At 35.9% G+C, this 144,179-nt stretch overlaps 12 protein-coding genes across 12 annotated transcripts; 1 reads left to right on the top strand and 11 right to left on the bottom strand.

Annotated features, from left to right (window-relative positions):
* Window positions 1-17,183: 17,183 nt before the first annotated feature.
* Window positions 17,184-18,140, bottom strand: LOC122105109 (olfactory receptor 4S2). Its single transcript, XM_042676226.1, has one exon. It carries the CDS (start codon window positions 18,138-18,140, stop codon window positions 17,184-17,186), a length of 957 nt encoding a protein of 318 aa, XP_042532160.1.
* A 22,307-nt stretch (window positions 18,141-40,447) lies between these two features.
* Window positions 40,448-41,404, bottom strand: LOC122105103 (olfactory receptor 4S2-like). The gene has a single exon (XM_042676217.1). The coding sequence runs from the start codon at window positions 41,402-41,404 to the stop codon at window positions 40,448-40,450; it is 957 nt and encodes a 318-aa protein (XP_042532151.1).
* Window positions 41,405-56,237: 14,833 nt separating this feature from the next.
* LOC122104705 (olfactory receptor 4P4-like) lies at window positions 56,238-57,182 on the bottom strand. The gene has a single exon (XM_042675645.1). The coding sequence runs from the start codon at window positions 57,165-57,167 to the stop codon at window positions 56,238-56,240; it is 930 nt and encodes a 309-aa protein (XP_042531579.1). The 5' UTR covers window positions 57,168-57,182.
* Window positions 57,183-75,280: 18,098 nt separating this feature from the next.
* Window positions 75,281-76,207, bottom strand: LOC122104704 (olfactory receptor 4P4-like). The gene has a single exon (XM_042675644.1). The coding sequence runs from the start codon at window positions 76,205-76,207 to the stop codon at window positions 75,281-75,283; it is 927 nt and encodes a 308-aa protein (XP_042531578.1).
* A 5,960-nt stretch (window positions 76,208-82,167) lies between these two features.
* Window positions 82,168-83,094, bottom strand: LOC122105383 (olfactory receptor 4P4-like). The gene has a single exon (XM_042676642.1). The coding sequence runs from the start codon at window positions 83,092-83,094 to the stop codon at window positions 82,168-82,170; it is 927 nt and encodes a 308-aa protein (XP_042532576.1).
* Window positions 83,095-98,951: 15,857 nt separating this feature from the next.
* On the top strand, window positions 98,952-99,881 carry LOC122105337 (olfactory receptor 4P4-like). The gene has a single exon (XM_042676553.1). It carries the CDS (start codon window positions 98,952-98,954, stop codon window positions 99,879-99,881), a length of 930 nt encoding a protein of 309 aa, XP_042532487.1.
* A 5,437-nt stretch (window positions 99,882-105,318) lies between these two features.
* LOC122105378 (olfactory receptor 4P4-like) lies at window positions 105,319-106,245 on the bottom strand. Its single transcript, XM_042676637.1, has one exon. It carries the CDS (start codon window positions 106,243-106,245, stop codon window positions 105,319-105,321), a length of 927 nt encoding a protein of 308 aa, XP_042532571.1.
* Window positions 106,246-110,908: 4,663 nt separating this feature from the next.
* LOC122105384 (olfactory receptor 4P4-like) lies at window positions 110,909-111,826 on the bottom strand. Its single transcript, XM_042676643.1, has one exon. It carries the CDS (start codon window positions 111,824-111,826, stop codon window positions 110,909-110,911), a length of 918 nt encoding a protein of 305 aa, XP_042532577.1.
* A 4,196-nt stretch (window positions 111,827-116,022) lies between these two features.
* Window positions 116,023-116,949, bottom strand: LOC122105381 (olfactory receptor 4P4-like). Its single transcript, XM_042676640.1, has one exon. The coding sequence runs from the start codon at window positions 116,947-116,949 to the stop codon at window positions 116,023-116,025; it is 927 nt and encodes a 308-aa protein (XP_042532574.1).
* A 7,214-nt stretch (window positions 116,950-124,163) lies between these two features.
* On the bottom strand, window positions 124,164-125,090 carry LOC122105382 (olfactory receptor 4P4-like). Its single transcript, XM_042676641.1, has one exon. It carries the CDS (start codon window positions 125,088-125,090, stop codon window positions 124,164-124,166), a length of 927 nt encoding a protein of 308 aa, XP_042532575.1.
* Window positions 125,091-129,860: 4,770 nt separating this feature from the next.
* On the bottom strand, window positions 129,861-130,781 carry LOC122104703 (olfactory receptor 4P4-like). Its single transcript, XM_042675643.1, has one exon. The coding sequence runs from the start codon at window positions 130,779-130,781 to the stop codon at window positions 129,861-129,863; it is 921 nt and encodes a 306-aa protein (XP_042531577.1).
* Window positions 130,782-136,726: 5,945 nt separating this feature from the next.
* On the bottom strand, window positions 136,727-137,653 carry LOC122105379 (olfactory receptor 4P4-like). The gene has a single exon (XM_042676638.1). The coding sequence runs from the start codon at window positions 137,651-137,653 to the stop codon at window positions 136,727-136,729; it is 927 nt and encodes a 308-aa protein (XP_042532572.1).
* Between the last annotated feature and the right edge of the window lie 6,526 nt (window positions 137,654-144,179).

The following is a 144,179-nucleotide window of genomic DNA, read 5'->3' as shown; positions in this document are numbered from 1 at the left end:
ATTCATTTAATTCTGATTTAATTTTAATTATTTCTTTCCGTCTACTAGAATGGGGTTTATCTTGCTGCTCTTTTTCAAGGAGGTTTAGATGTGTCATTAAATTGTTGGTTTCAGATCTCTCCAATTTGTTGATGTAGGAGCTCAGAAGTATAAACTTGCTTCTGAGTATTGCCTTTGCTGTGTCCCTGAGGAGCTGGTATTTTGTGTGCTCATTTTTGTTGAATAGCATGAACATTTGAATTTCCTTTCTAATCTCTTCCATGACCCACTGGTGATTCAGCAGTGTGTTGTTCAGCCTTCATTTGTTACTGGACTTTCTTTGGTGGCTTTTGGTGTTGAGTTATAATTTTATTCCCTTGTGGTCAGCGAGAATGCAAGGTATAACTTCAATGTTTCTGAATTTGGACAAGTTTACTTTGTGGCCTAAAATGTGGTCTATTTTAGAAAATGTTCCATGTGCTGCTGAGAAAAACCTGTATTCTGATGCTGCTAGGTGAAATATTCGGTAGATGTCTGTTAAATCTAGGTGATCTATGCAGCTGTTTAGATCTGCATTTTCTCTGTTGAGTTTTTGCCGAGTTGATCTATCTAGTGGGGAGAGTGATGTGTTAAAATCCCCAACAATTACTATCTTTGGATTTCTGTGGGATTTGAGGGAAAGTAGTGTTTCTTGGATAAATTTGGGTGCTCCATTGTTTGGCGAATAGATATTTAGAATTGTAATATCCTCCTGAAGGAGAGATCCCTTAATTAGTATGTAGTGACCTTCTTTATCTCTTTTCACGAATTTTAATTTGAAGTCTATTTTATCTGATATTAGGATTACAACTCCCGCCTGTTTATGGGGGCCATTTGTTTGGTAGATTTTGTTCCAGACTTTAACATTGAAAATGTGTTTGTTTTTACGGGCAAGATGTGACTCCTGCAGGCAGCAGATAGAAGGGCCTTGTTTTTTAATCCAACTAGACAGTCGGTGTCTCTTAATTGGGGAGTTCACTCTATTAATGTTAAGAGATAGGACTGAGAGGTATTTGGAGTTCCTGCCATGTTATCCACCATCTAGTGGGTTGTGAAAACTGGGTTCCTCCTATGGTTCTTGGATTCTCAGTTTGGGTGTTGTTTCTTGGCCTTTGTTGTGGTCTTGTTGGTTTTCTATGTATAGGACATCTTTAAGAATGTTTTGTAGGGCTGGTTTGGTGGAGATGTATTGTTTCAATTTTTCTTTGTTATGAAAGTTTTTTATTTGGCCTTCAGTTATGACGGAGAGTTTAGCTGGGTACAGTATTCTTGGTTGATAGTTGTTTGTTTTTAGGGCTTGGCATACATCGTTCCAGGCTCTTCTTGCTTTGATTGTCTCTGCTGAGAAATCTGAGGTGATTCTAATTGGTTTCCCTTTATAGGTGATTACCCTTTTCTCCTTGACAGCTTTAAGGATCTTTTCCTTGGTCTGAGTTGATCCTGTGTGGATTATAATGTGACAGTGGGATGTCCTATGCTGATCTGGTCTATTTTGGGTTCTAAAAGCTTCTTGTATTTGAATAAGCCTATCTTTTTGCATGTTTGGGAAGTTCTCTGCTAGGATCCTGTTAAACAAATTTCCTAGACCATTAACTTCTGTTTCTAGGTGCTCCTCTACACCCATTATCCTTAGATTAGGCCTTCTGATGGTGTCTTCCAAGTATTGGATAGATCGATCATATTTCTTGGACTTGTCTTGGATGGTTGTATGTTCTTTTTCTATAATATCTAGGCTGTCTTCAGTCCCTGAGATTCGATCTTCTGCTTGGTCTAACCTGCTGTCAAGACTTCCTACTTTGTTTTTTTTTTATTTCTTTTCCTTCTAATTGGTCAGCTTTGATGGCTTCAAATTCTTTGCTGAAGCTTTGTGTTAGATCTTGTATGAACTTCTTTGCTTCCTTAATTTGGTGTTCAGTGTTTATTTTCAAATCACTTAGTTGATTGGTTATGGTTTCCATGGACTCCCATTCCTTCTGTTGGGTTCCATTCAGCATTCCCTTTGTGGTCTCCCTAACTTCCTTCAGCTCTTTGTGTTAATGGATCCCATGAATGCCTTTAGTGATCTTTGTGTATTCTCATCCTGCTCTCTCAATTCCTGTATTACTCTTTGCTTAGCTTCCTCCTGTTCATGCCATTCCTGTAGTTCTCTTTGAGTGTTCTCAGCCTGTTCACGCCATTCCTGCCTTTCTCTTTGAGTATTCTCAAGCTGCTCATGTAAATCCTGTATCAGTTTTTGAGTAGCTTCCTCACGCTCATGATATTCCTGTATAAACCTTTGGATTGCCTCCTCTCTATCCCTCCAGGCTTATACAGAGTCCTTTGTAGGTTTTCAATCTTTTCCTGCATTGACCTTTTGTTTTCCTCCTCTCTCTCCCTATCACGCTCATACAGAGTTCTTTGTATGTTTTCAATCTTTTCATTTATCATGTTTGCCAGCAGTGTTTGTAGAGCTATTTGGGGACTCTCCTCTGGGTTATTCATTATCTGTTCTGTCCCCTGATTATCATGAGTGGGAGTGGAGATACCCGGACTTGCCATTTTTCTTGTGGTTTTCCGGCTTACTCTGCCCGTTTGGGATGAAAATAACACCAGTTTTGTGCTAGAACACTAACTTAAGGCAAGCATCAACCAAAGTCTGAATTTGCAGTCAATAGTCTGCAGATACAATCTAGTTCAACAGATACCTCTATTCAACATCAAGCAACTATATATTAATGGGCTATGAACTGCAAAGAAGAATCTGGTAAACCAGAACTTATTAGGGTTAGGGAGAGTTGTGGGTAAAAAATAGGAATAGAGTGATGTGGGAAGGTACAGGGAGAGTTAACTTAACTAAGTCCTAATCTCAAAGCAGGAAATAGGTTGGATAGGATGAAAGTAGAGAGAGAAAAAACAAGAAGAAAGAGAAAGGAAAACAAAGAGACCAGAAAAAATAGAAAAATAAAAATTAAAAATATGCAGAATCAACAACAAACTATTCAAAGAACATGAATATAATGAGAGAAGGGAGGGATATGAAGAAGATGTGAAAAACTTAAAAATAAAAATACTTAAAATATTATATAGGTATAAAGAGGTAGAACTGCTATTAAGGAATTGAAGTCTCAGAGGTTTTGAATGAGTAATAAATTTGTGGATTGAGTGTGTACACAATGGGGGATAGGGTCTAATACTCAACTACGGGTTTATCTGAGGATGTGCAGAACAACAATTAAGTCCCATAAAGTAGAACAAACGAGAAGAAAAGGTGAGAAGGTAAGGAAGAAAGAAAAAAAAGATCAGAAGTTCATTGCAGCTAAGCAGAAAACAAAAAGAAAAATTAAAAAAAAAAAGAAAGAAAAACGCACACACGCATGTATCCCTAAAATAAAGATTATAAAGGGAAAAAAAGTTACTAGAAAACAACTTTTTTCAAAAAAGATAAAAATTAAAAAAAGTTTTAGAAAAGAAAAAAATTTTTTAATAAAAGGTATAAAAAAAAGAAGAAGAAAAAAAAAGGTCTCTGATTTTTTTGGGAGGGTTGGGAAAAATCCTGTATCTCCCTTGTGTCTCTAATCAGCCTCTGGTTGGAGTCTCTGGTCTGCCTGTGGTCCTGTGGCTTGGTTGGTTTCTTAAGTCAGTTTGTTTGGACAGGCAGAAAAATGCTCTGCTTTACCCAAGATTTTGTGATCCTCCTCCCAATTTAGTTCAATGGGAGGGGGGTCTGCTTTGAGTATCACAAAAGAGGGAGATGGCTTTTTCCTCAAGTTTGGAGAGGCTGTGCTGAGGCTAGGTTCTGGGTAGAGTTGAGACCTTTCAGCAAACAGTAGCTTTTCCCTGGGGCTGGTTTGTGAGAAGCTCACAGAGCCCAGCCTGGAGCCATTCTCAGGGTTTCTGTTTACTGATTTTCAATTGATTGTCCAGGCTGCTAAAGGGAGGGGCAGCCTCTGGCTCTGATTACCCAGTGAAGAAAGCCTTCCTAGGCCTGGTGCCTGAACTGGGTGACTTTTCCCTGGGTGGAGCTGAGTCTGGCAGGTCATGCCATTAAGTTCTTGTGATCTGCTAAATGACTCCTTTTATTCCAAGGCCTGAGTTGGAGCTAGCAGCTCCACCAAGCTTTGTCGGTATTCAAGATGGAGATCTCCAGTACTGGGGGGAGGAAGGGGTGGCCTTCCCTCCTCTGCTCCCTGAGAAGGAGTGAGGACTTCAGGCTTCTACTCACACCGAATCTTGGTTCCTGGGTCATCTCTGGTCTCCCAACTGCAGGATGAAGATGTCTGCTCCTTGTTGGTTCTTGCTGGTGTTGAGTAGAATCCGCTTGCCCGCCCTGTCTGGCTCCTTCATCCTGGACTCTCTCTGTTTCAGGTATGGCATGAAGGCTCCTGCCACTGCCGCCGCTGCCACAGCAGAGGCAGCTGTTGGCAAGAGCTCAGATGTGTCTCCTTGCCTGGATTTTCCTCTCTGGCCTAACTCTCTGTCCTGTGATGGCACACTTGGTGTGATTCTCTGGCTTAGGACTGTTCACTGGAACTCTAAAACTGCTTTCCATGTGAGAGCTTGCTAGGCTCCAGCTCTCCTCCACCATCTTCCTGGAAACTTCCATTTGCATATATTAATATCCTTTTGTTTTTTACTTTCTTGAATTCATACTAATTTTGCCAGATTATATTCACCTTTCTGGTTAATTGTTTGCATTTATTTGTTTTCATTTTGTATACTTCTTCTTTTCTGTGGTATACGTAGAATCTTATAAATCTGATGTAATCCCATTAATTAATTCTTTCCCTTATATCCTAAGTGACTGGCATTCTTTTTTTTTTTTGGTCGGTCAAGGGGCTTGAACTCTGTGCCTTGGTGCTGTCCCTGTATTATTTAGCTCAAGGGGAGTGCTCTACCACTTGAGCCACAGCACCACTTCCAGTTTTCTAGTGGTCTATAGGAGATAAGAGTCTCATGGACTGTTCTGCACAGCCTGGCTTTGAACCGCTATCCTCAGATCTCAGCCTCCTTAGTAGCTACTATTACAGGCATGATCCAGCTCCCAGTGTGACTGGCATTCTATTGGGGAACAAGTAATCTGTGATTCTATCTTGAAATGCTTTCCTATTTTTCCCTCTAGTAGTTTCAAAATCTCATATTTTACATTAAGTTCTGTATGCATTTTGAATTGATTGTTGTATAGGATGAGACACAGGGATCTAGTTTCAGTCATATACGTGTAGATATCCAGTTTTCCCAGTACACTTTGTTGTAACAGACATCGTTTTTTTTTTTAAATTTCAACAATATACATTTTATTTTTTTTAATTTTTATTTATTTTTTATTGTGAAAGTACTGTACATAGGGGTTACAATTACATGGGCAAGATAATGAGTACATTTCTTTTCAAGCATTGTAGCCTCCTCCTGTTTCCCCTTCCCATCCCTTCCCAGTCTCCCCCCATGCCCCCCCCCCCCCCCCCCCGCTCCCAACCCAATCCTCCCGGCTACCCCCACCAAAGTTGTAAAGTTCATTTTCAATATAACAACTTGTACTTCTCATTGTTGCAATGGGTCCACCTGTATCTTTATTTAAATGACTTGTTTTTCCTCTTCCCCTCCACAAATTATACTGATATCAAATACAGTGAAAGCAGGGGTTATAATGTTGGGGAGGAACATACAAAACAACAAAGAAATAATCTTATAAATGCGTTAGAAACAATCGCATGAAAGAAAAAAAAACATTTGAATACATATCTTAGGGTTCATTTCCCTAACCTCACGTTATCTGGCCTTTTCTGCTTGACTCAGACATATACTAGATATTGCAAATAAGGGAAACGATGGGACCAATTGAAACAGACATCTTATATTTCAGCATCTTTCCAAGAATGATATGTCTGTTAATGCACTGATTTATTCCTGGGTCATGTATTCTATCCATTTTCAACACATCTATTTTTTATGCAAATACCACACTGTTTTTGTTGCTGTATCTCTGTAGTATAATTTGACATCAGATATTTTGATATTTGATCAGATATTTCTTGGGTTGCTTTGTTTTTATGTGACTATAAGTATTGCATGATTTCATGTGAATTCTAAGAGTTTTATGTTTTGTGAAAGATAATATCAAAATTTGTAAAGACATTGCATTTAGCCTGTGCTTTACTTTGGGAGAATACAGTCATTTACATAATGCTAATTCTACCCAGTATTGAATACAAGAGGACATTTTCTTCATTTTTTCAGTATTTCACAATTTTCATTGTGGTAGTCATCTATGTCCAACTAGATTTGTTTGTAAGTGTTTCTGAAGTTACTGTGTGCTCATTGTTTATGTATTTATTTTGAATTTTTTAATTTATCCTAGGATCTTTTTTGTATATATTTGATTGTAAAAATAGTGCACAGAGGGATTACAGTTACATGAGTAAGATAATGACCACATTTCCTATTGAGCATTGTTACCTCCTCCTTTGTTTTTTTCCTACCATCCCTTCCATCCTCCCCTCCCCAGCTAGTCCCTCCCTCTCCCCAAAGTTGTAAATTTCATTTTCAATATAGTATCTTATACATCTCATTGTTACAATGGTTCTACCTATATCTTTATTTCCGTATTTTGTTATTTCCCTTCCCCTTTTCAAATTGGAAAAAAAGGTATATACAAGATAAAGGGCACCAGAATCAAATACAGTGATTCAATTCCACTTTCCTCATCATTTCTGACTATCCACTGTGTTTCAATTCCTTCTACTATGTATATAATTTTCTTATTTAGTAGAGACCCATACTTATATATACACTAATAGTTTCCTTCATTCTTTTCCTTTTACTTCCTTTTTTTCTATTTAATACCCACTGCTTCAGGCCCTGAATGCAATTCTGTCTTCCATTGGTTCCACTAGACCAAAGCAGCTTACAAGAGACCCTCTTATGCGATTTAGAGAATGTTTTGCTGCCAGAACTCTGATTATGAAGTTTGGTGGGGGATTTCATTCACTTTATCGATTTCTCCTTTCACATTTACATTGCCTCACACGTTTAAGTTAGTTGTTTATTTCCAATGGGACAGGTAATATGGAGTAGCACACTCATCAGTATCTGTTACTTTTGTTTGGCTTTTTGATGGTAGCCCTTCTAACTGGAAGGTCAGGATGCTCATTGTGGTTTGACTGAGAAAGCAACAGAAGAAGAGATTGAGACAGTCAGAATAAAGATGCCCAAAGATACCTAGATATAATAGCCACTAGAATATTTGTTTTTTTTTTATTTTTCTCAGGGTTGCAATTGGTATATAGAACTTCCTGTCTCATAGCAGATGCTCTATCTACACTGCACCACAGCTCTAACCCCATTATGCACTGATGATTTTGATATAGGTTTCTCCCTGCTCCCTTGGGTTCAACTTATAGACTGTAATTTCTCATAAGTTTTTTTTTTTTTTTGCTTCCTTCCATATCTTGGAACATAAGCACATAATAATACCCTGAGATGCTTCTGTTGAGATGGACTATTAGGACATTTTGTTCAAACTGGCCTCAGGATTTGGTTCTTCCAATCTAAGTCTTCCTAGTGGCTAAGATCATAGGCCTGAACTACCATACCAGGCACTTTTTAGTGTTTTTACATATGGTGAAATGAGGAGTTTACAATAAGCTCCTATAAATCTTACAAATCTCCAGAAGTAAAGGGCTTCAGGCACTAAATAAGAGATATCACAGTGAAAAAAGAAGAAATCAAATTATTTCTGCTTTTAAGGGATATAATTCACATATCTGTATAGATATTTTTACATTTTATGTATATGATATGTGTGTGAAACCTTATTTGAAATTCTAAATGCATTAGAATGTGAAATTATATATTCAAAACCATGAGATAGTGTTTGAAGAAAATAAAGATTCAAATAAAATATGAATTAAAAGAATTAATATTGTTAAAGTTTTATACTATTCAAAGCGATCTACTGAAAAGTTCAATACTAAATTTCTAATGACTTTTAATGCAAAAAGAAAAATAATAAAACCAGAGAAATTGCAGCAATGAGAACAAAGCAAGCTCAAGGATGAAACTCATTGTCTTTAAAGTGTATTAAAAAATACTACACCAAACATTACATCTCCTCTCATTACAATATACACATATAACAATAAAATGAAGGTATCATAAATAAACCCATTCACATAAGACCATCTACTCTGCAACAAAGATGTCAAAGGCCTATAATGATGACAATATTCCTTTAGACAATCCTTGATATGTTCAGAAAAATTGTCTATCCATTAAAACCAAGAAATTAAAACCTTATATTATGCAATTCATAATAGTTAGAATATAGTTTACATGATTTTCAACTCCCCTTTTGTGGACCCAATGAGATCAATCACTACTTTTGTGATATCCATCCTGTGCTGAAACTTGCCTGCACAGACACACACATCATTATTGGTGTTGTGACAGCCAACAGTGGTACCATCAGTCTGGGGAGTTTCGTCATCTTGCTGATCTCCTACACTGTTATTCTGGTGTCTCTGAAGAAGAGGTCAGCAGAAGGTAGGCGCAAAGCTCTCTCTACCTGTGGTGCCCAAATTGCTGTGGTCATCATCTTCTTTGTTCCCTGTACTTTTACCTACATGGGCCCCGATGTTACCTTTTCAGATGATAAGATGGTGGCTGTGTTTTACCCTATTGTTACTCCTATATTAAATCCTGTGATTTATACTCTCCGGAATGCAGAAGTCAAGAATGCCATGAAGAAATTGTGGTTCAGGAAGCTTTTCTGGGACAGGAACAAGAAATAGCTGGGAGTGACCACAGACATTAGTGGCTTTTGAATTTCCTTGGTCATGGTAAATAGAACTGTATTGAACAAGGTGATAGCATGCCTGGCTTTCCCAGTCGGACAAATGTGTGAGCAGTATATATCCTTCATAATGAACTACTCTTTATCATGATTATCCTATTGCTCAAATCTGGTCATTCTCATATCATCACAACCACATTTTCTATTTAGTTAAAATAGTACACACACATATATATGTAATGCATGAGATTGTGCCTTGAGTTTATTGCTGTTTGATATACAAATGAAATGAATATGTAGATGATGTATGAATGATTATTTGGGAAAGGACATGTCTGTGCTAGTGCATTCTGATATTAACTCCTTACAGAAAACAGAACTAGGAGTCTTGAATTTCAGACTGGGAGTTTAGCCATATGTAGAATAGCAAAAAGACAAAAGGAAGTTTTAAAGAAAGTGATAGCTTGCATCCGTATGTTCCCCTCAGTCTTAACATTCCACTTCTTTCCTATACACCAAGGGTACCTTTAGTTAGTCCCAGCCCCTACCTTCAACTGTAACTTATTGATTCCCTTCTAAATGAATCTAAATTTTGCTTTGGACCTGTAACCAGTTTTCCCTTTTCATATAAGGTTCCAAAACAAGTTAAAAAGTGGATGAAAACAAATCCATCTAAAGGATAAAGGAAAACATGACTCAATCAGCAGGATAAACACAATTTGTTGAAATGCATGACTGGAAAATCATGATTCCTTCAATATTTGAACCAAATATCTTTCCTATATTCAGTGACCTACTACTGATCACTGGACTTAAATAATTCTGTTACCAATTATGCATTCCAAGGATACTCCTGTGGACAAAGGCTCTTTCCTTCTGTTGTATATGTCCTTCACCATGAGCCTCAAATTTGGGTCTTATTTTTATGTAAGCAAGTATATTACTGGAGTTCTCACATCTACAAATCTCAGAGAACCAGTGTCCCCTCTTTCAATTCTTGTATTTTGCATTAGGGGCATGCAAGTATTAGTTAGAGAAATGAATGTTTAAAAATGCAATGTCGTATTAGTGCATTAACAAAACTAAACTTAGAAAGATTTTTTTTAAGCCACGGGTGATCTGGATTAGAATTTGTAATTTAGTAATGAGCATTGCCTGAGAACCCATGGCTTTTGTCCATGATTTGCTATCTGTGCAGTATTTCCTTATATACTGGTATTTGTTCCATTTTAATGTGAATCTTATGTCAATTCTTCCCAAATGGATCCATTATTATGTCTCTTTGAGACTTTTTTTTCTAGAAATATAAGGGGAAATATTCTAAGATTCTGTTCCATTGAGAAAGGTTCTGGGTTAATGAAATAGTTGTACATTTTGACAATTTCTTCTGGTTAGGTTTTAGTGTGCACAGCATATCTGCACACATAAGTGTACAATGAGTCGATCTTCTGAAGGATACTAGTTCAATGGCAATTGGAATATAAACAGTACAATGTGTACCGCAAAAACTGAAATAAATTTAGAAACCTTTCCAATATATAATATGTTCCATTGTTAATTTTTCTCCAGAGTAATTCTACTTTGAAGACTGTAAGCTACAGGACTCTTGAGAAATATACACAGCACTGTGTATCTTTGTCCCTGACAAAGTAGTAAAACTGCTATTTTTCTCAGGACAATAAAGTATATGGTATCAAAGAGTGCCTGCATTTCTCACAGTGATTGCATAAACTTATAAGTCCTCAGAATTTCTTCTGAGTTTATCTGCGTTGGAAGGACATGTCCAAAAATCAGGAAAACAGACTCTCCACAGCACTGGTAAGAGAGTCTAAACAGTAAGAACATTGCATCCATGGCTGCAGCTCACAACACTGACTGCCAGCCCTTCAGGGTTGAAGACTTGCTTTTGCTTGATGACTGAAAAGACTTTACTTGTATTCTTCATGGTTTTGAATGTTGAAACAAATAATTTATGTAATAGTGAACCAAACAAAAATATTTCTACCTTTATTCTCTAGATAGTTGTTAGAATACTATCTCATAGAGTCACTATGTTAAACATATTCCTTAGCAATGGATAACTGCTTATTCACACCCCTCTGCATCGCATACTCCTTGTCATTGTTGGGCACTCAAGAAGCTCAAACATGTCTAGGTGGTCCAGAATTAAAGTTCTTTGTAGCTTAGTATTAGTAATGCCTCACTTTATCAGTACTCTTGCAAAATGATCATCCATGAATGTCATCTCATCGGTAGAGTAAATTAGCACTGCGATTTGCTGCACTTGGAAAACAAATATGTAGAACATACCTGGGCCACGAGAAGTAGAATGAAGTTCAGCCTCAATCAACTGAACAAACCTTAATGAAAGACAGATAAAGGAACATTAATTTTTGTATAATCATGAATTTAATAAGGGATATTTGTACATTATTAAGCTTTATGATCCAAAACTAACTCTGGTCAAGCTATCTGCCAATGAAGTCTTCATGAATCCACAGATGTTGCTTGTAAGTTCACAGTGTGGAAGATCTCTCCTGTATAAGACTTTAATTAGGAAAGCATGGATAAATGATCATATATGTTGTATAATATATTATTATCAATGTTCAACATGTATGGAGTATGTAAAGATCCATAGAAATTTTATTTCAGCTTCCCACAGATTTCCTTTCTAAACAAGGATGTCTTCATCCTGAGGTGAAATAAAAAGTATCTGGTTAAGAAGCTATGTATCTATACATGTACATACATACACATGCACACAACATATGCCCATGTACTAACTAAATGTGATTATGGGCATCCTGATTAATCTGGTCACGGCAATCATTTTATACTGTATATCTATATCAAATATCATTTGTACATGCTAAATGCAGTCTTGTTTTGTTTTGATTTTGGTTGGTTGGTTTTGGTTGCTGACACAGGGTTCACTTACGTAGTCCAGGCTAGCTATCAGTCCATGATGTAGCAAAGATGGGCCTATGATCCTGGTGCCTCATCCCACAAGTCTGTAGAGGGCAATAACCTGCCTTTGACTTGTATGTCAAATACATTCTCCATTCCCAAATTAGACTTCCTTCTGGTGAGAAATTGCCTCATTTCTTCAAAGATGAGACAGACCTTCCATGCCACATTTGTCTTTTGTCAACTGTTACCAAATCCATAACAGAGGGTGGAGGAAATCTACCAGGCTTCTAATGTCAGTTTTCCCCTATGCGTAGTCAATGAGGTGGTTGTTAGCTGCCTCACCTGTATTGAGTCTTTGTTCACTCCAATGTAACCCAAGTTGTATACTTCACCTAATGTCCATTCCCTGAAGCTTTTCAAAATTTACCCTGAAATTTTTGGTAGTTTTATTAATTTAATTGTTTAATTGTAATAATTTTATCTCTCAAGGTTCATTTGCGCATATCAACCCTACATCTCTAGAATCAAAAAGCTCCATTAAGGCTGTTACCAAACCATACTAAAAACACATGGTTTTTATAATAACAAGTTGATACTAGTTATTTCTTTGGACAAACTTGAATTCTTTGAAGAGGGCTAGAATTGGATGGGCTTAATTCCATACTTCAGTAAAGGCTCAGAAGATTTCCATTTAGCACTTCATTGTATTTTATTTCAGATGCATTTCCTCATTCTTTTCTTATTAGATTATATGAGTAGCTTCTCACCAGCTAAGACAAGAAGTAGAAATATAAGAACAATGACAAAAATGAAACATTCCCACTCACATAACTGAAATCTTGTTAAGTTTAGAACCCCCTAATGTGGGGGGAAAATGTTAAGGTTCTTACATCCGTTGAAATGAGAAAGGGAATGACATATTGAGGAACAGAAAAATAGATGTGTATACACTCAACTGAGTGATGAATATAAATTTCTTTGCAATAAATGTTACTGCAAGTAAAATTTTACTGCAAGAGTAGTATCAATAGTCACTGGATATAGGTAGAAATACATGTTGTTGTTCTTTTACTACTATCATGCTATATTGTTATTCAATGTGGAAATAAAAAGGATTCCTATACTTTTCAGGTAAAATTTCTAAACCATATCACATTTTTCAAAACTATAATGTCACAGATGTCAGCCTGGAAGATCACATTGTAATCATAACCCGTGGAACAAAAATGTCCATTTTTATTTTTTTATTTTATATTTTTTAATATATTTTATTGTGAAAATAATGTACAGAGGGGTTACAATTACATGGGTAAGATAATGAGCACATTTCTTATCAAGCATTGGAGCCTCCTGCTTTGTTTCCCCTTCCTGTCCCTTCCTATTCTCCCTTCCAGACCCCTCCCAACAAAATTGTAAAGTTTGTTTTTCGACATAACGAAAATGTCCTTTTTTAGACAGCAGTAACTTGCTCATTGCCTTAAAGCCATCATGAGACTGAGCCTCTCACATGAAGATTCATTCAGAGCAACATTTGGACCAGTTGTTAAGTGTAAACACACACTGTTGGAAAACTGAATCTTCCTTCATATATTCTATTTACTAATCCTTGAGATTTTGAGTCTGCCTGCTTCTCATTTCCCAATGTCATCAGACCTCCAATAATATGAATATTTATCAACTGAGAATCTGATCTTTAGTCCAAAGCACAAAGCATTAGGCATTGTGTACAATTAAATTAAGAATATTTATTATAAAATTATCTGATTTTTATTAATTTTAGCTGAATAAATTAAGGGATATTCAGAAGCAAGTAATGTATATATATATATATATATATATATATATATATATATATATATACAGATTTGGATTCCATCTTTCACAGACTATCTTTTATTGATAACATTGAAAAGGATTTAGTATCAGCTTGCCAAATTTAAGTTCTCAACTATAGGCAAATAACCACAAGATTTTATTAAAAAGTACAGATTCCTTGTACCTGTTAACCAACCTTGGAATACTTGTCTAATTCTTAGAATATGTCCTGTTATCAGAAGGGGGAAGAAAAACCTCTGAGGTAATTCTAAGCATCTATCAAAATTGCAAACATTGGCCAAATTCTTGTTTGCTGCCTTGGACCCCTAGTGTTTCGTTTTCCTGTAATGTTTTCATACTATCTGGCCTTACACTAAAGTCTTTGATGCATTTGGAATTGATTCTGGTGCAAGGTGTTATATAAGGTTCTAATTTCAGTTTTCTGCACTTGTATAGTCAATTCTACAAGCATCATTTGTTAAAGAGGTTCGATCTTCTTTGAACCTATGATTTTTGTCTCCCTTTTTAAGTATTAGGTGACTATAAGTCTATGGGTTCATTTCTGGCTCTTCTATTCAATTGTTCCTCAGGCCTAATCTTTTGCCAGTACCAAGCTGTTTATTGTTACTATGGCTTTCTACAACTGGATATATGTGGTTGCATCAAACTGAAAAGTTTTTGTATGGCAAAGGATAGCTAGGAAGATAAATAGAAAGCCCACAGATTTAGAGATGATTTTTACTGGTTATTCATCAGACAAAAGCTTCATAACTAAAACATACTTAGAGTTCAGTAAATAAAACCCACAAAAAATAAACCCTCAAAGAAACAGCAATCTAATTCACAAGTGGGCTAAAGCCTTAGAGACTTCTCAGAAGAAAAAGTAAGAATGGCCAATAGTCATATGTTCAACATCTCTGGCCATAGAAGAAATGCAAATCAAAACACCATTGAGATTTCACCCCACCGTAGAATGGCCATTATGAAGAAAAGTATCAATAACAGATTCAGGTGGGGATGTGGCCAAAAGGGAACACCACTATACTGTTGGTAGGAGTGTAAAATTGTTCAACCGATCTGGAAAGCAATATGGAGGCTCCTCAAAAGACTAAATAGAGCCTCCCTATTACCCAGCAATTCTGCTCCTGGGAATTTACACAAATTTCCACATACCAAGCAGCACTAAATCCGGTAGCACAACCATGTTTATTGCAGCATTATTTACTATGGCCAAGGTATCGAATCAACCCAGATGACCCTCAGTGAATGAATGGATCAAAGTAATTTTATATGTATATATCCTGGACTTTTACGCTTCCATCAGAAAGAATGATATAGTACCACTCATAAGGAAATGAAAAGACTTGGAAAAAATGTATGAAGCAAAATAAACCAGACTCAAAGAAATATAGGTTTCATGGTTTCTCTCATTTGTTGTAACTAGAACGTGCCTATAAATCTACAAGTAAACACATTGGATAGTAAAAGACAAAAAAAATACACTTGGATATGATAAATTATACAACACTCTAGACATTCACACAGTCAGACCAAAGGAGGATATTCTTAGGCTAGGATCACAAAGGCTCAATAGCTATGTGCAGATGACAGTAAAAATACAAAATGCTGTTTATTGAGATGAACTCCAAGAAATAGAAACAATAGGGTTTTTAAATTTTCTTTTTCTTCTTTGCTGCTGTTTTTGTTTTCTGTAATTCTTGTCTTGTATATAAATGTATTTTTTTCCTGTACCGAAAGTGGAAGCACAGATATATCCTACAAAGGGTAACCCAATGTAGCAGTGATACTCACTAGATACTATGTTGACAATGAATTATACAACTTGGGGGAGAAGTGGGAGGGAAAACAAAGAGAACAAAGGAAAAGGTGACCCCATAATCTGATTTATGTAACTGTATCCCCTCTGTAATTCACCATACAATAACAATAAAAAATTAATCGAATGGAATCACAGAAGGACCCAAAAATGAACTAGAATGAACTTCTTGGTTCCAAGATAAAATGTATAAGGATTACAATTTGTTGCTCATATTTCCTGTGGCTTTTCATTATTTCCTTTTAATTATGTGGTTGCATGACTGACAAATTTTATTTCTGAACAATAGTGTTGTTTCAAGGAATAATGTTTATACTTATTTTCTAACCATAAACACAATCCCAGGTACAGGTATTAGCAAAGAAATTATACTTGAAGTAAAGAAAATGAAACAACTTGACTATAAAAGAAAATGTGGTATATATACACAATGGAATTCTATGCCTCCATCAGAAAGAATGACATGGCCCCATTTGTTAGGAAATGGAAAAACTGGGAAAAATTATATTAAGTGAAGTAAGCCAGGCCCAAAGAAACATAGGCCCCATGGTTTCCCTTATTTGCACTAACTAGTATATGTCCGAGACAAGCAGAAAAGGTCAGATAAGTTGATGTTAGGTTAAATGAACCCCAAGATAAGGATTCAAATGTTTTTTTCTTTCATGCAATTGTTTCTAACAAATTTATAAGATGATTTTTTTGTTGCTTTGTATGTCCCTTCCCCACGATATAATCCCTGCTTTCACTGTATTTGATGTTGGTATAATTTGTGGAGGGGAAGGGAAAAAACAAGTGGTTTAAATAGGGATACAGGTGGATCCATTGCAACGAGATGTACAAGATATTATGTCAAAAAAATGAAGTTTACAACTGTGCTGGGAGGGGGCGTGGGATAGTAAGGAGGGAGAGGGGAATGGGGGGAGCTGAGAAATGGAAAGGGATTGGAAGGGGAAAGAAAGGATGAGGCAACAATGCTTGATAAGTAATGTACTCATTATCTTGCCCATGTAATTGTAACCCCTCTGTACAGTATTTTCACAATAAAAAAAAAGAAATGTACACATTTTCTTACCTAAGTAATAGTAACCGCAAATCACAGATTGTAGCTCCTGGTGAAATAAAAAAGTTTTACCAACACAATTATTTACAAAAGAAATACTTGTCCAATATCAGAAGTATATCCATTGCATATTACACATGTAAAAAAGAAACAAAGAGGTCAATCAATGTACTCTTTCCATAGTTTGAAAATATATATATAATTATTACATAGTATAAAACATCTTCCAGGATGAAAACTGGTCTTTCATCTGCCAAATCCTTGTTATTTTACTGATATTTAATGCACAAGTCTGATCATATTCCACTATTCACATTGCATTCATCAACTTGATTTGAGGAATACATATGAGTGCACTATCACAAATGTGTTGCTTTTCATGTGTTCTCATTTATACATCACAGACCTATGAAGAGCGCAGTATATTCCAACCACATTTCTAAACCCTGAAAACACCTTTAGATACTTCATAACACAATTCCCTCTTCAGAATAAAAATAATGAAACACTCAAACTTGAGGAGAATAGAAACATCATGTTTGAGATTCTGTATAACAGCGTTTTCTCTTTTATACAGGTTACAGGAAACTTTTAATGAAGAGTATAGAGATAATGGTAATCATAACTTTTTAAGTAGAATATTTTATCATTTCATTTCGTTTCTGCTGCAAATTCTGTGAGGCAGTTGTCACTGTCTTTGCCATACAGAAAGTAAGTGAAGTTAATTGAATCAAGTTAACTGACAATTATCCAGCTTAAATGACTACTCCCAATTATTTACCATTAGCATCCCAGAAAACCTTCCTCCTCCACAGTTTCTTCATTGCATTCTTCACTTCTGCATTTCTCAGAGTGTAAATCAGAGGATTTAGCACAGGAGTGATAATGGTGTAAAATACAGCCACCATCTTGTCTTCTGAGAAGGTAGTGTCCGGCCTCATGTACATAAAAGTACAGGGGCCGAAAAAGATGATGACCACAGCAATATGAGAGCCACAGGTAGAGAGAGCTTTGCGCCTACCTTCTGCTGACTGCTTCCTCAGAGACACCAGAATAACAGTGTAGGAGATCAGCAAGATGACAAAACTTCCCAGTGTAATGGTACCACTGTTAGCTGTCACTACAGCACCAACTACATAGGTGTCTGTGCAGGCAAGTTTCAGCACAGGATGGACATCGCAAAAGTAGTGATCGATCTCATTGGGACCACAAAAGGGGAGTTGAACTACAAGAGCCACCTGGATGATGGAGTGTAAGAAACCACCCACCCAGGTGCCCAGTAGCATCTTATTGCATTTCTGCCGGTCCATAATGGTCATATAGTGTAGAGGTTTACAGATGGCCACATACCGATCATAGGCCATGACAGTCAGAATGAAAATCTCAGTACAACCAAAGAAATGGACTCCAAAGACTTGCATCATGCAGCCCCCATAGGAGATAGTTTTCGTTTTTACTAACAGATCAATAATCATTTTGGGTGCTGTGACAGATGAATAACAAATGTCCACAAAAGACAAGAAAAAGAGGAAGAAATACATGGGTGACTTAAATAAGTGACCCAGACACACTGTCAACATGATGAGGGAGTTTCCCAGAAGAATGACTGTGTAGAAAAAGGAAAACACCAGGAAACAAAGTGCTTCAACCTGGGGATTCTGGGAAAGACCCCAGAAAATGAATTCTGTTACATTGTTTGCTTTGTCGATGGAGTAAGTCCATGAGGTCATGTTCCGGGGAGGCAATGAGATGACCTGAAGGACACATGAAAATGGATTGTCAGAAGTTATTTCTAACTTGAAACAAGCCTGTAATTCTGGTGGTTGAAAATGGAAAATACTTGAGCCTTGCGACTTGGTTGAGAAATTGCTCAAGGAAATTGAAATGTTTCTATTTTGATGATCATATATCCCTGTTATATACCATATCCTTACTTGAAATGAGGAGGTGAAGCCCAGGGAGATAAACCAAATCCCCTGAGTTTCTTCTCACCAGTGTTTCTCTAAAGCCCTTCCTCTGTGTTTTGTATAAGGGACTCCCTGCTTAAATTTGTAACAACAATGTGTTGGGGAAGATGTTTGTATTTAAGAAAACATTTGCTGGGCTGGGATGTAGCTCAGTGGCAAAGCGCTTACCTTGCAAGTGCAATGACCTGGGTTCAAACCCCAGCACCAAAAAAGAAAAGACAAAAAAAATACAGTTATAAAGAAAATATTTGGGGGCTGGGAAGGTGGCTCAGTGGTAGAGAGCTTGCCTTGCATGCATGAGGCCCTGGGTTCGATTCCTCAGCACCACATAAGCAAAAAGAAAAAAGCTGGAAGTGGTGCTGTGGCTCAAGTGGTAGAGCACTAGCCTTGAGCGGAAGAGCCGAGGGACAGCGCCCAGGCCCAGAGTTCAGGCCCCATGACTGGACCGAAAAAATAAATAAATAAAAAAAGAAAACATTTGCTTTTTCTTTGGTGTAGAAGTGAAAATTTGTATTCTCACCTTTTTCCTTTCTGAATGTTACTGGGGCTGATATACACCACAGCTAAAGAGTCCTCCAAAAGCTAAGAGCTAGAAAGTTTTGTAGGTTCTTTTCCTTACCAAATTCAGATCCTATATAAATATATGTGTGACCCTTTGTCTGATTTTAAGTTCCCCTAGTAAAAAAAAAAAAGGAAAAAAAGAAAGAAGACTTATATCACTTAAAGCACAAAATACAACTCTGAAATAATGGTTTTGTAACCTGGATAACTCATTCAACTTCAGAGAGACTCCTTTATTCTTTTGTGAAAGACAGAAGTTCAAATTATCCCTTGATTCCTTGGCAATCACCTCTGTCATGAAAGGAGACCATTCTGTAAACATGCACTAGATGAAAATCCTGAAAGAGAGGCACAAATAATATAAGATGAGGTGATTTAAAAATTCTTTTACAGAAAGGAAGGGAGAGTGAAGTCTCACATAATTCCTTCATCTTCAAATTTAGTATACTGTAGGATGCCCAGAGTTATTTGCAATGATGTGGTATTTGTCATTGATCCATTTGTTGGAACACAAAAACAGAAACACTCGTCCCTTCAAGGTGAACATTTCTTTCTATATCCTAACGTTTCCAGTTTCATGGAAGCCCTTAGGATTTGGCTGGATGATATTTCGGGAAAGGGGAAGGAGAATGGCCATTAAATTACAGCTAGAAAGATTTTAGCAATAAAAATGTGTGATTTAAATGCCTGAATGTTCACTGGTGAAATTTAGGACACTCTAGATTGCTATATACTTTAGAGGAAAGATCATGTGGAATAGCTATATTTAAAGGGACTTTTTGAGTTCCTCATCAAAACAAGCTATGAGTGTAAATGGTTTTATTGTACATTGCCCTCCTGAAAACATATCACTTGAGGATCCATTGATTTGAAAGCTGTACCCTTGGCTTTCAGGTTTAGTCATTTGCAGCAACTATGTGTCTCAGACACCTAGAATCTAGGGAAGTAAAGGTCTGCACTTTTATTTAGTCTACAAATAACAGTTGGTAGAGAGGTCACCCACATCTGCTTTTTCTGGTGTATTACAAACCCATGAAAATAATAATGGCTATGATGGTAATAAAAATCTGTAATTCCGGGTTAGAATCATGCATATTTCTATTTTAACATTCACAGGATCCTTTTCTTACTTATTAAAAAAATTAGTAATTGGAGAATTGCAATTTCAATTGGAGAAACCCTTTAATTTAAGGAAGGTTTATTCATAACAATTTTATTCAGCAATTATTATGGTTTTGTTTGATTCTCCTCCAGAACAAAGCATTTAGTCAAAATAGGCACTTTTTCCATTATTTTCTAAAGCACAATGACCTACAGGAAAATTCATTTCCTTAAATCAAGATCTTTCACAATGATTTCTTCTTCCACATTCTCACCATTTCACATGTGATCATAAAAAGCTGTACTTTAAAACATTGGCATTTTCCTCTTTAACTTCAAGCTACCCTATCTCATGATCCATATATATATATGTATCCATATATATATATGTATATATATATATACATATATATATATATATGCACTTTGTTATCTTTTTCTTGTGTGCTGATCCTAGGGTTTTAACTCAAGAACCTGGACACTGTTTCTGAGCTTTTTTGCTCAAGGACAACACTCTACCACCATCCTAGTACCTAGGATTAAAGCTATGAACCACCAAGCTTGGCTATTCTATCTTCTTAATAATCTCATTTTCTTCTGTCTTCAAAAAATGATTGCATTGCAATTGTTTTACAAGTATACAACATTTAGCAACTTGATTGCATTCACTTTCCCACAAATATGCAGGATTACTTTTAGAAAAATAAACATTCTCACCATTATTTTCCAGGGCTTGAAATTTATTTTTCCTTCTTCCTTGGATAATGTGAGAACAGCTATCTAAAATGAAGTTAGAATGATGCCTGAGGAATTGTGTGAATAATTTAGCCCCACACAATCTCTGGTAAGTTCAACTCATAGGCAGCTAGTACACAGACTTTTTTTGTTTTGTCTAACCTCCTGTAATTCACAATTTAAGTGTACCTTTGACAATAAATGCCCATTTTCCTCTTTCGTATACATCTACTTAAAGAAAACCAAGCAAACTGGTAATGACCTTAGGGATAGCTTTTTCCCCAAAGTCTTTGTTCATAGTCTAAACCAAATTGCAAGCCTAACAATGGGCTTTAATTTCCAGTGTTTGTTGAGTTTAAAAATAAATAAATGAATAGAAGTTTACTAGGAAAACCGAAACAACAAGCATATCATAACCCTAACCTAAAGTGATTTTTTGCAACTTTGAGAAATTATTTCATGATTATATTCTTAGATCCTTGAAGTAATGTGTTGCTCATATACATATTAAACAATATATGTTTATATGACAATATCTGCTTACTTACTATTAATTGTAATTGTTCTATTTTAATTGTTTTACTCTTAAAAATTCTATTTGAGCAGAAAGGGTCCATTCAACATTTCTATTGGAAATCTGCATTCCTTAAGTGAGTGTGTGTGTTGATGTCTGCCAAGAGGAGTGAGGTTTATTGCTGACGCATATTTTTAAAATTAATTATGTTGTCCCTAATATACTTACATTTGTACTATAAACAGCTGTCATGTTCTGAGCTTTTTCCTTTTCTATTTCTATTACCTCCTTTGTTTTCCTTTTTTCTGCTTTTCAACTTTTTCCTTTCTATCTTTATCCATCGCCTTTCTGTCTCATACAACACCAAAAATGTCACTAGAACACTTTATCACTGCAATTCCCTAGGGATAAACTTGTTTCCTTGATTCTTTCACATTTTCAAGGCTACCCACTTCCTGTGACTACTTTTCTCTATCTTCAAAGCTACAAATCTCTCTATGAATCTGTCGCCTCCATCTTCCAGTCTAATTCCTTGTGCACAGCTGGATCATGCTGGGACACATGTTGGTACTGTGCTCACCTGATTAGCAAACTTGATTTCATCATAAACTCAATCTGTTTTTATTGTGTAAATTAAGCGCATTCATGGATTTTATGATTAGGTCATAAATAGCTTTGGAGCAGGGTTCTCGTTCTTTTCATCACACCTAGTCATTCTTTTAGTTGAGTGATTAAGAAAGCCAGCCAATTCATTCTGCTTACCATAATTTACTTTAAGATCTAAGCACTATTTGAAAATAAGTTTTGAACAAAATGGTAATTTTTGTATATTGCTAATAATATATTAGCATCCAGACCTTACATAATAAATAGAAGCAAGACAATGATACTAGATGACCAGAATCTCCTGGATGGAATGAGAGATGCCATATCACCATGGAGTCACAGAGACATCTAAGACATGTTCAAAGGAAGTGCATGACCATTCTAGAACCTTGAGGCTGTGTCTTTCTGTCTGGATGAGTAGAGGAGAGATAATGAGTGGTGGCTCCCTGGCCACCCCTTTCCTCATCTTCTGTTCATCAGACCTCTCTTACATTAGTATGCAATCTGTGGACTAGTGAAATCCATATGAGGGCTGGGAAGGTGGCTCAGTGGTAGCGAGCTTGCCTTGCATGCATGAGAAACTTGGTTCAATTCCTCAGCACCACATAAGCAAAAAGTAAAGAGCCTGAAGTGGTGCTGTGGCTCAAGTGGTAGAGCGCTAACCTTGAGCTGAAGACCTGAGGGACAGCGTCCAGGCCCAGAGTTCAAGCCCCACGACCGGACCCAAAAAAAAATCCATATGAACAGTGTGGCATAATATATATAGGTTGTGGTTTTGTTTGTGTGTTATTGAGGCAACTGAACCTGGCCTCAGACTCAGAATCTATCCATTTCAACATCCCTAGTGCAAGGATTACCAGTGTGTCGGCACAGACTTTGTACCACCTATCTTTGAGACTATCTTCGATTAATGAACATACATGAAGATTCAACTGAAAATATATAGCTTTCCACAATAGTTATATTATTTTAAAAGGTAAATAGCTTCTTGATCTTTGAAGTGAGCAATACAAAAACACATGTGAAAGTAAGGAGGTAGAAAATTGCATATTTGAGGAAAATCAAAAACAACAGAGCAAAATGAATTTGAAGAAGGGTAAGAAAAGAGTTTTGAAGTGAAGCCTAGACCAAGGTCATCAGGAGTCTCCTAGAGGAAGATATGATGATTGAATTTACTGATTGTAGGACAGGACACCATTCTACAAAAGGGAATTGGAAACTAAGAGGACTAGTTGGATTGTTTCATGAGAGTAAATTGTTGGGGACACAGGTGAACAAGAGAATTTGCACGAGACTAATCATGTAAGTAAGGCTAAGCAAGTAACAGAGAGAGAATGAGATTAATAAATGGGATATTTGGGTGATAGCTTACTCTGAAATATCTACTTCTAATTCAAGCTCTTCCTATATTCCATACGTTTTCATTGGCTTATTACGTTTTTGGACAAAAATTAAACATTTCCTCTTTTAGTTTTTCTTCTGAATAAATCTTTCCCAGGTATGCTAGAAATTAAAGCCCCTGGAAAGATGTCATTTTCTAGATAATGTCAGTATATTGGAGGGCAGAGGAATGAGAGCGTTCGTTGGAATTTACTTTTTTCTTGAATGCTGTGTATGCCTGTATGAGGTGCCATCTTTATCTTACTAAGAGCTTCGGACAGTATTTTAGAACCTGAATATAGAATTTACTCCATTTTGTTTAGTATATAACAACCCCATCTGTTATAGAGAGGATCCCATTTGATAAATTTTGATAAAGTTTCCCACTGGTAGTTTTCTGTATATAAGTCTTGCTGCAATAAACTGATAAAACGTTCCTGAGTGTCTGGTTGTTATTTTTTATTTTTCTTATTGCTATTGTCCTGTTCCACTGAATAAACCAATGTTCTCTGTAATTTCTTCTTCTTACCCATGACATACAGGCAAGTAGATTAACAGCCATATTGATAAGCCGTATCCATCAAATTGATTTTAGAAGTGCCTGAATTTTCACAAATTCCAGTTCTTTTATTCTGCTCACTTTAGTATTCTACTATCGATAATTTTTTAAAAATCTGGATAATTTTTTAAAATTCTGATTTAATGTGTTTCATCTCTTTCTTTGATGAGTCCCTGCCTGTTTTTGGGATGAGGGTTATGATGGCTTCATAGAATGTGTTCGGTAGTGAACTTTCTCTTTCAATTGCATTGAAGAGTTGGAGGAGTATTGGTGTGAGCTCTGCTTTGAAGGCCTTGTAGAATTCTGCTGTAAAACCATCTGGTCCTGGACTTGTCTTAGCTGGGAGGTCTCTTATTGTTGTTTCTATTTCAATGCTTGATATGGGCCTGTTAAGATGGTTTAACTCATCTTGGTTTAGTTTTGGCATGTCAATATTTGCTAGGAAAAGGTCCATTTCTGACAAGTTCTCAAACTTATTAGCATAAAGTTTTGAGAAGTATTCCCTTATAATGTTCTGAATCTTGGTTGTTTCTGTGGTGATATTTCCATTTTCATCTCTGAGTTTATGTATTTGGGTGTGTTCTCTTCTTTTTCTGATAAGATTTGCTAAGGGTCTGTCAATTTGGTTAATTTTTTCGAAGAACCAACTCTTTGTTTTGTTGATCCTTTCTATAGTTTTTTTGGATTCTAATTCATTTAATTCTGATTTAATTTTAATTATTTCTTTCCATCTACTAGATTGGGGTTTATCTTGCTGCTCTTTTTCAAGGAGGTTTAGATGTGTCATTAAATTGTTGGTTTCAGATCTCTCCAATTTGTTGATGTAGGAGCTCAGAACTATAAACTTGCTTCTGAGTATTGCCTTTGCTGTGTCCCAGAGGAGCTGGTATTTTGTGTGCTCATTTTTGTTGAATAGCATGAACATTTGAATTTCCTTTCTAATCTCTTCCATGACCCACTCATGATTCAGCAGTGTGTTGTTCAGCCTTCATTTGCTACTGGACTTTCTTTAGTGGCTTTTGGTGTTGAGTTATAATTTTATTCCCTTGTGGTCAGCGAGAATGCAAGGTATAACTTCAATGTTTCTGAATTTGGACAAGTTTACTTTGTGGCCTAAAATGTGGTCTATTTTAGAAAATGTTCGATGTGCTGCTGAGAAAAACCTGTATTCTGATACTGCTAGGTGAAATATTCGGTAGATGTCTGTTAAATCTAGGTGATCTATGCAGCTGTTTAGATCTGCGTTTTCTCTGTTGAGTTTTTGCCGAGTTGATCTATGTAGTGGGGAGAGTGATGTGTTAAAATCCCCAACAATTACTATCTATGGATTTTTGTGGGATTTGAGGGAAAGTAGTGTTTCTTGGATAAATTTGGGTGCTCCATTGTTTGGCGAATAGATATTTGGAATTGTAATATCCTCCTGAAGGAGAGATCCCTTAATTAGTATGTAGTGACCTTCTTTATCTCTTTTCACGAATTTTAATTTGAAGTCTATTTTATCTGATATTAGGATTACAACTCCTGCCTGTTTATGGGGGCCATTTGTTTGGTAGATTTTGCTCCAACCTTTAACATTCAAAATGTGTTTGTTTTTACGGACAAGATGTGACTCCTGAAGGCAGCAGATAGAGGGGTCTTGTTTTTTAATCCAACTAGACAGTATATGTCTCTTAATTGGGGAGTTCACTCCATTAATGTTAAGAGATAGGACTGAGAGGTATTTGGGAGTTCCTGCCATGTTATCCACCATCTTGGGGGTTGTGAAAACTGGGTTCCTCCTATGGTTCTTGGATTCTCAGTTTGGGTGCAGTTTCTTGGCCTTTACTGTAGTCTTGTTGGTTTTCTATGTGTAGGACATCTTTAAGAATCTTTTGTAGGGCTGGTTTGGTGGAGATGTATTGTTTCAATTTTTCTTTGCTATGGAAGGTTTTTATTTGGCCTTCAGTTATGACGGAGAGTTTAGCTGGGTACAGTATTCTTGGTTGATAGTTGTTTGTTTTTAGGGCTTGGCATACATCGTTCCAGGCTCTTCTTGCTTTGATTGTCTCTGCTGAGAAATCTGAGGTGATTCTAATTGGTTTCCCTTTATAGGTGATTACCCTTTTCTCCTTGACAGCTTTAAGGATCTTTTCCTTGGTCTGAGTTGATCCTGTGTGGATTATAATGTGACAGTGGGATGTCCTATGCTGATCTGGTCTATTTTGGGTTCTAAAAGCTTCTTGTATTTGAATAAGCCTATCTTTTTGCATGTTTGGGAAGTTCTCTGCTAGGATCCTGTTAAACAAATTTCCTAGACCATTAACTTCTGTTTCTAGGTGCTCCTCTACACCCATTATCCTTAGATTAGGCCTTCTGATGGTGTCTTCCAAGTATTGGATAGATCGATCATATTTCTTGGACTTGTCTTGGATGGTTGTATGTTCTTTTTCTATAATATCTAGGCTGTCTTCAGTCCCTGAGATTCGATCTTCTGCATGGTCTAACCTGCTGTCAAGACTTCCTACTTTGTTTTTTTTTTTTATTTCTTTACCTTCTAATTGGTCAGCTTTGATGGCTTCAAATTCTTTGCTGAAGCTTTGTGTTAGATCTTGTATGAACTTCTTTGCTTCCTTAATTTGGTGTTCAGTGTTTATTTTCAAATCACTTAGTTGATTGGTTATGGTTTCCATGGACTCCCATTCCTTCTGTTGGGTTCCATTCAGCATTCCCTTTGTGGTCTCCCTAACTTCCTTCAGCTCTTTGTGTTAATGGATCCCATGAATGCCTTTAGTGATCTTTGTGTATTCTCATCCTGCTCTCTCAATTCCTGTATTACTCTTTGCTTAGCTTCCTCCTGTTCATGCCATTCCTGTAGTTCTCTTTGAGTGTTCTCAGCCTGTTCACGCCATTCCTGCCTTTCTCTTTGAGTATTCTCAAGCTGCTCATGCAAATCCTGTATCAGTTTTTGAGTAGCTTCCTCACGCTCATGATATTCCTGTATAAACCTTTGGATTGCCTCCTCTCTATCCCTCCAGGCTCATACAGAGTCCTTTGTAGGTTTTCAATCTTTTCCTGCATTGACCTTTTGTTTTCCTCCTCTCTCTCCCTATCACGCTCATACAGAGTTCTTTGTATGTTTTCAATCTTTTCATTTATCATGTTTGCCAGCAGTGTTTGTAGAGCTATTTGGGGACTCTCCTCTGGGTTATTCATTATCTGTTCTGTCCCCTGATTATCATGAGTGGGAGTGGAGATACCCGGACTTGCCATTTTTCTTGTGGTTTTCCGGCTTACTCTGCCCGTTTGGGATGAAAATAACACCAGTTTTGTGCTAGAACACTAACTTAAGGCAAGCATCAACCAAAGTCTGAATTTGCAGTCATTAGTCTGCAGATACAATCTAGTTCAACAGATACCTCTATTCAACATCAAGCAACTATATATTAATGGGCTATGAACTGCAAAGAAGAATCTGGTAAACCAGAACTTATTAGGGTTAGGGAGAGTTGTGGGTAAAAAATAGGAATGGAGTGATGTGGGAAGGTACAGGGAGAGTTAACTTAACTAAGTCCTAATCTCAAAGCAGGAAATAGGTTGGATAGGATGAAAGTAGAGAGAGAAAAAACAAGAAGAAAGAGAAAGGAAAACAAAGAGACCAGAAAAAATAGAAAAATAAAAATTAAAAATATGCAGAATCAACAACAAACTATTCAAAGAACATGAATATAATGAGAGAAGGGAGGGATATGAAGAAGATGTGAAAAACTTAAAAATAAAAATACTTAAAATATTATATAGGTATAAAGAGGTAGAACTGCTATTAAGGAATTGAAGTCTCAGAGGTTTTGAATGAGTAATAAATTTGTGGATTGAGTGTGTACACAATGGGGGATAGGGTCTAATACTCAACTACGGGTTTATCTGAGGATGTGCAGAACAACAATTAAGTCCCATAAAGTAGAACAAACGAGAAGAAAAGGTGAGAAGGTAAGGAAGAAAGAAAAAAAAGATCAGAAGTTCATTGCAGCTAAGCAGAAAACAAAAAGAAAAATTAAAAAAAAAAAGAAAGAAAAACGCACACAAGCATGTATCCCTAAAATAAAGATTATAAAGGGAAAAAAAGTTACTAGAAAACAACTTTTTTCAAAAAAGATAAAAATTAAAAAAAGTTTTAGAAAAGAAAAAAATTTTTTAATAAAAGGTATAAAAAAAAGAAGAAAAAAAAAAAAAGGTCTCTGATTTTTTTGGGAGGGTTGGGAAAAATCCTGTATCTCCCTTGTGTCTCTAATCAGCCTCTGGTTGGAGTCTCTGGTCTGCCTGTGGTCCTGTGGCTTGGTTGGTTTCTTAAGTCAGTTTGTTTGGACAGGCAGAAAAATGCTCTGCTTTACCCAAGATTTTGTGATCCTCCTCCCAATTTAGTTCAATGGGAAGGGGGTCTGCTTTGAGTATCACAAAAGAGGGAGATGGCTTTTTCCTCAAGTTTGGAGAGGCTGTGCTGAGGCTAGGTTCTGGGTAGAGTTGAGACCTTTCAGCAAACAGTAGCTTTTCCCTGGGGCTGGTTTGTGAGAAGCTCACAGAGCCCAGCCTGGAGCCATTCTCAGGGTTTCTGTTTACTGATTTTCAATTGATTGTCCAGGCTGCTAAAGGGAGGGGCAGCCTCTGGCTCTGATTACCCAGTGAAGAAAGCCTTCCTAGGCCTGGTGCCTGAACTGGGTGACTTTTCCCTGGGTGGAGCTGAGTCTGGCAGGTCATGCCATTAAGTTCTTGTGATCTGCTAAATGACTCCTTTTATTCCAAGGCCTGAGTTGGAGCTAGCAGCTCCACCAAGCTTTGTCGGTATTCAAGATGGAGATCTCCAGTACTGGGGGGAGGAAGGGGTGGCCTTCCTTCCTCTGCTCCCTGAGAAGGAGTGAGGACTTCAGGCTTCTACTCACACCGAATCTTGGTTCCTGGGTCATCTCTGGTCTCCCAACTGCAGGATGAAGATGTCTGCTCCTTGTTGGTTCTTGCTGGTGTTGAGTAGAATCCGCTTGCCCGCCCTGTCTGGCTCCTTCATCCTGGACTCTCTCTGTTTCAGGTATGGCATGAAGGCTCCTGCCACTGCCGCCGCTGCCACAGCAGAGGCAGCTGTTGGCAAGAGCTCAGATGTGTCTCCTTGCCTGGATTTTCCTCTCTGGCCTAACTCTCTGTCCTGTGATGGCACACTTGGTGTGATTCTCTGGCTTAGGACTGTTCACTGGAACTCTAAAACTGCTTTCCATGTGAGAGCTTGCTAGGCTCCAGCTCTCCTCCACCATCTTCCCGGAAACTTCCATTTGCATATATTAATATCCTTTTGTTTTTTACTTTCTTGAATTCATACTAATTTTGCCAGATTATATTCACCTTTCTGGTTAATTGTTTGCATTTATTTGTTTTCATTTTGTATACTTCTTCTTTTCTGTGGTATACGTAGAATCTTATAAATCTGATGTAATCCCATTAATTAATTCTTTCCCTTATATCCTAAGTGACTGGCATTCTTTTTTTTTTTGGTTGGTCAAGGGGCTTGAACTCTGGGCCTTGGTGCTGTCCCTGTATTCTTTAGCTCAAGGCGAGTGCTCTACCACTTGAGCCACAGCACCACTTCCAGTTTTCTAGTGGTTTATAGGAGATAAGAGTCTCATGGACTTTTCTGCACAGGCTGGCTTTGAACCGCTATCCTCAGATTTCAGCCTCCTTAGTAGCTACTATTACAGGCATGATCCAGCTCCCAGTGTGACTGGCATTCTATTGGGGAACAAGTAATCTGTGATTCTATCTTGAAATGCTTTCCTATTTTTCCCTCTAGTAGTTTCAAAATCTCATATTTTACATTAAGTTCTGTATGCATTTTGAATTGATTGTTGTATAGGATGAGACACAGGGATCTAGTTTCAGTCATATACGTGTAGATATCCAGTTTTCCCAGTACACTTTGTTGTAACAGACATCGTTTTTTTTTTAAATTTCAACAATATACATTTTATTTTTTTTAATTTTTATTTATTTTTTATTGTGAAAATACTGTACATAGGGGTTACAATAACATGGGCAAGATAATGGGTACATTTCTATTCAAGCATTGTAGCCTCCTCCTGTTTCCCCTTCCCATCCCTTCCCAGTCTCCCCCCATGCCCCCCCACCCCCGCTCCCCACTCAATCCTCCCGGCTACCCCCACCAAAGTTGTAAAGTTCATTTTCAATATAACAACTTGTACTTCTCATTGTTGCAATGGGTCCACCTGTATCTTTATTTAAATGACTTGTTTTTCCCCTTCCCCTCCACAAATTATACTGATATCAAATACAGTGAAAGCAGGGGTTATAATGTTGGGGAGGAACATACAAAACAACAAAGAAATAATCTTATAAATGTGTTAGAAACAATCGCATGAAAGAAAAAAAAAACATTTGAATACATATCTTAGGGTTCATTTCCCTAACCTCACGTTATCTGGCCTTTTCTGCTTGACTCAGACATATACTAGATATTGCAAATAAGGGAAACGATGGGACCAATTGAAACAGACATCTTATATTTCAGCATCTTTCCAAGAATGATATGTCTGTTAATGCACTGATTTATTCCTGGGTCATGTATTCTATCCATTTTCAACACATCTATATTTTATGCAAATACCACACTGTTTTTGTTGCTGTATCTCTGTAGTATAATTTGACATCAGATATTTTGATATTTGATCAGATATTTCTTGGGTTGCTTTGTTTTTATGTGACTATAAGGTATTGCATGATTTCATGTGAATTCTAAGAGTTTTATGTTTTGTGAAAGATAATATCAAAATTTGTAAAGACATTGCATTTAGCCTGTGCTTTACTTTGGGAGAATACAGTCATTTACATAATGCTAATTCTACCCAGTATTGAATACAAGAGGACATTTTCTTCATTTTTTCAGTATTTCACAATTTTCATTGTGGTAGTCATCTATGTCCAACTAGATTTGTTTGTAAGTGTTTCTGAAGTTGCTGTGTGCTCATTGTTGATGTATTTATTTTGTATTTTTTAATTTATCCTAGGATCTTTTTTGTATGTATTTGATTGTAAAAATAGTGCACAGAGGGATTACAGTTACATGAGTAAGATAATGACCACATTTCCTATTGAGCATTGTTACCTCCTCCTTTGTTTTTTTCCTACCATCCCTTCCATCCTCCCCTCCCCAGCTAGTCCCTCCCTCTCCCCAAAGTTGTAAATTTCATTTTCAATATAGTATCTTATACATCTCATTGTTACAATGGTTCTACCTATATCTTTATTTCCGCATTTTGTTATTTCCCTTCCCCTTTTCAAATTGGAAAAAAATGTATATACAAGATAAAGGGCACCAGAATCAAATACAGTGATTCAATTCCACTTTCCTCATCATTTCTGACTATCCACTGTGTTTCAATTCCTTCTACTATGTATATAATTTTCTTATTTAGTAGAGACCCATACTTATATATACACTAATAGTTTCCTTCATTCTTTTCCTTTTACTTCCTTTTTTTCTATTTAATACCCACTGCTTCAGGCCCTGAATGCAATTCTGTCTTCCATTGGTTCCACTAGACCAAAGCAGCTTACAAGAGACCCTCTTATGCGATTTAGAGAATGTTTTGCTGCCAGAACTCTGATTATGAAGTTTGGTGGGGGATTTCATTCACTTTATCGATTTCTCCTTTCACATTTACATTGCCTCACACGTTTAAGTTAGTTGTTTATTTCCAATGGGACAGGTAATATGGAGTAGCACACTCATCAGTATCTGTTACTTTTGTTTGGCTTTTTGATGGTAGCCCTTGTAACTGGAAGGTCAGGGTGCTCATTGTGGTTTGACTGAGAAAGCAACAGAAGAAGAGATTGAGACAGTCAGAATAAAGATGCCCAAAGATACTTAGATATAATAGCCACTAGAATATTTGTTTTTTTTGTTTTTCCCCCTCAGGGTTGCAATTGGTATATAGAACCTCCTGTCTCATAGCAGATGCTCTATCTACACTGCACCACAGCTCTAACCCCATTATGCACTGATGATTTTGAAATAGGTTTCTCCCTGCTCCCTTGGGTTCAACTTATAGACTGTAATTTCTCCTAAGTTTTTTGTTTTTTTGCTTCCTTCCATATCTTGGAACTTAAGCACATAATAATACCCTGAGATGCTTCTGTTGAGATGGACTATTAGGACATTTTGTTCAAACTGGCCTCAGGATTTGGTTCTTCCAATCTAAGTCTTCCTAGTGGCTAAGATCATAGGCCTGAACTACCATACCAGGCACTTTTTAGTGTTTTTACATATGGTGAAATGAGGAGTTTACAATAAGCTCCTATAAATCTTACAAATCTCCTGAAGTAAAGGGCTTCAGGCACTAAATAAGAGATATCACAGTGAAAAAAGAAGAAATCAAATTATTTCTGCTTTTAAGGGATATAATTCACATATCTGTATAGATATTTTTACATTTTATGTATATGATATGTGTGTGAAACCTTATTTGAAATTCTAAATGCATTAGAATGTGAAATTATATATTCAAAACCATGAGATAGTGTTTGAAGAAAATAAAGATTCAAATAAAATATGAATTAAAAGAATTAATATTGTTAAAGTTTTATACTATTCAAAGCGATCTACTGAAAAGTTCAATACTAAATTTCTAATGACTTTTAATGCAAAAAGAAAAATAATAAAACCAGAGAAATTGCAGCAATGAGAACAAAGCAAGCTCAAGGATGAAACTCATTGTCTTTAAAATGTATTACAAAAATACTACACCAAACATTACATCTCCTCTCATTACAATATACACATATAACAATAAAATGAAGGTATCATAAATAAACCCATTCACATAAGACCATCTACTCTGCAACAAAGATGTCAAAGGCCTATAATGATGACAATATTCCTTTAGACAATCCTTGATATGTTCAGAAAAATTGTCTATCCATTACAACCAAGAAATTAAAACCTTATATTATGCAATTCATAACAGTTAGAATATAGTTTACATGATTTTCAACTCCCCTTTTGTGGACCCAATGAGATCAATCACTACTTTTGTGATAGACATCCTGTGCTGAAACTTGCCTGCACAGACACACACATCATTAGTGGTGTTGTGACAGCCAACAGTGGTACCATCAGTCTGGGGAGTTTCGTCATCTTGCTGATCTCCTACACTGTTATTCTGGTGTCTCTGAGGTAGAGGTCAGCAGAAGGTAGGCGCAAAGCTCTCTCTACCTGTGGTGCCCAAATTGCTGTGGTCATCATCTTCTTTGTTCCCTGTACTTTTACCTACATGGGCCCCGATGTTACCTTTTCAGATGATAAGATGGTGGCTGTGTTTTACCCTATTGTCACTCCTATATTAAATCCTGTGATTTATACTCTCCGGAATGCAGAAGTCAAGAATGCCATGAAGAAATTGTGGTTCAGGAAGCTTTTCTGGGACAGGAACAAGAAATAGCTGGGAGTGACCACTGACATTAGTGGCTTTCGAATTTCCTTGGTCATGGTAAATAGAACTGTATTGAACAAGGTGATAGCATGCCTGGCTTTCCCAGTCGGACAAATGTGTGAGCAGTATATATCCTTCATAATGAACTACTCTTTATCATGATTATCCTATTGCTCAAATCTGGTCATTCTCATATCATCACAGCCACATTTTCTATTTAGTTAAAATAGTACACACACATATATATGTAATGCATGAGATTGTGCCTTGAGTTTATTGCTGTTTGATATACAAATGAAATGAATATGTAGATGATGTATGAATGATTATTTGGGAAAGGACATGTCTGTGCTAGTGCATTCTGATATTAACTCCTTACAGAAAACAGAACTAGGAGTCTTGAATTTCAGACTGGGAGTTTAGCCATATGTAGAATAGCAAAAAGACAAAAGGAAGTTTTAAAGAAAGTGATAGCTTTCATCCATATGTTCCCCTCAATCTTAACATTCCACTTCTTTACCTATACACCAAGGGTACCTTTAGTTAGTCCCAGCCCCTACCTTCAACTGTAACTTATGGATTCCCTTCTAAATGAATCTAAACTTTGCTTTGGACCTGTAACCAGTTTTCCCTTTGCATATAAGGTTCCAAAACAAGTTGAAAAATGGATGAAAACAAATCCATCTAGAGGATAAAGGAAAACATGACTCAATCAGCAGGATAAACACAATTTGTTGAAATGCATGACTGGAAAATCATGATTCCTTCAATGTTTGAACCAAATATCTTTCCTATATTCAGTGAGCTATTACTGATCACTGGACTTAAATAATTCTGTTACCAATTATGCATTCCAAGGATACTCCTGTGGACAAAGGCTCTTTCCTTCTGTTGTATTAGTAATGCCTCGCTTTATCAGTACTCTTGCAAAATGATCATCCATGAATGTGATATCATCGGTAGAGTAAATTAGCACTGCGATTTTCTGCACTTGGAAAATAAATGTGTAGAACATACCTGGGCCACGAGAAGTAGAATGAAGTTCAGCCTCAATCAACTGAACAAACCTTAATGAAAGACAGATAAAGGAACATTAATTTTTGTATAATCATGAATTTAATAATGGATATTTGTACATTATTAAGCTTTATGATCCAAAAATAACCCTGGTTAAGCTATCTGCCAAGGAAGTCTTCATGAATCCACAGATGTTGTTTGTAAGTTCACAGTGTGGAAGATCTCTCCTGTATAAGACTTTAATTAGGAAAGCATGGAGAAATGATCATATATGTTGTATAATATTATCAGTGTTCACCATGTATGGAGTATGTAAAGATCCATAGAAATTTTATTTCAGCTTCCCACAGATTTCCTTTCTAAACAAGGATGTCTTCATCCTGAGGTGAAATAAAAAGTATCTAGTTAAGAAGCTATGTATCTATACATGTACATACATACACATGCACACAACATATGCACATGTACTAACTAAATGAAATTATGGGCCTCCTGATTAATCTGGTCACAGCAATCATTTTATACTGTATATCTATATCAAATACCATTTGTACATGCTGAATGCAGTCTTGTTTTGTTTTGATTTTGGTTGGTTGGTTTTGGTTGCTGACACAGGGTTCACTTACGTAGTCCAGGCTAGCTATCAGTCCATGATGTAGCAAAGATGGGCCTATGATCCTGGTGCCTCATCCCACAAGTCTGTAAAGGGCAATAACCTGCCTTTGACTTGTATGTCAAATACATTCTCCATTCCCAAATTAGACTTCCTTCTGGTGAGAAATTGTCTCATTTCTTCAAAGATGAGACAGATGTTCCATGCCACATTTGTCTTTTGTCAACTGTTACCAAATCCATAACAGAGGGTGGAGGAAATCTACCAGGCTTCTAATGTCAGTTTTCCCCTATGCGTAGTCAATGAGGTGGTTGTTAGCTGCCTCACGTGCATTGAGCCTTTGTTCACTCCAATGTAACCCAAGTTGTATACTTCACCTAATGTCCATAGCCTGAAGCTTTTCAAATTTTACCCTGAAATTTTTGGTAGTTTTATTAATTTAATTGTTTAATTGTAATAATTTTATCTCTCAAATTTCATTTGTGAATATCAACCCTACATCTCTAAAATAAAAAAGCTCCATTAATGCTGTTACCAAACCATACTAAAAACGCATTGTTTGTATAATAACTATTAGATACTAGTTATTTCTTTGGACAAACTTGAATTCATCGAAGAGGGCTAGAATTGAATGGGCTTAATTCCATACTTCAGTAAAGGCTTAGAAGATTTCCATTTAGCACTTCATTGTATTTTATTTCAGATGCATTTCCTCATTCTTTTCTTATTAGATTATACGAGTAGCTTCTCACCAGGTAAGACAAGAAGTAGAAATATAAGAACAATGACAAAAATGAAACATTCCCACTCACATAACTGAAATCTTGTTAAGTCTAGAACCCCCTTATGTGGGGGGAAAATGTTAAGGTTCTTATATCCGTTGAAATGAGAAAGGGAATGACATATTGAGGAACAGAAAAATAGATGTGTATACACTCAACTGAGCGATGAATATAAATTTGTTTGCAATAAATTTTATGGCAAGTAAAATTTTACTGCAAGAGTAGTATCAATAGTCACTGGATACAGGTAGAAATACATGTTGTTGTTCTTTTACTACTATCATGCTATATTGTTATTCAACATGGAAATAAAAAGGATTCCTATACTTTTCAGGTAAAATTTCTAAACCATATCACATTTTTCAAAACTATAATGTCACAGATGTCAGCCTGGAAGATCACATTGTAATCATAACCCGTGGAATAAAAATGTCCTTTTTTATTTTTTTATTTTATCTTTTTTAATATATTTTTATTGTGAAGATACTGTACAGAGAAGTAACAATTACATGGGTAAGATAATGAGCACATTTCTTATCAAACAAAGCCTCCTGCTTTGTTTCCCCTTCCCAACCTTCGTTGCCTCCACCCACATCCTCCCCCCAGCAAAGTTGTAAATTTCATTTTTCGACATAATGAAAATGTCCTTTTTTTTGACAGCAGTGACTTGCTCATTGCCTTAAAGCCATCATGAGACTGAGCCTCTCACATGAAGATTCATTCAGAGCAACATTTGGACCAGTTGTTAAGTGTAAACACACACTGTTGGAAAACTGAATCTTCCTTCATATATTCTATTTACTAATTCTTGAGATTTTGAGTCTGCCTGCTTCTCATTTCCCAATAACATCAGACCTCCAATAATATGAATATTTATCAACTGAGCATCTGATCTTTAGTCCAAAGCACAAAGCATTAGGCATTGTGTACAATTAAATTAAGAATATTTATTATAAAATTATCTGATTTTTATTAATTTTAGCTGAATAGATAAAGGTATATTCAGAAGCACGTAAATGTATATATGTTTATATATATATGCATATATACGGATTTGGATTCCTTCTCTCATAGACTATCCTTTATTGATAACATTGAAAAGGATTTAATATCAGCTGGCCAAATTTAAGTTCTCAGACTATAGGCAAATAACCACAAGACTTTATTAAAATGTATAGATTCCTTGTACCTGTTAACCAACCTTGGAATAATTGTTTAATTCTTAGAATATGTGCTGTTATCAGAAGGGGGAAGAAAAACCTCTAAGGTAATTCTAAGCATTTATCAAATTTGCAAACATTGGCCTAATTCTTGTTTGCTGCCTTGGACCCCTAGTGTTTCATTTTACTGTAATGTTTTCATGGTATCTGGCCTTATACTGAAGTCTTTGATGCATTTGGAATTGATTCTGGTGCCAGGTGATATATAAGGTTCTAATTTTAGTTTTCTGCACTTGTATAGTCAATTCTACAAGCATCATTTGTTAAAGAGGTTCGATCTTCTTTGAACCTATGATTTTTGTCTCCCTTTTTAAGTATTAGGTGGCTATAAGTCTATGGGTTCATTTCTGGCTCTTCTATTCAATTGTTCCTCAGGCCTAATCTTGTGCCAGTTCCAAGCTGTTTATTGTTACTATGGCTTTGTACGACTGGTTATATGTGGTTGCATCAAACTGAAAAGTTTTTGTATGGCAAAGGATAGCTAGCAAGATAAATAGAAAGCCCATGGATTTAGAGATGATTTTTACAGGTTATTCATCAGAGAAAGTCTTCATATCTAAAACATACTTAGAGTTCAGTAAATAAAACCCACAAAAAATAAACCCTCAAAGAAACAGCAATCTAATTCACAAATGGGCTAAAGCCTTAGAGACTTCTCAGAAGAAAAATAAGAATGGCCAATAGTCATATGTTCAACATCTCTGGCCATAGAAGAAATGCAAATCAAAACATCATTGAGATTTTACCTCACTGTAGAATGGCCATTATGAAGAAAAATATCAATAACAGATTCAGGAGGGGATGTGGCCAAAAGGGAACACCACTATACTGTTGGTAGGAGTGTAATATTGTTCAACCACACTGGAAAGCAATATGGAGGTTCCTCAAAAGACTAAACAGAGCTTCCCTATGACCCAGAAATTCTGCTCCTGGTAATTTACACAAATTTCCACATACCAAGCAGCACTAAATCCGGTAGCACAACCATGTTTATTGCAGCATTATTTACTATGGCCAAGGTATCGAATCAACCCAGATGACCCTCAGTGAATGAATGGATCAAAGTAATTATATATATATATATATATATATATATATATATATATATATATATATATATCCTGGACTTTTACGCTTCCATCAGAAAGAATGGTATAGTACCACTCATAAGGAAATGAAAAGACTTGGAAAAAATGTATTAAGCAAAATAAGCCAGACTCAAAGAAATATAGGTTTCATGGTTTCTCTCATTTGTTGTAACTAGAATGTGCCTATAAATCTACAAGTAAACATATTGGATAGTAAAAGACAAAAAATACACTTGGATATGATAAATTATACAACACTCTAGACATTCACACAGTCAGGCCAAAGGAGGATATTCTTAGGCTAGGATCACAAAGGCTCAATAGCTATGTGCAGATGACAGGATAAATACAAAATGATGTTTATTGAGATGAACTCCAAGAAATAGAAACAATAGTTTTTTTTTTAAATTTCTTTTTCTTCTTTGCTGCTGTGTTTGTTTTCTGTAATTCTTGTCTTGTATATAAATGTATTTGTTTCCGGGAGCGAAAGCAGAAGCACAGATATATCCTACAAAGGGTAAACCAATGTAGCAGTGATACTCACTAGATACTATGTTGACAATGAATTATACAACTTGGGGGAGAAGTGGGAGGGAAAAACAAAGAGAACAAAGGAAGAGGTGACATTGTTCAAAAAAAATGCACCCATTATCTGATTTATGTAACTGTATCCCCTCTGTAAATCACTCGTACAATAACAATAAAAAATTAATCAAATGGAATCACAGAAGGACTCAAAAATGAAATAGAATGAACTTCTTTGTTCCAAGATAAAATGTATAAGGATTACAATTTGTTGCTCATATTTCCTGTGGCTTTTCATTATTTCCTTTTAATTATTTGGTTGCATGACTGACAAATTTATTTCTGAACAATAGTGTTGTTTCAAGGAATAATGTTTATACTTATTTTCTAACCATAAACACAATCCCAGGTACAGGTATTAGCAAAGAAATTATACTTGAAGTAAAGAAAATGAAACAACTTGACTATAAAAGAAAATGTGGTATATATACACAATGGAATTCTATGCCTCCATCAGAAAGAATGACATGGCCCCATTTGTTAGGAAATGGAAAAACTGGGAAAAATTATATTAAGTGAAGTAAGCCAGGCCCAAAGAAACATAGGCCCCATGGTTTCCCTTATTTGCACTAACTAATATATGTCCGAGACGAGCAGAAAAGGTCAGATAAGTTGATATTAGGTGAAATGAACCCCAAAATAAGGATTCCAATGTTGTTTTTCTTTCATGCAATTGATTCTGACATATTTATAAGATTATTTCTTTGTTGCTTTGTATGTCCCTCCCCGAGGGTATAACCCCTGCTTTCACTGTATTTGATGTTGGTATAATTTGTGGAGGGGAAGGGAAAAAACAAATGGTTTAAATAATGATACAGGTGGACCCATTACAACAAGGAGATGTGCAAGACATTATGTCACAAAAATGAACTTTACAACTTTGCGGGGGGGGGGGGGAGGGAGAAAGGAGGGAGTGCGGGAGCAGGGAAATGGGAAGGGATAGGAAGGGGAAACAAAGGAGGAGGCAACAATGCTTGATAAGAAATGTACTCATTATCTTGCCCATGTTATTGTAACCACTCTGTATGGAATTTTCACAATAAAAAAAAGCAAATCACAGATTGTAGCTCCTGGTGAAATAAAAATGTTTTACCAACACAATTATTTACACATACTTGTCCAATATCAGAAGTATATCCATTTCATATTACACATGTAAAAAAGAAACAAAGAGGTCAATCAATGTACTCTTTCCATAGTTTGAAAAAATATATATAATTATTACATAGTAGAAAATCTCTTCCAGAAACGCAAGGATGAAAACTGGTCTTTCATCTGCCATATATTTGTTATTTTACTGATATTTTATGCAGGACTTTCATCTGCCAAATCCTTGTTATTTTACTGATATTTAATGCACAAGTCTGATCATATTCCACTATTCACATTGCATTCATCAACTTGATTTGAGGAATACATATGAGTGCATTATCACAAATGTGTTGCTTTTCATGTGTTCTCATCTATACATCACAGACCTATGAAGAGTGCAGTATATTCCAACCACATTTCTAAACCCTGAAAACACCCTTAGATACTTCATAACACAATTCCCTCTTCAGAATAAAAATAATGAAACACTCTAACTTGAGGAGAACAGAAACATCATGTTTGAGATTCTGTATAACAGCGTTTTCTCTTTTATACAGGTTACAGGAAATTCTTAATGAAGAGTGTAGAGATAATGATAATCATAACGTTTTATGTAGACTATTTTATTATTTCATTTCATTTCTGCTGCAAATTCTGTGAGGCAGTTGTCACTGTCTTTGCCATACAGAAGTTAACTGAAGTTAATTGAATCAAGTTAACTGACGATTATCCAGCTTAAATGACTACTCCTAATTATTTACCATTAGCATCCCAGAAAACCTTACTCCTCCACAGTTTCTTCATTGCATTCTTCACTTCTGCATTTCTCAGAGTATAAATCAGAGGATTTAACATAGGAGTGATAATGGTGTAAAATACAGCCACCATCTTGTCCTCTGAGAAGGTAGTGTCCGGCCTCATGTACATAAAAGTACAGGGGCCGAAAAAGATTATGACCACAGCAATATGAGAGCCACAGGTAGAGAGAGCTTTGCGCCTACCTTCTGCTGACTGCTTCCTCAGAGACACCAGAATAACAGTGTAGGAGATCAGCAAGATGACGAAACTGACCAGCGCAATGGTACCACTGTTGGCTGTCACTACAGCACCAACTACATAGGTGTCTGTGCAGGCAAGTTTCAGCACAGGATGGACATCGCAAAAGTAGTGATCGATCTCATTGGGACCACAAAAGGGGAGTTGAACTACAAGAGCCACCTGGATGATGGAGTGTAAGAAACCACCCACCCAGGTGCCCAGTAGCATCTTATTGCATTTCTGCCGGTCCATAATGGTCATATAGTGTAGAGGTTTACAGATGGCCACATACCGATCATAGGCCATGACAGTCAGAATGAAAATCTCAGTACAACCAAAGAAATGGACTCCAAAGACTTGCATCATGCAGCCCCCATAGGAGATAGTTTTCGTTTTTACTAACAGATCAATAATCATTTTGGGTGCTGTGACAGATGAATAACAAATGTCCACAAAAGACAAGAAAAAGAGGAAGAAATACATGGGTGACTTAAATAAGTGACCCAGACACACTGTCAACATGATGAGGGAGTTTCCCAGAAGAATGACTGTGTAGAAAAAGGAAAACACCAGGAAACAAACTGCTTCAACCTGGGGGTTCTGGGAAAGACCCCAGAAAATGAATTCTGTTACATTGTTTGCTTTGTCGATGGAGTAAGTCCATGAGGTCATGTTCCGGGGAGGCAATGAGATGACCTGAAGGACACATGAAAATGGATTGTCAGAAGTTATTTCTAACTTGAAACAAGCCTGTAATTCTGGTGGTTGAAAATGGAAAAGACTTGAGCCTTGCGGCTTGGTTGAGAAATTGCTCAAGGAAATTGAAATGCTTCTTTTCTGATGATCATATATCCCTGTTATATACCATTTCTTTACTTGAAATGAGGAAGTGAAGCCCAGCGAGATAAACCAAATCCCCTGAGTTTCTTCTCACCAGTGTTTCTCTAAAGCCTTTCCTCTGTGTTTTGTATAAGGGATTCCCTACTTAAATTTGTAACAACAATGTCAGTGTTTGGGAAGGTGTTTGTATATACGAAAACATTTGCTTTTTCTTTGATGTAGAAGTGAAAATTTGTTTTCTCACCTTTTTCTCTTCTGAATGTTACTAGGGCTGATAACCACCACAGCCAAAGAGTCTTCCAAAAGCTAAGAGCTAGAAAGTTTGGTAGGTTCTTTTCCTTATAAAATTCAGATCCTATATAAATATATGTGTGACCCTTTGTCTGATTTTAAGTTCCCATAGTAAACAAAAAGGAAAAAAAGAAAGAAGACTTAGATCACTTAAAGCACACCAATACATCTCTGAAATAATGGTGTTCTAACCTGGATAACTCATTCAACTTCAGAGAGACTCCTTTATTCTTTTGTGAAAGACAGAAGTTCAAATTATCCCTTGATTCCTTGGCAATCACCTCTGTCATGAAAGGAGACCATTCTGTAAAAATGCACTAGACGAAAATCCTGAAAGAGAGGCACAAATAATATAATATGAGGTGATTTAAAAATTCTTTTACAGAAAGGAAGGGAGAGTGAAGTCTCACATAATTCCTTCATCTTCAAATTTAGCACACTGTAGATGCCCAGAGTTATTTGCAATGATGTGGTATTTGTCATTGATCCATTTGTTGGAACACAAAAGCAGAAACACTCGTCCCTTCAAGGTGAACATTTCTTTCTATATCCTAACGTTTCTAGTTTCATGGAAGCCCTTAGGATTTGGCTGGATGATATTTCGGGAAAGGGGAAGGAGAATGGCCATTAAATTACAGCTAGAAAGATTTTAGGAATAAAAATGTTTGATTTAAATGCCTGAATATTCCCTGGTGAAATTTAGGACACTCTAGATTGCTATATACTTTAGAGGAAAGTTCATTTGGAATAGCTATAATTAAAGGGTCTTTTTGAGTTCCTCATCAAAACAAGCTATGAGTGTAAATGGTTTTATTGTACATTGCCCTCTTGAAAACATATCGCTTGAGGATCCATTGATTTTAAAGCTGTACCCTTGGCTTTCAGGTTTAGTCATTTGCAGCAACTATGTGTCTCAGACATCTAGAATCTAGGGAAGTAAAGGTCTGTATTTTTATTTAGTCTACAAATAACAGTTGGTAGAGAGGTCACCCACATCTGCTTTTTCTGGTGTATTACAAACCCATGAAAATAATAATGGCTATGATGGTAATAAAAATCTGTAATTCTGGGTTAGAATCATGCATATTTCTATTTTAACATTCACAGGATCCTTTTTCTTACCTATTAAAAAAATTAGTAATTGGAGAATTGCAATTTCAATTGGAGAAACCCTTTAATTTAAGGAAGGTTTATTCATAACAATTTTATTCAGCAATCATTATTTGTTTGATTCTCCTCCAGAACAAAGCATTAAGTCAAAATAGGCACTTTTTCCATTATTTTCTAAAGCACAATGACCTACAGGAAAATTCATTTCCTTAAATCAAGACCTGTCACAATGATTTCTTCTTCCACATTCTCACCATTTCACATGTGATCATAAAAAGCTGTACTTTAAAACATAGCCATTTTCTTCTTGAACTTCACGCTACCCTATCTTATGATCTATCTATCTGTCTATCTATCTATCTATCTATCTATCTATCTATCTATCTATCTATCTATATCTATATCTATATCTTTGTTATCTTTTTCTTGTGTGCTGATCCTAAGTCTTTAACTCAAGAACCTGGACACTATCTCTGAGCTTTTTTGCTCAAGGACAACACTCTACCACCATCCTAGTACCTAGGATTAAAACTATGAACCACCAAGCTTGGCTATTCTATCTTCTTAATAATCTCATTTTCTCCTGTCTTCAAAAAATGATTGCATTGCAATTGTTTTACAAGTATACAACATTTAGCAACTTGATTGCATTCACTTTCCCACAAATATGCAGGATTACTTTTAGAAAAATAAACATTCTCACCATTATTTTCCAGGGCTTGAATTTTATTTTTTCTTCTTCCTTGGATAATGTGAGAACAGCTGTCTAAAATGAAGTTAGAATGATGCCTGAGGAATTGTGTGAATAATTTAGCCCCACACAATCTCTGGTAAGCTCAACTCATAGACAGCTAGTACACAGACTTTTTTTTGTTTTGTCTAACCTCCTGTAATGCACAATTTCAGTGTACCTTTGACAATAAATGCCCATTTTCCTCTTTCGTATACATCTACTTAAAGAAAACCAAGCAAACTGGTAATGACCTTAGGGATAGCTTTTTCCCCAAAGTCTTTGTTCATAGTCTAAACCAAATTGCAAGCCTAACAATGGGCTTTAATTTCCAGTGTTTGTTGAATTTAAAAATAAATAAATAAATGAATAGAAGTTTACTAGGAAAACTGAAACAACAAGCATTTCATAACCCTAACCTAAAATGATTTTTTCCAATTTTGAGAAATTATTTCATGATTATATTCTTAGATCCTTATATTAATGTGTTGCTCATATGCATATTAAACAATATATGTTTATATGACAATATCTGCTTACTTACTATTAATTGTATTTGTTCTATTTTAATTGTTTTACTCTTAAAAATTCTGTTTGAGCAGAAAGGGTCCATTCAACATTTCTATTGGAAATCTGCCTTCCTTAACTGAGTGTGTGTGTTGATTTCTGCCAAGAGGAGTGAGGTTTATTGATGACCCATATTTTTAAAATTAATTATGTTGTCCCTAATATACTTACATTTGTACTATAAATAGCTGACATGTTCTGAGCTTTTTCCTTTTCTAGTTCTATTACCTCCTTTCTTTTCCTTTTTTCTCCTTTTCAACTTTTTCCTATCTATCTTTATCCATTGTCTTTCTGTCCCATACAACACCAAAAATGTCACTAGAACACTGCATCACTGCAGTTCCCCAGGGATAAACTTGTTTCCTTGATTCTTTCACATTTTCAAGGCTGCCCATTTCCTGTGGCTATTTTCCTCTATCTTCAAAGCCACAAATCTCTCTATGAATCTGTCGCCTCCATCTTCCAGGCTAATTCCTTTTGCACAGCTGGATCATGCTGGGACACATGTTGGTATTGTGCTCACCTGATTAGCAAACTTGATTCCATCATAATCTCAATCTGTTTTTATTGTGTAAATTAAACGCATTCACGGATTTTATGATTAGGTCATAAATAGCTTTGGAGAAGGGTTCTTCTTCTTTTCATCACAGCTAGTCATTCTTTTAGTTGAGTGATTAAGAAAGCCAGCCAATTCATTCTGCTTACCAAAATTCACTTTAAGATCTAAGCACTATTTGAAAATAAGTTTTGAACAAAATGGTAATTTTTGTATATTGCTAATAATATATTAGCATCCAGACCTTACATAATAAATATAAGCAAGACAATGATACTAGATGACCAGAATCTCCTGGATGGAATGAGAGATGCCATATCACCATGGAGTCAAAGTAAATTAATAAAATTATTGTCAAGCACCACACATAGGCAAAACATTCCACATACACATAAATGCACTGTCATGAGTTATAGAATGTGACCCCTAGAAATCTTCCATCAAGTCATACAAGATCGTCAAATCCCAGACACCTAGCAACAATCTTTCCTAGTCACTGAGTCTTTTCTACCCACATACTACATTTGCTTCTGAAACCATATTAATTACATTGTAGTGTAACACCAAGCAAATACATTATTTTAGCTTCAGGTTTTTTTTTTAATAAAGTCTCTTGATTTAGGTGTGAGGCATTTACAAGTGTATGTCATGTTAACGTAGCCATTTAGAGACTTTCCTGGGAGAGGTTCTCTATCTTAGAAAATTAAGAAGAGAATCAAGCAAGTTGCAAGTACGAAATGTCACAGAGACATCTAAGACATGTTCAAAGGAAGTGCATGACCGTTCTAGAACCTCGAAGCTGTGGCTTTCTATCTGGATGAGTACAGGAGAAATAATCTCATCTTCTGTTCATCAGACCTCTCTCATACATTATTACACAATCTGTGGCCTAGTAAAATCCATACGAACATTGCAGCATAATATATATACATCATGTTATTGTTTGTGTGTTATTGAGGCAACTCAACCTGGCCTCAGACTCAGAATCTATCTGTTTCTACATCCCTAGTGCAAGGATTACCAGTGTGGTGGCACAGACTTTGTACCACCTATCTTTGTGACTATCTTCGATTAATGAACATGCATGAAGATTCAACTGAAAATATATAGCTTTCCACATAGTTATATTAAGAGGTAAATAGCTTGTTGATCTTTGAAGTGAACAATACAAAAACACATGTGAAAGTAAGGAGGTAGAAAATTGCATATTTGAGGAAAATCAAAAACAACAGAGCAAAATGAATTTGAAGAAGGGTAAGAAAAGAGTTTTGAAGAGTTCTGGGAAGATGGTGGAGGAGAAGCTGGAATCTGAACAAGCTCTTGCATAGAAAGCAGTTTTAGAGTTCCAGTGAACAGTCCTAAGACAGAGAATCACACCAAGTGTGCCATCACAGGACAGAGAGTTAGTCAAGAGAGGGGAAGCCAAGGAGACACATCTGAGCGCTTGCCAGCAGCTGCCGCTTTGGCGGCAGGGTCGCGGCAGCGACCACCACCGCGGGGTCATACCTGAGACACAGAGAGTCCGGGACGAAGGAGCCAGACGCAGCGGACGAGCGGATTCTACTCAACACCAGCAAGAACCGACAAGGAGCGGACATCTTCTTCCTGCAGTTTGCAGACCAGAGACAACCCAGGATCCAAGACTCGGCGTGAGTAGAAGCCCGACGTCCTCATTCCTTCTCAGGGAGCAGAGGAGGGAAGGCCACCCCTCCCTCCCACCCCCCCCCAGCACCGGTGATCTCCATCTTAGATACTGACAAAGCTCAGAGGAGCTGCTAGCTCCAGCTCAGGCCTTGGAATAAAACAAGTCATTTAGCAGGTCACAAGAACTTAACGGCGAAGTGACCTGCCAGACTCAGCTCCATCCAGGGAAAAGTCACCCAGCTCAGGCGCCAGCCATTGGAGTGGCTCTCCTCACCAGGTAACCAGAGCCAGAGGCTTCCCCTCCCTGTAGCAGCCACCACAATCAATTGAAAAACAGAAACCCTGAGAATGGCTCCAGGCTGGGCGCTGTGAGTTTTTTCACAAAATAGCCCCAGGGAAAAGCTACTGTTTGTTGAAAGGCCTCAACTCTACCCAGAACCTAGCCTCATCACTGCATCCCCCTCTTTTGTGATTCTCAAAGCAGATCACCCTCCCAGTAAACTAACCTAGGAGGGGGATCTCAAAATCTTGGGTAAAGCAGAGCATTTTTCTGCCTGTTCCAACAAGCTGACTTAAGAAACCAATCAAGCCACAGGACCTCAAGCTGACCAGAGACTCCAACAAGAGGCTGGTTACAGACAAAAGGGAGATAGAGGATTCTTCCCAACCCTCCCAAAAAAAAAAAATCAAAGAACTTTTTTCTTCTTCTTCTTGTTTTCTTTTTTTTTTTTGTTTTTTGTTTTTTGTTACCATATATATATATATATATATATATATATATATAATTTTTTCCTTTTCTAAAACTTTTATTAATCTTTAATTTTTGCCTCTTCTGAAAAAATAATTGTTTTCCAGTAATTTTTTTTCTCCTCTTATAATTTTTATTTTAGGAATACGTGAATGTGCATTTTCCTTTCTTTTCTTATCTTCTTTCCCTTTTTCTTTCTTTCTTAATTATCTTTTTGTTTTTTGTCTAGCTCTACTGAACTTCTGATCTTTTCTTCTCCCTTTCCTATCCTTTCCACCTTTTCCTCTCTTTTGTTCTTCTTTATGTGACTTAACTCTTGTCCTGCACATCCTCAGATAAACACTTAGTAAACTAGTAGACCCTATCCCCCATAGTGTACACACTTAATCCACAAATTTATTACTCAATTCAAAACCTCTGAGACATAAATTCATTGATAGCAGTACTACCTCTTTATACCTATATAATATTTTAAGCATTTTTTTAAAGTTTTTCACATCTCCTTTATGTCCCTCCCTTTCTCTCAACATATTCACATTCCTCTCTAAATAGATGGTCTTTTATTCTCTATAATAACATTAATTTTTACGTTTCTATTTTTTTTCTGGTCTCTTTTCATTCCCCTTTCCCTTTCTTCTTTTTCTCTCTCTCTCTACTTGCATCCTACCCATCCTATTTCCTGCATTGTGATTAGGACATAGTTAACTCTCCCTGTACCTCCCCACACTAATCTATTCCTATTTTTTTACCCACATCTCTCCCTAACCCTAATAATTTCTGGTTTTCCAAATTCTTCTCCACGGTTCGAAGTCCTTTAACATATAGTTGTTTGATGTTGAATAGATGTATCTGTTGAACTAGATTGTATCTGTAGACTAATGACTGTACAAATGCAAATTTTGGTTGATGGTTGCCTTAAGATAGTGTTCTAGCACAAAACTGGTGCTATCTTCATCTCAAATGGGCAGAGTAAGCAGGAAAAACACAAGAAAAATGGCAAATTTGGGTATCTCAATTCCCAATCTTGATAATCAGGGGTTAGAACAGATAATGAATAATCCAGAGGAGAGTTCCCAAATAGCTCTACAAACACTACTGGCAAACATGATAAATGAGAAGTTTGACAACGTACAAAGGACTCTGTATGAGCGTGATAGGGAGAGAGAGGAGGCATCCCAGAAGTTTATACAGGAATATCATAAGCGTGAGGAAGCTACTCAAAAACTGATACAGGATTTGAGTGAACAACTTGAGAATACTCAAAGAGAAAGGGAGGAATGGCGTGAGCAGGCTGAGAAAACTCAAAGAGAACTGCAGGAATCCCACGAATGGGAGGAAGCTAATCAGAGAGCAATACAGGAATTGAGAGACCAGGTAGAGAACACACAAAGATCACTAAAGGCATTCATGGAATCCATTAACAAAGAGCTGAAGGAAGTCAGGGAGACCACAAAGGGAATGCTGAATGGAACCCAACAGAAGGAATGGAAGTCCAAAGAAACCATAACCAATCAACTAAGTGATTTGAGGACAAACACTGAACACCAAATTAAGGAAGTAAAGAAATTCATACAAGACCTAAAACAGAGCTTCAACAAAGAACTTGAAGCCATCAAAGCTGACCAATTAGAAGGAAAAGAGATAAAAAACAAAGTAGAGAGTCTTGACAGCAGGTTAGACCAAGCAGAAGATCGAATCTCAGGGACTGAAGACAGCCTAGATATTATAGAAAAAGAACATACAAACATCCAAGACAAGTCTAAGAAATATGATAGATCTATCCAACACCTGGAAGACACCATCAGAAGGCCTAATCTAAGGATAATGGGTGTAGAGGAGCACCTGGAAACAGAAGTTAATGGTCTAGGAAATTTGTTTAACAGGATCCTAGCAGAGAACTTCCCAAACATGCAAAAAGACAGGCCTATTCAGATACAAGAAGCCTTTAGAACCCCAAATAGACCAGACCAGAATAGGACATTCCACCGTCACATTATAATCCACACAGGATCAACTCAGACCAAGGAAAAGATCCTTAAAGCTGTCAAGGAGAAAAGGGTAATCACCTATAAAGGGAAACCAAGTAGAATCACCTCAGATTTCTCAGCAGAGACAATCAAAGCAAGAAGAGCCTGGAATGATGTATGCCATGCCCTAAAACAAACAACTATCAACCAAGAATACTGTACCCAGCTAAACTCTCCTTCATAACTGAAGGCCAAATAAAAATCTTCCATAGCAAAGAAAAATGGAAACAATACATCTCCACCAAACCAGCCCTACAAAAGATTCTTAAAGATGTCTTACACATAGAAAACCAGCAAGACTGCAATAAAAGCCAAGAAACTACACCCAAACTGAGAATCCAGGAACCATAGGATGAACCCAGTTTTCACAGCCCCCAAGAAGGTAGATAACATTGCAGGAACTCCCAAATACCTCTCAGTCCTATCTCTTAACATTAGTGGACTGAACTCTCCAATTAAGAGACATAGACTGTCTAGTTGGATTAAAAAACAAGACCCTTCTATCTGCTGCCTGCAGGAGTCACATCTTGCCCGTAAAAACAAACACATTTTCAATGTTAAAGGCTGGAACAAAATCTACCAAGCAAACGGACCCCATAAACAGGCGGGAGTTACAATCCTAATATCAGATAAAATAGACTTCAAATTAAAATTCGTGAGAAGAGATAAAGAAGGTCGCTACATACTAATTAAAGGATCTCTCCTTCAGGAGGATATTACAATTCTAAATATCTATTCGCCAAACAATGGAGCACCCAAATTTATCAAAGAAACACTACTTTCCCTCAAATCCCATATAGATCCAAAGACATTAATTGTTGGGGATTTTAACACACCACTCTCTCCACTAGATAGATCAACTCGGCAAAAACTCAACAGAGAAACCGCAGATCTAAACAGCTGCATAGAACAACTAGACTTAACAGACATCTACCGAACATTTCACCCAGCAGCATCAGAATACAGGTTTTTCTCAGTAGCACATGGAATGTTTTCTAAAATAGACCACATTTTAGGCCACAAAGCAAACTTTTCTAAATTCAGAAACATTGAAGTTATACCTTGCATCCTCTCTGACCACAAGGGAATAAAATTAGAACTCAACACCAAAAACCACCAAAGAAAGTCCGGCATCACATGGAGGCTGAACAACACACTGCTGAATCAGGAGTGGGTCATGGAAGAGATTAGAAAGGAAATTCAAATGTTCATGCTATTCAACAAAAATGAACACACAAATTACCAGCTCCTCTGGGACACAGCAAAGGCAGTACTCAGAGGCAAGTTTATAGTTCTGAGCTCCTACATCAACAAATTGGAGAGATCTGAAACTAACAATTTAATGAGACATCTAAACCTCCTTGAAAAAGAGCAGCAAGATAAACCCCAATCCAGTAGATGGAAAGAAATAATCAAAATTAAATCAGAATTAAATGAATTAGAATCCAAAAAAACTATAGAACGAATCAACAAAACAAAGAGTTGGTTCTTCGAAAAACTTAACAAAATTGACAGACCCTTAGCAAATCTTATCAGAAAAAGAAGAGAACACACCCAAATTAATAAACTCAGAGATGAGAATGGAAACATCACCATGGAAACAACCAAGATTCAGAACATTATAAGGGAATACTTCTCAAAACTTTATGCTAATAAGTTTGAGAATGTGACAGAAATGGACCTCTTCCTGGCAAATATTGACATGCCAAAACTAAACCAAGATGAGTTAAACTTTCTTAACAGACCCATAACAAACATTGAAATAGAAACAGCAAAAAGAGACCTCCCAGCTAAGAAAAGTCCAGGACCAGATGGTTTTACAGAGAAATTTTACAAGGCCTTGAAACAGAGCTCACACCAATTCTCCTCCAACTCTTCAATGAAATTGAAAGAGAAAGCTCACTACCGAACACATTCTATGAAGCCATCATAACCCTCATCCCAAAACCAGGCAGGGACTCATCAAAGAAAGAGAACTATAGACCCATTTCTTTGATGAACATTGATGCAAAACTTCTCAACAAAATTTTGGCCAACCACTTCAACAATTCATCCAAAAAATCATACACCACGATCAAACAGGATTCATTTCAGGGATGCAAAGCTGGTTCAATATACGCAAATCAATTAATATTATTCATCACATCAACAGGAGCAAGAATAAGAACCACATGGTTATCTCAATAGATGCAGAAAAAGCATTCGACAAGATCCAACACCCCTTTATGATGAAGGTTTTGGAAAAATTAGGAATCCATGGAACATTCCTCAATACAATAAAGGCTGTATATGACAAACCTACAGCCAGCATTATACTCAATGGTGAAAAACTAAAGCCATTTCCTCTTAACTGAGGAACAACACAAGGATGCCCACTCTCTCCAATTCTCTTCAACATAGTATTAGAATGCCTATCTACAGCAATAAGACAAGATGCAGACATAAAGGAATCCAAATAGGTAAAGAAGAAATAAAACTCTCCCTCTTTGCAGATGACATGATCTTGTATTTATAGAATCCCATAGACTCCACTCCTAAATTACTCAAGCTGATTCAAAACTTTGCCAATGTAGCAGCGTATAAAATTAACCCCCTGGGTTGGGATGTAGCTCAGTGGCAAAGCGCTTGCCTAGCAAGTGAAACGTCCTGGGTTCGATCCCCAGTACCAAAAAAGAAAAGACCAAAAGAAAAAAATTAACCCCAAAAAATCAATGGCTTTTCTGTATGCCAACAATGAGAAAAGTGTGGCTGAAATTAGGAAAGCAACTCCATTTGTAATAGCCCCACAAAAAATAAAATACCTAGGAATTAACTTAACTAAAGAAGTGAAGGACCTCTATGATGAAAACTTTAAAATCTTGAGAAAGGAAATCAACACAGAACTTAAAAAATTGCAAAACCTCCCATGCTCCTGGATTGGAAAGATTAACATCGTGAAAATGGCAATACTTCCCAAGGCTATCTACAAATTCAACGCAATACCTATCAAAATTCCACCCTCATTCTTCAAGGAAATAGAAGAGGCAATCCAAAAATTCATATGGAACAATAAAAGACACTGAATAGCAAAAACGCTCCTCAATGGAAAGAACACTGCTCGAGGAATATCAATACCAAATTTCAAACTCTACTATAAAGCCATAGTAATCAAAACAGCTTGGTATTGGCATAAGAACAGACCTCAGGACCAATGGAATAGAATTGAAAACCCAGAAATGAACCTACAGACCTATAGCCATCTAATCTTCGATAAGGGAGCTAAAACAATAGAATGGAAGACAGACAGCCTCTTCAGTAAATGGTGCTGGCAAAATTGGTTAACTATATGTAGAAAACTAAAGCTAGATCCTTATATATCACCCTGCACCAGAATCAACTCCAAATGGATCAAAGACCTTGAACTCAAAGCAGACACTCTGAAAACATTACAGGATGGAATAGGAGAAACCCTAGGTTTCCTTGGCTCAGGCCGAAACTTTCTGAATAGAGACCTGGAAACACATCAAATCAAAGAAAGGTTGGACAAATGGGATTGCATAAGGTTGCAGAGCTTCTGCAGGGCAAATGACATAGCTAGCAAGATCAATAGAAAGCCCACGGATTGGGAGAAGATCTTTACTAGCCATACAACGCACAAGGGTCTCATATCTAAAATATACTTGGAACTCAAAAAATTTAACCCCCCAACAACAAATCCTCAAAGAAACAACTGCCCAATAAATAAGTGGGCGAAAGACTTAAAGAGAAGCTTCTCTGAAGAAGCAAGAAGGATGGCCAATAGACACATGAAGAAATGTTCAACATCCCTAACCATAAAAGAAATGCAAATCAAAACAACATTGAGATATCACCTCACTCCAGTTAGAACAGCAAAAATCAAGAACTCTAACAACAACAGATGCTGGAGGGGATGTGGACAGAAAGGAACCTAACTTCATTCTTGGTGGGAATATAAACTTGTTCAACCACTTTGGAAAGCAGTATGGAGGTTCCTCAAAAGACTTCACATAGAACTCCCCTATGACCCAGCAATCCCACTTTTGGGCATTTACCCTAATGTTTACAAAAAAGACCACACTAAAGCTACCGGCACAACTATGTTTATTGCAGCATTATTTACCATAGCTAAGATCTGGAACCAACCCAGATGCCCCTCAGTAGATGAATGGATCAAGAAAATGTGGTATATATACACAATGGAATTCTATGCCTCCATCAGAAAGAATGACATTTCCCCATTTGTTAGGAAATGGAAAGGCTTGGAAAAAATTATATTAAGTGAAGTAAGCCAGGCCCAAAGAAACATAGGTCCCATGGTTTCCCTTATTTGCAATATCTAGTATAGGTATGAGTCAAGCGGAAAAGGTCAGATAATGTGATGCTAGGAAAACGAACCCTTAAATATGTATTTTAATGTTTTCGTTTCTTTCATGCATGTGTTTCTAACACATTTATACGATTATTTCTTTGTTGCTTTGTATGTCCCTCCCCCACAATGTAACCCCCGCTTTCACTATATTTGATGTCAGTATAACATGTGGAGGAGATGGGGACAAACAAATTGTTTAAGGATTCAGGTGGACCTGTTGCAACAATGAGAAGTACAAAATGTCATGTCAAAACCAGCTTTACAATGTTGGTGTGGAGGGGGAGGGGGGTATGATTGGGTGGGGGGGGGAGGGGGGAGGCTGGGAAGGGAGGTGAAGGGTAAACAAAGGAGGATCCTGCAATGCTTGTTAAGAAATGCATGCATTATCCTGCCCATGTAATTGTAACCCCTCTGTACAGTATGTTCTCAAATAAAATAAAATAAAATTTAAAAAAAAAAAAAAGAGTTTTGAAGTGAAGCCTAGACCAAGGTCATCAGGGGTCTCCTAGAAGAAGATATGATGATTGAATTTACTGATTGTAGGACAGGACACCATTCTACAAAAGGGAATTGGAATACTAAGAGGACTAGTTGGATTGTTTCATGAGAGTACATTGTTGGGGACACAGGTGAACAAGAGAATTTGCACGAGACTAATCATGTAAGTAAGGCTAAGCAAGTAACAGAGAGAGAGTGAGAATAATAAATGGTATATTTTGGTGATAGCTTACTCTGAAATATCTACTTCTAATTCAAGCTCTTCTTATATTCCATACGTTTTCATTGGCTTATTACATTTTTGGACAAAAATTAAACATTTCCTCTTTTAGTTTTTCTTCTGAATAAATCTTTCCCAGGTATGCTAGAAATTTAAGCCCATGGAAAGATGTCATTTTCTAGATAATGTCAGTATACTGGAGGGCAGAGGAATGAGAGCGTTCGTTGGAATTTACTTTTTTCTTGAATGCTGTGTATGCCTGTATGAGGTGCCATCTTTATCTTACTAAGAGCTTCGGACAGTATTTTAGAACCTGAATATAGAATTTACTCCATTTTGCTTAGTATATAACAACCCCATCCGTTATAGAGAGGATCCCATTTGATAAATTTTGATAAAGTTTCCCACTGGTAGTTTTCTGTATATAAATCTTGCTGCAATAAACTGATGAAACGTTCCTGAGTGTCTGGCTGTTATTTTTTATTTTTCTTATTGCTATTGTCCTGTTCCACTGAATAAGCCAATGTTCTCTGTGATTTCTTCTCCTTACCCACGACATATAGGCAAGTAGACTAATAGCCATATTGATATGCCGTATCTATCAACTTGATTTTAGAGGAGCCTGAATTTTCACAAATTCCATTTCTTTTATTCTGCTCACTTTAGTATTCTTCTATGGATAATTTTTTTAAAATCTGATTTAATGTGTTTCATCTTAGATTAATGATATATTAAGAGAAAGTATCAAAATAAATGCATACTTACTTAAAATTAGTCTTGAGTATAAAACACACTACAATTAAGAAGCAATAAATAATGCACAATTGAACATGATATGTTGTAAGGTAGCAAATCATCACTATATATGATATCCCTAAAAGAAAACTACATAAAGAGACCATGGAGAAACTTACCATGTGTGTACTCCAGAAATGAGATATTGTATATCAGTGAAACAACCAGGTAAGTCATAAATATGAGAAATGACTTACAAATGTAACAATAAGAAGACTTTCTTATTCTGTAAAGGGACAGTAAACAATTGATTTTAGAGATGCTGATACCGATTACCTTTGAAATACAGGATTGATGGAAAGGACTATGATGGAATTCTTTTGTACTAGCACCCTACCTCTTAATTTGTTTGCTGATCAGATAATGTGCTCAGTGTGTAAAAATTCATGAGCTAAATATTGCCATATGTGCAATATTCTGTGATTTCATATAGTCAGCATAATGGTTTAAATTGAAAATCAATATTTTAGTCAGCTTTTCTGTGGCTGTTTATGAAAATGTATATTTACTTTAATTTTTAATTCAGCATTATATAATCCTCCATTTTTAAGAAAGTCATTATTTTGTATAAATGAGTGTAACCTTTCTGATTAAGTAAGGAGGAAGAGAGAATGAATAGGAATCATGTTTGGAGCAAGTGTGTTGGCATAAGCCTGTCATTCCAGCTACTGGGATGGTAGTAGTAAGAGGATCACAGTTTGAGGCTAGCCTGGGCCAAAAGTTTGACCTTTTCAAAAAAAAAAAAAAAAGCTGAGCATGGTAGTATGCATGCATAGTCTCAATGACACAGGAGATAAGTAGTTCGATTTGGCTTGATGTTTGCCAGACAAGAACACCTGTCTGAAAATAAAAACAAAAAAACCAAATCAAAAGGATGGAGTGTGATTCATAAAGTAGGATGTTTCTTAGTGCAGAGACCTGAGTTCTATCCCAGTAAAGGAAAAGGAGTAAATAATGCTCATGAGTTGGTAGTTTAGAAGCATGAAGTAACAGATGGCATTGGTATGCTTGCTGCTCCACAAACTCTCCAAACAACGAGAAGAAAGCATGGTTCTCAAAGTTGAGACTTCCGGGAACCAGAGTCCGTTTTAGCAGAAATAATTCGGGCGTTTATTTTCCACTCAGGAGCCTTTGAGGGCAACAAACCTTCCTCATGGCATTCTTCATCTCCGCGTTCCTCAGCGTGTAGATCAGAGGGTTGAACATGGGGGCAAGGATGGTGTAGAAGAGAGCAAACACTTTGTCCTCCGGGAAAGTGACGTTGGGTCTAATGTAAATGAACAAAGCCGGTGCGAAAAACAGGACCACCACAGTTATGTGGGAGCTGCAGGTGGAAAGGGCCTTGTGGCGGCTCTCCACAGAGTACGCCCTGATGGTGTACAGTATGAAAAAGTAAGACAACATCAACACCACAAACGTCACCAAAGCAATCAAGCCTGAATTAGCGATGACTAAGAGACCTATCCAATGTGTGTTAGCACAGGCTAATTTCAGCAAAGGGTACACGTCACAGAAGTAGTGATCTATCTCATTGGGGCCGCAGAAGGGTAGGAAGATGGTGAGAAGAAACTGACTGGCTGAGTGCACGAATCCTCCAGCACAACAGGCGAGAATGATGGCATGGCACCTCTGCCTGTTCATGATGACCGTGTAGTGCAGGGGTTTACAGATGGCCACATAGCGGTCATAGGCCATTCCGGTGAGGATGAGGATCTCGACGCCTCCGAATAAGTGGGTAGAAAAGAGCTGTGTCAAACAGTGATGATAGGATATGACCCTCCTTTCTGCCAGTAAATCAGTCATTAGTTTGGGTGTCACGGTGGAGGTGTAGCACAGATCAGAGAGGGAGAGGTAATTGAGGAAGAAATACATGGGTTGGTCAATGAGATGAGTGCACGTGATGGAAATCACGATGAGCACATTTCCCACCCAAATCGCTAGATAGCAAAATAGAAATAACACAAAGCAGAAGACCTCGATGTTCTTGTTTTGAGAAAGTCCCAGGAGAATAAAGAAGGTGACATTATTCCTATTTCCCATGGTCCAGCCTTGAGAAAGTACTTTACAACCACCTGGAAAGACATAATTTGTGAGCATATATTTACCCGTGTTCAGTGAAAATTATGACAGTTACATATGTGTGTTGTGGGAGGTGTGTCAGTCCTGGTACTTGAACCCAAGACCTAGGCACTGTCCCGGAGCTTTTGTGTTCAAAACTAGTACCCTGCTACTTGAGGCACAGAACCCCTGTGCCCTTTTAGTTGTAAATTGGAGATATGAGTCTCATGGACTTTCCTGCTGGGGTCTGGCTTCTAAGCGCCGTCCTCAAATCTCAGTCTCTTATGTAGCAAGGTGCCACCAGCACCAGGCAATTACATTATTTTTGAGACCTAACTGGATTTGATTTATTGAAGTATGTCAGGAATAAAAATCTCAGGAATTAAAAACTGGGGTTCAATTCATTCAGGAAATATCTTTCAGGTGGTATTTCTTGTGCCTTTGTTCAAACAATAACATTTTATTTTGATGAATAATAATAACTTTTGATGAATAATAGTAACTTATTTTGATGAATACCTATTTCTAATGTAATACAGTTTCAAACACAATAGTTTGTTGCATGTGTTATTAAGAAACATAGCTGTTATATTTTCATTTTGCAAAAACATACTAATTTTCACATGATTTCACTGAATATGAACTACCAAAATTCCATTTTTGAATTAGAAAATATCAAATAAGCAAATCTACATTTTAAGATGGAAGAATCTCTTTTAAGAAGATGACTCAAATATTTTGAAATAGGTTTTATGTGGAATTTTGTTTCTTGTTTTACTGTTGTCTTAGTGATCTAGTGAAAATTACATTGCTGACATTATAAAACAAAAAGTAACTTGTCTTGTGATCACATCAATGTACACAACACATTTTAATGAAAAACCCAATAAACCTTAGAAGAAACCACCTAATACTGTGCAAAAAGAGATATTATCCAAAAATTCTGTTCTTGGAACAGACAATTTTATTTGGCAAGTCAAATTCCTTTGAATCTGTGCTGAGAGAGTAGGCAATTTTTCCATATTTGTCTCATAATACTTTTGGCCAAACCCATGAAATCGAGAGACTGGTAAATTCAGAGGGAAAAAAATATAGTTTTCAGGAAAACAAACTGGAATGGAGGCTGGCACTTTTGCATTATATAGTACTATTTGTTTATTTTATTAACAGCTAAGGTAGAGGCAAACCTATCTTTCTTTGTATAAATAAATAAATTAGAAGAATATTCCTTACTTTCAATACATAAGCTTGTAGAACTCAGAGAACAATGGAATAGGAAATTTCTGTCTAAATTCCGGAGAAGTTACTTTAGATATTATTCTTTCGATAATGGAGAAAACAAAGCAGTAACCTTGATTTTGAGCTAGTACAGTCACATAGCCATATGTTCAAATATTCAGAGTTTAATGTTTGTCAAATAATCTCTCAATTTTCTTCCTTTCACCAGTAGGAAGCTTAAGTTTCAACTCAAAAAACACAAGTACCATGAGCCTAATAATCATTCAATGAATACGATATCAAATCAACTCTGAACACATAAACTAAAACCATTATAGGAGGTTCTAACCAGATCTGATGTTGACCCCTTAGAATCACAGAGGCTGCTGAAAAGCTGACACAGAATTAAACAGTGGATGATTGACAATGCCATTATGCTAATACTAATGCACCATGAAGAAAAATAAATGAAAGTACTTGAGATGTGTACAAGTGAAAAGAAGAACATATAGTGTAATAAGCTTGTAGGGAGCAGACCAGATGTAAAAACCTGAGTTTTCTGACCCCCAAACTTAAATTCATGACTATTGCCATATGTCCTATAAAAGTTTGTTTAAAAAAGAAAACTAAAGTAATGGTATAAACAGAAAATGAACCCCTTCCAATTTTGAAATTTGTTTACAACTCTAAAACCATCAGTCAAACCCAAGACAGCTTTCCCATTCCAATACTGCCTTATTTTAGCCTTCCAAACTTTAAGTGGAAAAATAAGACAATAGAATAGGAAATAGAAAAGGAAAGTATTCCTCTATAAAAACTGCAAATCAAATCAGTTCAAGACTTTTTAATAGGTAAAGCAGCTCTAGAAAATAAGAGCTGACCTGCACTGCCTACAAATTTGTGTAGGGATCAATGTATGCTTTAATCTTTCAATCTTGAATGTGGATAATACACTCGCAGTTATCGGTCATATAAACAAGTTAAGTCATAAAATAGAGATTTGAGTGCAATTTCTAACACCTTTACCCTTAGCATTGTGATCTGAATTTATGAGACTTCAAATTTCTTCTTCTGCAATTGAGAATTCTCTCTGACAATTGCTCTCAAGTTATGGCCTTTAGAAAATATGGACAAAAATCCAATGTATATCCTACAAAATTAAGAAGAGGGAGAGAAGGGACTGCTAGGGTAGAGATGGGTGAAAATGTTGAATGAAGTGACACTGATCAAGATATATTTGTTTCATAAACTGCTTTGTTAAGTGGCAATTCTTTGGTACAGCTACTGAATGGTACCAATAAAAATTTTTCCAAAGAGAATTCAAATTGTGTCTTTCTTAGTCAAATTTTATGGACAAACTCCCAAAGTTTGCAATACTATGTCTCTTTTTCCAATATATTAGGCAGCAATATTTTAAATCTGGTCTTATTTTCCTAGAAAATATCATCTGCCCCTCAGTAAATATTCAATTCTTCTTGAACTTAGTCTAAAGACATCTTAGTCTATAGAATTTACAGTAGCTTCTCTTTAAAACTTGCTTTTTTGTTAATATTTTTATAAATACAAGTAAGATATTTTCAATAAAAAGTCCATATGAACAGAGGTATTGTGTGTCCAAAGAAATTATTTGCTCACGTTAAGTTCTACACCATTTTGAAGGCTTTATTTCATAATCTTTTCTATTTCTCTTCATTGATATTACAGCCATACCTTAACTATGTAAGTTGATTTTTCCTCTCAGCTTCTGACTTTACATGTTCTTCAGCACTGTGAGTGACACTGATATCTCACTTTTTACCTTTCCCTAATTTAAAAATAAACAGATATAAAATTCATAACATTCTAGCAACAACTGTTACCTGTCGCATTACCAAATATTTGCAAGTAATGGGGAGTACAGAAAGGGTGGGAGAAAGAGTGAAGAAATGCAGCAGTGGTACTCTCAACACCATGTTAAATTGAACCATAAAACTTGTAAGTCGAGACAGGAAGGAAAAACTAGGAGACACAGAGGGAAGGGCTTACATTGTTAAAAAAGAAATGTATTCTTTATCTGACTTATATAGTACTGAAAAGCCTCTGAATATTTCTTCAATAGTAAAAATAAAAATACATAAGAAAAAAAGAAAGGAAGCTATCTCACAAAACTGCAGAGAAGAAATCTGAGGCAGAAATAGTTTGTTTTCAAAACTAGCTACACCAAGGTCTGAACAGAGTCAAATTATTTCTGACCATGTTCAGGCTCCATTGCTAAGTAAAATTTTAGGTACATATCCTCCAGCTGTATTTTTTATTTCTTCCCAAGGCATTGACTGTTTCCTAAAAGTCATGTATGCACACCCATGTAAACACTCACCTCTTAACATCCTTTTAGATCCTCATTGCCACCGCAGTTCTACAAATGGATTATAATTATCCAGCAAAGGAGATGTCTTTGGAGCCTGTTTCTTAAATCCCATCCATTGCAGACATACTTTTGATTGGTGTATGATGCTTATGCAATTTTGAGTTTCTTTTACCTACCTCCAGTATTCTTTGGAGAAAGTAATACTTTGAGTCCTTGGACACAGAAATGATCACCACCAACTCCCACATAGTGTTTTTATTATGTTCTCAAGGGAAGAAACATGTATTCTGGTATGCTTCATTTATTTATTGTTGCAGTCCTGAAAAGTAATCTAGGCTAAGCAAGTGCTTAAACACCTGAAGCTACAGTTCACCTCCGCCTCATGGGTACAGTTTAAGGTATTTGTATTCATCAAGAATTTTCTAGGTGGGCTGGAAAGGTGGCTCAGTGGTAGAGTGCTTGCTTTGCATGCATGAGGCCCTGAGTTCAATTCCTCAGTACCACCTACGCAGAAAAAGCCAGAAGTGGCGTTGTGGCTCAAGTGTTAGAGCACTAGCCTTGAGTTGAAGAGCTGAGGGACAGTGCCCAAGGCCAGAGATCCGGCCCCATGACTGACAAAAACAAAAACAGAAAAAAGGAATTTACAGATGCGTAGATTTTTATTTCTGATCATTTTATGCTTATAAAATAACTAAATGTCAATAGTGAAGTTGAATAATTTTTCATTTTTTCACAGTTTTATGTCATTTAAAATAAACTTTGTGTGCATCTGGGCTCCCAGCTATCATTTGTTTCTATTTTACTCCATGAATTCCACTCACAAACATCAACTTATTTTAGTAAAAGAAAAGTAGCAGATATGAGCAAATTGATAGGATTTGGGTGAGGAGCCTTGTTACTAGATATGTCTTCCTTGTCACACAAAATATGTTACTATTTTGAAACATTTAATCTAAATTTCTTTTGCTATGAATAAAGCTCCTAGAATGATTGATCTACCTGTAGGTACCTTGGCAGAGTAAGGTCTAACTATTTTGAGGGCCATATAAGGACCATGGGACAATAGTCCTCCCTCCTGGGCCTAGAAGATGATTATTTAGATTTGCACCATAAAAGAATAAGCAAGCAACAAATAGAACAATAGTCAGATGGGGTACATCAACGGAAATGTTCTGCATTGAAAGCGAAATATAATTCATCCCTTTCACTTCCTTTTTCTCCATCTTCCACGCTTTATACCTCTCCTTTAACTCTCCTTTTTCTCCAGTACTCTTTTTTCCCAGTACTCTTGTTCTCCTAGCCTCCGAATGATACAATATAAAAACCTTAAGCCCCTACACATATAACAAGATTGGCTGTGTATGTATCATTAGCAATCATTCCATATTATTTGTAAAAAGCAGGTTAGAGTTTACTTTGGTAAATCTAATAGAGATTTGCTATCTGTTAAAGTGGGTTGGAGGTGAGGTGGAGAAGTAGCACGTCAGCTATATCAACCTAGCCCACTCTCAATTCTATAAAAATATAGAGATTAACCCGAAGGGAAGACTTTCAATCACCAAGGCCTAACACACAGAGTTTCTTCAAATCAGTAATTCTTAACTCAGAAAGAAGAGAAATAGAAAACTATTTAAAATATTGCTTCTAAACAACATCAACATAACAACAAAGAATCAGAGTTTCATTAAATTCAAAGGAACTCTACACACTCAAAAATAGGATAATGTTCAATGAACTGAAAGAGAACATATATGAAAACAGCCATCACAAACAAACAAGGAAAACAATGTGAATATAGACAAAGGAAGTGAATTCCAAGAAAATACAAATAAACATCGAAATGAGTTCAAATATTATATAACTAACCATCTAAGAGAGTTTAAAGACTCACATAAACAATTAAGTGAAATAAAGTAGCAAGTGTAAAACGGGAAAATGTTGTATATAAAGAGAAATTAGAGGAAAAAATGAAAGTTAAATTCTGGATATAAAAATTGGACAACCAGGAAGACAGAATTCCAGGTGGATTTGTCGTATTAGAAGAAAATACAGAAAACCGAGTTTAAAAGCATGATAAACAAGAACAACAAAAACATGAAAAACAAAAAAAGAACAACAAAAAAAAAACCAAATCAGAAGGTGGAAAAAAACATTAGAGAAGAAATCAATGAAGTGTAGAATTTTTAAAAAACCTATATAAGTTGTGAACAAGATAAAATGTTGGTCTTTAAACAAATAAAATAATTGTTAAACCCTTAGCCAATCTAACCATTTGAGAAGTCATCCAAATAAATAAAATTAGGGATGGAAAAAGACCTTGTTAACAGCCAATATTTTTGGGTATAAGATATGCAGATCAATACACCAAGACTTTATCTCACTCCAGTCAAGATATCCATCACCAAAAATACAAACAGCAAATGCTGGTGAAGGTACCAGCAAAAGGACACTGTTTTCTTTAAAAGTACAGGAAAATAGTGTTTAAATGGTTTAATAAGTCACATAAGTTATATCTAGAGGCATATCTGATGAGGTTGGATAAGATAGTAAAGAAGATGCATTAGAGGCAGGAATTTAAAACGAATTTGATTCTCTAAATGTTGAGTCTCACTTCGAATTCTAAACTACTTTCAGTCCAAGGTAATTGGTTGTCTAAGAGCTAATGTAATGTGCTTCTGGAAATGAGTTAAGTTTTCCTGTAATAAAGTTTAGTAAGATCTGATATTTAAATTACAAAGAAATTCCTAGGTAAATATACATTCTTTCTAAAATAAGTCACTGACAATAAAATTGCTTAGATATGTAAGAATTATAGGCAGATTAAAATAATTTATTAATTTCACATCTATTGCCAGTTTTCTGTAGATGTATTATGAATATTTCACAAAGTGAAATGTAGAAAAATAATCAAGCAAGCTAAATATTAATCTCAAATCAATATAGTTTGTAGGACTGTATTATAATTTTTTCCATTTAAATGTTGTAAATATTTGAAAATGAAAATAACTGATAATACAATTTTATTTATTTTTTATAGTAGTGTGTAATGGTATAGACTTGCTCTGACACATTCTACACATCCAGAAGGACTGTACACAATAAATACAGTCACACTTTTCATATACATACACAAGAACACTTCTGCATACTATATTGGGGACACATTATGTGAAATAAAATAAAGAATCAAGGGTCAATTTCTTTTGGAAAACATTTTTTGCTATGATATTCTACAGATTTGCATAGCTCATGGAGAAATATAAGTAGTAACTTAAAGTCCTAAGAATTTAAACATGATAGGAGCAGCTCCTGGCACTAAGACCAAGCAAGTTGCCTTTTGTGTTTTCCTTTATATTCACATGACTATAAAAATCAAACTCATTCAAAGAATCCTATATGAAATTTTTCCAATATTCTCCTGAAAAAAATAAAACATGTAGGCCAAGGATGTCTAGGCACACAGCTAAGATTGAATCATGCTATCTATAAATATGGGAGAAATAGTTAAGAACTAGTAGTTCATGCCTGTAATCCCAGCTATTCCATATACTGAGATCTTAAGACTATGGTTCAAAGCCAGCCTGAACAGGAAAAGTCTGAAAATCTCTCCAATTGCCACGAAAAAAGCCAAAAGGAAAGCTGTGAGTGAAATGGTAGATCACCAAGCTTGATTGAGAAAGTTAGGGGATAGTAATCACAGGCCCCAAATTCAACAGCACAAAAAATATAAATCAGAGAAAATAATAAATGGAATTGTAATACCTCCCTAATAAAAAGTATAATTAAAAGAGATAGTTTCAGAGGCTTTTAGTAAGCTTTATTTTATTCACTTCCTGATTAGTACATGTGAATAGTTTTCATTTTATATTTTGGTTTTTGCATACTACTATTATTAGCAAATGACTGTAAATGATAAAGTGATATTCTCAACATTTATAAATATCACATACATTCAAATAAAAAAGAGAAATAATGAGTGCAATTCCAAGATGGTTTGGTTTCCCATTCATTTGAATCAGAGTCATTGCCAGGAAAATGAAAAATAAAAAATATAGTACATAATTGTGTACTTCATGCAAATTGTAAAGACATAGTTCATAAGAAAAAGCATGATGTGTTATTTAAAAGTTTTGAAGGGGAGTAAGTATACAGAGGAATAGCAATATACAAGGAGGGAAGGAATTTGAAATACCTTAGATGCAGTTTTATCTTGTATTGGTCATGTTGACTCTTAGAAATGTGTGTGTGTGTGTGTGTGTGTGTGTGTGTGTGTGTGTGTGTGTGTGTGTGTATGCACAGTGGAATTCTATGCTTCCATCAGAAAAAATGACATCACCCCATTTGTTAGTAAATGGAAAAACTTGGAAAAAATTATATTAAGTGAAGTAAGCCAGGCCCAAAGAAACATAGGTCCCATGGTTTCCCTTATTTGCAATACCTACTATATGTCTGGAAAAAGTAGAAAAGTACATATGACCAGATAAGATGAAGTTAAGCAAAATGAACCTCAAGATAGGGACACAAGTGTTTTTTTTATTTATTGCTATTGTTTCTAACATATTTATAAGGTACCATGTGATTTTTTTGATGCGTTATATGTCCCTCCCCCCATGTAATAACCCATTTTCACTGTATTTGATGTTGGTATGATTTGTGGAGGGGAAGGGAAAAAACAAAATGTTTAAATAGGGATACAGGTTGACTCATTGTAACAATGATATACAAGACATTAGGTTAAAACGAGGAGGCAACAATGCTTGATAAGAAATGTACTCGTTATCTTGCCCATGTAATTGTAACTCCTCTGTACAGTATTCTCACAATAAAAAAAACACTACCATGTTTGGAAAAAAAACCACTAAGTTGAAAAACTTTATAATTAGGTGGCTGTGGGTGGGGGGAGTGTAGTTGTAGAGGTGGGAGGGAAGGGATGGTAGGGGAAAAACAAAGGAGGATGCAACAATGCTTGAGAAATGTACTCATTACCTTGGTCATGTAACTGTAACCCCTCTGTATAGTATTTTCACAATAAAAACTTATTAAAAAAGAAATATATATATGACACAATCTCCTTTTATTCACTGCAAAATACTTCTCCACACAAAAATAAAGGTGTATTTAGATGGGGGGATACCTTCAACTGACTTAGGCTTTTCAGTTTTTAAGTGATCTGATATTTTGGCTATCAACTTGGTTTTCTTTTTTTTTTTTTAATTTAATTTAATTTTATTTGAGAACATACTGTTCAGAGGGGTTACAATTACATGGGCAGGATAATGCATACATTTCTTACCAAGCATTGCAGCCTCCTCCTTTGTTTATCCTTCACCTCCCTTCCCAGCCACCCCCCTCCCCCCCACCCAATCATACCCCCCCCACACCGACATTGTAAAGCTGGTTTTGACATGACATTTTGTACTTCTCATTGTTGCAACAGGTCCACCTGAATCCTTGAACGACTTGTTTGTCCCTGTCTCCTCCACATGTTATACTGACATCAAATACAGTGAAAGCGGGGGTTACACTGTGGGGGGAGGGACATACAAAGCAACAAAGAAATAATCTTATAAATGTGTTAGAAACACATGCATGAAAGAAACAAAAACATTAAAATACATATTTGAGGGATCGTTTTCCTAACATCACATTATCTGACTTTTTCCGCTTGACTCATACCTATACTAGATATTGCAAATAAGGGAAACCATGGGACCTATGTTTCTTTGGGCCTGGCTTACTTCACTTAATATAATTTTTTCCAAGCCTTTCCATTTCCTAACAATGGGGAAATGTCATTCTTTCTGATGGAGGCATAGAATTCCATTGTATATATATATATACCACATTTTCTTGATCCATTCATCTACTGAGGGGCATCTGGGTTGGTTCCATATCTTAGCTATGGTAAATAATGCTGCCGTAAACATAGTTGTGCTGGTAGCTTTAGTGTGGTCTTTTTTGTAAACATTTGGGTAAATGCCCAAAAATGGGATTGCGGGGTCATAGGGGAGTTCTATGTGAAGTCTTTTGAGGAACCTCCATACTGCTTTCCAAAGTGGTTGAACAAGTTTACATTCCCACCAACAATGAAGTAAGGTTCCTTTCTGTCCACATCCCCTCCAGCATCTGTTGTTGTTAGAGTTCTTGATTTTTGCTGTTCTAACTGGAGTGAGGTGATATCTCAATGTTGTTTTGATTTGCATTTCTTTTATGGCTAGGGATGTTGAACATTTCTTCATGTGTCTATTGGCCATCCTTCTTGCTTCTTCAGAGAAGCTTCTCTTTAAGTCTTTCGCCCACTTACTTATTGAGCAGTTGTTTCTTTGAGGATTTGTTGTTGGAGGGTTTAATTTTTTGAGTTCCAAGTATATTTTAGATATGAGACCCTTGTGCGTTGTATGGCTAGTAAAGATCTTCTCCCAATCCGTGGGCTTTCTATTGATCTTGCTAGCTATGTCATTTGCCCTGCAGAAGCTCTGCAACCTTATGCAATCCCATTTGTCCAACCTTTCTTTGATTTGTTGTGTTTCCGGGTCTCTATTCAGAAAATTTCGGCCTGAGCCAAGGAGACCCAGGGTTTCTCCTATTCCATCCTGTAATGTTTTCAGAGTGTCTGTTTTGAGTTCAAGGTCTTTGATCTATTTGGAGTTGATTCTGGTGCAGGATGATATATAAGGATCTAGCTTTAGTTTTCTACATGTAGTTAACCAATTTTGCCAGCACCATTTACTGCAGAGGCTGTCTTTCTTCCATTCTATTGTTTTAGCTCCCTTATCGAAGATTAGATGGCTATAGGTCTGTAGGTTCATTTCTGGGTTTTCAATTCTATTCCATTGGTCCTGAGGTCTGTTCTTATGCCAATACCAAGCTGTTTTGATTACTATGGCTTTATAGTAGAGTTTGAAATTTGGTATTGATATTCCTCCAGCAGTGTTCTTTCCGTTGAGGAGTGTTTTTGCTATTCGGGGTCTTTTATTGTTCCATATGAATTTTTGGATTGCCTCTTCTATTTCCTTGAAGAATGAGGGTGGAATTTTGATGGGTATTGCGTTGAATTTGTAGATAGCCTTGGGAAGTATTGCCATTTTCACGATGTTAATCTTTCCAATCCAGGAGCATGGGAGGTTTTGCCATTTTTTAAGTTCTGTGTTGATTTCCTTTTTCAAGATTTTAAAGTTTTCATCATAGAGGTCTTTCACTTCTTTAGTTAAGTTAATTCCTAGGTATTTTATTTTTTCTGGGGCTATTACAAATGGAGTTGCTTTCCTAATTTCAGCCACACTTTTCTCATTGTTGGCATACAGAAAAGCCATTGATTTTGGGGGGTTAATTTTATAACCTGCTACTATGCCAAAGTTTTGAATCAGCTTGAGTAATTTGGGAGTGGAGTCTATGGGATTCTTTAAATACAAGATCATGTCATCTGCAAAGAGGGAGAGTTTTATTTCTTCTTTCCCTATTTGGATTCCCTTTATGTCTGCATCTTGTCTTATTGCTGTAGCTAAGCATTCTAATACTAGATTGAAGAGAAGTGGAGAGAGTGGGCATCCTTGTCTTGTTCCTGAGTTAAGAGGAAATGGCTTTAGTTTTTCACCATTGAGTATAATGCTGGCTGTAGGTTTGTCATATACAGCCTTTATTGTACTGAGGAATGTTCCATGGATTCCTAATTTTTCCAAAACCTTCATCATAAAGGGGTGTTGGATCTGGTCGAATGCTTTTTCTTGTCTATTGAGATAACCATGTGGTTCTTATTCTTGCTCCTGTTGATGTGATGAATAATATTAATTGATTTGCGTATATTGAACCAGCTTTGCATCCCTGAAATGAATCCTGTTTGATCGTGGTGTGATTTTTTGGATGAATTGTTGAAGTGGTTGGCCAAAATTTTGTTGAGAAGTTTTGCATCAATGTTCATCAAAGAAATGGGTCTATAGTTCTCTTTCTTTGATGAGTCCCTGCCTGGTTTTGGGATGAGGGTTATGATGGCTTCATAGAATGTGTTCGGTAGTGAGCTTTCTCTTTCAATTTCATTGAAGAGTTGGAGGAGAATTGGTGTGAGCTCTGCTTTGAAGGCCTTGTAAAATTCCGCTGTAAAACCATCTGGTCCTGGACTTTTCTTAGCTGGGAGGTCTCTTATTGCTGTTTCTATTTCAATGCTTGATATGGGCCTGTTAAGATAGTTTAACTCATCTTGGTTTAGTTTTGGCATGTCAATATTTGCCAGGAAGAGGTCCATTTCTGTCACATTCTCAAACTTATTAGCATAAAGTTTTGAGAAGTATTCCCTTATAATGTTCTGAATCTTGGTTGTTTCCATGGTGATGTTTCCATTCTCATCTCTGAGTTTATTAATTTGGGTGTGTTCTCTTCTTTTTCTGATAAGATTTGCTAAGGGTCTGTCAATTTTGTTAAGTTTTTCGAAGAACCAACTCTTTGTTTTGTTGATTCGTTCTATAGTTTTTTTGGATTCTAATTCATTTAATTCTGATTTAATTTTGATTATTTCTTTCCATCTACTGGATTGGTGTTTATCTTGCTGCTCTTTTTCAAGGAGGTTTAGATGTCTCATTAAATTGCTAGTTTCAGATCTCTCCAATTTGTTGATGTAGGAGCTCAGAGCTGTAAACTTGCCTCTGAGTACTGCCTTTGCTGTGTCCCAGAGGAGCTGGTATTTTGTGTATTCATTTTTGTTGAATAGCATGAACATTTGAATTTCCTTTCTAATCTCTTCCATGACCCACTCATGATTCAGCAGTGTGTTGTTCAACCTCCATGTGATACCGGACTTTCTTTGGTGGCTTTTGGTGTTGAGTTCTAATTTTATTCCCTTGTGGTCAGAGAGAATGCAAGGTATAACTTCAATGTTTCTGAATTTAGACAAGTTTGCTTTGTGGCCTAAAATATGGTCTATTTTAGAAAACGTTCCATGTGCTGCTGAGAAAAACGTGTATTCTGATGCTGCTGGGTGAAATGTTCGGTAGATGTCTGTTAAGTCTAGTTGATCTATGCAGCTGTTTAGATCTGCGGTTTCTCTGTTGAGTTTTTGCCGAGTTGATCTATCTAGTGGGGAGAGTGGTGTGTTAAAATCCCCAACAATTAGTGTCTTTGGATCTATATGGGATTTGAGGGAAAGTAGTGTTTCTTTGATAAATTTGGGTGCTCCATTGTTTGGCGAATAGATATTTAGAATTGTAATATCCTCCTGAAGGAGAGATCCTTTAATTAGTATGTAGCGACCTTTCTTTATCTCTTCTCACGAATTTTAATTTGAAGTCTATTTTATCTGATATTAAGATTGCAACTTCTGCCTGTTTATGGGGTCCGTTTTCTTGGTAGATTTTGTTCCAGCCTTTAACATTGAAAATGTGTTTGTTTTTATGGGCAAGATGTGACTCCTGCAGGCAGCAGATAGAAGGGTCTTGTTTTTTAATCCAACTAGACAGTCTATGCCGCTTAATTGGAGAGTTCAGTCTGTTAACATTAAGAGATAGGACTGAGAGGTATTTGGGAGTTATCTACCTTCTTGGGGGCTGCGAAAACTGGGTTCTTCCTATGGTTCTTGGATTCTCAGTTTGGGTGCAGTTTCTTGGCTTTTATTGTGGTCTTGTTGGTTTTCTATGTGTAGGACATCTTTAAGAATCTTTTGTAGGGCTGGTTTGGTGGAGATGTATTGTTTCAATTTTTCTTTGCTATGGAAGGTTTTTATTTGGCCTTCAGTTATGAAGGAGAGTTTAGCTGGGTACAGTATTCTTGGTTGATAGTTTTTTGTTTTTAGGGCATGGCATACATCATTCCAGGCTCTTCTTGCTTTGATTGTCTCTGCTGAGTAATCTGAGGTGATTCTAATTGGTTTCCCTTTATAGGTGATTACCTTTTTCTCCTTGACAGCTTTAAGGATCTTTTCCTTGTTCTGAGTTGATCCTGTGTGGATTATAATGTGGTGGTGGGATGTCCTATTCTGGTCTGGTCTATTTGGGGTTCTAAAGGCTTCTTGTATCTGAATAGGCCTATCTTTTTGCATGTTTGGGTAGTTCTCTGCTAGGATCCTGTTAAACAAATTTCCTAGACCATTAACTTCTGTTTCTAGGTGCTCCTCTATACCCATTATCCTTAGATTAGGCCTTCTGATGGTGTCTTCCAGGTGTTGGATAGATCTATCATATTTCTTGGACTTGTCTTGAATGGTTGTATGTTCTTTATCTATAATATCTAGGCTCTCTTCAATCCCTGAGATTCGATCTTCTGCATGGTCTAACCTGCTGTCAAGACTCTCTACTTTGTTTTTTATCTCTTTTCCTTCTAATTGGTCAGCTTTGATGGCTTCAAGTTCTTTGTTGAAGCTGTGTTTTAGGTCTTGTACGAATTTCTTTACTTCCTTAATTTGGTGTTCAGTGTTTGTCCTCAAATCACTTAGTTGATTGGCTATGGTTTCTTTTGCTCCCGTTCCTTCTGTTGGGTTCCATTCAGCATTCCCTTTGTGGTCTCCCTGACTTCCTTCAGCTCTTTGTTAATGGATTCCATGAATGCCTTTAGTGATCTTTGTGTGTTCTCTACCTGGTCTCTCAATTCCTGAATTACTCTTTGATTAGCTTCCTCCCGTTCGTGAGATTCCTGCAGATCTATTTGAGTGTTCTCAGCCTGCTCACGCCATTCCTCCCTTTCTCTTTGAGTATTCTCAAGTTGTTCACGCAAATCCTGTATCAGTTTTTGAGTAGCTTCCTCACGCTTATGATATTCCTGTATAAACTTCTGGGATGCCTCCTCTCTCTCCCTATCACGCTCATACAGAGTCCTTTGTACGTTGTCAAACTTCTCATTTATCATGTTTGCCAGCAGTGTTTGTAGAGCTATTTGGGAACTCTCCTCTGGATTATTCATTATCTGTTCTAACCCCTGATTATCAAGATTGGGAATTGAGATACCCGAATTTGCCATTTTTCTTGTGTTTTTCCAGCTTACTCTGTCCATTTGAGATGAAAATAGCACCAGTTTTGTGCTAGAACACTATCTTAAGGCAACCATCAACCAAAGTTTGCATTTGTACAGTCAATAGTCTACAGATACAATCTAGTTCAACAGATACATCTATTCAACATCAAACAACTATATGTTAAAGGACTTGGAACCGCAGAGAAGAATTTGGAAAACCAGAAATTATTAGGGTTAGGGAGAGATGTGGGTAAAAAATAGGAATAGATTGGTGTGGGGAGGCACAGGGAGAGTTAACAATGTCCTAATCACAATGCAGGAAATAGGTCGGGTAGGATGCAAGTAGAGAGAGAAAAAAAAGAAGAAAGGGAAAGGGGAATTTAAAGAGACCAGAAAAAAAATAGAAACGTAAAAATTAATGTTATTATAGAGATTAAAAGACCATCTATTTAGAGAGGAATGTGAATATGTTCAGAGAAAGGGAGGGACATAGAGGAGATGTGAAAAACTTTAAAAAAATGCTTAAAATATTATATAGGTATAAAGAGGTAGTACTGCTATTAAAGAATTTAAGTCTCAGAGGTTTTGAATTGAGTAATAAGTTTGTGGATTAAGTGTGTACACAATGGAGGATAGGGTCTACTAGTTAACTACGGGTTTATCTGAGGATGTGCAGGACAAGAGTTAAGTCACATAAAGAAGAACAAAAGAGGCAAAGGTGGAAAGGATAGGAAAGTGAGAAGAAAAGATCAGAAGTTCAGTAGAGCTAGACAAAAAACAAAAAGATAATTAAGAATGAAAGAAAAAGAGAAAGAAGACAAGAAAAGAAAGCAAAACACACATTCACGTATTCCTAAAATAAAAATTATAAGAGGAGAAAAAAAAAAGTTACTGGAAACAATTATTTTTTCAAAAGAGGCAAAAATTAAAGATTAATAAAAGTTTTAGAAATGGAAAATTTTTTTATATATATAAGGTAACAAAAAATGAAAAAAAAAAACAAAACAAAAAAAAGAAAAAAAGAAAAGAAGAAGAAGAAAAAGAAAAAAATAGTTCTTTGATTTTTTTTTGGGGGGGGAGGGGTGGGAAGAGTTCTGTATCTCCCTTTTGTCTGTAACCAGAGTCTGGTTGGAGTCTCTGGTCAGCTTGAGGTCCTGTGGCTTGATTGGTCAACTTGATTTTCTTCAGTGGTGTAGACTACAAGGTCTATCTCCCTCATCTGTGTCCTCTTTGGTAACCATTACTTGCCCTCTTTTATTTCCTCTATATAACTCCTCCATAACATTAGGCTTCTCTCACCAATAGATCTCTCTGAAAAACTATGCCTTTCCATTCCTGGTTGCACAATAATCTCATTTTTTAAATTGATAGACAATTGTTAGCATCACAGCATCTCAACACAACTATATCTCAACCCTCCACTTAACAGTCTCAACAAATCTGACCCCAGATGAGTAAATCACAGCAGAATATCAACTCATTGACTTTATGATCAACCAAGAACATAGATAACAGCCTATTAGGAAGACCACAGTTTCCCAAAATTTAAATTTAAAGGATTTCCAAATAGGCAAAACAACTCACAGGGAAACAAGAAAAATGGCAAGTCAAGGAAGTTTAATTCTCATAGATAATAGCCAGACAATAGAGCAGACAATCAAGGGCCTAGAAAAGAGTTCTCAAAATGCTTTAGAAAATGCTACTGATAAATATGATTGATGAAAAGATAGAAAGCCTACACAAGGTAATTCATGCATGTGAGGAGACTAAGCAAAGATTAGTGGAAGATTTCATGGAGTTTACTAACAGAAAGCTAAATGAATTCCAGCAGAATATAAGGGAGTCCAGTGAAAAAATAGTCACCCAACTAAAAGATATGAGAGAAGACACTGATATGATAAATCAAGGACGTAAAGAAGTCCATACTAGACTTAAAATAAAATGTCAGTAAAAAGACAGAAGCCATCAACAATGACCAATTAGAAGGCAGAGAAATTTAAAAAAGTAGAAAGTTGACAACAAAATAGATGATGTAGAAGACACAGTCTCAGATTGAAGACAGATGCTTCCAGTAGAGAGAATGACATTGCACCGTTTGTAAGGAAATGGAAACACTTGGAAAAATTACATTAAGTGAAGCAAGCCAGGCCCAAAGAAACATAGGCTGTATTGTTTCCCTCATTTGTAATAACTAGAATATCTCTAGAATAGTTCTAACAGAGGATCACAATAGCTCAATAGCTTTGTACATACGACCATATAAAATGATGCTAAATGAAATGAACTCCAAGATATGAAAATAAGAGGTTTTATAATCTTTGTCTTGTATATAGGTTGATTTGATTTGGGGAAGGGAAGGGAATCACAGAAATGTTGAAACAAAGCATGAACCAACGCAACAATGATATTCACTAGACACCATTTGAACTTTATAAAAAGGGAAGTTGAGGTGGAAATGGGAGCAATGAGGGAGAAGGTAAAACTCTTCAAAAAGAAATGTACTCATATATATATATGTATACACACACACACACACACACACACACACACACACACACATATATATGGAGAGAGAAAGAGACTCAAAAGAAAACCTAATGCAAGACTGATAAATATGGAGTAAGGAGAAATGAATTTCATGAACATCCATGAGATACTTATCTCTGATTAACCACCCTGTCTCCTAAAAGAAAAAAAGCCAGAAATGGAGCAGTGGCAAACTTGATCAAAACAACCTAGGGATAGTGCTAGTACCTGAGTTCAATCTCTAGGCCCAGGCATGAGCCCGTCCTGCCCCCGCCACACACACACACACACACACACACACACACACACACACACACACACACAGAAAAAGCATGAAAAGGAATTAAAAATATAACAATGCAATTATTACTGATTTCACAATTATTATAAAATGAATCTCTGACAAATTGCCAATATAGAGATAAAAACCTGTCAATGTGTTTTGGGGATTGACATTAGCTCGAAGACTCCATACCACACTTTCTTACAGTGTGGTAAGTTCTGAGACCAGCAGATGAGAACATGTCAGTTTTGGAAGGCTTCTTTATTTTTATTTTATTTTTTATTGTGAAAATAACATACAGAGGAGTTACAATTACACAGGCAAGGTAATGAGTACATTTATCAAGTGTTGTTGCCTCCTCCTTTGTTTCAGAGCATTAAGTTGTATTTCACAGAAAATAGAATTTAATGCAATAGTCTGAATAAGAATGGAAATAACTCACATGTTTTTATTCCTTTTTGTTGCTCTGAATTAGCCCCTATCTTTCACATGCTAAGCATTCTTTTCACCATTGAGCTATAACCCAAAGCAGAAGGATGTGTTTTACAAGAACATTTCTTGAAATCTTCAAATCTTCCCATTTCTATCTTGGCTAAAAGGACCATTTAACATACAGATTACATCTCAATAACAGTAGGTTATTGTATTGTAGGGATTTTTTCCCAATGGAGTAAACATAGTAGGTCATTTAGTCCATCCCCACAATGAAAATTCATGATGCTTACATGACCATTTAAGTAGTAACTGTCCTGGGAAAGTAGAACTCAAAGCATAATGACCATTCCCCAATTACATTAATTCAGAATGTGACATTTGACACCATATCTTCCGCATAGCCATTTTCATCTCCATGTTTCTCAGAGTATATATGAGAGGATTTAGCATGGGAGTTATCATTGTGTAGAACACAGAGATTTGTTTATCCTCATTAGCACTTTCCACAGGTAGGCTATAGGTATAAATGCAAGGCACAAAAAATAGAACAACCACCATTATGTGAGAGCTACAGGTAGAGAGAGCTTTGTGCCGCCCTGCAGAGGATCTTGTCCTAAGATGACATAAAATGAGTATGTATGAAGTTAACAGCACAATAAAAATTACAACTAATACTGTCCCCGAATTGACAATCGCTAAGATGCTAGCCACATGGATATCTTTGCAAACAAGTTTCAAAAGAGGCTTGATATCACACATGTAATGGTTTATCACGTTCGGACCACAGAACGGTAAATTCAGTACCATGAGCAGCAATGCAAGAGAATGCCCAAAACCAAGACCCCAGGCCATGGCGATGAGCAAGTTACACCTCTTCCGGTTCATGATCACCATGTAATGCAGTGGCTTGACAATGGCCACATAACGGTCAAAGGCCATGGCCACCAAGATGAATATTTCCACACCCGCCAACCAGTGCCCAGTGAAGAGCTGCGTCATGCAGTTGTTGTAGGAAATGTCTCTTCTGGTTGCAACCAAGTCGCTGATAAGTCGGGGAGCCACAGTGGAGGTGTAGCAGAGGTCCATGAGGGAAAGGTGGCAGAGAAAGTAGTACATTGGTTGCTCTATCAGATGACTACAGGTGACAGTGAGGATGATGACAGAGTTTCCCATTATGAGTGTCAGGTAGCAGAGCAGGAACAAGAACAGAAACACTAGTTCTGTTTGCTTATTTCCAAAAAGTCCCATCAAAACAAATTCAGTAACATTATGCTTTTCCATGAAGTCAAGTTGATTCTGCCATTCACCATAGAACTCAATTCATCTTATATTATACAGAGTACAATACATTTTGATTGATGTGTGTGTGTGTGTGTGTGTGTGTGTGTGTGTGTTAATTGGATTCAAACTCAGATTATCTTTTTTCTAGTGTAGTGTTTTACAACTTGAGCTACATCCCCATTTCTGCTTTTGCTGAATTTTGGGGAGCTGGGGTCTAGCAAATTTTTTGCCAGGGCTGGCCTTTAATGGTGATTCACCAGGTCTTGAATTCCTGTGTAGCTAGGATTGCAGTTATGAGTCACTGGCATCTGGCTTAGAATACAATGCATCTTTAAAGTAATTTTTTGTTTTGTAGATATTTATAACTAAGAAGAACTCCACAGAACAAATTTATTACAAGATTCATATCTTAACCTTTTTACATGAAAAGGCATCATTTTATTCCAAATAGTATTTAAGGAAAACATAATTTTTGAAAAAAAACTTTTATAAAACTTTTTCAGAAAAATACAATTTGACTCTCATGGAAACCTAATAGTCACTGTTCTTATATTTGTTATTTTTTTAAAAAATAGTGAAGAGGAGGTATTAGAAAGCACATGAAATAATTGAGATATTATATATCATCTAATATATGAACATACATCTGATGGAATACATTCCCTGTTTCCATAAGCTGTTTCACATTATCTATGGTCAAGTAAAATTCTAACTATTCTCTAGTGCTCTAAATAAATAGAATATTATGCTAAGTGATCTTTCATTGTTAGGTATATAATATTCACAAATTCTATATTCCTTGAAAATTATACATGTAATTTATTTATAAAATCCCAATTTTGCCTCCTAAAATGTCATTTATATGTAAACAATATTTATTATTGACAAATAATAAATAAATAAATATTGCAATTGCTCTTAATGATAGAGGAATAGCTTGGGTTAGGTGATAAAATTTTCGGTATTTCTCCATGGCATCTTTGGTCACGTTCCAGATTTGGATAGACTAGCAATCAGGATACTGAGGTATCTAATTTCAGTCATCTAAATAGAGGAACACATTGCTTTTAATTTTGTAAAAAGCTTTCACTCACTCCCACAAACTCTATCAGAAACATTTTAGAGAGCTATTCATTTTCTAGTGACACTGGGCAGGGCATAGAGTATTTTAGACATCTTAAGCTATGTGTCTAGAGCAGAGGGTCCCTGTGTTGAAAACATAATCTGTTGCCAATAATTAAATATCTCCCTTCATACAAAAGACTGTTGACTTTAATGTATTTGTGTTTTCTCACTGAACTCTGTGGGAGAACAATGTGATTGATGTCTTAGACAGATCCCTGAGTAAAAAATCAGGTGGAGGAGGAGGAGGAAGAGACTCTGTGAACTTCTTTATTCTTGGAGAATAAATAATAAACAAAGAGAATAAATTCTCATTTTTTCTGAGACTTTCTAACTGGTAATTAGAAAGAACTCTGATAATCTACTTCCCTTATTTATTCTACAATAAAATAAGTTTGCATAATTAAAAAGGCTAGCAAGTTTACAGAACAGTCCTAACTTATGAACATGCACTGGAAAGAAGAAAATTATCATAAATACAGAACATCATCTTCATATCTGCAAGGTTTCACCTTCAGTGGAATTTGTGTTCTGCTCCAAGAAGGGTTGAAGGACTTTAACCACCCACTAAAAGGGTATTAATATAATTCTTTTGTACTTGGTTGAAGTTATGAGGACAAGTCTGTGAGTTAATAACAAAAAAGGGATCATTGGATAATTTCTCATTAAGATTACAGATTAAAACTTCAGAAATACTGGAGAGTCTTTTTAAAAATGGGGAAAATCCCTATGATTGTTTTAAGATATTTTACCCAATATTGGTGCAAACATCAGTGTCTCTTAAAATATACATGTGGAGTTGTCATATAGCTTTGGGATGAAGCAAAGAATATCGTGGCCAGAGTTGATTCAAACAATTAGTTCAATGAAACCTAGGGCTTCGCCTAGAATCTCCTAGAAACTTAATCACCTTCTTCAAATCCCTTACCATCTTGTAATACACTGAAATCTCTCTTTGCCTCTCTCTTTGCTCTCCATCCCTCTTACCTCTCTTTTCCCCTCTTTATCCCCCACACACATCCCATCTACATATATGCATAATTCCACATAATCCCACATGGTTTTAGAAATGAAAAACTTTAATCATCACAGATGCATATCTTGTATGCATCCTATCATTTCTGCTCTTCCAGAAAGATCTCAATGATATAGTATTTCCCTAAATATTTCAACTAGTGTCAGATGGGAAGAAAAGAAAGAGAATATTGAAGTACAAAGGTGGGGAAATAAATATAGGATTGCAATCTTAAGAGCACATAAATTGTGTGCAGCTCCATCAAGAGTCTTATGTTTTGATGTTTCCAAAGAGTTTTAATATCTGGACATTGAACACTGTGAAATAGAAGAGTGCATGCTTAATTATCACTGCATTTAAATAAAATGTCTATATACCAAATATTTGCAATTAAATAGTTTCAACCATATGTCACTCTTACCTTCACCATGAACAAACAGCTTTATATTATTTTATTATTGCCTCTGGCTTCCAGAAGTGTTATAGGCAAAGGATTCAAAAGTCTTAAGGGGTAGATCTACACCTAAACCATGTTTGTATGTTCTGGTGCTCATAAATTCTTACTATGAATACTTGCATTTGAGCAAATACAGTAAAAAATCACTCTCAATTTTGTTTGACTTTACTATTCAATTTTCCTGAATGCCTTATATATTCTCTTGAAAGTAACCAACAAAAACATTATATATATATATATATATATATATATATATATATATATACATATCAGAAGAATATAACACCTACCATAGTATAGGTTGTTCCAAACTTCAAACATTTTACCCCAATGTAAGGAAAATAATCTATGCTAATACTAGTAATTCGGATTTCAGATTTTTGGAATGTTAGGATGGTCCTTCATGCTCAACCTTTTTACTCTTCTGAGTTGAAAACATGAAGGAGATGTGAAAAAATCCTGTCTTTCCCATCAATCTTGAGACTAAAAGCAGCTTCTAGTGATACATTGCTGATAATACTCTGAATTAAAAACTAAGGGGACCCCAGAGGACAATTCTTATGAGCATTGTTATGAGTCAAATGCATGTGGAATAGTAATTATAAAGGTGGATTCAATAACAATAAAATAACATTACAGAAGATTGTGAAGCTTTCTATCATTTATCTCTTTGGGATATAACTTCAAAAAAAACAATGTCTATAATGTTATAGCATTGGTGAAATATTAGAAATTAGAAATTATTTTCTCTTTCCCAGAAAAAAATCTCCTTAAAGATTGAATTCACTGATGCTCATAAAATAAATATTTAATAAATCTTGAATCATGCATCATTTAATAGCAATATTTTGCCCAGAAAGAATGAGAATCACTATTATATTCAACAATATCATCCAAATTAATACCATTTTCATACAGGATTGCAAATATTCTTCAATATTAAAGTATAAGCATTGGAAATTTAGAAGCTATGAACACTATTTTGTGTTCATACATATTAACTAGCATTAGATGAATGGCTAGTGATTGGAAAATATCACTATATCTAAATAAGTTTTGTATTAATTTTTCTGTTTATGTGTGGCTTTGTTTGGTCCCAGCCTCCTCCTTGAGTAAGAGAAGGAAAAAAAACATATCAATTGAACCTAAACTGAACCGAATATATAAATCATAGTCCTGACTTCATAATAGCCCATTCTCAAAGGTCTAGGGAAGGCTACTCTACAGGATTTCCTTGTTCTATTTTTTATATTGTACAAAACACATTCATGAAATGTATTTGTATCCTATCCCCCCATCTTCTTGCTTGCCTGCCTTCCCTTATTCCCCAGGTCCTCCCAACACAAAATATTTCCCAAGTGAAGTTTTTATCTTCATATTTGTTTGTTGTTTGCTTGTATTTACGTATTTAGTATCTCCACATGAGGGAAAGAAAATACGTGGTATTTGTCTTTTTGCATTTGACTTATTTTGATCATTTATATGAGAAAACATACAATAATTTTCTTTTTTATTATTATTGCTAAGTAGTTGTACAATGGAGTTGCCATTCAACAAAGAAGTTTGTGACTATAATGCATCTTTACCATACTCCCCCATTCTTTTCCACCTGTCTCTTTTCTCACTTTCAATTTTGGAGGCTATACATTGAATTCTTGGCTGATTTCTCCCCACTTCTTTCCTTTGTTTGTCTACCTCTTTCCCTTCTCCCATGCATTTCAAGTATTACCTATTTCTTGGTGTTTATATTCTTGAGCTTTGATTTTGACTTTTTAAGGGATTGTACTGTTTGACTTGAATCTACTTTATTTAAGTTAATACATATTTTTCTTTCCTAGCTGGCGTATTGTGATTAAGTAATCTCAGTTTCATCCACATTTCTGCAAGTGACATATTTTCTTTTACTAATGCCTGAATAGCCCTCAATTGTCTATACGTACCACATTTTTTCTGTTCATTTCTCTGTTTAGGACAACTCATCTGCAGGTTACTAAGGTCTTGGGAAATTAATCATTGTTTGCATGTAGGTCAATTGTCTGCAAATTTAAATCACTTTTGCTATAACCTCAGGAATCCTACATATCAAGGTTCTGTTTTTTAGTTCTGTTTTTAGTATTTAGATGAAATGTCATGCTCATTTCTAATTATATTTCTGCACTAATTACATTTCTGTCAACATAGTATGAGATTTCTTTATTTTTTTATTTTTTGTTCTTTCTTTTCTTGATAATTGCCATTATGACCATGGCAGGAGGGGTGGAATCTCAATGCTGTTTTGATTTACATTTCTTTTATAGCTAAAATTATGGAACATTTCTTTGGGTGTTTAGTGAATATTAGTTCTTCCTTTGGAAACTGTCCAATTAATTTCCAATATAATTTTTCTTTTGTTTAATATTTTGCAGTGTATATATTGCAAATATTAATCCCTTGTCAGATGATGTATAACTATGTTCTCACATTCCCTATGCTATCTCCTCAATCTGAAAATTATTTTCTTTATTTTTTTTCCTTTTTTATTGTGAAAATACCTGTACAGAAGCTTTTTGTAACCTGACATAATTCCATTTTTCAATTCATTGTTTTTTTTACAAAAAAAATTTTATTAGGGGAAGAGCAAAATGCTTCCAAGCACAAGATGGAGGTATGTGGAAAGAGAAGAGGAGAGGAAAGGAGAGGAAGAGAAGAAGAGGAGGAGAGGGGAGCGAAGAAGAAGGCAAGAAAACAGAGGTCCACAAGCACAGAGAAGAGACGAGAAAAAGAGATATTTTTCAATTCTTATTTGTATGTAGTGACCTATTTGATTCCTGTTGAACTGTGTCAGTATGATGTCAATATCACCATGATCCCAATTCTTATCTTTATCACTATTATTTCTTCCACTGTACTGAGTTATAAAATAAGCACATTAGATGTGGACCAATTTTGGGTATGACATATGAGAAGACTAGATTGTATTTGAATGAGAAGAGTTTAATTTAAAAATTTTGTGGAGAGGACTGAGCCATCTGAAAATGTGCCTGATTTACAATCTATTTTGGTGCTAGAGATTAAAATCAACGCTTGCAAATTACTACCCATGGTTCCCACCACCGAGCTATTACACCAAGAAGAAGGATGTGCAGAGGAAAATATACAGGAAATTATAAAGATTCAAATCCACTTGGTCACATCTGGACTATTTGAAGCATCTCACAGAGATTCCGATGTGAATTCAAATATGATTTATTACCTCATATAAATAACAAGAAAGTCCATTTAGCCCAAGTCCCACAAAACCTTCTAGGCACTATATTTGTAACAACACAAATGATACCTATCACGGGGACATGGGACTGAAAGGGTTATAAATAAATCACCCCTTACTTACCTTAATCGTGAATGTGACATTCGCCCCCAGACCTTCCCCATAGCAATTTTCATCTCCTTATTTCTCAGAGTATAAATGAGAGGATTTAGCATGGGGGCAATCACGGTATACAACACAGAGATTTCTTTATCCTTATTTTTACCACCTGCAGGGAAGCTATAGGTAAAAATACAGGGCACAAAAAATAGAACCACAACCATTATGTGAGAGCTACAGGTGGAGAGAGCTTTGCGTCTTCCTGCGGAGGATCTCATCCTGAGGTTATATAAGATGACTATATATGATGCAAACAGCACAACGAAAATTACAATGACTACTGTCCCCGAATTAGCAATCACTAAAATGCTAACCAGATGGATATCTTTGCAAACCAGTTTCAAAAGAGGCTTGATATCACACACATAGTGATTTATCTGATTAGGACCACAGAAAGGTAAATTGAGCACCATCAGCAGCAAGGCAATAGAATGGCAGAAGCCAAGTCCCCAACCCATGGCTATCAGCAGGTTACACCGCTTCCGGTTCACGATGACCATGTAGTGGAGTGGTTTGACAATAGCAACATATCGGTCAAAAGCCATAGACACCAAAATGAACATTTCCACAGCTGCCAGCCAGTGGACAATAAAGAGTTGAGCCATGCAGCTGTTGTAAGAAATACTTCTTCTTGTTGCAGCCAAATCCTTGATAAGCCGGGGAACGACAGTGGATGTGTAGCAGAGGTCCATGAGGGAAAGGTGGCAAAGAAAGTAATACATTGGTTGTTCTATGAGATGGCTGCAGAGGATGGTGAGTAGGATGATAAGGTTCCCCATTATAACTGCCAGGTAACAAAGCAGGAACAAAAAAAAGAAGACTAGCTCTGCTTGCTTACTTCCAAAATGTCCCGTGAAAACAAATTCGGTGACGTTCTGTTTTTCCATGAATCAAAGTGAGTCTATAATATGCAGCAGAAACTTAGTTCTTCTGAAATTACATATTCATAAAAAATTGAGGGGAGGGCTGGGAATGTGGCTTAGTGGTAGAGTGCTTGTCTAGCGTGCATGAAGCCCTGGGTTTGCTTCCTCAGTATCACATAAGCAGAAAAAGACGGAAATGGTGCTGTGGGTCAAGTGGTAGAGCTCTAGCCTTGAGCACCGAGAGACTCAGTGACAGAATCCCTGTGCCCCAGGAACAGCAAAAAAAAAATTTGGGAAAAAAGCAGATGCATACAATTGATGACTATAAAAGATTTTTATATTCAAAGTATCAATATTTCTAATGGCATTTGATCAAAGAATATTGTATGACTGAAAACATTTCATATATTTTCATATATTTAAATGCAGAAAAAATCCTACTGGGTAATATTCTTATATTCATCTTACATGTGAAGAAACAACAAGTTAAGAGTAAATTTACTGCATCAAAATTTGAAGACATTATATAGTAGACCTAAGAACCCGAATCTGATGTCTGGCTCCATGTTCTCAACAGGTGTGCTGTCTTGTTCAGGTCAAGTGGATTTTTAAGTGTTTTTCTACAGCTGTAAACAAAGAAAGATGATAGTACATTGTGAACACTTTGCAATTTAGAATGTACAGACATTCACACATGTATACACATAACTGTCTAAATATCTATCTATCTCTGAATATTTATGTGTGCATATATATATATATATATATATATATATATATATATATATATAGCGCTGATGTTGAACTCATGATTTCAATTTCCTTCTCAAGTGCTTTAGCCTTTGAGCCATACTTCAAGTCATACCTTCTTCTCTTCAACTTTACATATAAACAATCTATAAAATTTCAATATCACAACTAACATTTCATGTATCTAGTGTAATTAATATGTATTTTACAAAAAGACACTCAATCTCCTTAAGAACAGCAGTGAAACAGCCTGGAGTTGTTGGGTTTTTTATTTAGTGTTTCCTCAGGGCCCATTTGGTCACATTTAGGCCTTGAAGAGACTAGAAATAAATACTTTGGGATGTCCATGCCAAGCATCTTAATAGAAGAACATTATGTTTTCTTATATAACACCTTCACTTTATTCCTAAAACTCCAAAAGGCACATTTTGAAATAATTCCTGGAGGCAACAACGCTTGATAAGAAATGTACTCATTACCTTGCTCATGTAATTATAACCCCTCTGTATGGTATTTTCATAATAAAAAACTTATTAATAAAAAAGAAAGAAAGCATTCCTGGCATATTGGAAACATGACAAAGGACCTACACAATGACCAGATTGAAGACATGGAAGCTATTCCGATGCTGTGTATCTGGGAGTAGAGCATTGTGAGGATGATCACTCTTAACCACTGTCCAAGTAGTCTTTGCTGTAAACATATGCTTTATTTTCAATGAGATGTACAAGACACTATGTTGAAAACAAACCTTACAGCTTTGTGGGTTGGGGAGGTGGGGAAGGAAGGGATAGTAGGGGAAAACAAAGGAGGGGGTAACAATGCTTGATAGGAAATGTATTCATTGCCTTACTCATGTCACTGTAACCACTTTGTACAGTATTGTTACAATAATATATATATATATATATATATATATACACACAAAGCCTATTATTCTAAGTGAACTTGTGTCCTTTCATTGGCATCTATGAGGAAGCAATGTAGTATACTAAGTATAGAGCTGCCTAAGAAACATAAATTGCGCCAACCTAGCTGCACTGTGAGTCTCTTTGTTTTTTACTTGAACTCTGCATTCTCTCTAAGCAGTTTCTTCAACTGGTACATAGAACACTACTGCTCATCTACCCATCTTATTTAATCTCCCAAACAAAATAAGTTCATGTAAAAAATATGCATGTGGAAAAGGGCTTGTTCAATCAAGAGAGCAGCCTTGAAAACGTTTTGAAGAAGAAAAACCATTGTAAATATATACACCAGCGTATTGACTAAGATTTCTGCTGAGATGGATTTTGTGGTCTGCCACAAGAGGCAGACTGAGGAACTCATATTTTACACGCGCTAAGTTCACAGAGGGGAACGCGGCTATGAGGAGAAGGTTGCTCTGGTTTGAAGTTTTGTGGAGAAATCTGTAAGGTGAATAGGGAAAAAAGGAACCTAGGGGTAAACTTAACATTAAACTCGCAGAATAGAACTGGGGGAAAGTTAGAAGATTCAACTTCTGAAAATGGAAAAACTAGGTCCAAATTACACCCCTGATATCAGAGTGTTCCTCTGTATTAAAACATAGATCCAGTTCTGTATTATTTACAGGGTTTGAATATCATCCAGGAAAACACCTAACTCTGTAGACTTAGATGCTTTGCAGTAGTTCCTGGAGTCTCTACTAAGGATTTTCTGAAAATGCCAAGTTGACAAACCTCTTTCTCTTCAAATTCCATCGCTTCTTGATATCTTGAATCTGACAGTCTGTCTGTCTGTCTGACAGTCTATCTGTCTCTCTCTCTCTCTCTCTCTCTCTCTCTCTCTCTCTCTCTCTCTCTCTCTCTCTCTCTGCCTCTCACTGTGTCTCTCCTACTCTCGATTTCATCCCTCACCCTGTCTTTATCTTTCTACACATATACATCCTATCTGCATATAAGTATACAAGATTTTAGCGGCAAAGAAGTTTCTCCTTTTGAATACATACCTTTGGTTTAAACTCTACTATTTAAATTTCTTCAGATCTCAGTGACAAATTCTTCCCAAGGGTATCTCAACTTCTGTCATACAAGGGACAAAAAGAAAGAAAGAAAGAAAGAAAGAAAGAAAAGCATCAATGCACAATACCATGGATGTGGACATAGGACTAATGATACCAAAATTTTTAGAACACATAAGACTCAAGGAATATTTTATTCTTTCTGGCATAATATAAATTACTTCTCATTTATCACTTTATTTTCATGACAATTCATTGGTCATGAAATTCATATGTCATTTAATTATTGATCTTGCCTTCCAGCAAGTACAGTACAGCCTAAGATTGCACAAGTACTCAGAAGAAGATCTGCATATAAACAAAATAAAAATAAATGTAAATCAAAACAACGTTGAGATTCCACCTCACCCGTTAGAATGGCTATAATCAAGAACTCTAACAACAACAGATGCTGGAGGGGATGTAGACAGAAGGGAACCCTACTGCATTGCTGGTGGGAGTGTAAACTTGTTCAACCACTTTGGAAAGTAGTATGGAGGTTCCTCAACAGACTCCACATAGAGCTCCCCTATGACCCAGCAATCCCACTTTTGGTCATTTACCCAAATGTTTACAAACAAGACCATACTAAAGCTACCAGCACAACTATATTTATTGTAGCATTATTTACCATAGCTAATATATGGAACCAACCCAGATGCCCCTCAGTAGATGAATGGATCAAGAAAATGTGGTATATATACACAATGGAATTCTATGCCTCCACCAGAAAGAATGACATCACCCCATTTGTTAGGAAATGGAAAGACTTGGAAAAAATTATATTAAGTGAAGTAAGCCAAGCCCAAAGAAACATAGGTCCCATGGTTTCCCTTATTTGCAATAATTAGTATATGTCTGGGACAAGCAGACAAGTTTAAAAGCTATGTACATATGACCAGATAAGATGATGTTAAGCGAAATGAACCCCAAGTTAGGGACACGAGTGGTTTTTTCTTTCTTGCTATTGCTTCTAATATATTTATAATGTACTATGTGATTTTTTTCTTTTTATGTTCCTCCCCTACGATATAACCCCTGTTTTCACTGTATTTGATGTCGGTGCCCTGCATGTTGTATATACACTTCTCTAATTTGGGGAGGGGAAGGGAAAAAACTAAATGCATAAATAGGGATACAGGTTGACCCCTTGTAACAATGAGATGCACAAACCACTATGTTGAAAAATGAACTTTACAATTTAGACAGGGGGTGGGGGAGATTGTAGTTGTGGAGGTGGTAGGGAAGAGATGGAAGGGAAAAAACAAAGGAGGAGGTAATAATGCTTGATAAGAAATGTACACCTTACCTTGCTCATGTAACTGTAACCCCTCTGTATAATATTTTTACAATAAAAAATGTATAAAATGCAAAAAGCAGCAAAACAAATGTTCTTCTTGCTACAGCTGATGGAAATAATACAGCCACAAGATTTATTATAATCCTTCTCTTCTCCAAAAGGAAATCAATTTTAAAAAAGCAGAGCTGAAAAAATTGTATGTTCCAAATCTCATGTACTTTTACCCTATTTAGTTATAGTTTTAAAATACAAATTTAAAATAGTCATGTCAAATTAAATGGCTCTTGGATTGCCAGGCCAATTTTCCCAAATTATCTTTCTCTTGAAAATAACCACTTTCAGAGTTCAAAATTTTACATAATATTAATCCAAATACCAAAGATTTTTACCTCTTTATATGAAAAACATTAAATGTTAATTCTTACTTCTACCAGATTTCACATTTTGAGGGGATATGTAATTTGTCCTTCCAACTGCTTCCTCTTACTTTGGAAAACGTAAAAGAACAACTTGATGTGGACACAACCTGTCCCTCCCATGAATCTTCAAATCAAAGAAGCTATTCAGGATTCACTGCTAGGAAATAAAAGATATGTGAAGACCCAAAGGGAAAGCTCCTGTGGGAACTGTTTTGCACCAAATTGATGTGAAGTTACAATCATGAAAGTGAAGCCAATATTGCTAATGTGGTTAGACAGATGGTTTCAAGACTTTCTGTCATTTCTCTCATCAGGATTAAATATTTCTGTAATTTTATAGCATCGGTGACATCTGAAAGTTTTGTTTTTGTTTCCAGAAAAAAAATCCCTTAATTATGGTATCTTTATAATTCATACTTTCTATAATGTTCATTTATTTTTCAGTTGAGCTAAGAAAGTCTTACAAGAGTGCTATTATTGTAGCACTTAATATTGTCCTTTGAAATGACATTATTATTATAGAGGATTGTAAATATATTTTTTGTCAGCAGTTCAATATACCCTTTAAAATTTTAGGAGCCAGGAGCACCATTATTCAGTAGTTACCATTGGTTTTAGAATAACAGCTGGAAACTGGAAAATTCCACAATGTGGAATGTAGTATTTGATCACTTCTGTTTGCTTTGGTTTCTGATTGTGTTGGTTTCATCCATCTTCTCATTGAATGGGAAAGCAAGGAAGTGTTGAAACTTCAGCAGAACCAAAGGGGAACAGGGCATGTATATCATACCCTTTAGTTGATAGCAGGCTAAATGCAGGCATCGCAAGGCCATGTATAGGTGCAATCAATTCACTTATTATTGAAAACAGTTTCAATGGCTTGTATTATTTATACCTGCATATAAATTATTTTGATCTGTTCTTTTTGCCATCTCCTTTGCCCTCCCTATCACACGGCTTCTTGCCTCAAACAATTCCTATTTTGCATATGACTGATTTATTGTTTTAACATCTGTATTCCTCATATTGTAACAAGTAGTTAATATTTGTCTTCCTCATTCTGGCATTTTATTTTTGCACAATAATCTTTAGCTCCATCCACACTCTTGCAAACCACATCTTTTTTAATATGTTTTTTATTGTAAAAATACTTTACAGAGGGGTTACAGTTACATGAGCAAGGTAATGAGTACATTTCCTATCAAGTATTGTAACCTCCTCCTCTGTTTTCCCCCTACCATCCCTTCTCTCCCACCTCCACAGCTACACCCCCCCCCAATCCTTACCTAAATTGTAAAGTTGCTTTTTCAACATAGTGTCTTGTGCATCTCATTGTTACAATGGGTCAAACTGTATCCTTATTTAAGCATTTTGTTTTTTTCCCTTCCCCTCCCCAAATTAGAGAAGTGAATATACAAGATGCAGGGCACCAACATCAAATACAGTGAAAACAGGGGTTATACTGTAGGGAAGGAACATACAAAGAAACAAAAAAAATCACATGATACATTAGAAACAATAGCAAGAAAGAAAAAACCACTTGTGTCCCTATCTTGGGGTTCATTTCACTTCTTTATGGCACCTTGACTAATTCCACAACTTGTCTATTGTAAATTGTAATTCAAAAACATGGGTGTGCAGATGTCTCTATTTTATACTGACACTTTAGAGTATAAGCACAAAAATATCAGTCAAGAATAATATTATATCATTTTAGATTTGGGGCAACCTCTATGCAAATTTCCAGAATAACTGCAAAATTACAATCATTCCAATAGTAGATGCTAATTCTTTGTGATTTTTATATTTTTCTTTTGTAGCCTGGCTAGCATTTGTTATTTCTTTTCTTGTTAGTTGATATTCTGATTGTGGTAAGATAGAATTTCAATTTTTTTTGGACAGAATTTCAATTTTATTTGGACTTGTATTTCTTTAATGACTAAAGAGATTGAACATTTATTTATTGACTGTTAGTTCTTCACCTTTGGGAAACTTCAGTTAATTTGCATACATTAATCTTTTGTTTTTTACTTTTTTGAATTCATACTAATTCTCACATTTCTGGTTAATTGTTTGCATATATTTGTTTTCATTTTGTAGACTTCCTCTTTTCTGTGGTATATGTAGAATCTTATAAATCTAATGTAATCCCATTAATTAATTAATTAATTAATTAATTAATTCTTTCTCTTATATCCTAAGTTACTGACATTCTTTTTTTTTTTTTTTTTTTTGGTCAGTCATGGGGCTTGAACTCTGGGCCTGGGCGCTGTCCCTGTACTCTTTAGCTCAAGGCAAGCGCTCTACCGCTTGAGCCACAGCACCACTTCCAGTTTTCTAGTGGTTTATTGAAGATAAGAGTCTCACGAACTTTTCTGCCCTGGCTGGCTTTGAACCGCTATCCTCAGATCTCAGCCTCCTGAGTAGCTAGCATTACAGGCATGAGTTGGCTCCCAGTGTGACTGGCATTCTATTGGGGAACAAGTAATCTGTGATTCTATCTTGAAATGCTTTCCTATTTTTCCCTCTAGTAGTTTCAGTAATATATTTTACATTAAGTTCTGTACACATTTTGAATTAATTTTTGTATAGGATGAGACACAGGGATCTAGTTTCAGTCATATATGTGTAGATACCTAGTTTTCGCAGTACACTTTGTTGAAACAGACATCTTATGTTTCAGCATCTTTCCAAGAAGGGTATGTCTGTTAATGCACTGATTTATTCCTGGATCATGTATTCTATCAATTTTCAACACATCTATTTTTTATGCAAATACCACAAAGTTTTTGTTACTGTATCTCTGTAGTATAATTTGACATCAGATATTTTGATATTTGATCAGATATTTTTTGGGTTGCTTTGTTTTTAAATGAATATAAGGTATTGCATGATTTCATGTGAATTCTAAGAGTTTTATGTTTTGTGAAAGATAGTATCAAAATTTGTAAAGCCATTGCTTTTAGCCTGTGCATTCCTATGGGAGAATACAGTCATTTACATAATGCTAATTCTACCCAGTATTAAATACAAGAGGACAATTTCTTCATTTTTTTCAGTATTTCACAATTTTCATTGTGGTAGTCATCTATGTCCAACTAGATTTGTTTGTAAGTGTTTCTGAAGTTACTGTGTGCTCATTGTTGATGTATTTATTTTGTATTTTTTAATTTATCCTATGTTCTTTTTTGTATATATTTGGTTGTAAAAATACTGCACAGAGGGATTACAGTTACATGAGTAAGGTAATGACCACATTTCCTATTGAGCATTGTTACCTCCTCCTTTGTTTTTTTCCTACCATCCCTTCCATCCTCCCCTCTCCACCTACTCCCTCCCTCCCCCCCGGAAGTTGTAAATTTCATTTTCAATATAGTATCTTATACATCTCATTGTTACAATGGTTCTACCTATATCTTTATTTCCGCATTTTGTTATTTCCCTTCCCCTTTTCAAATTGGAAAAAAATGTATATACAAGATAAAGGGCACCAGAATCAAATACAGTGATTCAATTCCACTTTCCTCATCATTTCTGACTATCCACTGTGTTTCAATTCCATCTACTATGTATATAATTTTCTTATTTAGTAGAGACCCATACTTATATATACACTAATAGTTTCCTTCATTCTTTTCCTTTTACTTCCTTTTTTTTCTATTTAATACCCACTGCTTCAGGTCCTGCATGCAATTCTGTCTTCCATTGGTTCCACTAGACCAAAGCAGCTTACAAGAGACCCTCTTATGTGATTTAGAGAATGTTTTGCTGCCAGAACTCTGATTATGGAATTTGGTGGGGGATTTCATTCACTTTATCGATTTCTCCTTTCACATTTACATTGCCTCACACGTTTAATTTAGCTGTTTATTTCCAATGGGACAGGTAATATGGAGTAGCACACTCATCAGTATCTGTTACTTTTGTTTGGCTTTTTGATGGTAGCCCTTCTAACTGGAATGGCAGGGTGCTCATTGTGGTTTGACTGAGATTTATCTGAGAAAGCAACAGAAGAAGAGATTGAGACAGTCAGAATAAAGATGCCCAAAGATACCTAGATATAATAGCCACTAGAATATTTGTATTTTTTCTTTTTTGTCAGGGTTGCAATTGGAATATAGAACCTCATGTCTCCTAGCAGATGCTCTATCTACACTGAACCACAGCTCTAGCCCCATTATGCACTGATGATTTTGAAACAGGTTTCTCCCTGCTCCCTTGGGTTCAACTTATAGACTGTAATTTCTCCTAGTTTTTTTTTTTTTTTTTTTGCTTCCTTCCATATCTTGGAACATAATCACATAATAATACCCTGAGCTGCTTCTGTTGAGATGGACTATTAGGACATTTTGTTCAAACTGGCCTCAGGATTTGGTTCTTCCAATCTAAGTCTTCCTAGTGGTTAAGATCATAGGCCTAAACTACCATACCAGGCGCTTTTTAGTGTTTTTACATATGGTGAAATGAGGAGTTTACAATAACCTCCTATATATCTTACAAATCTCCAGAAGTAAAGAGCTTCAGGCACTAAATAAAAGATATCACAGTGACAAAGGAAGAAATCAAATTATTTCTGCTTTTAAGGGATATAATTCATATATCTGTATAGATAGTTGTACATTTTATGTACATGATATGTGTGTGAAACTTTATTTGAAATTCTAAATGCTTTAGAATGTGAAATTATATATTCAAAACCATGAAATAGTGTTTGAAGAAAATAAAGATTCAAGTAAAATATGAATTAAAAGAATTAATATTGTTAAAGTTTTCTACTATTCAAAGCGATCTACTGAAAAGTTCAATACTAAATTTCTAATGATTTTTAATGCAAAAAGAAAAATAATAAAACCAGAGAAACTGCAGCAATGAGAACAAAGCAAGCTCAAGGATGAAACTCGTTGTCTTTAAAATGTATTACAAAAATACTACACCAAACATTACATCTCCTCTCATTACAATATACACATATAACAATAAAATGAAGGTATCATAAATAAACCCATTCACATAAGACCAGCTCCTCTTTAAGAAAGATGCCAAAGACATGTAATGATGACATTATTCCTTTAGACAATCCTTGGTATGTTCGGAAAAATTGTCTATCCAGTAAAACCAAAAAATTAAAACCTTATATTATGCAATTCATAACAGTTAGAATATCGTTTACATGGGTTTCAACTGTCTTTTACTTCACGTGTGAAACTTTTCCACCAGTTAACCCATCCTCCTCTCTCTTAGTCCGTCTTTGCTTTTGCTTAGCCTCACCCTCTCACCATTTTATAATAATGTTATTTATTGTAGATCCCAAATATTTGAGTCTTTCTGAGTCTAGCTTATTCCATTGAACAGAAAAAGATACCAAAACAGCTAAAATAATTCTGAACATAAAAATACAGTGGCGGTGTTATACAATGAAACAGTATGGTAATAGCACAGAACTAGTCATAAAGGTCATTTGGATAATGATCCTGGAAAAACATCCATGTTATCACACTACAAAAGCTTTTGTTTTCATTTATGTCCTATTCTAAGCAATAGAAAGCCTCATAGACATCTATCTGACCATTGGCAGTGCTGTTAACTACGCATTCATTGCCTGCATACAATGCTCATAGGAGTTTGTCTCTTGGGTCTCCCTTATGCCTTTTAACTCAAAGTATTCTCAGCATTCCATCCCTGAAAGCTTCTTTTTGTTTGAAGACTCATAGGAGCGACAGATTTTTTTGTACATATATGAGTTGTTTCAAGTTATCACAGAAAATTAGGATCACTTTAATATTTCCCCCAAATAGAATGTCTGGAGGAAGGTAAAATTAGGACTAGTACTTGTTCTTTTTCTTAAATTAGAATAAATTTGGACTATTGACCAATAAGTATAAAAATTAAGTTCTTCTGTAGTCTGTATTTTTGATAGATATTTGATAGGTTAAAGACATTTGGGAAAATCTGAATGGTAAATAGAGGACAAATTAATTTGACTGCAAATGTTCTAATGCTTCCTTTGTGTTTCTGACATTACAAGTAAGCATAGTGAAAATGGTATGAGCTTTGAAAACAGGCAAACATGATTTAGATACAGATGTTGTCTTTAGAAATTGTGCAATTTTGCACTGTAGTATCCATAATTGAAAAAAGAGAAGAAAAAAAGCAAATATCATATACCTCATTGGGGTATGGTGAAGAGGAAATGGGTTAAATGGTGAAAAGAATTTATCATTATGCCCAGAACATATTGGTTAAGTGAATATTTACCCTAAATGTATCACATAGTTAACCATGCATCCTCCTGTTTCACGGTTTTTATTATTAAATTATGATCATTTTTAAAAGAAACAAGAGTATAAAGTTCTCCAAGAGGATATTTTACACTATCTATGTATCAGTCATATAACTACTTTCAAAGAAATGTAATTCAATGTTTTTTTTCCTTTTCTTTTTATCATTACTAATTGCAGATGAAGTATCTTCCGAAATGATTTTTCACAGAGATCTTTGTGGAAGAACTTAAATAACAGAAACAATGTGAATGGTATGTAACAAAATGGCAAAGGAATGTTGTTCACAATAGAATCCTCCTGTACCAAGGAATATATTCAGATGAGATTGGTAGAGGGAAGAAAAGGGGAAGATTTCAGAACTGCAAGTAGAAATAAAACTAAGAAGGAAATGAGACCTGGGTTATCTCAAAGGATACCAAGGAGATATGGAAACAGCCTTGAAGTCCTTTTACCATAAGGTTCTGTATTTCCTTAGACCAAATTTAATCACTGGAAGTAAAAGAGAGTCGGATATATGCTGAGTTTTGCACCAATATGGTGGAACTATTTTGAGCTAGGAATTACAATGTCTATACTATTGTTATTCTAGTTGTCTTACAGTTCTACTCTACAATTTTAATGAGAAGTTTTTCTTCAAATACTTCTTCTTCCTCATCTCACAGATTCATCCACCAAAGTTTCCACTGGGAGCAAATATGCACTAATAACATAATTTTTCTGTGTACTGAATGCATGTTTAAAATGAGTTCTCCAATCCATCCCCTTGTGAAGGAACACAGATCCACAGAGCCTGAAGACGGTAAGAGGCTGGTATATGTTTGTAAGAGTTTGCACCTTGACAAAACATTTTAAGGGAATAGGGCCATTCTCTGAATAGTAAAAAAAAATTAATTCCTATGAATTCATTTTTCTTTGGGATAAGTGAGGGCAGTAGATGAGCAGCACTGCTTTTGCCAGTTGAAGAAGCAGAGAGAAATGAGGTATTCAGCTCTAAAACAAATGGGTGCTGACAGCGTTGGGGTTCTTCCTGCTCCTTAGACAAGGATTTGTCTAGGACATTTTATTGTTTCCTGACTAGCTCCACTGAAAGAACATAAATTCGTTGAAAATGACCATTTAGTATGAAACATACATTTTTTCACTGCTTGTGCATTTAGGAATTGGTAAAAGGTGATTATTTAAATATAATTACGTTCGGCTCCCAGCATCAGAATGACTTCAGCGCTCTTAATATGTGATGCAATAAACATGTCACTAGATAAGAATTGTAGCAAATCCTCCAATGTGTCACCAGAACAATGAATACCTCTGAAAGGTTTCTAATATGTCAGGCATTATCTCTCAAACAGCATTTTGAAATTTACAGAAATCAAATAAAATTCATGTAATGGAAAGTTGTGTTCTTCTATTTCAATTTAAGTGCTTAGGTGCTTCAAATGCCATATTTCCATCTTCTCCAAGGTCTGGACTTGACCATGCTAGCCTTGGAGAAGCACTGAAAGTTTAATTAAATAATCTAGGTTAGTTTTATGTTATGATTAACAATTATGTCATTTTGGAGGGAATATATATATATGTATATATATACATATATATATTATTGGTAGTGTGGCTTGAACTCTGGGCCTGGGCAGTGTTTCTTAGCTCTTCAGCTGTTCCTTAGCTCTTTAGCTCAAGTCTAGTGCTCTTAACACTTGAGCCACAGTGTCATTTCTGGTTTTCTGGTGGCTTATTGGAGATCAGACTTTCACGAACTTTCCTGCGCAGGCTGGCTTTGAACCTCAATTCTCAGATTTCAGCCTCCTGAGTAGCTAGGATTACAGGCTTGAGCTACCAGTGCCTGGAGAAAATAAATGTTATTTCCACTGATTTCAGAGATAAATTATTTAAAATTGAAGGGACAGAATTCCTTAACATTCAATATGTTAGTAACATAGGTTATGAAATGCAAGAAAAATCTTGTTGTTGTTGTTGTTTTTGTTGTGAAAAATATCATACAGAAGGGTTACAGTTACATGGGCAAGGTAATGAGTACATTTCTTATCAAGCATTGTTGCCTCCTCCTTTGTTTCCCTTTCCCATCTCTTCCCATCTCCCCTGCCCCCTCACCCAATGTCCCCCTGCATCCTCCACTGGCACCCTCCACCACCCCCCCAACCACTCCTCACCCCCTCGCCAAAGTTGTAAAGTTCATTTTTCGACATAACGTCTTGTTCATCTCATTGTTGCAATGGGTCCAACTGTATCCCTATTTAAACAATTTGTTTTTTTCCCTTCCCTTCCACAAATTATACCAACATCAAATCTTATTTGCAAGAATGAAAAATAGTTGGATTTTTTATAATTATCTTTCATTTTATAAGGAAGGGGTCATCTAACAAAGCAACATCTGAATTCAATGCATTTTGATCTGTGTCACCCCATTAAGCAACTTCATTCCCCTTTGACCCACCCCTTTGCAGGTGGAATTCTACTTGAGCTTGGATAACATTGCATGGCATTAGGAGCAACAGGTTGTATATACACTCAGATCTTAGATGTTCTCCATAATCTTTTTGGGGGCTTGACATTCCAGGGGCTTGAACTCAGGGCCTGGGAACTGTCCCTGAGTTTTATTGTGCAAAAGGCTAGCTCTCTACTATTTGAGGCACAGCTGCACTTCTGACTTTTTGGTGGTTAATTGGAGATAAGCATTTCATGGATGCTCCTGCCTGGCCTGTCTTTGAACTGTGATCCTCATATCTCAGCCTCCTGAGTGTCTAAGATTATGGGCATGACTCAAAGGTGCCAAGCATCCATAATATCTTAAAGTCTTGTATTTAACTTACCCTTAACTATTTTTCTGCCTTTGTATGCAACATGAATGTAAGAATAATGCCTATTAGGTTTCTATGAGTATAGTGACGCTAAAATACTTACAAAAGTTTTGTATATAAAACATGTTTTCACTAAATATTGTGAAGGGAAGTGTGCCTTTTTAAAATTATATTTTTATGATCTCTAAGTAGTTGTAGAAAGAAACAATCATTCAAGAGTCAGTTTATAAGTCCAATGCATCATTCTCCTTACTCCCTTTCCAATCATCCCCTCCCCTCTGTTTTCTACATAACATAGGAGACACATTGAATATTATGACTGTATTCTCCCCACCTTCCTCTCTTCATTTGTCTGCCCTCTCTCCTCAAACTCTACACACCTTTAAGTGACAATTTCCTGGTATTCATTTTTTGGACCATGAGTTCGTTTTTCTAAGGAATTGCGCCATTTGAATTCTCCCCTGTAAATACCATACTTTGGTTGATACGTTCATGTATACTTGCATACAACCCCATGTGTGTTTACTTGTACATTTACAAGCTAGGTCAGTTTGCATATAGGAGAAAAAGCATGCCTCCTTTGTGTCTCTGGTCCTGACTGACTTCATTAACATGTCTCCCCAGGTCCATCCATCTCTTTGCAAATGATAAAATAATATTCTTCATATATTATATAATATATATCACATTTTCTTGATCCTTTCAAGAAGGATCAAGGGACATCTGGGCTGATTTTATGCTTTAGTAATGGTGCACAGTGCAGCAATAAACACAGTTGTACAAAATGAGAACCAGGAAATGGGCATTTGTAAGAGGTGAGGTTGAGCAGGGAGGGCTTGATGAAGGAAGAAGAGAAGAGGGGGAGAATGCAGTAAGAATTCAATGTATATCCTACAAAATTAAGAAGAATGAAGGAAGAAGTAGGTCAGGAGGGATGGACTCGAGTGTTGAAAAACAGTGACATTGATCAAGATGCATTCCATTCATAAACTGCTTTGTTAAATCACAGCCCATTTGTAGGACTATTTAAAGGTAACTTGAAAAGAACAAACCATGAACCTCAAGATAGGGACATAAGAGGTTTTTTTTTTGTCCCTGTTGTTTCTAATGTACTTTGTGATTTTTTGTTTCTTTTGCATATTCTTCCCCCATTGTATAACCCATTTTCACTGTATTTGATGTCAGTGCCCTGCATCTTGGGGAGGGGAAGGGAAAAAACAAAATGGTAAGACAAGGATACAGGTTGACCCATTGTAAAAATGAGATGTACAAGACACTATATTGAAAATAAACTTTACAACTTGGGGCGGGGAAGAAGTTGGGAAGGTGGGGAAGGAAGGGATAGTAGAGGAAAAACAAAGGAAGGGGTAACAATACTCAAGAGGGAATGTACTTATTACCTTACTCATTTAACTGTAACCTCTCTGTACAGTATCTTTACAATAAAAAAAAGCAAACAAACCATGGCTGTGAACGTAGCTTTACTGTATCCTGATTTGTAATCTTTAGATAAATACCCAAGAGAAGAATTGCTGAATCATAGAGTATGTTTAGTTTTTTGAAGAATGCCCACACTACTTTCCACAGTGGTTGAAGAAGCTTGCATTCTTACCAACAGTGTGCTGGGATTCCTTTGGCCTACATCCATGCCAGCATCTGTTGTTGTTTGCATTCTTGATGATGGCCATTCTAACTGGGCTGAGATGGAATCTCAGTGTTGTTTTGATTTGCATCACCTTTCTGTTCAGAGATGTTCAATATTTCTTCAAGTGTCCGTTTGTCACTTTTACTTCTTCTGTGAAGTCGTTAATTAGCTCTTTTGCCAATTGGACTTTTTACTGCTTGAGAGTTTATTTTCTTTTTAAAATTAAATATTTATTTTTATTTATATATTTTACTGTTATCTTAAAGATGATATACAGAGGGGTACGGTTACATAAGTCAGGTAATGAGTACATTTCTTTTTGAACAGTGTCATGTCTTCCCTCATTTCTCCCCCAGTTTTTCCCCTCCTGACCCCCTCCCCCATAAGTTGTATAATTTATTTTCAACACATTGTCTAGTGAGTACCATTATTGCATTTGTTCACTCCTTCTTGAACTCTTTGCCTATTCTAGATATTTGAACACATTTTTAGAGCAAAAGAGATTATTGCTGTAAGCAATTAGCTATAAAACCTTTTTCAATTTGTAAATCTCTAGAAAACATAAAGTGAGCCTTTGAGTGTATATTACAGTCAGCATAACTTTCCATGCCTGAAGTTTCTTCTGTGTATTGCAGACTCAGCTTGACTTCATGGAAAAACAGAAAAATGTCACTGTATTTTACTTCACGGGACTTTTTGGAAATAAGCAACTGGAGCTACAGTTCCTTTTTTTGGTCTTGTTTTGTTACCTGGCAGTTATCACGGGGAACTTTGTCATTTTACTCACAATCACTTGCAGTCATCTCCTGGAACAACCAATGTACTACTTTCTCTGCCACCTTTCCCTCATGGACCTCTGCTTCACCTCCACTATGCTTCCTCGACTGCTCAGAGACTTGGCTGCAACCAGAAGAGACATTTCCTACAACAACTGCATGACGCAGCTCTTCACTGGGCACTGGTTGGCGGGTGTGGAAATATTCATCTTGGTGTCCATGGCCTTTGACCGTTATGTGGCCATTGTCAAGCCACTGCATTACACGGTGATCATGAACCGGAAGAGGTGTAACTTGCTGATTGCCATAGCCTGGGGTCTTGGATTTTGGCATTCTCTTGCCTTGCTGCTTATGATACTTAATTTGCCTTTCTGTGGTCCTAATGTAATTGATCACTATATGTGTGATGTCAAGCCTCTTCTGAAACTTGTTTGTAAAGACATTCATATTGCTAGTATCTTAGCCATCGCTAACTCTGGAACACTGATTGTTGTGATTTTTATTTTGCTATTAACTTCATACATACTCATTTTATATAACCTCAGGACAAGATCCTCTGCAGGGCGGCACAAAGCTCTCTCCACCTGTAGTTCTCACATAACAGTTGTAGTTCTGTTCTTTGTGCCCTGCATTTATACCTATAGTCTCCCTGCAGATAGAGAAAATAAAGACAAACAAATCTCTGTGTTCTATACTATGATTGCCCCCATGCTAAATCCTCTCATTTACACACTGAGAAACACAGAGATGAAAATTGCCATGCAGAAGGTATTGTATAGAATAGTAAACTCAGTTTTAAAGTAAACCAGGAAACCTTTACTCTTTCAAACATATCTCCCAGGACACTAATGACACTTATGACTCTACTTCATGGAGTTGGAGTCCATGAACTCATGTTCTCTCACCAAGTGTGATATTTTCTATTTAGATTGGAATTTGTATGCTAAAAGGCTCAACTAGTCCAGTGTGACTCTTTGAATTTTGAAAATTGCAAATCATTTCAGTTTGAATCATATCCTTCTGCTTGAGGGAGGCTATAGTTAGTTCCGTGGTAGACAGCATGGATGAAATATGGAAAGGCCTGAGATCAATCACTGTACCAAAAGAAACCAAAAAATGTGTAAGTTACATTTTCAGTTATATACTCTCCCTAAAAACAGTTACATTAATCTCTCTTCCATTCGAAGAGGAGGCTTCTCACTCATCAATCATAAATCTTCTTACAAGGATCCAGGTCTCCTTGGCTGATTTGAGAACTCACCACACTGGATGAAAGTGTGAAGTAATTGCCTTTTGGATCAAGGAGATTTCAGCCATATATAGTATTAATATTTATCTCTGCTCTTGGGAGTTTTTATTAATCTCCTGATCATCACAATGTTAAGGTATCTGCAAGTAGTAGAGATATCACAAAACACTGTAGCATTTTTCTTTTCTTTTCTTGTCTTTTTCTTTCTTTTTTAAAAATTTTTTTGGCAACAGGTTCTTAATTTGAACCCAGGCTGACCTTCCAACATGAAATCATGCTGGCTCTTTCTCCTGAATGTGGAGATTATAGCTATATGCTACCATGCTTGAAAATACCATACAGAGGGGTTACAATTACATGAGCAAGGTAATGAGTGCATTTCTTATCAAGCATTGTTGCCTCCTCCTTTGTTTTCCCCTACCATCCCTGACCTCCCACCTCTACTACTACACCTCCTCCCCCTCCACCCCCTATCCCCCTGCCCAAGTTGTAAAGTTCATTTTTCATCATAGCATCTTGTACATCTCATTGTTGCAATGGGTCCACCTGTATCCCTATTTAAACAATTTGTTTTTTTCCATTCCCCTCCTCAAATTATACCAACATCAAATACAGTGAAAACAGGGTTTATACCGTGGGGGAGGGACATACAAAGCAACAAAGAAATCACCTTATAAATACGTTACAAACAATAGCAAGAAAAAAAACCACTAAAGTTTTGCATCTATCCTCTGAGGTTTTCTTCATGTTCTGTCCTTTACAGGAGATGTCCCCATTTCTGTGTGGCAGAGTCTGTGACTTACAGATAATCACACAATAAATGCTGTCTCCTTCAGGAATGTTTTCAATGCCCACCAACTAAGCACATACATTTCAAATTGCTTCTTTTCTCATAGAGTGATTTCTCTGTGCAGCTATTCTCTTGGCATATTCCTATGCAACTCACTTATGTTTTTTTTCTCATGAACTATATTTTTAAATTTTGAGCTAATAAATTACGTGCTACATTTCTGTTTTCCTTATGCTTATTTTCCTAGTCGATATAAATAATTAGATAAATAAACTATTGTGGAACACTATGGAACACACAACTTATGTGTTCTTTTCATTTCAGTTGAATTATTAATGCCTGTTCTTTTTATTCAAGATTCCTTTGAGATTTTAATCATAAAAAGAGGGCAAAACTTGTCACCCCTTAGTTATTGAGGTGATTGTGTGTGTGTTTCAGCCTTAGTTCAGTTTATGCATTACGTTTATCATGTTTATTGTTTTGCATACATAAAACTTTCTTTGCCTCCTTGTAATATAAAGTCTTTTCCAGCTTGATGCCAGTGGCTCACAATTCTAATCATGCTTATGAGGTGGCAGAGATCTGAGTATCATGGTTTTCAGTCAGCCTGGTCAGGCAAGTCTTTGAGACTATTTCTAATTAACCAGCAAAATGCAGCAACTTGAAGTGTGGCTCACATGGTAGAGCAGCAGTGCTGAGTGGAGCAGCTGAGCGAGAGCTCAAGGCTCCAAGGCTAATTTCAGTACTAGAGAATACACACAGAATTAATCCTTTTAATATCTGTAGTTTGTGTTGGAGTTGGACTGCAAGTATTATATTGAGAATTTTTACATCTATGTTCTTCATAGAACTTTATATGCATCACAGTATTTACCCATTTTTCTTTATTAGTCATTTCTTGGTGTATAAATTAGCAAATATTTTCTATTGTTCTTGCTTGTCCAACGTCCTATGATAAAGTTTAGTAAGGACTGATAAATAAATTAGAAACTTCTTATATACCAAAGCATAATTTTGAAATAACCCCTATCAATATTATTTAAACATACTTTACATATATAATATCCTATGCATACACAACATATGTATTATATTATATATATATGTCTTATATATAAAATTTATACATAAAATATTATATAAAAAGTTTTATATATACCATATATTATGTACAACTTCATATATAAATATATTTACATATAATTATATACAAAGCCTAATTTTTTTAAATTTTATTTTATTATGAAGATGCTGTATAAAGGGGTTACAGTTACATGAGTGAGGTTATGAGTGTATTTCTTGTAGAACGTTGTTACCTCCTCCTTGTTTTTCTCCTACTATTTCTTCCCTCTTCCACCTACCCCACTCCTTGCTGACCCCAAAATTGTAAAGTGCATTTCCAACATAGTGTCTTGTGAGTATTGTTGTTGGAATGGGTCATCCTGTGTTCTTGTTTCAGAATTTTGTTATTCCCCTTCCCCTTCCCAAATTAGATTAATGTATAGACAAAATGCAGGGTACCAAAATCAAATACAGTGACAACAGGGAATATATCAGAGGGGGAAGAAATATAAAAGAAACAAAAAATCACATAGTACAACAACAACAACAAAGAAAATCCTCTGGTGTCCATACCTTGGGGTTCATTTCCTTTAACATCATCTTATATGGTCACAGTACATGGTTTTGAGCTTTTCTGCTCATCTAATAAGATTATTCTAGATTTATTAATTATTGCAAATAAAGGAAATCATGGGACCTATATTTCATTGGATCTGGCTTACTTCACTTACTATGATTTTTTTCCAAGTCTTTCCATTTCCTAACAAATGAGGCGATGTCATTCTTTCTGATGGAGGCATCTGGGTTGGTTCCATATCTTAGCTATGGTGAATGATGTTGCAATAAACATAGTTGTGCTGGTAGGTTAGTATGGCCTAGTTTGTGATCATTTGGGTAAATGCACAGAAGTGGGATTTCTGGGTCATAAGGGAGCTCTGTGTGTAATCAAGCCTAATTTTTAAAGTATGTAGGTTTTCTATCTATTTATTCAATTGATATTTTTGCAGACACTAGACATTGGAAATGATCTACAACTGGTTGCTAAAAAAATCAGTAATCAAGTAGAAAATTAGGTAACTAGTAGATAATTATACTGCATGTATGCACCAAACATACATGCTAACAAACATATTATGCTAATTTTCCAACTTAAACCATGTAAATACCTGCAAAGTGAGAAAAAATGATACAAAAATTTTGGTGGTTGTTTCTTTTCTCCATTAATATTTTTAGGATGGTATAACGTATTCCCTAAGCTATCAGAGTAACCCGCAAGGGCCATGTGCCTTAAATATATCATTACACACATACACACACACACACACCACAATACTCTATATGCTATATTTACACATTTAAATAAAAATTCCATGTACTCAGTAGAAAACAATGTGTCATTAGCCAATCTAAATAAGTTTGACTAAATAAGTTGTAAGAACTAATTTTCTTTTGAAATTCAAAATGTTTGTCATGATATTCAAGGGATTTGGGTAATTCTTGAAGAGAAAAAGTCATCACAGGTTTGTCAACGGTACTGAGTTAAATTTTGAAAAGAAAAAGTTCACTGAACTGGGTCATGTCAATTATAAATATGCATGAAAACTAAAGTTAGAGGAGAGAAACTTTCTATTACATAAAATAATAATTTAAGTTACTTTGGGAAGTTAAGTGTAGGTTGGATTCCTTCACTTTCCATAGGAACAGATATTTTTAATTGTTATTTTCTGAATGTTATTTTAATATTAATCTGATAAAAATAATTCCAGAGATTTGAAAATGATACACATAATCAAATAAAAAGAGAAAATATACCTTGAGTGTATCAGAATGATTTATTTGTTCATTAATTTATTTGTATCATATTCATTTCTAGAAGAAAGAAGCAAATAAAGTAAATAAAAGTAAACAGCAATTCAACACATTTTTTGGCTCAGTCAACTGGTAGGACATAGTTCACAAGAATTACTATGTGTATATTATTAATGGCACAGAGGAACAGTGACATAAAAAGAGGAAACAAATGAGTCCATTAGGTCTGTGAAAGGCTGCAACTCATGAATTCTGAACTGCAGAAGCAGGGAGAGAAAGAAAGACTAAAGCCCCAAACATGTGAGAAACATTAGAAAATGACTTGGCAAAGAGAAATACAAGAATTTACATTCACATCACTTGCATCTTATTCTCTATTAAAAGGTCTCACGTGTTTTCTAAAACAAACATCCATTTTTAAGAAATTCTACCTGGACATGATTACCAGTAATGCCAGAATTGAAGAAGAAGAGGCAAAATGATCTAGAGTTGAATGATAACTCGGGTTATTCCAATAAACTGTCTCATAAAGCAATGAATAAAAGAAAGAAAGAAGGAAGAAGGAAAGAAGGAAATAAAGAAAGAGAGAAAGAAAGGAAGGAAGGAAGGAAGGAAGGAAGGAAGGAAGGAAGGAAGGAAGGAAGGAAGGAAGGAAGATGAAAAGGGAAAATAAAAGGTTTAAAAAAAGAAATACCACAACTCAGTAATACTTCGTTTAACAGATATTATACAAATAAACTCACAAAATTAAAACAAACTTTCACAATTAAGGCAAAGCTACTGATGGAGTCAATAGTTGCTCTGATCTCCAACACCCCAAAGCCATTAATTATCATACAACATCTTCTGCAAAGCAGTGAGCTATGAAATCAGCAACTGAGACCTGGACAGATTTTCTTTGAAGATTTCTATCAAATGAATTGGCTTGATTGTCTAACTCAGGAAATTCAGTTTAATGTAATTGTTTGGAGAGATTGGCATGATGGAAGATGTGCCTCATTAGTTATTAGTCCCCACCACCACATACACACAACCTAGGGTACTGGAGATTGAATGCATTTCCTTGACACCCTAACAACTCTTAACACTGAGCCAGATGGATGTGCACTAGGGCAATTGTCTTACATTCTTCAAATTTACTTGTTTTCTATCTTGAAAATATCAGCTGTTTTACATCCAGACATCTGTCTGTACATTGAAATCTTGCTTCAAAATCATAAAGTAAAACAATAGCACATAAGTCAAAATCCAAAGAAAATTCTTACTTATTCTTTTATTTTATAAATGTCTTAGAAACACAAGCTGAGTGCATAATAAATTTTACTCCTTATTTACTTTAATCTTGAATGTGATATTCGTCCCCAGACCTTCCCCATTGCAATTTTCATCTCCTTGTTCCTCAGAGTATAGATGAGAGGGTTTAGCATGGGGGCAATCACAGTGTAAAACACAGAGATTTCCTTATCCATATTTTTAGCACCTGCAGGTAGGATATAGACATAAGAACAGGGGACAAAAAATAGACATACAACCATCATGTGAGAGCTACAGGTGGAGAGAGCTTTGCGACGTCCTGCTGATGATCTTGTCCTGAGGTTATATAGAATGAGGACATATGAAGCTAAGAGCACAGAAAATATGGAAAGAGCTACTGTCCCAGAATTAGCAATCACTAAGATACTAGAAATATGGATATCATTGCAAGCCAGTTTCAAAAGGGGCTTGATATCACACATGTAGTAGTCAATTACATTAGGACCACAGAAAGGCAAACTGAGGCCTAGGGCCAGTAGAGCAATAGAATGCCAAAAACCGAGTCCCCAAGCCATGGCGATCAGCATGTGACACCTCTTCCGGTTCATGATCATCATGTAATGCAGCGGCTTGACAATAGCCACATAACGATCAAAAGCCATGCCCACCAAGATGAATATTTCCACACCTGCCATCCAGTGGTAAGTGAAGAGCTGCGTCATGCAAATGTTGTAGGAAATATCTCTTCTTGTGACAGCCAAGTTCCTGATTAACTGGGGTACTACAACGGAAGTAGAGCAGAGGTCCATGAGGGACAAGTGGCAGAGGAAGTAGTACATTGGCTGTTCCAGGAGATGGCTGCAGCAGATCGTGAGTAAGATGATGCTGTTTCCCATTAACACTGCCACATAGCAAAGCAGGAACAAGAAAAAGAGCAGTAGTTCTGTTTGCTCACTTTCAAACAGTCCTGTGAAAACAAACTCTGTGACATTTTGTTTTCCCATGACATCAAGATGAGTTCTACAATACACAGACGAAATCTAATTTATCTGAAGTCATCCAGAATATAATACAACCTTGAAAGCCTTCTTAAAATTTTGTGTTGTTGTATACTTTGATTTAAGAAGTCATAGCAAACTTATGACACGGTTCACCTAATTATTGACTTATATATTGGGTCTTCTTGCACAAGCACTATAAAACTTGAGCAACATTTCCCACCTTCATATCAACTTCTCTGATATGAAACACATCACTATACCTCTAACAATTTATCGTGTCATTAAAGCAGATTTGGTGCCCAAAACTTTCACCAAGATTTTAGATACTTTGAATTTTCATAAAGTTGTCATAGACAACTTTATGTGGTAGAAATAATGAAATAGGAGAGGCTAATTAATTTATCCCAAGCTAGAAGATACAAACTTGTATCTGAAACCCATTTAGACAACCAAGTTTACTGTGCAACATTATTTATAAACAAGTAGAATCCCAAAAGCTTCCTACTCTTCAACTTAATAGGGATTATTTTCCACTCCACATGCCATACTACATTTTATTTCTATATTGTGCATAATGTATCTATAATAATACAATATCCCAATCTCAGTAGTGACATCTTATGTATGATAGAATTATATACTTTTTATAACTTGCAGGGATCTTCATGGGGCAGAAAGTGACTGGTCTTTGGAAGCATGTTCTGATGCTTCTTCAAGACTTCTTTGTCCAAGGTCAGTACATCTGTCTCCAGGAAGTTTAAAAAAATGTGACAGCAATCTTGGGCATCTAAAGGTGCAAATACAGTATTTTTAATATAGGAAATCTTTACCATAAAAAGTGCTAATAGCATGCTTCCAGATAATTCCACCAATATTAGGTTTTTGTAGATGTATTCAGTTCCTAGGAAATATTGAAGTACTTAATGTGATTCTTAAGCTTCTACTTGCTTCTTTTTATACAGTGTCAGAATATTGCAGCCATACTGATGCTGTGGGTGTAGAATCAAACAGTGATTTTGTTGGAATCATCACTTCTTATCAACACCATAATGATTTGCATAAAGTTGCATCCTTTCAATACAAACAAGGCAAGAAACAAATTATGTTCTAGACAGATCTGTGTTGAAAGAGGTGAAGAAGAGCACCTACCTCAGTTGTTTTGTGAATCTCTTTGTTTCTAAAGTGAACACTTCATTCTCTGAGCTTTTTCATCTGGTCAATGGCATCAATCTCTTTGTTCCTAGAGATGAATATTCATTGTCATTGAGGTCATTGGAGTCATGTCACTCATCTTTCCAAAGCAAAATTATATCATGTAAATTATGCTTGAGAGAAAAGTCTTGTCAAGTCCACAGAATAGTCATATCCCTGCCCAAAAGGATTTGGAGAGGTACTGACTCTTCAAACTATATACTAACACTTCACGCATGAAAGAGGTCAGTTGTTAAGAATACTGTCTTCCACTACAAGAGAGGAAATTGAAGACTACATTAAAAACCTTCAGAGTATTATTGGTAGACTTTCAAATTAACGTTTGGTGTCTCCTCAAATTGTTACTCTTAAAAAACAAACAAGCAGAAATGTTACAGAACTTCAAATTTATGTATTATTAGGAAATTTGACTCCAACAATTTTACCTCAATTTAGGTAAAAGGTTATATGCTACTTCATATGCTAATTCCAATTGGTATTTCTGCCAGGCTCTTAGCATATTTTTGGAATGTCAAGTTGGTCATTCATGCTGGTTCCTGTTCCTTTTTTGCAATTTTCATCATGGAACATTAAACTGGTGTGGAAGCACCCAGTCTCTCCCATGAACCTTCAAACAATTGAAGCTTTTATGGATGGCCCACTGAAAACATTTTAAACTAAAGGACATAAGGGGTCACAAGGGAGAAACTCCCATAGGCATACATTTGCACCAACTGCATCTGTATTTATAATTGTGAAAGTAAAGTCAGTACCAACAGGGCCCTTCGAGTTGATTTTAAGACCCTTTTCATAATCTGTTTAGGATATGATACAGGTGATGCAAGTCTTTCGTAATGTTAGAGCATTGATGAAATGAGTGAATCTTTTCATTTTCTTTACTAGGAAAACTGCCTTCAACATTGAATTTTCTCATGATTATGGAATGTGTTAAAAATGTGGAGTGTTTATCATTGATTCTACCAATGTGCTGATAGCTAGTACCCATTTTGTACTCATCAAAATTACTGCAGTTATCACAAAGGATTGAAATTAGTGCCTATTTAATTATGACTATTAGAAATTTAAAAGGCATGAATACCATTTTGTGTAAAAAGCTAGAAATTGGGAGATTTTCCTAATAAATAGTCATACATTTTAAAATAGGTTGGGTGGCTAAATGTAAGTTGGATTCCTTATCAGTAGACACAAAGATATTTTGATATGGGGGAGGATTATGATAATATTAGTGTATTATCAATAATAATGAAAGGAGATAATCTTGACATTTGAAAATAGTACATAGAGCCAGGTGCTGGTGGCTCACAACGGTAATCCTAGATACTCAGGATGCTGAGATCTGAGGCTTGCAGTTCAAAGCCATCCAGGGAAGAAAAGTCTGTGAGACTCTTATGTCCAATTAACCACCAGACACCGGAAGTTGCACTGTAGGAAAAGTGGTAGAGCCCTAGCCTTGAGCTGAAGAGTTCAAGCCCCATGACCCACAAAAAAGAAAAAGAAAGAATACATAGAATCAAATAAAATAATACTTTTCAGTGCATTTCGAGAATTGTTTATTTACTAAGTAATCTGTAGCACAGTCAAAACAGGTTAAAAAAAAAGAAAAAAACAGAAATAGCATGTATCATTTTCTGACTCAGTTCACTTGGATTCTGTAGTTGTATGACTAATTAAATGGAGGAATTTCATTATAAGAAGAAAGAATTGGTTCTTTGATGAGAATTCAAAATATTCCTGAAGAATATTCCAATAAGTATTTGCAAAAATGTGATTTATGTACTTTGAAGCACAGAAGCAGAAACATCCTGTGTTTGAGAGACAGAACAAAGTCCCAAACATGGGAGAAACTTCAGAGAATGACATAGCAGAGAGAAACACAGGAGGAAAAGTTCCCCACATCACCTTCTGTTTACTCCCAAGTGTTCTCCACTAAATGGTCATACATTTTTGCCAGAGCAATATTTTGCAATGTGAATGTGGTCACCTGCAATGCCAGCAAGAGGACAAAGCATAATAATGTTGAGTTTTATGATAACCTGGGTCTATTCCAAGATCTTGCCTATAAAATGAGTAGAGAGAGTGAGAGGGATGGAGGGAAGGAAGGAAGGAAGGAAAGAAGGAAGGAAGGAAGGAAGGAAGGAAGGAAGGAAGGAAGGAAGGAAGGAAGGAAGGAAGGAAGGAAGGAAGGAAGAAAGGAAGGAAGGAAGGAAGGAAGGAAGGAAGGAAGGAAGGAAGGAAGGAAAGAAGGAAGGAAGGAAGGAAGGAAGGAAGGAAGGAAGGAAGGAAGGAAGGAAGGAAGGAAGAAACGAAGGAAGGAAGGAAAGAAGGAAGGAAGGAAGGAAAGAAGGAAGGAAGGAAGGAAGGAATGAAGGAACTCATTGATACCTCCTTTCATTGATGTTATATAAATGAAATACAGAATTAGAACATACTTTCACAATTTAGAGAGAAAAACTCAGTTATCAGTTGCCCTTGTCCCCAGCACCTCAAAATTTCAACCTATATAACAGGACCCTGATTCAGACTTATAACATTAGATATTTAGCCCATAACGTTGGGCAAAATCCAGAAAGGGTGCAGCTGTTTTTTGTCTTTTACTATGTAGTGTGTTTACTTGTTGATTTATATGCACTTTTGAAACCATGCAACTTATGTTTCTCTCCTTGGTCTGGCTTAATTTGTTTAATATAATTTTTCCGTCTTTCCATTTCCTTACAAACGGGGAGATGTCATTCTTCTGATGGAAGCATAGAATTCCATTGTGTATATAAAGCACATCTTGATCCATTCATCTGTTGAGAAGCATCCAGGTTGATTCCATAGCCTGGATATGGTAAACATTATTGCCATGAACATGGTTGTGCTAGGAGCTTTAGTCTGCACATGATAAATTATACAAGACCCTAGACATTCACACAGTGAGAACAAAAGAGGATATTCTTAGGAGATGATCAGAAAGGCTCATCAGCTGTGGACCTCTGATCGTATAAAATGAAGTTTATTGACATGAACACCAAGAAATGGAAACAAGAAATTTCATGTTATTGTTCTTCCTATTTTTATCCTTGGGCACGGTTTTTGCTTTCTGTAACTTTTGTCTTGAATGTAAGTTAATGTGTTTTGGAGAGGATAAGGCAGAGCACAGAAATGGTAGGACAAAGGGTGAACAATGGCATCAGTGAAACTCACTAGATACTATGTTGAAAACTAATTATACAATTTGTGCAGAAGGAGAGTAGGGAGAGAAAAACAGGGAGAAATGAGGAAAGAGGTGACACTGTCCAAAGACAAACGGACTCACCACCTGACTTATGTAACTGTAACCCCTTTGTACATCACCATTGCAATAACAATTAAAACATAATGCTTCTATGTTTCTTTTCTATGATATCTCTACTTAAAACCATCCTGGCAACACAGGGTGAGAGCGTAATAAAGAACTCCTTCTTTATCTTAATCATGAATGTGATATTTGCCGCCAGACCTTCCCCATAGCAATTTTCATCTCTTTGTTCCTCAGAGTATAGATGAGAGGATTTAGCATGGGGGCAATCACAGTGTAAAACACAGAGATTTCATTATCCTTATTTTTAGCACCTGCAGGGAAGATATAGCTATAAACACATGGCACAAAGAACAGAACTACAACCATTATGTGAGAGCTACAGGTGGAGAGAGCTTTGTGATGTCCTGCGGAGGATATCATCCTGAGATTATATAAAATGAGTATATATGAAGCTAAGAGCACAGAAAATATGGCAATTGCTACAGTCCCAGAGTTAGCAATCACTAAGATACTAGAAATACAGATATCTTTGCAAACCAGTTTTAAAAGGGGTTTAATATCACACATGTAATGATCAATCACATTAGGGCCACAGAAAGGCAAACTGAGGACCATGAGCAACATAGCAATAGAATGCCAAAAACCGAGTCCCCAGGCCACGATGATCAGCATGTGACACCTCTTCCGGTTCATGATTATCATGTAATGCAGTGGTTTGACAATGGCCACATAATGGTCAAAAGCCATGCACACCAAGATAAAAGTTTCCACACCTGCCAACCAGTGGTAAGTGAAGAGCTGCGTCATGCAGTTGTTGTAGGAAATGTCTTTTCTTGTGGCAGCCATGTTTCTGATTAGCTGGAGAACTACAACAGAGGTAGAGCAGAGGTCCATGAAGGAGAGGTGGCAGAGGAAGTAGTACATTGGCTGTTCCAGGAGATGGCTGCAGCAGATCGTCAGTAAGATGATGCTGTTTCCCATTAACACTGCCACATAGCAAAGCAGGAACAAGAAAAAGAGCAGTAGTTCTGTTTGCTTACTTTCAAACAGTCCTGTGAAAACAAACTCTGTGACATTCTGTTTTTCCATGATGTCAAAATAAGTTCTATACTACATATCAGGAATCGAATTTATCTGAAGTCATCCAGAATATAATACAACATTGATAACCTTGTTTAAATTTTATAGTATTATATACTTTGATTAAACAAGTCATAGCAAATTGATGATGTTTCACATTATTATTTAATTATGGATCAATCTGTCTATTTGTTTAGGGTCTGCTGATGGTTATGCTCACATACTGGGTCTTTCTGCACAAGCACTGAACAACTTGAGCAACACTTCCCATCCATACAAAGGTAATCGTTAAAGATGTTTGGTTTGAAACACATCACAGTACTTCTAATAAGGGATCATGTGATAAAAACAGATTTCGTGCCAAAAACTTTCATAAGTATTTTGCATGCTTTTAATTCTCATAAATTATAGAAAAGAAATAATGAAATATGACAGGTCAACTAATTTCTTCCAAAATGGAGAATATAAATTTTGTATGATGTAAATTTGTAGCTATTATACAGCCTAATTGTTATTCCACATTATTTTTAAACACTTAGAATTCCATCTGTCTCCTACACTGCAACTTAATAGGGACTATTTTCCATTGCACTATCTCCAAGTTCCATACTACATAAAATTATTAATTGTATTCCTGTATTACATATAATGTATCAATAATAACCCACTCTCACTACTGACATCTTATGTTTGATAGAATGAACATGTTCTCTTTTACACTTGCAGTTAGCTTCATGGCACAGAAACTGATCTTTGCAAGAGTGTCCTGAAGCTTCTCCATAGCTTGTTTCCCAAGGTGACACTGAAGTCTCTGAAAGTATATTTTAAAAAATTGAGGCACATCTATAAGGAACTATAGTTCTTAATATTATTATAGAAAACTTCACTTATTCCTAAAAATGCTAGTAGCAAATTTTGAGATATCTCCTGGAATAGAAACATTTTGTAGATGTTTTCCTTTGTCCTGACATATTAAAGAATGTAATAAGATTCTTACACCACTGCCTGCTTCTTTAATCCCACCATCAGAACACTGTAGATACTCTGACCCTGTGGATATGATAGCAAAGAGTGATTGTGATGAAATCATCTTCTATCACCAACATCTATTGATTTTCTTAAATTTGGATCCTCACGGTACTGTCAGGACAAGAAACAAACTGAGTTCTACGCAGATCCTTGTTTAAGGAGAGGAAAATGAGCACCCATCTCAGAGACTCTGTGAATCTCTTTGTTTCTAGAGTGAACAATTCATTCTCTGAGCACCTTCATCTAGTCAATGATGTAATGTTGCTAATCTCCTCGCTTTATTCACTCAAAGCAAAATGACTTCATGTAATTTGTGCTTCAGAGAAAACATCATGTAAGTCCACAGCACAGGCCTTTCCTCGCTTAAATGGTTTGGAGAAGAACAGATTCATAAATACACACTAACATTGTTCACCATTGTAAGTGTCAATTGTTAAAAAAAAATTGTGTTCTGCCACAATTCAAGACACATTAAAAACTGTCAGAATATTTATAGACTTTCAAATTATCTTTATTTTCCCTGAGTGACTTCGCTGAAAAAGAAACATAAGCAGAAATATTACAGAACTTCCACATTTATAGATTATTAGCCAATGTGCATTTCGAAAACTTTTACCTCAATTTGTGGGAAAGAATATATGCTAATATGAATTACTATTCCTGCCAAGATTTACAATATTTTTGAAATGTCAAGTTGATCCTCCATGCTGACTCCTCTTCCTTTTCTGCTATTTATGATGAAAGAGTACATACTTTGGGAAACACCCAGTCTCTCCCATGAACCTTCAAACCAGAGAAGCTTTTATGAATGTTTTGCTGAAACTGTTTTGAACTAAAGGACATAAGGAGACACAAGGGATCAACTCCCATAGGAATACATTTGCAGCAAATGCATATGCATCCATAATTATGACCATAATTATGAAAGTAAAGCCAATACCAATAAAGGGATCACTCGAGATGATTTTAAGGCCCTCTTCCATTTATCTCTTTGGGATATGATACAAGAAATGCAAGATTTTGTAATGATGGATGCAGCATTGATGAATTCAATGACTTTTTTGATTTCTCTTTCCTCTACTAGGAAAATTTCCTTCAACATTGAATTTTTTGATGAATACATAATGTGTTAAAATGTGGATTATTATCATTCATTGTACCAATTAATAACATGCATCAATTCTGTATTCACTGATACTAATCAATAAAATTATTGAAAATATCAAGAAGGATTGAAAATATTTCCTCTTTCAGTATGACTATGAGAAATTTAAAACCCAAAATACCACTTTGTATGAATTGTTGTTGACTTGTATTAATGGCTGAAAATTGGGAAATGCCACAACAAATAGTCTTTTTCCCACTCCTTTGTCTGTTTCTGTTTTGCTTTGTTTTGTCACACCCAGTCTTTTCAATAAGAAACATAGGAATGTGTAGGAGGATACATAGAGGAGGAGTTATATAAACCATAGTTCTTAGTTTACACTGGGAAATATTCATAAGACTCCACAGGGTCATACTATTGACTTATTTATTTTTTCTATGTTTCACATAACTGTGGGCTTCATTATTGTGCTTTCATACATGTATAGAAGGTAGTTTGCCACAAAACATGTCAAATTTGTATTTCTGAATCATTGCCTTAATTTTTCTTAATTCCTATATGCCTTAAAATAATTTGGTTGGCTAATTGTAGGTTGGATTCCTTCATTACCTGGAGACACCTAAAACTACACTAATTTTAATTAGGGGCATATTATAGTATTAATATATGATCAACAATAAAATAAGGAGATAATGTAGGTATTTGAAAATATCACATTGAGTCAAATAAAATAATAACTTTCAGTGCATTTCCAAAATGGTTTATTTATTAATTAATTTGAAGCAAATCATGTCTAGGAGAAAAAGACATATAAAGAAGAACAGAAATAGACCATATAATTTTCTGGCTCAGTCAATTTGTAGGATAAGTCACAAGAATTACTGTAGGTGCATTACTAATTGCACAGGGAATTGCAATATAAGAAGAAGAAGGGATTGGTTCTGTTCATTGACTCCTGTGCTGGGAAGCACAGAAGCAAGGACATTCCGTGTAGGGAAGACAGCACAAACAAAGCTCCAAATGTGAGAAACTTTAGAGAATGACCTAGCAGAGAGAAACACGGAAAAGTTCCATACATTAGCTTCCAGTTCTTTCCCAGTATTCTCTGTTAAAAATGTTCCATATGTTTGCCAGAGCAGTCTTTTGCATTGAAGAAAAATAATATATAGGCAAGCATGGATGCCGTTAATTGAAATACCAGCATTCAACAGGAAGAGACAGGATGATCCTGAATTGTATGATAACCAGGGTCTATTTCAAGATCCCGTTTTATGGAGCAAGAAGAGAAAATAAGAGAAAGAGAAGAGAAAAATCAAGAAAGCAAGAGAGAGAAGAGGGAAAGAAGGAAGGAGGGAAGGAAGGAAGGAGGGAAGGAAGGAGGGAAGGAAGGAAGGAAGAAAGGAGGGAAGCAAGTAAAAAATAAATAATAACCTCCTTTCACTGATATTATACAAATAAAACTCAGAATTAGAACAAATTGCACAATTAGAGATTGAAAATTGAGTTAACATTGGACCTAGTTCCCAGCACCCCACAATATTTTATTATCACCCAAGATATTCAGCAGAGTAGTGAGTACTGAAATCAACAAATAAGACCTAGAGATTCATAGAAATTTCTGACTGAAAAAAAAAGAGAAGAATGGATTTTATTGCTGAGAAAATTGACTTTAATGTAATTTTTTGAAGAGATGCCTTGCATGATGGAAGACAGGCCTTCTTCATAGTCTTTTTTTGCTTTTCACTTTGGTGCAATTGGAACTATTTTATCTACACTTGATCCATGGTTTTTAAAAGGGAGGTAGATTTCCAAAAGATGCATATGCTCTAGAAGAAAATCCTTATTATTTCTTAAAATAACCTATTTAATTCTAGAATATTTGAGCCATTTTATGCACAGATTTCAATCTGTATAACAAGGGGTCTTGCTTCAGAATTATAACCAGAGACACTATCCTACAACATTTGTCAAAATCCAGCAAGAGTTCTCCTACATTTCTTGTTTCAGGTACTTTAAATTAGAACTATCTTGGGAACACAGGCTGAGAGCATAATGAAGGACTTTTCTCTTTTTACTTTAATTTGGACTGTGACATTCGCCACCAGACCTTCCCCATAGCAATTTTCATCTCCTTGTTCCTCAGAGTATAAATGAGAGGGTTTAGCATGGGTGCAATCACGGTGTAAAACACAGAGATTTCCTTATCCTTATTTTTACCACCTGCAGGGAGGATATAGATGTAAATACAGGGCACAAAAAACAGAACCACAACCATTATGTGAGAGCTACAGGTGGAGAGAGCTTTGTGACGTCCTGCGGAGGATCTCATCCTGAGATTACATAAAATGAGTATATATGAAGCTAAGAGCACAGTAAATATGACAACTATTACTGTCCCAGAATTAGCAATCACTAAGATACTAGAAATACGGATATCTTTGCAAACAAGTTTCAAAAGAGGTTTAATATCACACATGTAGTGTTGGATCACATTAGGACCACAGAAAGGCAAACTAAGAACCATGAGCAACAAAGCAATAGAATGCCAAAATCCTAGTCCCCAGGCCACGATGATCAGCATGTGACACCTCTTCCGGTTCATGATCATCATGTAATGCAGTGGTTTGACAATGGCCACATAACGGTCAAAAGCCATGCACACCAAGATAAAAGTTTCCACACCTACTAGCCAGTGGTAAGTGAAGAGCTGCGTCATGCAGTTGTTATAGGAAATGTCTTTTCTTGTGGCAGCCATGTTTCTGATTAGCTGGGGAACTACAACCGATATAGAGCAGAGGTCCATGAGGGACAGGTGGCAGAGGAAGTAGTACATTGGCTGTTCCAGGAGATGGCTGCAGCAGATCGTCAGTAAGATGATGCCATTTCCCATTAAGACAGCCACATAGCAAAGCAGGAACAAGAAAAAGAGCAGTAGCTCTGTTTGCTCACTTTCAAACAGTCCTGTGAAAACAAACTCTGTGACATTCTGTTTTTCCATGGAGTCAAGATGAGTTCTATAATACACATCAGAAACCTAATTTACCTGATGTCCTCCAGAATATAATATAACCTTGAAAGACTTCTATAAATTCTGCAATGTTATATACTTTGATTTAAAAAGTCATAGCAAATTTATGACATAGTTCACCTTATTATTGATTTATATATCAATCTGTCTATTTATTCAGGCTGTTCGGAGGGTTAATCTCACATACTCTGCCTTTCTGTACTGTACAACTTGAGCAACACTTCCCAACGTCATATCAACCTCTTTGATATGAAGCATATCACTATACTTCTAATGATTTGTTGTGTCATTAAAGTAGATTTGCTGCCCCAAAATTTCATAAACATTTTACATGCTTTTAATTTTCATAAACTTGTCATAGATACCTACTTGAGTTGTGCGGTAGAAATAATGAAATAGGAGAGGCTAATTAATTTCTCCCAAAGTAGAAGACATAAATTAGTATTTGAAATCCATTTATACAACTGAAGTTACTAAAACACATTAGTTATAAACAAGTAGAATTCCAAGAGCTTCCTACTTGTCATGGAATTATTTTCTAGTACACAATCTCCATATTCTATGCTACATTAAATTATGGAATTTTACTTGTATATTTGTGTGATATATCTATAATAAGGTAATATCCAATTCCACTACTGACATCTCACATCTGAGAATTATTATGTACTTTTTACGCCTTGCAGGGATCTTCATGGCACAGAAGGTGACTTGTCTGTGGAAGCGTGTTCCAATGCTTCTTCATGGCTTCTTTGTCCAAGGTCAAGACAACTGTCTCCAGAAAGTTAAAAAAAAATGTGGCAGCAATGCTGGGCATCTAAATGAGGAAATATAATATTTTTTATTGTAGGAAAACTATACCATATTACTCAAATAGCATACTTTCAGATAACCCTGCCCATATTAGAAACATTTTGTATATGTATTCAATTGCTAGGAAACATTGAAGTACTTAATGTGATTCTTAGGATACTACTTGTTTTTTTTCATGCAGTGTCAGAATACTGTAGCCATTCTGGCACTGTGGGTATGGAAGCAAACAGTGAGTTTGTTGGAATCATCACCTCATATCAACATCATCCTCTCAATAGAAGCAGGGCAAGAAGCAAATTATGTTCTAGGCAGATCCTTGTTTAAGGAGGTGAAGATGAACACCCATCTCATAAGTTCGGTGAATTTCTTTGTTCCTAGAGCTGATTATTCATTCTCACTGAGGTACTTCTTCAACTGGCCAGTAATGTCGCTCATCTCCTCTCTTTTCACCCCAAAGCAAAATTATGTCATATAAATTAGCCTTGAGGAAAAAGTCTTGTCAAGTCTGCACAATAATCCTACCCCTGGCTAAATTTTTTTGGAGAGGCAAAGACTCTTAAAAAATATACTAACACTGTCATCCACTGAAAGTGTCAGTTGTTAAGAATATTGTGTTCTGCCACAGGATGAGAGTAACTTCAGACTACATTAAAAACCTTCAGAGTAATATTGACAGACTTTCAGATTAACATTCAGTTTATCCTGAAAGACTCTTAAAAACAAACATAAGCAGAAATATTGCCTAACTTCAAATTTTACTTAATTATTAGTAAATCAGAACTCCAACAGTTTTACCCCAATTTAAGGAAAAGGATATATGCTAATCTGAACTGTTATTTCTGCCAGGCTTTTACAATATTTTTGGAATGTCAAGTTGGCCATTCGTGCTGGCTCCTGTTACTTTTCTGCAATTTATATCATTAAATATTAAATAGATGTGACAGTACCCACTCTCTCCTATGAACCTTCAAACAATAGTAGCTTTTATGGATGGTCTGCTGAAAATACTTTGAACTAAAGGAGTCACAAGGGAGAAACTCCCATAGGCATACATTTGCAACAACTGCATGTGTATTTATAATTGTGAAATTAGAGCCAGTACCAACAAGGGGCCATTCATGTTGATTTTAAGACCCTTTTTCATTATTCCCTTTGATGAGAGACTTTTGTAATGATACAGCATTAATGAAATATGTGAATCTTTTCTTTCCTTTTCCTCTACTAGAAAAATTTCCATCAACACTGGATTTTCTGATGATTATGAAATACGTTAAAAATGTGGAATTGTTTGCCATTTATTGTATGAATAGCTGGTATCAATTCTGTACTCATTGGTACCAATCATAAAAAATTACTGTAATTATCACAAAGGCTTGAAAGTATTCCCTACTTAACTATGACTATTAGAAATTTAAAAGGCATAAATATAATTTTGTGTAAAGAACTGGAAATCAACAAATGCCACAATCAATATTCTTTTTTTTAATTGTTTCTGTGTAGTTGACATATGGGGGGTTAGAGTTTCTTGAATCAGGAACCATCAAAACAATGCTTTTTGAACCATTTTCCCCTTCAGATGCTGTCTCCCAATCCTTCCCTCCCATGCCCACCCATCAGATAGCCAGTTCATTTTTCACTTAGTGTCTGGTATTGCTATGGTATTTGTTTGTCCTTGTTCCATCTTTTATGTGCCCTCCTTTATCCTCTCAAATACAAACAAAATAAAAATACAAAGGGAAGAGAGAATGAAAACAGCAATAATGGCAACTAAAGAGTGTGTCTTCTTTCCTTTTTTGGAGTTCATCTCATAGAATGCTATTTTATGTCCATAGTTACTGAGCCTTTGCCCACTACTCCTATACATAACTTCCTCTGTCTTCTGTATGTTAATGGCTAGGGTCCTAGATAATTTACCATGTCCTGGTATTATTTGCTTGTTTTGGTCATTCAGTGTGTTTACTTGTGAATTTATAGATACATTCTTTTTACCACATGAGGTAAATCATGAAGCCTATGTTTCTTTGGTTCTGGCTTACTTCACTTAATATAATATTTTCCAACTCTTTCCATTTTCTTACAAATGGTACAATATCATTACTTATGATGGATGAGTAGAATTCTATTGTGTGTGTGTGTTTGTGTGTGTGTTTGTGTGTGTGTGTGTGTGTGTGTGTGTATCACATTTTCTTGATCCATTCATCCACTGAGGGACATCTAGGTTGATTCTATTTCTTGATTATGATAAACAATGCTACAATAAATACACTTATGCTGATGACTTTAGTTTGGCCTGTTTTGTGGCTCATTGGATAAATGCCCAGGAGTTGAATTGCTGGGTCTTAAGGAAGCTCTTTGTTTAGTCTTTTAAGGAACCTCCATACTGCTTTCCAGAGTGGTTGAACAAGTTTACATTCCCACCAACAGTCTAACAGGGTTCCTTTTTGGCCTCATCAGTACCAGCATTTGTTATTATTATTTTTCTTTTTTTAATTTAATTTTATTTTATTTGTGAACATACTGTACAGAGGGGTTACAATTACATGGGCAGGATAATGCATACATTTCTTACCAAGCATTGCAGCCTCCTCCTTTGTTTACCCTTCACATCCCTTCCCAGCCTCCCCCTTCCCCCCCTACCCAATTATCCCCCCACCCCCCCCCACCCCACCCCACCCCCCCGCCGACGTTGTAAAGCTCGTTTTCGACATGACAACTTGTACTTCTCATTGTTGCAACAGGTCCACCTGTATCCTTAAACGACTTGTTTTTTCCCATCTCCTCCACAAGTTATACTGACATCAAATATAGAGAAAGCAGGGGTTATACTGTGGGAGAGGGACATACAAAGCAACAAAGAAATAATCTTATAAATGCGTTAGAAACACATGCATGAAAGAAAAAAAACATTAAAATACATATTTAAGGGTTCATTTTCCTAACATCACATTATCTGACCTTTTCCGCTTGACTCATATATATACTAGATATTGCAAATAAGGGAAACCATGGGACCTATGTTTATTTGGGCTTGGCTTATTCAACCCAGATGTCATTATTATTTTTCTTAATAATGCCTTTCTAACTGGAGTTAGATGAAATCTCAATATTGTCTTGAATTGTGCTTTCTTTTATGGCTAGAGATGGTGAACACTTCTTTTTTATTATATATATTTTTTTAATTGTGAAAATACCGTACATAGGGGTTACAATTACTTGGGCAAGGTAATGAGTACAATTCTTATCAAGCATTGTTGCCTCCTCCTTTGTTTCTCCTTATGTGTCTATTAGCCATTCTTTTTTCTTCCTGTAAGAAGTCTCTCCTTAGGTCTTTAGGCCATTTATTGATTGGTTGTTGGAAATAAAGATCCAGAATCACAACAAATAGAAGAAAGGCTGAATGCATAAGATTGTATCAGGGGCTGGGAAGTCAACTCAGTGGTAGAGCGCTTGCCTTGCATGCATGAGGCCCTTGGGTTCGATTCCTCAGCACCACATAAGCAAAAAGAAAAATCTGGAAGTGGCGCTGTGGCTCAAGTGGTAGAGCGCTAGCCTTGAGCTGAAGAGCTGAGGGACAGCGCCCAGGCCCAGAGTTCAGGCCCCAAAACCCAACTCCCCCCCCAAAATGCATTAAACTGAAGCGCTTCTGCTTGGTAAAAAGACATAGCTAGCAAGACAAATAGAAAGCCTAGAAAATGGGAGAAAATCTTCACCAGCTATTCATCAGACAAGGGCCTTATGTCCAACATATACTTAGAGCTCAATAGTCTTTTGTCAACTCATTGGTATGTTTTTGTTCTGCTTTGTTTTGTTACACCAAGTCTTTTTGAGAGGGAACATAGGAAAGTGTAATAGGATGCAAAGAGCAGAAGTTATGTAAACTAAAGTTCTCAGTATACAATGAGAAATATTCCTATGACTCTACAGATTTATACTATAGATTTATTTATTTATTTTCATGTTTCACATACTATGGGCTTCATTATTATAATTTCATACATGTATGGAATGTGCTTTAGCATAAAACTTTATATTTTTATTACTGAATCTTTGCCTATTTTTCTTAACCCTATATGCTTTAAAATAGTTTGAGTGGCTAAATATAAACTGGAGTCCTTCATTATCAATAGATACATATAGATATTTTAATTTGGGGAAGATGATGATAATAATAACATATGATTAATTGTAACATAAGGAGATAATCTAGACATTTGAAAATAATACATAGAGTAAAATAAAATAATTCCTTTCAATGTATTTCCAGAATGGTTTATTTACTAATTAATTTGTAGCACAGTCATTTCTAGGAGAAAAAACACATAAAGAAAAACAGAAATAGCCAATCATTTTCTGGCTCAGTCAACTTATAGGAGATAAGTCACAAGAATTACTGGACTTGTATTACTAATTACACAGAGGAATTGCAATATTACAGGAAAGAATTGGCTCCTTAATGAGAACTTGAAATATTCCTGAAGAATATTCTACTAGGTTTATGCAAATCTATGATTAATGTACTCTCAAGCAGAAGCAGAGACATCCTATGTAAGAGAGACCACGCAAACAAAGCTCCAAACATGAGAAACTTTAGAGAATGACCTAGTCAAGAGAAACACAGAAGGAAAACTTTCATACATTAGCTTCCATTTCTTTCCAAGTATTTTCTGTTAAAGGCCATACATTTTCCAGAGACATCATCTGCAAAGAAGAAATATAATATCTAGTCAAGCATGAATGTGGCACTTGTAATGCCAGCATTTAAGAGGTAGAGGGAGGATAATTATGATAGGATGATAACTAGGATCTATTTGAAGATCCTGTCTTTCAAAATGGGAAGGAGGAAAGGAGAAAAGGGAGGGAAGGAGGAGGAAAGGAAGGAAAGAAAGGTGGAAGGAAGGAAGGAACTAATTGACACCTTTCATTGTTATTATAAATATGAAACTCAAAAGTAAATCAAATTATACAATTTAGAGATTAAAAACTGAGTCAACCATTGCTCTGGTCCCCAGCTTTGCAAAATCTTTTATAATTATAGAATATATTCTTCAGAGTAATAACTTCTGAAATCAGCATATCAGACCTAGACAGATTTTTAGAAAATTTTGATTAACAACTCAGAAGGAAGGTTTTTGTTGCTTAGAAAATGGACTTTATGTATTTCTGGAGAGCCTTTGCAAGATGGTATGCCTTATTAGTCATGTTTGTTTGTTTTCCATTTTGGTGCTGGTGATTGAAACCATTTCCTCTATCCCTTAACCACAGTGTTTTAAAACAGAGGTAGAATAACAAGCAGATAGAAGTGGTCTAGAAGAAAATTCTCTGTACTCCTTAAATACCTCATTTAACTCTGGAATGTTTGACCCATTTTACACACAGATTTCAATCTATATAACAGGATCCTGCGTTAGACTTATAACATTATAACTTATAACATATAGACTTATAACATTATAGCCCATACCATGTAAAAATCCAGAAAGAGTGCACCTATTTTTTTTTTGTCTATTACTATGCAGTATGTTTGCTTGAAGATTTAGAGGCACTTTTAGTTAGCCCAAATGAGGAAAATCATTCAACCTATGTTTCTCTCCTTGGTCTGGCTTAATATATATTTTTTCCAAGTCTTTCCATTTCCTTACAGATGGCACAGTATCATTCTTTCTGATGGAAGCATAGAATTCCATTGTGTATATTCACCACATTTTCTTGATCCATTCAACTGCTGAGAGGCATCTGGGTTGATTTTATATCCTGGTTATGGTAAGCAATTTTGCAATGAGCGTGGTTGTGCTGGGAGCTTTCATCAGGACATGAAAAAATTTTACAAGACCCTAGATATTCACATAGAACAAAGGAGGATATTCTTCAGAGAGGATCAGGAAGGCTCATTAGCTATGCTTATACGATCATATAAATGATGTTTATTGACATGAACACCCAGAAATGGAAACACGAGAATTCATGATGTTTTTCTCCTTATATTTCTCATTGGTCACCATTTTTGCTTTCTGTAACTTTTGTCTTCAATGTAAGTTAATGTGTTGAGGAGAGGTTAACACAGAACACAGCAATGATAGGACAAACGACTAACAAAAAGAAAGCAGTGATACTCACTAAGTACTACGCTGAAAATTAACTACACAATTGTGGGGAAGGAGGGTGGGAGAAAAAAAAACAGGAAGAAAATGAGGAAAGAGGCAACAATGTCCAAAGAGAAACGGACTCACCACCTGCCTTATGGAACCACCCCTCTGCATGTCACCATTGCAATAACAATTAAAACAGAGTGCTTCTATATTTCTTTTCTGTGATATCTCTATTTAAAACGATCCTAGAAACACGGGGCGAGAGTGTAATAAAGGGAACTTTCTTTATCTTAATTGTGAATGTGACATGCGCCACCAGACCTTCCCCATAGCAATTTTCATCTCCTTGTTCCTCAGAGTATAGATGAGGGGATTTAGCATGGGGGCAATCACAGTGTAAAACATAGAGATTTCCTTATCCTTATTTTTACCACCTGCAGGGAGGATATAAATATAAGTACATGGCACAAAAAACAGAAATACAACCATTATATGGGAGCTACAGGTGGAGAGAGCTTTGCGACGTCCTGCAGAGGATCTTGTCCTTAGGTTATATAAAATGAGGACATAGGAAGCTAAGAGCACAGTAAATATGGCAACTGTTACTGTCCCAGAATTAGCAATCACTAAGATACTAACAACACGAATATCTTTGCAAACAAGTTTCAAAAGAGGTTTAATATCACACATGTAGTGGTCGATCACATTAGGACCACAGAAAGGCAAACTGAGAACCATGAGCAACAAAGCAATAGAATGCCAAAAACCGAGTCCCCAGGCCATGGCAATCAGCATGTGACACCTCTTCCGGTTCATGATCATCATGTAATGCAGTGGTTTGACAATGGCCACATAACGGTCAAAAGCCATGCACACCAAGATAAAAATTTCCACACCTGCCAACCAGTGGTAAGTGAAGAGCTGCGTCATGCAGTTGTTGAAGGAAATGTCTCTTCTTGTGGCAGCCAAGTTTCTGGTTAGCTGGGGAACTACAATGGAAGTAGAGCAGAGGTCCATGAGGGAAAGGTGGCAGAGGAAGTAGTACATTGGCTGTTCCAGGAGATGGCTGCAGCAGATCGTGAGTAAGATGATGCTGTTTCCCATTAACACTGCTACATAGCAAAGCAGGAACAAGAAAAAGAGTAGTAGTTCTGTTTTCTTACTTTCAAACAGTCCTGTGAAAACAAACTCTGTGACATTCTGTTTTTCCATGAAGTCAAGATGAGTTCTACAATCCACAGAAGAAATTTAAATTATCGAATCATCTAGAGTATAATACATCTTTGAAAGTGTTTTTTAAATTTTGTTGTTAGCTATACTTTGGCTTAAACATAGTCATAGCAAATTTATGATATGGTTCACCTCATTATTTTATATATATATATATATATATATATATGAATCTGTTTATTTAGGCTGTTCTGAGGTTTAAACTCAGTAACCGGGTCTTATTGTGCAAACACTGTACAACTATACCAACACTTTCCATCCACTTGGCTTCCCTTTAAACTTCTTTGAAACATATCACTACACTGCTAATGATATATTATGCAATTAAAGCATCTTTTATGCCCAACACTTTTATAAATATTATACACTTAAGAAGTTAATCAAGATTATTTTCTATTGCACAGTCTCTAATTTCCACACTACTGAAGATTATTAAATTTTATTTCTGTATTACATATAATGTATCAGTAATATCCCAGTCTCACTGCTGACATTTCATGTATGATATGATTAATATGTACAGTTTAACTGGAAGTTATCTTCATGGGTACAGAAAACGATCTTTCAAAGACAGTTCTGATGCTTTCCCATAGCCTGTTTCTCCAAGGTCACAATACAGTCTCTGAAAATACAGGGAAAAATAATAGATTGAGGCAGAAATGTTTCACATCTAAATACAGAAATATATTCTTAATAATATTATAGAAAAACTTCACTTATTCCTAAAAATACTAGACACACATTTAGAGATATCTCTTAGCATAGAAGAAACATTTTGTAAATGTGCTCATTTTCCATGACATATTAAAGAATGTAATAAGATCCTTAAACCACTGACCACTGCCTGCTCTTTGATCCCACCATCAGAACACTACAGATACTCTGACCCTCTGGATATGGTAGCAAAGTGTGATTGTGTTGAAATCTTCTTCTATCACCAGTATGTACTGATTTCAATAAATTTGCATCCCTACAATAGTATCCATCCATCTCAGATGCTCTGTGAATCTCTTTGTTTCTAGAGTAAACAATTCATTCTCTGAGATTCTTCATCTGGTCAATAGTGTAATGTTGCTAATCTCCTCACTTTATTCAACCAAAGCAAAATGACTTCATGTAAATTATGCTTCAGGAAAAAAAAATCTTGTAAATTCACAGCACAGACCTTTCCTTGGCTTAAATGGTTTGGACAAGAACAAACTCACTAATAAACTAATAACATTGTCACCCATCAAAGATGTCAGTTGTTAAGAATTTTGTGTTCTGCCACAAAAGAAGAAATTGAAGAATGCATTAAAACTGTCAGAGGAATATTGATAGACTTTCAAATTATTATTCAGTTTCCCCTGAATGTCTTACCCTTAAAAAGAAACACAAGCAGACATATTACAGAACTTCTCCATTTACAGATTATTAGTCAATGTAAACATCAAATATTCTACCTTAATTTTGGAAAAGAATATCTGCTAGTACGAATTATTATTTGTGCTGAGATTTACAATATTTTTGAAATGTTAAGTTGGTCCTCCATGCTGACTCCTCTTCCTTCTCTGCTATTTATAGTGAAAAAGTAAATCCTTGTGGAAACACCCAGTCTCTCCCATGAACCTTCAAAACAGAGAAGCTTTTATGGACTAAAGGACATAAGGAGACACAAGGGATAAACTCCCCTAGGCATACATTTGCAACAAATGCATACGTATTTATAATTGTGAAAGTAAAGTCAATACTAATAAAGTGACTGTAGAGGTGGTTTTAAGGACCCCTTTCATTCATTACTTTGGGATGCAATACAAGTGGTACAAGATTTTTGTAATGATGCAGCATTGATGAAGTCAATGAATTTTTGGTTCTCTTTCCTCTTATAGGAAAATTTCCTTCAACACTGAATTTTTTAATGATTATGGAACGTTAAAATGTGGAATTATTTATCATTGATTGTACCAATGTGTTAAAAGCGTGGATCAATCTTATATTCATTGACACTCATCACCAAAATTATTGAAATTATCATAGAAGATTAAAAATATTTCCACTTTATTTTTTGTTGGTTGTGGGGCTTGAACTCTGGGCCTGAGCGCTGTCCCTCAGCTCTTCAGCTCAAGGCTAGCACTCTACCACTTGAGCCACAATGTTACTTTCAGCTTTTTCTATGTATGTGGTACTGAGGAATTGAACCTAGGGCCTCATTCATGCAAGGCAAGCACTCTTCCACTGAGCACCTTTCCAATCCCTTCCTCTTATTTAAGTATGAGTATCAGAAATTTAAAACCCATACACGCCATTTGCATGAAGAGTTACTAATTGGTGTTAATGGCTGAAAACTGGGAAATGCCACAGCAAACATTCTTTTTTTTTTCATTCTTTTGTTTGTTTCTGTTTTGTTTTTTTCAAACCTTTTCTTTTCAATAAGAAAAATAGGAAAGGGTAGTAGGATGCAAGGAAAGGAAGTTATAAACTATAGTTCTTAGTTTAGAGTAGGAAATGTACACGTCTCTACATGCTCATGGTATAGATTTATTTAGTTATCTCTATGTTTCACATAACTGTGGGCTTCATTATATTCTCATACATGTACAGAAGGGATTTTGGCACAAAACATGTCAAATTTGTATTTCTGAATCTTTGTCCATTTTTTAACCCTATATGCTTTAAAATATTTTTGGTGGCTAAGGTTTAATTCCTTCTTTATCTGTAGACACATTAGGGGAGTATTACGGTAGTATTAATATATGATCACCAAGAAAATAAGGAGATAGCCAGGTGCTGGTGGCTCATGCCTGTAATCCTCAAGCAGCTGATATGTGAGGATCACAGTTCAAAGCCAACCTGGGCAGGAAAGTCTGTGAGACTCTTTCTTTTTTTTCTTTCTTTTTTTTAATTGTGAAAATACTGTACAGAGGGGTTACAATTACATGGGCAAGATAATGAGTACATTTCTTATCAAGCATTGTAGCCTCCTGCTTTGTTTCCCCTTCCCATCCCTTCCCATTCTCCCTTTGCACCCCCACCTAATCCTCCTCCCGCCCCCCCACCAAATTTGTAAAGTTCATTTTCGACGTACGACTTGTACATCTCATTATTGCAATAGGTCCACCTGTATCCCTATTTAAACGATTTGTTTTTTTCCCCTCCCCTCCACAAATTATACTGACATCAAATATAGTGAAAGCAGGGGTTATACTGTAAGAGAGGGACATACAAAGCAACAAAGAAATAATCTTATAAATGTGTTAGAAACAATCACATGAAAGAAAAAAAACATTTGAATACATATCTTCGGGTTCATTTCCCTAACATCAACTTATCTGACCTTTTCTGCTTGACTCAGACATATACTAGATATTGCAACTCTTATCTCCAATAAAAACCACTACAAAATGGGAAACAGCACTGTGGCTCAAGTGGTAGAGTGTTCGCCTTGAGCTGAAGAGCATAGGGACAGCGACCAAGCCCAGAGTTCAAGCCCCATGACCGACAAAAAATAAATAAATAAAAAGATACTGTAAATATTTAAAAATTGTACATTGAGTCAAATAAAATATTAACTTTCAGTGTATTTCCAGACTGATTTATTTACTAATTAATTTATAGCACAATCATTTCTAGGAGGAAAAATATATAAAGAAAAGCAGAAATAGCCTATATAATTTTCTGGCTCAATCAACTTTTAGAATATATGGTACAATAATTATTGTAGGTGTATTACTAATTTCACAGAGGAATTTCAATATAAGAAAAAGAAAGGATTGGTTTGGTGATGAACCGACTGTTTCATGGACTTGTGTAATATATAGCAAAGAAGCAGGGGTGTCCTATGTAGGAGAAACAGCACAAAGCCCCAAACATATGAGAAACTTTAGAGAATGACCTCACAGAGATCACAGGGAGGAAAAGTTCCATACATTAGCTTCCACTTTTCCTAGTATTCTCTGTTAAAATCTTTTCAATGAAGAAATATAATACCTAACCAGGCATAACATTAGTCACCTGTCATACCAGCATTCTAGAAAGAGGCAGGGTGCCCCTGAGTTGTGTAATAACTGGGATATGTTCCAAGATCTTGACTTATAAAGCAATAAGAGAGAAAGAAAAAAGGTAACTCAGAAATACCTCATGACACCAGTACTATACAACTGAAACTCAGCATTAAGACAAACTTACACAATTTAAAGATTAAAACCTGAGTCATCAGGTGTCCTGATCCCCAGCACCCCAAAACCATTTAATATCACAAAACACATTCCACAGAGTCATGAGTTCTGGAATCAGGAAATCAGACCTGAACCGATGCTTGGCAGATATTTCTGACTCACAAGTGAGAAGGATGGATTTTTATTGCTCAAAAACTGAGTTGAATGTAATTTGCTAGAAGGGAGGATTTGGAGGATGGAAGATGTGCCTTATTTGTCATGTTAGTTTGTTTTCCATTTTGAGATTGGTGATGGAAACCATGTCATCTACATCATAACCATGCTTTCTAACTCAAAGGGAGAAGTCCAAGCAGTAAATGTACTCTACAATGAAGTTTCTTGCACTCTTCAAATTGACCTATTTATATCTGGATTATCTATGCCATGTTACAATCAGTTTTCAATTCGTATTATGAGGTTTTGCTTCAGACTTACTACATGGGACATTAGAGCCTAACATGAGTAAAAATCCAGAAAGAGTACCCTACGTTACTTTTAGTGGTATCTCTATATCCTAGAAACACAGGCTGAGAGTATAATAAATTTTATTCCTTTATTTTCATCTTGAATTTGACATCCGCCACCAGACCTTCCCCATAGCAATTTTCATCTCCTTATTTCTCAGAGTATAGATAAGAGGATTTAGCATGGGGCCAATCACAGTGTAAAACACAGAGATTTCCTTATCCTTATTTTTACCTCCTGCAGGTAGGATATAGATGTAAATACAGGGCACAAAAAATAGAACCACAACCATCATGTGGGAGCTACAGGTGGAGAGAGCTTTGCGACGCCCTGCAGATGATCTTGTCCTGAGGTTATATAAAATGAGGACATAAGAAACTAAGAGTACAGTGAATATTGCAACTACCACTGTCCCAGAATTAGCAATCACTAAAATACTAACAACATGGATATCTTTGCAAACAAGTCTTAAAAGTGGTTTCACATCACACATGTAGTGGTCAATCACATTAGGACCACAGAAAGGCAAATTGAGGACTATGAGTAACAAAGCAATAGAATGCCAAAAACCAATTCCCCAGGCCACGGCAATCAGCATGTGACACCTCTCCCTGTTCATGATCATCATGTAATGCAGCGGCTTGACAATGGCCACATAACGGTCAAAAGCCATACACACCAAGATAAAAATTTCCACACCTGCCAACCAGTGGTAAGTGAAGAGCTGAGTCATGCAGTTATCGTAAGATATGTCTCTTCTTGTAGTAACCAAGTTCCTGATTAGCTGGGGAACTACAATGGAAGTAGAGCAGAGGTCCATGAGGGACAAGTGGCAGAGGAAGTAGTACATTGGCTGTTCCAGGAGATGGCTGCAGGAGACTGTGAGGAAGATGATGCTGTTTCCCATTAAGACAGCCATGTAGCAAAGTAGGAACAAGAAAAAGAGCAGTAGTTCTGTTTTCTTACTTTCAAACAGTCCTGTGAAAACAAACTCTGTGACATTCTGTTTTTCCATGAAGTCACGGTAAGTTATAATACACAGCAGAAACTTAATTTATCTGATGTTATTCAGATTTATTAAATACAATAGGGAAACAAAGGAGGAGGCAACAATGCTTGATAAGAAATGTACTCATTACCTTGCTCATGTAACTGTAACCCCTCTCTACAGTATTTTCACAATAAAAGTATACAGCTGTGAAAGCCTTCCTTAATATTGTGGCATTATATATGTTGATTAAAAGTAGTCATGGCAGATTTATGACATAGTTCACCTTATTATTGGTTTGTATATTAATTTATCTATTTATTTAGGCTGTTCTGAGGGTTAAACTCACATACTGGATCTTTCTACAAAAGCAATGTAGAACTGAAACACATCACAGTAATTCTAATGTATTTGTGTCATTAAAGCAGATTTTGTGTGCAAAACTTTCATAAATAATTTACATGCTTTTAATTCTCATAATGGGTTCACCTATTTAAATTATATGGAAGATATATTGAAAAAGGAAAAGTTAACTAATTTCTTCTAAAATGGAAGATATAAACTTCATATGATACAAATTTGTAGCAATTATACAGCCTAAGTTGCTTTTCTACATTATAAACATTATAAACCAGTAGAATTCCATGTCTCCTACTCATAAACTTAATAGGGATGATTTTCCATTGCACAATCTCCAAGTTTCATACTACATAAAAATATTGACTTTTATTTTTGCATTATGTATAATGTATCAATAAGATCCCAATCTCACTACTGACATCTCATGTATGGTAGAATTAATATATTTGCTTTAAAACTTGCAGTTATCTTCAAGGCACAGACACTGATCTTTGCAAGAGTGTCCTGATGCTTTTCCATAGCTTATTTTTCCAAGGTGCCACCAGCAGTCTCTGAAAATATATTAAAAAATTGAGGCACATCTAAACAGGGAAATACAGTTCTTAATATTATTATAGAAAAACTTCACTTATTCCTAAAAATGCTAGTAGCACATTTAGAGATATTTCCTGGCATAGTAGAAACATTTGGTAGTTGTTTTCATTTGCCTTGACAGACAGAAAAATGTAATAAGATTCTTAAACCACTGCCTGCTCTTTAATCCCACATCAGAACACGACAGATACTCTGACCCTGTGGATATGGTAGCAAAGAGTGATGGTTGAAATCATCTTCCATCACCAATATCTACTGATTTTCTTAAATGTGGATCCTTACAGTACTGTCAGGACGAGAAACAAGTTGAGTTCTAAGCAGGATCCTTGTTTAAGGAGAGGAAGATGAACACCCATCTCAGATGCTCTGTGAATCTCTGTATTTCTAGCGTGAACAATTCATTCTCTGCGCACCTTCATTTGGTCAATGGTGTAATATTACTAATCTCCTCACCTTATTCACACAAAACAAAATGACTTCATGTAAATTATGCTTCAGAAAAATAAAAACGTCATTCTGATGGAGGCATAGAATTCCATTGTGTATATATTTTCTTGATCCATTCATCTACTGAGGGGCATCTGGGTTGGTTCCATATCTTAGCTATGGTAAATAATGCTGCAATAAACATAGTTGTGCTGGTAGCTTTAGTATGGTCTTGTTTGTGAGCATTTGAGTAAATGCCCAAAAGTGGGATTGCTGGGTCATAGAGGAGCTCTATGTGGAGTCTTTTGAGGAACCTCCATACTACTTTCCAAAGTGGTTGAACAAGTTTACACTCCCACCAACAATGCAGTAAGGCTCCCTTCTGTCCACATCCCCTCCAGCATCTGTTGTTATTAGAGTTCTTGATTATGGCCATTCTAACTGGGGTGAGGTGGTATCTCAATATTGTTTTGAGCCATCAGAAAGAATGACATTGCCCCATTTGTTAGGAAATGTAAACACTTGGAAAAAAATTATATTAAGTGAAGTAGCCAGGCCTAAAGAAACATAGGTTCCATGGTTTTCCTTATTTGCAATAACTAGTATATGTCTGAGACAAACAAACTGTCAAACAAGTTGATGTTAGGAGAAATGAACCCCAAGATAAGGATTCAAATGTTTTTTATTCTTTTTTATGATTGTTTCCAACATATTTATAAGATGATTTCTTTGTTGCTTTGTCTGTACCTCCCCCATGGTATAAGCACTGCTTCTTTCACTATATCTGATATTGGTATACTTTGTGGAGGGTAAGGGAAAAAACAAATTTTTTAAATAGGGTTACAGGTGGACCCATTACAACAATGAGATGTACAAGACGTTATGTAAAAAACAAACTTTACGACTTTGGCGGGGGGGGGGGGGGGGGGGGGGGGGGGAGGTGGAAAGGGGATGGGATGGGAAGGGGAAACAAAGGAGGAGGCAACAATGCTTGATAAGAAATGTACTCATTATCTTGCCTATGTAATTGTAACCCCTCTGTATGTTATTTTCACAATTTTTTTTAAAAAAAGGAAAAGAAAAGAAAAAGAAAAGCGTTTTGTTAAGTCCACAGCACAGACCTTTCTTTCTTTTTTTTTTTTTTTTGGTCATGGGGTCTGAACTCAAGGCTACCACTTGAGCTACAGCACCACTTCCAGTTTTTTCTGCTTATGTAGTGCTGAGGAATCTAACCCAGGGCCTCATGCACTTAAGGCAAGCACTCTAACACTGAGCCACCTTCCCAGCCCCATACACAGACCTTTCTTTGCCTTAAATGGTTTGGAGAAGAACCAAGTCACTAATAAACACCAACATTGTCACTCATAGAAGATGTCAGTTGTTAAGAATTTTGTGTTCTGCCACAAAAGAGGAAGTTGAAGAATACATTAAAAACTATCAGAGGAATATTGATAGACTTTCAAATTATCATTCAGTTTTCCCTGAATATCTTACCTTAAAAAGAAACACAAGCAGACATATTACAGAACTTCCCCATTTACAGATTATTAGTCAATATAAACTTCACAAATTTTACCTCCATTTATGAAAAAATATGTTAAAATGAAGCATTTTTTCTGCCAAAATTTACAATATTTTTGAAATGTCAAGGTGGTCCTCCATGCTGGCTCCTCTTCTTTTTCTGCAACTTATAATGAAAAAGTAAATACTTGTGGAAATACCCAGTGCCTCCTATGACCTTCAAACCAGAGAAGCTTTTATGGATGGTTTGCAAAAACTATTTTGATATGAAGGACATAAAGAGACACAAGGGATAAACTCCCATAGGCATGCATTTGCAACAAATGCATAAGTATTTATAATTATGAAAGTAAAGCCAATACCAATAAAGGGGTCATTCAAGATGATGTTAAGGCCCCCTTTCACTTACCTCTTTTGGATATGATGCAAGTGATGCAAAACTTTTGTAATGACCTAACATTAATGAATTCAATGAATTTTTGGTTTATCTTCCCTCTGTTAGGAAAATTTCCTTCAACATTAAATTTTTTGATGATTACAGAATGTGTTAACAATGTGGAATTATCATTGATTTTACCAGTATACTAATGGTATGCATCAATCCTGCTTTCACAGATACTAATCATCAAAATTATTGAAATTATCGTGAAGGATTGAAAATATTTCCTCTTTATTTAAGTATGACTATAAGAGATTTTTTATTTAAGTATGACTATAAGAGATTTGTTATTTAAGTATGACTATCAGAGATTTAAGATCCATAAATACCATTTTGCATAAAGAATTATTGACTTGTGTTAATGGCTGAAATTTGGGAAATGCCACAATAGTTTTTTTTTTCCCCTACTCTTTTGTCTGATTCTGTTTTGCTTTGTTTTGTCACACCCAGTCTTTGCAATAAGAAACATAGGAAAATGCAGAAGGATGCAAAGAGAAGATGTTATATAAACAATAATTCTTAATTTATACTGGGAAATATTCATGTGTCTATACAGACTCATACTATAGACTTATTTATATGTTTCACATAACTGAGAGCTTCATTATTGTATTTTCTTACATGAATAAAAGGTATTTTGATACAAAACATGTCCAATTTGTATTTCTGAATCCTTACCTATTTTTAACCCCTTATGGTTTAAAATAACTTGGGAGGCTGAGTGTAGTTTGGATTCCTTCTTTATCTGTAGACACATAGAAACATTATAATTTTAATTAGGGGGTATTATGGTAGTATTAATATATGATCATCAATAAAATAAGGAGATACTGTAAACATTTAAAAATTGCACATTGAGTCAAAGAAAATAATAACTTTCAGTGTATTTCCAGATTGGTTTACTTACTAATTAATTTGTAGCACAACCATTTCTGGGAGAAATGAGAAACAGAAATAGTCCACATAATTGTCTGGCTATAAGTCACAAGAATTATTGTAACTGTATTACTAATTGCACAGAGGAATAGCAATATAAAAGAAGAAGGAATTGGTTTTATTCATTGACTCCAGTACTCTGAAGCACAGAAGTAAGGACATCTTGTGTAGGAAAGATGGCAAAAACAAAGCCCCTGACATGTAAGAAAGTTCAGAGAATGACCTAGTGGAGAGAAACAAGGAAAGAAAAAGCTCCATATGTTTGCTTCCATTTCTTTGTTCTTAATTTTTTGTAAAGATGCTGTACAGGTGGTTTCAGTCACATGAGTAAGGTAATGAGTACATTTCTTGTCAAACATTGTTACCCTCTCCTTTGTTTTTGTCCTACCATCCTTTCCCTTCTCACCTCCCACTCCTCAGCCCACAACATTGTAAAGTTCATTTCCATCACAGTGTCTTGTGAGTCTCATAGTTGCAATGGGTCATCCTGTGTTCTTGTTTGAGCATTGTTTTATTCCCCATCTCATCCCCAAATTAGATAAATGTATATAAAAGATTCAGGGTACCAAAATCAAATATGGTGACAACAGGGATATACCATAGGGGAAAGAACATACAAAAGAAACAGAAAAATTACATAGTGCATTAAAAACAACGACAAAGAAAGAAAGACCTCTTGTACCCAAACCATGGGGTTTTAGCATCATCTTATATGGTCATATGTACATAGCTTTTCTGCTCATCTGATAAGATTATCCTAGATGTATACTAAGTATTGCAAATAAGGGAATCCATGGGGGCCTATATTTCTTTGAGTCTGGTTTACTTAATATGATTTTTCCAAGTCTTTCCATTTCCTAACAAATATTCTCTGTTAAAATCTTTTGCAATGAAGAAATATAATACCTAACCAGGAATGACAGTGGTCACCTGTCATACCAGCATTCTAGAGAAAGAGGCAAAGTGGCCCTGAGTTGGGTGATAACTGGGATATGTTCCAAGATCCTGTCTCATAAAGCAATAAGAGAAAAAGAAAAAAAGATAACAACTCAGAAATACCTCATGACACCAGTACTATACAACTGAAACTCAGCATTAAGACAAACTTACACAATTTAGAGATTAAAACCTGAGTCATCAGGTGTCCTGATCCCCAGCACCCCAAAACCATTTAATATCACAAAACACATTCCACAGAGTCATGAGTTCTGGAATCAGGAAATCAGACCTGAACCAATGTTTGGGAGATATTTCTGACTCACAAGTGAGAAGGATGGATTTTTATTGCTCAAAAACTGAGTTGCATATAATTTGCTAGAAGGGAGGATTTGGAGGATGGAAGATGTGCCTTATTTGTTTGTTTTCCATTTTGGCATTGATGATGGAAACCATGTCATCTATATTTTAACCAGGCTTTCTAATGCAAAAGAAGATGTCCAAACGGTAAATGTGCTCTAGAAAGAAATTTCTTGCACACTTCAAGTTGACCTATTTATATCTGGACCATTCAAGCTGTGCTGTACTCAGAATCCATATCATGGGGTCCTGCTTTAAACCTATAACATGAGCAACTAACATGAGTCAAAATCCAGAAGGAGTTGCTCCTATGTTTCATTTTTTGTGGTATCACTAATGAAAACTATCCTGAGAACACAGGCGGAGAGTGAAATAAAGTACTTTTTATTGCTTGTGTGTTTTATTTTAATCTTGAATGTGGTATCCGCCACCAGATCTTCCCCATAGCCATTTTCATCTCCTTGTTTCTCAGAGTATAGATAAGAGGATTTAGCATGGGGGCAATCATGGTGTAAAACACAGAGATTTCCTTATCCTTATTTTTACCACCTGCAGGTAGGATATAGATGTAAATACAGGGCACAAAAAATAGAACCACAACCATCATGTGAGAGCTACAAGTGGAGAGAGCTTTGCGACGCCCTGCTGATGATCTTGTCCTGAGGTTATATAAAATGAGTATATAAGAAACTAAGAGTACAGTGAATATGGCAACTACTACTGTCCCAGAATTAGCAATCACTAAGATACTAACAACATGGATATCTTTGCAAACAAGTCTTAAAAGTGGTTTGATATCACACATGTAGTGGTCTATCACATTAGGACCACAGAAAGGCAAACTGAGAACCATGAGCAACATAGCAATAGAGTGCCAAAAACCGAGTCCCCAGGCCACGGCAATCAGCATGTGACACCTCTTCCTGTTCATGATCATCATGTAATGCAGCGGCTTGATAATGGCCACATAACGGTCAAAAGCCATGCACACCAAGATAAAAATTTCCACCCCTGCCAACCAATGGGATGTGAACAACTGGGTCATGCAGTTTTTATAAGAAATATTTGTTCTTGTTGCAGCCAAGTTCCTGATTAGCTGCGGAGCCACTGTGGATGTGTAGCAGAGGTCCATGAGGGACAAGTGGCAGAGGAAGTAGTACATTGGCTGTTCCAGGAAAGGGCTGCAGCAGATCATGAGTAAGATGATGCTGTTTCCCATTAACACTGCCACATAGCAAAGCAGGAACAAGAAAAAGAGCAGTAGTTCTGTTTGCTCACTTTCAAACAGTCCTGTGAAAACAAATTCTGTGACATTCTGTTTTTCCATGAAGTCAAGATGAGTTCTACAATCCACAGCAGAAATCTAGTTTTTTCTGAAGTCATCTAGAATATCATGCATCTTTGAAAGCGTCCTTTAAATGTTGTAGTGATAAACATTTATAAAATGTAGTCATAGCAAATGTATTATGGTGGTCATAGTACATTTATTTGTATATTGACATATTTATTTAAGCTATTCTGAGTGTTAAACCCGAAGTATTGCCATCTGCACAGCCATTGTACAACTTGAGCAACGCTTACACTCCATACAAGATTAATATTTAAAACTCTTTTGGTATAAAATATATCAGTACATACCTAGAAATATTTGATCAAAAGAAAACACATTTTATACCTCTAACTTATATAAATATTTTGCAACTTTTTAATTGTCATAAACACCTACTTGATTTTTTATGGAAAAAAGAGTTAAATAAGAAGTATTTGTTTTCTCCCAAAATGAAAGATTTGGAGCAGACCCAACATATAAATTTATATCCAATACCCATTTATACAATTAAATCCTCTATTTCATACTGCCTATGAAGAAGTAGAAATCTAACAGTTTCCTCCTCCTGCAATTAAGTAGAAATATTTTATATTTTTCAGTCTTCAGTTTCCTAACTGCCTAAAATTAGAAAGATCCATTTCTGTTTTCAGATAATGTACAATAGTAACCCAAACTCACTAATAGCATCTCATCTATAATATGTATGTATGTTTGTATATAAAAACTTGTAATGATCTGCATGGCTCTGACACAGCCTGGTTTATAGATGAGAGTTCCAAAGCTTCTCCATATCTTGTTTGTACAATGTCATGACGTGGAGTTGCTAGAAATAAAAAAAAATGAGGCAGCAATGATAAGCATCTAAGTACAGAAATACAGTTCTTTTTATTATAGAAAAACTTTACCTTATTCCTAAAAAACATATACTTTGAGATAACTATTTCCATTTAAGGAAAAATTTGTTAGAACTATATGTTTTCTATGACATAGTGGAGGGCCTAATAGGATTCTCAATACATCTGCTCATTAATCACACTATCAGAATAGTGGAGATATAAACAAAGATTATCTATTTGTCTATCTACCTACCTATCTATTTATATAAGCAAAGACATTGTATTTAAATTGTATCCTCTCACCATCTATTGATTTCGACATATTTTCACCTATTCATTGGAAGCATCCTTTTAATCTACCTAGAACCAAATTATGTTCTAGGTAGTTCTTCGTTTAAAGAGATGAGGATGATAGAAGTATAGAATTCCATTGTATGTATATACCACATTGTTGTGATCCATTCATTTGTAAGAAAATAGAAGAACTTGGAAAAAATCATATTAAGTGAAGTAAGGCAGACCCAAAGAAACATAGTCCTATGGTTTCCCTTACTTGTAATAATTAGTACACATCTCGGGCAATCTTAGCAGATGTGCAGAATAGTTCAATAGCTATGTACCTATAACCATATAAGATGATGCTAAGCGAAATGAACTCCAAGACATGGCCACAAGCGGTTTTTCTTTGTTGTTTCTGCTCTCAATGTACTACATGATTTCATTTTTCTTTTGTGATTTTCCTCCTATAATTTATCCCCTGTTGTCATTGTAGTCGATTTTGGTACCCTGGGTATTGTATATACATTTATCTGAACTAGGGAAGGTAAGGACAACAACAAAATGGTGAGACAAGGGACAAAGGGGAATCTAGGCAACAGCAATACTCACAGGACAATATGTTGGAAATGATCTGTACAACTTGGGGGGGGGGGGTTACAGGGAGGGAAAGAGGGAGAAAAATGAGAGAGGGGGTAACAATTTGGACAAGAAATGTAATCACTATCTTACATATGCAACTGTAACCCCTCTATACATCACTTTGACAATAAAATTTTTTAATTCCAGAAAAAAGAGATGAGTATAAGCTCCCATCTCCAATACTCTGTGAATCTCTTTGTTCCTAGAGTGAACAACATTTATTCATACTGAGGTCCCTACATAACTGGTCATCTCGTTTCTTTGCTTTATTTACCCCAAAGAAAAATGACTTCTTATAAATTATTCTTGAGGAAAAAGTCTTGACAAGTCCACAGAACAATCCTATCCCTGGCTGCAATGGTTTGGAGAGGAATAGACACTTGTAAACCTATACGCATTGTCACCCATTGAAGATTTATTTCCATTGTTAAAAATGTTGTGTTCTATCACAGGTTGAGTAATTGAAGACACATGAAAAATACAGAGGGTATGCCAGCAATAGACAGAACACATAGGGAAATTGATAGACTCTCAGATTATCATTCAGTTTCTCCTGAGGGTCTTCCTCTTAAAAAGAAGCACAAACAGAACTACTTCAGAGCCTCAAATTTTATGGACTATTAGCAATTATAAACACCAAAGATGTTACCTCAATTTAAGGAAAAGAATATAGCTTCATCCTGATTGTTGTTTCTGCCAGGAGTTACAATGGTTTTGGAATGCCAAGTTAGTCCCTCATGCTGGCTCCACCTCCTTCTCTGCAGTTGTAATCTGAAGCAGGAGAGAGATGCGGAAGCACCCAATTTCTGCCATGAACCTTCAAGCGATAGATGCTTTTATGGATGGGTGCTGACAATATTTTGAGATAAAGGACATAAGGAGACACAAGGGAGAAATTCCCAGAGGCAAACATCTGCAACAAAAGCATGTGTTTTATAATTATGATTGTAAGCTCAATACCAACAAAGGGACCATCTAAGATGAATTTAAGACCCTCTTTCTTTCATCTCTTTGGGATATGGTACAAACAATGCATGACCTTCGTCATATTAGAGCATTGATAGATTGACAGAATTTTTCTTTCTCTTTCCTTTTAGAAAATTCCTTAAACATTGAATATTCTGATGATTATTTAACATGTTAAAAATGTTGAGTTGTTCACCATTAGTTGTACCAATGGGGTAAAAGCACAATTATAAATACTGTATTCATTGATACTTATCTTTAGGATTAGTGAAAATACTTCCTTGTTATTTAAAGGTGACTAATGGAAATTAGCAGCAATATGTACTATTAATATGTATTTAATATCATAAGTAGTTATTTGATAGTAGTAATGACTAGAAATTAGAAAAATATTAACTAGTCATTTATTTAGTTACAATAAATAAAGTGTATAATATGTTAATAAATGTAAAGTAATTAAGTTTATTCAATGAATTAAAATTAATAAATATAATAATAAAAATAAAATAAATTCTATAAAAATAATAGAATGAATAGTCTATTTTTTCACTCATTACCGTGTTTCTGTTTTGCTTTATTTTGTCAGACACAGTCTGGTTTGTTTATTTTTAAGTTTTTTTATTGTGTAAATACCTTATAGAGGGGTTACAATTACATAAGCATGGTAATGAGTACATTTCTTATCAAGCATTGTTGCCTCCTCCTTTGTTTCCACTTACCATCCCTTCCCATTGCGGCCCCCTCTTACCCACCCTGCCCATACCAAAGTTGTAAAGTTCGTTTTTAAACATAGTATCTTGTACATCTCATTGTTGCAATGGGTCCATCTGTATCCCCATTTAAACTATTTGTTTTTTCCCTTCCCCTCCACAAATTATACCAACATCAAATACAGTGAAAACAGGGGTTATACCGTGGGGGAGGGAAAAACAAAGCAACAAAAAATCATCTTATAAATATGCTAAAAACAATAGCAAGAAAGAAAAACCATTTGAGTCCTTATCTTGGGGTTCATTTCGCCTAACATCTTATCTGACTTTTCTGTTTGTCTCAGACATACTAGTTATTGCAAATAAGGGAAAATGTGGGACCTATGTTTCTTTGTGCCTGGTTTACTTCATTTACTATAATTTTTTCCAAGTCTTTCCATTTCCTAACAAATGGGGAAATGTCATTCTTTCTGATGGAGGCATAGAATTCCATTGTGTATATATACCACATTTTCTTGATCCATTCATCTACTGAGGGGCTATGGGAAATAATGCTGCAATACTGCTCTTTTGAAGAACCTCCATACTACTTTCCAAAGTGGTTGAACAAGTTTACACTCCCACCAACAATGCAATAAGGTTCCCTTCTTTCCACATCCTCTCCAGCATCTGTTGTTATTAGAGTTCTTGATTATAGCCATTCTAACTGGGGTGAGGTGGTATCTCAATGTTGTTTTTATTTGCATTTCTTTTATGGCTAGGGAGGTTGAGCATTTCTTCATGTGTCTATTGGCCATCCTTCTTTCTTCTTCAGAGAAGTTTCTCTGTAAGTCTGTAGCCCACTTATTTATTGGGCAGTTGTTTCTTTGAGGATTTGTTGTTGGGGGATTTAATTTTTGGAGTTCCAAGTATATTTTAGATATGAGACCCTTGTCCGTTGTATGGCTAGTGAAGATCTTCTCCTAATCCGTGGGCTTTCTATTGATCTTGCTAGCTATGTCCTTTGCCTTGCAGAAGCTCTGCAATTTCATGCAATCCCATCTGTCCAACCTTTCTTTGATTTGTTGTGTTTCTGGGTCTCTATTAAGAATATTTTGGCCTGTGCCAAGGAGACCTAGAGTTTCTCCTATTCCGTTCTGTAATGTTTTCAGGGTATCTTCTTTGACTCTGAGGTCTTTGATCCATTTGGAGTTGATTCTGGTGCAGGGTGCAGGGTGATATATAAGGATCTAGCTTTAGTTTTCTACAGGTGGTTGACTAGTTTTGCCAGCACTATTTACTGAAGAGCCTGTCTTTCTTCCATTCTATTTTTTTAGCTCCCTTATCAAAGATTAGATGGCTATACATCTTTAGGTTCATTTCTGGGTTTTCAATTCTATTCCATTGTTCCTGAGGTCTGTTCTTGGGCCAGTACCAAATTGTTTGATTACTATGGTTTCGTAGTAGAGTTTTAAATTGGTATTGATATTCCTCCAGCACTGTTCTTTCTGTTAAGGATATTTTTTGCTCTTTAGGGTCTTTTATTGTTCCTATGAATTTTTGGATTGCCTCTTGTATTTCCTTGAAGAATGAGGTTGGAATATTGATAGGTATCGCATTGAATTTGTAGATAGCTTTGGGAAGTATTGCCATTTTCACAATGTTGATCCTTCCAATGCAGGAACATCATACCCAGTCTTCTAAGAAAGAAAGGGCAAAAAGTGTCTGTAGGATGCCAAGGGAATAGTCACATAAATTACCATTCTTAGGTGTTTTTTTTTTTTTTCTTTTGGCAGTTGTGGAGTTTAAACTTAGGGCCTGGGCCCTGTCCCTGCCTTTTTTTGCAAAAGGATAAAACTCTACAACTTTGAACCATAGTGCAACTTCTGGTTGTCTGGTGATTAATTGGAGATAAGGGTCTCATGCACTTTCTTGCTTGGGCTGGCTTTGAACAGTGCTCCTCAAATCTCATATTCCTGAGTAGCTAGGATTACAAGCATGAGTTACCGGTGCTGGCTGGCTAGAAATTTTTAATCCATATATGTTTTGCATATTCATAACAAAGCCTCAATAATATCCCATGAATCATCTTATTCTTTAATCTATCACTAACATAAACTCAATTAGTATAATAAGTATATCACATGGTATTTTGACCTTGCTATTACAATTATAATCATTCTGTGTTACATATAAATTATTAACAGTAGTAAATTCATAGGATTATTGTCCTACCCTAAAATTACAAGGGATCAATTTAGAATCCTAAAGTATATTTTATGAAGAGTACTAAAACTTACAAACAAGACTACAGTGTCTTGCTAAGATCAAAGTCTCCTTCTGGAGGATGAATTTTCTTTGAAATGTCACTGTTCTTTCATAAAAACCCAGAGGTTATCCAAAGTACTGAATAGGAGATGACCTAGTTTCTTTATGCTATACTGGATAGCAGGGAGCTTCTGCAGTGATTGAAATATGGAACATTTGGCAGAGTCAAGAATAACAAATATGATCAAATACGAGAGACTCGATTATCTACCAATGAAAACAATTTGTCCAGGAGAAAAAATTCTGCCATTCTGTGTCTATAGAATATATCAAAAGATATTTAGAAACAAAAAACACTAGTCATCTACACAGAAGCCGACAGGATTTGAGATATTTTTTCACATTTTTATTTGCATCAAATAGGTTTTCCAGGGAGTTTCAATCAGATCTGTCCATTACACATATAGTGTCTCTTGATCTGACTCAAGCCCTTGTCACTGTCTTTCATTCATCCTCCCCATTTTCTGAAAGCTGCTGGAAGCCTTCAAGCTATAAAACTTTCCCCTTGACACTATCTTTTTTTGTCTTTTTTGTACATTTTTATTGTAAAAAATGCTGTACGGAGGGGGTTACAGTTACATGAGCAAGGTACATTTCCTATTGAGCATTGTTGCCTCCTCCTTTGTTTCCCCCTACCATCCCTTTCCTCTCACCTCCACAACTACTCCCCCACCCTCCAAAGTTGTAAAGTTCATTTTCAACATAGTGTTTTGTACATCTCATTGTCACAGTTGGCCAACCTGTATCCTTATTTAAGCATTTTGTTTTTTCCCTTCCCCTCCCTGA

This window comes from Dipodomys spectabilis, unplaced genomic scaffold (genome assembly GCF_019054845.1).
Source record: "Dipodomys spectabilis isolate Male_0828 unplaced genomic scaffold, ASM1905484v1 ptg000030l, whole genome shotgun sequence".
Lineage (NCBI taxonomy): Eukaryota > Metazoa > Chordata > Mammalia > Rodentia > Heteromyidae > Dipodomys > Dipodomys spectabilis.
Note: the sequence above shows the minus strand (reverse complement) of the source record. Positions and strands in the feature narration are given on the sequence as shown.

Excerpts from the sequence above, each read along its gene's own strand:
- LOC122105109 (XM_042676226.1), bottom strand. The coding sequence starts at position 18,140 with ATGACCTCATGGACTTACTCCATCGACAAAGCAAACAATGTAACAGAA.
- LOC122105103 (XM_042676217.1), bottom strand. The coding sequence starts at position 41,404 with ATGACCTCATGGACTTACTCCATCGACAAAGCAAACAATGTAACAGAA.
- LOC122104705 (XM_042675645.1), bottom strand. The coding sequence starts at position 57,167 with ATGGGAAATAGGAATAATGTCACCTTCTTTATTCTCCTGGGACTTTCT.
- LOC122104704 (XM_042675644.1), bottom strand. The coding sequence starts at position 76,207 with ATGGAAAAGCATAATGTTACTGAATTTGTTTTGATGGGACTTTTTGGA.
- LOC122105383 (XM_042676642.1), bottom strand. The coding sequence starts at position 83,094 with ATGGAAAAACAGAACGTCACCGAATTTGTTTTCACGGGACATTTTGGA.
- LOC122105337 (XM_042676553.1), top strand. The coding sequence starts at position 98,952 with ATGGAAAAACAGAAAAATGTCACTGTATTTTACTTCACGGGACTTTTT.
- LOC122105378 (XM_042676637.1), bottom strand. The coding sequence starts at position 106,245 with ATGGGAAAACAAAATGTCACAGAGTTTGTTTTCACAGGACTGTTTGAA.
- LOC122105384 (XM_042676643.1), bottom strand. The coding sequence starts at position 111,826 with ATGGAAAAACAGAATGTCACAGAGTTTGTTTTCACAGGACTGTTTGAA.
- LOC122105381 (XM_042676640.1), bottom strand. The coding sequence starts at position 116,949 with ATGGAAAAACAGAATGTCACAGAGTTTGTTTTCACAGGACTGTTTGAA.
- LOC122105382 (XM_042676641.1), bottom strand. The coding sequence starts at position 125,090 with ATGGAAAAACAGAATGTCACAGAGTTTGTTTTCACAGGACTGTTTGAA.
- LOC122104703 (XM_042675643.1), bottom strand. The coding sequence starts at position 130,781 with ATGGAAAAACAGAATGTCACAGAGTTTGTTTTCACAGGACTGTTTGAA.
- LOC122105379 (XM_042676638.1), bottom strand. The coding sequence starts at position 137,653 with ATGGAAAAACAGAATGTCACAGAATTTGTTTTCACAGGACTGTTTGAA.